The sequence below is a fragment of the Callospermophilus lateralis genome, chromosome 5 (assembly GCF_048772815.1).
Source record: "Callospermophilus lateralis isolate mCalLat2 chromosome 5, mCalLat2.hap1, whole genome shotgun sequence".
Classification (NCBI taxonomy): Eukaryota; Metazoa; Chordata; class Mammalia; order Rodentia; family Sciuridae; genus Callospermophilus; species Callospermophilus lateralis.
The window spans coordinates 36,933,222-37,077,400 of NC_135309.1; the positions used below are offsets into that span (position 1 = coordinate 36,933,222).

Consider the following 144,179-nt stretch of genomic DNA (forward strand, 5'->3'; position numbering starts at 1 on the left):
GTATGCCCCACACCCCATCCCTGGCCAGGTCCCTTGATTCATTTCATTCTCTCTCTCTCTCTCTCTCTCTCTCTCTCTCTCTCTCTCTCTCTCTCTCTCGGTCTCAGTCTCTGAAAGTACCCCTAAGCAGAGAAATAGGCAGAAGGGTATTCAGCCCAGGCCCCACAACTGCTCCAAGCTCATATTTTTCTCAACCTGGCTTCTTCCTAATCCACTCTGCGAGCTATCCCACATACTTCCAATAAATTCCTATTTTACCCAAGACCACCAGAGCCAATTTCTGTTGCTTACAAGCAGTAATTCTAGAACACACATTCCCTATGACGGCAGGATGCCCTGAAGCCCTTGGCAAAGGCCACCTGAAGCTCCTGACACACCCTAGGATTTTCTGCCACCCCCAAGAGACCAGCCTGGCTTTAAAAGCTGCTCCTGCCAGCTACCAGTGGCCTGACCTGGGGCACTTCCTTCCCCTGAGCCCCTAGTTCCCTCACCTGTAAAATGAAGCTGTTAATTAAAATCATAGGATTGGGGTAAAGATTAAATGAGATAAAAGAAAAGCTAATATACGGATGAGGACTCAGCCAGCCTTAATTTCCTCTGTCATATTCCGAGTATACTGATTCTCTATTAACTTTTAACTTTATCTCCTGACTCCTTTGTTCCATTGTTATTTATGCTGTTGTTAGAAGCAAGAATAACATGGTCCATGCATGCATCACCCCGTTATGTGGCAAAGCATTCATTATCATCCCTGCTTCACAGACAGAGAGACTGGGGCCCAGAGTGTGATTTAGAGGGTGGACTCCCAAATCAGCCTCTCTGGGTTCACACCCTATCTCCAGCACTTCCAAGCTGTGTGAACTTGGGCCAGGTCACTTCTGCCTTAGGGTCTCTACCTATCTGTAATATGGTGCCTGCCTCACAAACTAGATAGGAATTATTAAGTTTGAGGTATGTGACAGTGGCTTTGTCATTATGTTACCGCTGTTGACCGGTGCCGAGGTAAGGTCAGAGAAGAAATTAGAAGTTTATTAAAGGACAGCAGAAAAGACTTCTCCCGGAGGAAGAAGGGGACCCAAGAGGTGGAATCCATAGAAGTGCGGTTGTCTCCCCCTTTTATAGTTTTGGTGATGGAATGTAAGGGGGAAGGGTTGGGACACAGGTGGGCCAAACAAGTAATCTGGGCAGGAAGGACTTCATTCACACTTCTTTGGGATGGGCTATCTCCCAATCTATTGGGGGCTGTTTCCTGTGTTTCATTAACATTTCTTTGGGGTGGACTTTGACTTAGGGCCTTTCCGGGACTTTATTAACATTCCATGAGTTGTCCTGCCCTGCGTTTCCGGAATCATTATCAGCATGGCCTCCATTTTAGATATTAGATATTAGATATTAGACCCGATTTACCTAACTACACTGACTACCTCATTTTAAATCTGGCTTCAATTATGTAAAAAAATTTTTTATATTTTTAGGAATACGTCAAGAAGCATGTAAGAATGGAATGATGTGATTCTTGAACTTGCTCCAAAATATTTAATTAAAAAGAAGAAGGAGAACGAAAGGAGGAGTAAGTGGAATAATTGTGACAAAACCTTCATAATGGCTAGATTGGGATGATGGAATATATGTGGACTTGTTATACTATTATTTCTACCTTTGAGATTTTTTTTGGGGGGGTAGTGTACCGGAGATAGAACTCAGGAGCACTCAACCACTAAGCCATATCCCCAGCCCTATTTTGTATTTTATTTAGAGACAGAATCTCACTGAGTTGCTTGGTGCCTCGCTGTTGCTGAGGCTGGCTTTGAACTCGTGATCCTCCTGCCTCAGGCTCCCAAACCGCTGGGATTACAGGCATGGGCCACTGCACTGGGCAGGGATTTTTTTTTTTTTTTTTTTAGTTATAGATGGACAGAATGTCTTTATTTTACTTTATGTGGTGCTGAGGATCGAACCCAGTGCCCCATGCATGCTAGGTGAGCACTCTACTACTGAGCCCACAACCCCAGCCCAGAGATTCTTTTTTTAATGTTAAAATATCAAAGATATGGCCGCATTCGCCTGTAATCCCAGAGGCTGAGGCAGGAGGATCACAAGTTCAAAGCCAGCCTCGGCAATAGCGAGGTGCCAAAAACTCAGTGAGACCCTGTCTCTAAATAAAATACAAAATAGGGCTGGGGATGTGACTTAGTGGTCAAATACCCCTGAGTTCAATCCCCAGTACCTAACCCCCCAAAAAAGAATCCTTTTCTGTGAGCAGGTCTGAGACTCCACTGGACGTCTGAGGGTGTAAGTGGACACAGGAGGTATTCAGTAAACGTGCACTAACACTGTTATTGTCATCATTGTTATTATCTGACCAGCCTGAGCCACTGATCCAGGACTTCTAACTGCCAGGTCACTCTCAGGGACAACTTGCACTATCCCTCCCCAGGGCCTTACCAGCCATGTGTCACAGCTCTGTCACCAACACTGAAGGTGGGGCTAAGGCAGGAGACTTGGGAACAGCTGAGTGATTGCCTGGGCTCTGACGTGGCCTGTCACTCCTGTTAAGCCAGTGTTAGCATTTCATTCCAAAAGACCCTTTCTGGAGTCAGTGAAACCTATGTCTGGTCAGTAGGCACACTTCAGAGTCCAGGTGAGCATGCTTCCACAGCCCCCTGGTGAGTGACAAGAGACAGAGTATGCACCACCAGTATGTAATAGGTGTAGGTAGCAGGGTGGGGGGAGGCAAGGAGGAGAAGGGGTGTCCAGACTTCATCTTCTTTACTCCCCACCCCTACAGTTGAGACTCAGTCTGTTCCAGAGCCAACCACTAGGGGGCGTGGGCACGCAGCCCCTGCTGTTTGCAGGTGGCATCACCAGCCTCCAGTGAACAGGAGAAGAGAGGCTGTGGAAGGGGCCGCCTGATCATGCTGGGCCAGGGCTGGTGAATGCAGCAAGTTCCTCATCCCCACTGTCCTACACACACCAAAACTTTATTTTCATTTACATTTTTCTATAATAATATTAAATGGTCGATTTTTTTTTCATTATGACAAAAGCAACTCAAGCCCCATACATGAAATGGGTGTCTTAGATTTGTTTGTTTTACACTGGTACGTGTTTCAAGATTTCCTGAGCATCGGGCAGGTGGCTACTGCATTCACCGGTAGAGGAAGATCCCTGACCCTGGGCCTTATTTTCCCCTGGGCACATGTCTGGATGTCATGGCATTCTCCCTAAGTCTCTCAGAGTTCTAGCAGTCTCTTCAGTGCTTTGGTTCCAGAGAAGTGAAATGGGGAGAATCACCCCCCAGCCTTGCTCCACAAGGCCCTGGATTTCCTTCCCTCCCCCCTCCACACACCTCGTGTCTCTCTCTCTCTCTCTCTCTCTCTCTCTCTCTCTCTTTCTTTTTCTGTTCCAGGAATTGAACCCAGGTGCACTTAACTACTGAGCCACATCCCCAGCCCTTTTTATGTTTTATTTTGAGACAGGATCTCTCTAAGTTGCTTAGTGCCTCGCTAAGTTGCTGAGTCTGGCTTTGAACTCGGGAGTGAATCTCCTGCCTCAGGCTCCTGAGCCTCTGGGATTACAGGCCTGTGCCACCTCCCTTTCTGACCATACTGATCTTCCGCTGTTCTCCCTCTGAGGCATGTGCAGCGCGGTCTGCCATCAGGAGACATAAGGACTCCATGCCCTGTTCATACAGTGTTATTCTCTAACTTCTGGTTCTCTGGGTGTCCTGGTGGCAGCAGTGAAAAGTCAGGCCCTTCCTGCACCAGTCTCACAGTTTAGCTCCCCAAGCAGCCTGCAAGCTGGTACCTGGGGCGCCTTTGGGACTTTCTGTGGGTGCAAAGGAAAGGCCAAGAGAGCATTTCCCACGCTGACAAGCGCAGTCTGTCTCACGCACTGTCTCACCAGGGCTGAAGGGGTTTGAGTGCTTTCTGGCTCAGGGCAGCACCTGGCTCTCAAACACAGAGCGAACCGAGAGCAGCAGGGCCGCCTGGGCATGCGCAGTTCAGAGGCAAGCCAGATCCCACCTCAGCCTGGGAGGAGCTGGGGCAAGAAGCCTCGGACTTCTGTCCCTCCCCAATTTGGGGGTCCTAGGAAGCAGGGCTGAGCAAGAGACAGGGAGTGTTTCTCAAACTCCAGAGAGGCAGAAATTCAGACTGATCTCTGAGGATCCAGTAGCTCCTCAGCTTTTCAGTTCTTGCCTTCCCAGAAACCAAAGACCAAGCACTGGCCCCAGGGTCCAGATGGCAGAAAGCTCCAAGCCCCACCTCAGGCCCAAGCCTGGAGCCTGAATTCACCACAACAGGCCAGTCTCTGGGGCCCAGGCTTCTGCAGCTGAGGAAACCCCCATCTCAACCTATGAATTTCAGAAGGGGAGTTTTCTGCCACAGACCCAGTCCCACTATGAATCAGGATGAGCAGAGGGCCCTGCTGACGCCTTTCCCATCCCTCACCTTGTCTCTGCCATGCATTCAAGACAAAAGGGGGTTAATCAGCAGCCAGCAGGTTCTGGGCCACTAGAAGCACCCCCAAAGGGAGAGAATGTTGGAGGGAAGAATGCATGGGTTACTGCTCAAAGGGGGCTAGAGGCACCAAAGTGCCCGCATACAGCAGCAAAAGGAATCCTTAGTTTAAAAAGGTACCCTTTAGGGGCTGTCATTGTGGCTCAGTGGTAGAGCGCTTACCTATCACGTGGGAGGCCCTGGGTTCAATTCTCAGCACCACATATAAATAAAAATGAATAAAAAATAAAGCTCCATCAACATCTTAAAATAATTTTTTTTTTTTTTAAAAAAGTACCCTTTCTCCTAGACACTGCCCTCAGAATTGGCTCCACATATGGGTCCCTGAGCCCTTCTGGGGACAGGGACAGGGATGCAACTCTTGCTTTAATTTCTTCCAAACACCATGGATGGACTCAGAAGAGAAAGAGGAGAAAAGAGGGAATGGACAGAAGTTCTAAAATTATAAAAACAAAAACCAAAGTTTGACCGGGACGGGGAAACCCTTTCAGACGTCAGTAATAATAGAGTTGTGAACGAAAATAAGAAGAGCAATGCTGACGAGGAAAACCGCAATCCCCAGCAGAGGCCCACCAGTGACCCCAAGGTGAAGGACCCACTTTCACCATCAGAGCGGATACCGCTCCGAGGACCTAGCCCATCACTCTGTTACCAGACAGAGCCACTGGAGGCTGGAGCATGGGGACAGGGGCACCCCAAACAGTTCTTTGACATTCTGTCTCCAGGAAACAGAATGCTTTCCCCCTCCGCAAATAAGGAAGAGGTTGCTACACCAGTGGATAACCATTTGCATCTGAGACACCCCATCACCCATCCAGAAGCCCTGGAGGTTGTGGCTCCGTTTGCTCGGTAGCCAATAGCACCATTTCCCCAGAACTTCCACCAATTGAGGGCTCCTGCTGTCCCCACAATCCTCAGCCAAGGAAGGGGGCGATGTCTCTATGGGCTACAGAGCTGAAGTCAATGTAGAGCCCAAAGACCCGGTTTGAGTTGTTTGACTTTGAACGAGTCACTTCCTCTTTGTGAGCTGCGGTTTCCTCATCTGTAAAAGAGGGTTAAAAGACGGTACTGTACCTCTCAGGGTTGCCATGAGGATGGGATGAGATAACAGAAGGCACCTGTGAACAGCGAAGGCCTGGAATGTGTCTGGAGCCCAGAAAGTATTTATGGGCCATCTGCTCTGGGCCAGGCTTTGGCCCTGCCCAGGAACAGCCATGAACAAGGCAGACAAGTCCTGTGGGGGAAGAGGAGAAAGTGGGTGAGCAGGACACCCTAGGTCCACAGTCCCCACCCATGCCCAGAGAGCCTGTGCAGGGAACCCAGGTCTCCCCTGAAGCTGTGTAGGGTGACCCACCCCCTCAGCAGTGTCACCACCAAGGCAAACATAACCAGCCCCCTTCTGACTTTGGGATTGCCCAGCCCAGAAACCCCCTCCGTCCAGGTCCCTGCAGTGGAGATTACTCATCAGGTCTCCAATTTGTAACCAGAGTCACTCAGCAGTGAGTCCACAAATTAGAGGTATCTTTCCGCCTGAGGGGAGGGGAGGGGACTTGCTCTGACCCCTGGTTGCTGGTATATTGTCACCCTGCTTTGGAGGCACTCTCCCTCCCATAAGAGGCCAATAGCAAAGAGCTCAGGCCCTGAGACAGACTGCCCTGAGTTTAGAACTCAGCTCTGCCTTTCACCAACTTGTGACCTTGGGCGAGAAACTTGACCTCCTTGGATTCACTTTTCCTAATAATAGCAATCCCAACCTCACTAGGCTGTTGTGAAGACTAAACAGGTGACTGATAGTACTAGACATAGCTGAGTTGCATAGTTAATTGTTATGTATTTAGCAAGCACAGGACTACAAACTTTTCCAAACAATAATGCATTTAATCCTCACAAGAATCCCCACAAGAGATAGGTGGTATCATCATTCCATCTATAGGTAAGAAAAACAAAGTCCAGAGAGGTTAAGCAACTTGTCCAAAGTCACAGAGCTACCCATGTGGCAGAGTCAAAATTGAGAGCCCAGCTGTCTCCCTTTGTGTCTTCCCATTTTTCTCCTTCCAGTCCCGAATTTTAGAACAAGCTGAAGCAAGTGAGGAGAGGCTGATTTAAGAACAAGCCCTAGCCCTCAACCTCTGCCTTCCCTAACCCCAGGAGGTCTGAGGGAGGTACCTGGGCTCCAAGTTTCAAGCTACCAACCACTGCACTAAGCTGCCTCTTCAAAAAAGGTGGAGTTGTTGGTTAAGATCCCTTCAGACATCATTCCATCCCAGCCATCATTCCATCCCAGCCTCCAGCCCCAGTTGTGGAGTCAGAGGAATCCAAACCTTTGCCCTCGAACTCACCTCTGTGCCTGCAGATGGTTAGAGGCCTTGCTATGGGCTCATCTGGGTCCAAGGAGGGACAGGGCCACCTAGAAAGAAGCAGGAGCTGCCCACAGCCCTGGAGGCACCAGGAAGGTAGAAACCCACGCAGCAGCTTCCCTCCGGAGAGCCCCTAGCCTCTGCTCGCACACCTCTGGGGACAGAGAGCTCACTGCCTCTGTCACAGACTGGGCGGGCCACGGTTGGCCAGCTCCGACTGGTAGACGTGCTTCCTCAAGCCGAGATGAAATCTCTCTGTGTAATTTCCTCCCATTAGCCCTGTCTCTGCCCTCAGGCCCCATAGGGCCAGCCGCTCCTCCAGCCCGCAGACATCTGGAGATGGCCATCTCTTGGCAGGACGAGTCTCCACTCAGGCTGAACAGCCAGGCCTCAGAAGGCGGGGCTCCTGGTGCCCTCCCACCCGGTCCCCGCTGTCCAGTAGTGACCAGCAACACTGCAGGATCACAGGGGCAGCCGCTTGCTTAGACAGCACCTGGGAAGCACCTCGCTGGGCTTGGCTCTGCCTTGCTGTCTGGGAACAATACTTGACAATGGTTACCACTTAGCAGTTCCCTGCTCTGCACTAGACATTGTGCTAAGGTCATTACAAGCATGAATCATCCCATCTTCTCCACTCTTGGAGGTAAGTATTATTAGTACACCCACTTAACAGATGAGAAAAAGAAGGCTCAAGAGGCGGGTAACATGCCCAAGGTCTAGGTCACAACGAGCAAGTGAAGAACCCCAACTGCACACACGACTGGGAGTTTCTGCTTTTGTTCAACAGGAGACAAAGACAGCAGGTGAAGATCAGGAGACTCGCTCCCAGGAAACAGCCCCTGGGCTCAGGATAAGCTGAGTGGCTTCAGTTCTCAGGGCAATGGGAGTCTGGAAGGGAGGGAAGGATTCCCACATACTTACCTGGACAGGTGGGGAACTTTCTGGATTAGGCAGAGACCAGAGATTTGGGCCTTGAAAATACAGACATCACAGACCCTGCAGAAATCCCAACGAAAGCAAAAAAAGAATGGAATTCCTCCAGCCCAGGAATGTGAAGAGCCATAGTAGACCTTAATTCAACAACTCCCATCCTCTGGGCAGTGAGCATTTATTAAATGCCACAGTATGCTTGGTTCATGCTAATACTAGGCACGGATGAAAGTTCCACGATCCCAAAAGGCTGAGGGAGAATCCGGGAAGGCAGGAGTGAGGCTGGTTAGAAATGTCAGGAGCACTCTGGGGGTTCAGCTCTTACTGACTTCCTCCACAAGAACACCAACTGGGAACCCCTCCCTCAGAATTCCTGGATGTTTTAGATAAGGAGAGCTCCTCACTGCTCCCTGAAACCAACAGCATCCACGTTCCCCAAACTTTCAAGGGAAACGTGTTGGTTTGAAAATCATATATGGAGCCAGGCACAGTGGTACATGCCTGTGATCCCAGATACTTGGGAGGCTGAAGCAGGAGGATCACATGTCAAGGCCAGCCTTAGCAACTTAAGGAGACCCTGTTTCAAAATAAAAAAGAGGGCTGGGGAAGTAGCTCAGTGGTAGAGCACCTGAGTTTAATCAATCCCAGTTTCTCTCTCACTCCAGTTTCCCTCCCTCTCTCTCTCTCTCTCTCACACACACACACACACACACACGCACACACACACAGAGGGAACAATAGTTGTAGAATCAAACTACTGTGGGAGATGCTTGCCTGATGGAGGCTAGACAGGTTTCTCTTGCCCAGGACGTCCCAGACCCTTTACTGGCTGTGGACATTGGGACAGGCAGTGGTGACAGAATCTGGCACAGGTCTCTCTGCCCACCATGTCCTAGTTGCTCCTTTCCCACACCCCAAGTGCCCTGGGTTGGAGGACAAATGAAGCTAGAAACGAGGTGCACTCTTCACAGGGCCCTCAGCTAGGAGAGTCTTGTCGCCCTTTGTGAGATGGTGGGTCATGCACACAGGAGGCGGCCTGTTCTAGGAGACGTAGTAAACAGGGAGAGTCGGGGTCCTGGGGAGGGGATCCTTGGGAGGAATTGTCCCATTAGAAAGGATGGAGGGACTGCAGAACTGGGACATGAAGAGGTGCCAGTCTAGACAAAAGCTTAATGAAAAATCAAACCTCTTCCCAAAGATGCCAGTTCACTGGGCAACCACGGACCCTATGAGGTCAAAGTCCACCATAACACCGAGAGAGGGCTACAACCCCACCTGAAGAAGGCCCTGTCCTTTTCTATAATTACTTGTTATTTTTAGATATATATGACAGTACAATGTATTTTGACATATTATACATACATGGAGTATAACTTCCCATTCTTATGATTCTACATGATGTGGAGTTTCACTGGTCGTGTATTCATATATGAACTTAGGAAAGTTATGTCTGATTCATTCTACTGTCTTTCCTATTTCCATCCCCCATCCCTTCATTCCATTTTGTCTAATCCAATAAACTTCTATTCTTTCCTCCCCATCCTCATTGTATGTTAGCATCCACATATCAGAGAGAACATTCAGCCTTTGGTTTTTTAGGATTGGCTTATTTTGCTTAGCATGATAGTATCTAGTTCCATCCATTTTCCTGTGAATGTCATAATTTCATTCTTCTATATGGCTGAGTAATATTCCTCTGTGTATGTATAGCACATTTTCTTTATCCATTCATCTATTGAAGTGCACCTAGGTTGGTTCCATAGCTTTGTGAATTGAGCTGCTCTAAACGTTGATGTGGCTGAGTCACTGTAGTATGCTGATTTTAAGTCCTTTGGGCTATATACTGGGTAATGGGATAACTGATTCAAATGGTGAGTCCATTCCAAGTTATATATATATACACACACACACACACATATGCATAATACCTTTATTTTTACTTTATTTATTTTTATATGGTGCTGAGGATTGAACCCAGGGCCTGGCATGTGCTAGGGGAACGCTCTACCGCTGAGCCACAACTCCAGCCCTTCCGCCATGCATTCCAAGTTTTCTGAGGAATCTCCGTACTGCTTTCTAGAGTGGTTGCACCAATCTGCAGTCCCACCAGCAATGTGTGAGTGTAATTTTTCCCTCACATCCTTGCCAATATTTGTTACTTGTATTCTTGATAATTGCCATTCTGACTAGAGTGAGATGAAGTCTCAGTGTAGCTTTAATTTTCATTTCTCTAATTGCTAGAGATATTGAATATTTTTTCATATATTTGTTGACCAATTGTATTTCTTCTTCTATAAATTGTTCAGTTCCTTTGCCCATTTATTGATTGGTTTTTTTTGTTTTGTTTTGTTTTTTGTTTTGTTGTGTGTGTGTGTGTGTGTTAAGTTTTTTGAGTTCTTTTACATCCTGAAGATTAATGCTCTGAGGTGCAGGTGACAAAAGATTTTTCTACCATCCTATGGGTTCTCTCTTCACATTTTTGATTATTTCCTTTTCTGTGAAGTTTTTTAGTTTGATACCACCCCACTTATTGATTCTTGTGCTTTTGTTTCTTGAGCTTTAGGAGTCTTGTTGAGGAATTCAATTCCTAAGCTGACATGATGGAGAGTTCAGCCAACTTTTTCTTCTAGTAGGTGCAAAGTCTCTGGTCTTATGCCTAGTTCCTTGATCTACTTTGAGGTGAGTTTTGTGCAGGGTGAGAGATAGGGGTTCAATTTCATTCTGCTACATAGGATTTCCAGTTTTTCCAGCACCATTTGTTGAAGAAGCTATCTTTTCTCCAATGTATATTTATAGGCTCTGTGTTCTTAAATCCCACCTGCCTTCCTAACTGCCACAGTGCATGCCATGACATGAACCCCTGGCTCCCAGGACCTCTATTTGGCTTGATGTCGGTGTGCTACATGGCAGGTTCCAGACAGCATGTTCTAGACCTGCTAACTCCTCCCCAGATTCTAAGTGATCACTGCTGTGAATGATCCATCTAACCATTCACTCAGCGGTCCATCCAAAAATTCCCGAGCATTGCAGTTTGCCAGCTGTAGGTTTGGCCCTAGGGATAAGCAGAGAACCCTGTCCCGAGAAAAAAGATGTACTGGTGTCTCTTTCCTAGTAAGACATTCCTACCTCAAGGGGCTGGAGCAGCCCAAAATGGGGTTAATGTGGGCCCATTCCTCTGAGTTTGCAGGTGGTCCCACATCAACACAAGGGCTTGGCACACCCCGCTTCCTACTGCATCTGTGATGTCTCTTCACCCTCAGCTCTGGTCTCATGGCTGTGAGCTCCTCCTGGCATGCCCAGTGTTAGCACAAATAACACAGCAAAGGCAAACTTCAAATCAGCAAGCTTTTCTTCATTGGTCAAGCGCCTGGCATGGCTCATTTTGGGGCAGAAAATGGCAAAAAGCTGAAGCAAGGGTCTGGGTTATATAGGCTTCCATTAGGGTGGAAGGTAATTCCTGGGGTTCATTGTATTAGGGTCCAGCAGATCCATTAGGGTAGGACAGGAATGTGAATAGGAAATTTCCAGGGGCTTATTGTATTGGGGTCAGCAGACCTGTTAGGATGGGGCGGGGTCAAAGTGCCAGTTAGGGGTAGTTCCTTTTGTGTTCCTTCACTCTGGCTGAGGCCTGGGATTTTAATTTTACTTGGACCCTGCGGATAAGGGAAGAGCTGCAGATAGGGGAAATGTCCTTGGATTTATTCTCCATATCCTTCATCCGGAACTAGGTAAGGGACCCTTGCAGTTCTAGATGATTCTGGACCCAGAGAAGGCAGAGGATTTACTTGAGTTGCACCACAGCCAGTGGTGGTTTGGGTGTTCTTGGGTGACCAATGAACACTGATGGCCTGGCACCTGACAGCCACTCCCGGACTACCTTTACGCCAGCTACTTTGGTGTCTCCGACTCCAAACCCCTTCCTGTGAAAATCAAAGATGTTTTATCCTTTTGGTAAGTGAACCCTAGGCCCATTCATTGGCCAATGTTTGGTACAGTGTGGGAAATAGTCACAAGCTCTCTGAACCTACAGAGCGGATCTCCTTATAATTCCCCCTCTCCTCAAGCCAATTTGGCCAAATGTTCTTGGGTTTTCATCAGGAAACACTAATTTCTAGCTTCATTGTTATATTTTAATTTTGATAGTAAGTCTTGGTATTGCATAAAATATGAGGGACAGGGGGAGGGGGAGAAGAGACCTACAGAGGTTCCCCTTCTTCTTTATAAAGGAAGAAATGGTCATTGGATGTTGCATCAAAGCCATCGTGTGTCTGCGGACATACGGGTCCCAGCCACCCACAGTCACACACACTCAAAGGCGCAGTTTCTAGAGAGCAAACTGTGTTTGTAGCAACAAACCGCACTGACTCTGGGATTTGTGACCCGACTCTGCCCTGAGAGAGACACTCCACGGGAAGCCTTATAGGAGCCTGCAGCCGGGTCTCTAGGCCTCTTTTGGCAAGTCCCAACAGGATGCCAGGCAGGCTGGCAGGCAGGAAGAGACACTGCTAGGAACCTCTCCCCGCTGTAATTTACTAAATCCATCTGGGTCTCCTTTGAGACATTTTCTGGAAATGCCACATTTCAAGGTTCTCCCTGTTAAAAAAAAAAGGTCAGAGAGTTCATGGGGGCCTTTCATGTTATAGGAACTTGAAAGGAAAGGAAAGGAAATGTATATTTTCAGCTTTAGCTATGATTAAGTGGGCTTAGGCCATGAGAACATTCAGATGATTTACATGACGTTACATGAAGAGCCAATTAGCCTAACAACTTCCGAAAAATATCTAGCTCAAGAGCACCTATTTATTAGAGCGCTTGAAATGTGCCAGACATTGTGCTGAGCTCTTTACTAGGATACGGTGATTTGCCTCAACCTCATGCCAAGAGTCAAAGGCAGATACAACACCCATTTCACACAGGAGGAAACTGAGGCTAAGAGAGAGTCAATGATTTGTCTGGGATCTCACAGCCAGTAAATTGCAGGGCAGGGATAGAAACACCCGTCTGCCCAGATCCAAAGCCAGAGCTTTTTTTCTCAGACCTTCAAACCTTGAGGGTCCTGACTTTGTACTTTATCCAACATCCGTGGAAGGTCTGGTTTGCCTGATTAATTAGCATAAAGATGAAGCCTCAATAAAACACACCTCTGACCTGACTAATGAGTCCAGACCACTCTGGGTGGATTTGAAACTTGCTTGTAACCTCCAAGAGGGCAGCCACAGCAGGTCTCAACCACCACCCTGTGGAGGAACTCCAGGGCCCATGGTCTTTGGGATCTAAGTCACTGACCATGACAGGTAGCCCAGGGCAGCCAGGAGAGATGGCACAGGCTAGGGTCTGGGCTTGGGGAGAGGCTCTGGGCTCTCTAACCCAACAAGGGCTTGGGCCACCCATACATACCATCCAGGGGGATTATCCAATCTTCTTGATGGCCCCACCATGCAACGAGAGCCACCCAGAAAGTTAGGATTCTATATTGGTGACAGCTCATTCATCATCATTTGTCTGCCAAGACCACACAGCAGATAAGGACTCCTTGGAATTTTAGGGCCATAGTGGAATACTGGAGTGTGGTCATTAGGGTGTAGGCTCAAGAGTCAGACTGCCTGAGTTTGGAGTTCTGACACCCTCATTTTTAAGCTGTGAGATATTGGGGGATTTACTTAACCTCTTTGAACTTTAGATTCCTCATTAGTAAGATGGGGATAATAGTCCTTATGTCACAGGGTTGGTGTGATGATTAAATGAGATATGTGTGTGAAGCACTTGGCAGGATGCCTCGCACATAGTATTAACTCAGTATATGGGGTCATTGTTTGAATGACTATAAGGGAATGATAAAGGAACCAGTGCTGACCAAGGGCTCCTATGGGGATGTACCTGCCTTTTGGGAAACAAGTCTAAGCTCCTGTTCTTCTCCTCCTTGGCATTCTAGGCCCCAATGGAAACCACCTTTAGGAGGCCACCCTGACTGCCCCAGCCCACTAGAACTCCTGCCACTCAACTCTGTACAGGCTGATCCAGCCCCCAGCTTAGCTCTGACAAGTCCTCATCTTCTCAAAGCAGCCAGTGGCTCCCAGAAGGCACTTCTACCCCCCGCCCCCCCAAATCCTCAGCCTGAGCCTAGGGCTAAGCACAGTAGCTGATACCTCAGTGAGCTTTCAGACTGATCTTAGCCTCGGCTGTGAACGCCTGTGACTCAGCCCTCCTCTCTGCATTACCCCTCCTCACACCCCTACTCTTCCTTCCCCCTCCCCTGTTCCTCCCAGCAAGGCAAGGAGTCCAAGCCAGGACATCAGAGGGCCGAGGTTCCCAGGCTTAGGGATTTCACAGCCCTATAAAATATCCAAAAAAACTTGAGAGTGGGGGAGTGAACAGATCAGAAAAAATGTCATTTTTCTTTAGCCAAATTAGGTCATTAAAAAAATATATTCTCACCATAATTTTAGGAAAGAAAGGATGCTTTCACACCAATAAAGCAGAAAGAATGTAATTTTTTTATTAAAGGCTAATACCAAACTGAAAAAAATTTACCCTTGAGGAAAAAAAAAAAAAAAAAAAAGGACACACCTCACTTGCCCCTTCTGACTTCTTTCTTTTCTCCTTGGATTGGAGAAAACTTCAGTCCCCACCGGCCTGTGTCCACTGAGACCTCATGGATCTTACCAATTGTTCAGGAGGCGGTTCTGCCTAAGCTGTAGTCACCCACAAACACAGAAGCCCCCCTAACCCCACCCCAAACGCCTTAGGGTTAGGCAGATACCTATTTCCGTTCAACTTTCAGGGGAGGTTCATCCTAAAGCCAGACCCTACAACCTGGGTAGTTGAAGTGGGTGGAGGGGCCGGGAGATCATGTGTCAGTGCTCTCCAGGCAGGGCGGCTTTTGGCTGGAGCCCCTCCCCGCAAGATAGAGGGACCGGGATCCAATTGAGCACTTGGTCACACCTTAGGGAAGCAGGCTGGAGAGACCCAACGGGCAGGACACCTTAGCCCAGAGGTGGGGGGCCGCGGCTCCCCGCTGGGCGGGCGCAGATAGCATCTGAACACTGAGAAGGACGGCCCTAGCTCTTTGATCCGCAGCCAGCTAGGCTGGGCCTGGACCCGGAGGGGCGGCGCGGCTGTCTTCCGGCCCGGCTTTGCACTGCTGCCAGCGGTCCTGTGGGGCCCTGAACCAGAGAGGCGAGGCGTTCAATGACCCCTCCCCCAAATACCCTCGGTTTCAACTGCTCTTAGAAGAGGCGGGAGCGTCTATATTGAATCCAGTACAGAAACCTGCTGGGGGACCTGCAGTTTCCTGGTCCCTGATAGACCCAAAAAACCGCGATCCAAAGAACCAGTGTCTTTTTGCAGATGCAGAAGCTGAGCTGAGACCAAGTCACGGGAGGTCCCTGTGAATAAGGCTCCAGCTGCCAAATAGATAAGATGGAAGCTTCTGCAGCGACCATCGTCAATGGGCTTCAGAAAGCAACTTCCCAGATCGAGTTGCTGCGGGTGAAGGACCCCACGTCGGAAACCGTGGTCCACGTGGCTGCTCAAAGTCCCTGGGAAATCAGTCCTTGGGGTACAGAAATTCTAGGTGTGGAACTAAGCTGGGAAAGTCGTGGTGGTGGGGGGGTGGCTGGAGTTCGGCGGCGGGGTTCCTTCCTCCTAGTCTTCTGTGTTCGCACCTCGGAGCGCCACACGGTTGAGGGGCTTGTTACAGATGTGTGATGTATGAGCTGCGCATGCAACAGACGCTCAATGAATTTGTGAGGATTGTATACTTGTCCTCACAGTGGGCGGGCAACCTGGAAGGAAGTTCCAGATTGGCATAGAGATGGAGAATGGGGCAGACAAAGAATGGGCCTTTGAGAATTCCTAATCTTGACGGTTCCCTGGGTTCCGAGTGGCCCCAAGCTCTAAAAAACCCCCAGTTCAAAGCACAGGGCACTCTGGGCCTGGGACCCAGACGCAGTTCACGCTAAGGCCGCGACTTGAAACCACACCCAAGTCCCAAGGCACCCTCACCCTACGCAAGTGGAAAAGAAACCTGGACGCGGGATGACAATATCTTGTTGTAGGGAGAAAGCAGGGTCAGGAGTTTCCTTTAGGGTCCTGACATTACAGGAGAAGAGTGACAATCTTTAAGCTGCTCCGACGTCTCACTCAGGATTCACTCACGGAAAGCGAGCCCTTTAAGGCTGTGCCTAGTGGGTGCGTCCCGGCCTCTCCGGGGAGAGGAGGGGGCGGACCCAGACTACTCGGCCACGCCCCCGTCGGGGCCCGCCCCCGGAGTGCCCGCCCCGCCCCCGGCACTCCGCCGGCGGCGCCTTTGATGTTCCGACCCGCCGGCTCCGAGAGCCGCTCAGCCCCGCGCCCTTACCCGGCGCCCACAGCCCGCCCAGGCGGAGTCAGCCCGCGCTCCGCCCGCCGCGATCCGGGCTCGGAGGTCCAGACTCCGGGCTCGCCGCCTCCCGGGCCGGCTCCGCGCCCCGCACTCTCCGCGCCCCGCGCTCCCTGCGCCCCGGCGGGCGGAGGGCACCATGCCGCAGCTGGACTCCGGCGGGGGCGACGCGGGCGGCGGCGACGACCTAGGAGCGCCTGACGAGCTGCTGGCCTTCCAGGACGAGGGCGAGGAGCAGGACAAGAGTCGCGACAGCGCCGCGGGCCCTGAGCGCGACCTGGCCGAGCTCAAGTCGTCGCTCGTGAATGAGTCCGAGGGAGCGGCCGAAGGCTCTGGGATCCCGGGTACCGGCGCCGGAGCACGCAGCGAGGCCGAGGTCGGGGCCGAGGTGAGCGTCTGCCCGCGCCCACTGTGTCGGGGTCGCCCCGCCGGCCGCCGGCCGCCGGCTCGAGCTGACCAGCCCTCCCGCTTGCGGCCCTCCGGGTCTCCATCCTTCAGAGCCCTCCTCCCCGGCCCTGAGCCCCTGAGCCCCATGGTCCCCGCCGCCCCTCACGGCCCCTCTGGTTCTCCCTCTAGGCTCTGGGACGGGAGCACACTTCGCAGAGACTTTTCCCGGACAAACTTCCAGAGTCTCTGGAGGACGGTGAGTTTCTGCATGGCCTGGCTCATCTTCCTCGCGCTGAGGCCCTGGCCTCGATGGGGAAACAGCGAATCCAGGGGGTGCCTCCCCCGGCTGCCGCTCCGGGAGGGGATAGAAGCCAGGGCGGGGGGTGGGGGAGTGGGGGGCGGGTTTCCCGGGCGCTGCTGGGCTCGAGTCACTTCCGGTGCCCTGACCTTTATAGGAGTAAACAGACCCCCTCCATCTCCGCCTCCCCTCTTGCCCAGGTGACTGACTAATCCCCAGCCTTGAGAAGAAAGCGTTGGCCAAGGTTCCTCGGCTGGAGGACTGAGTGGGGTTCTATTCCGGGCCGCCAGGGGAAGACCTGGATTCGGGGTCTTCCCACAAAACTTGGCACTGAAGACACCCGCATCCCGTTCCCTAGCAAGTCACAAACTCGAAGGAGACCCCTTGGCAATTCTTATTTTTTCTCTCAAGAGCAGACTGCCTTCAGCCCGAGCAGCTGCCTGGGCTGGTATCTGACCCAGCTGTGGTTTTTCCAGGCCTGAAGGCCCCGGAGTGCTCCAGCGGCATGTACAAAGAGACTGTCTACTCCGCCTTCAATCTGCTCATGCACTACCCACCCGCCTCAGGATCCGGGCAGCATCCCCAGCCGCAGCCTCCACTGGTAAGTGACCCCAGCAGCCAGTGTCCCTAGCGCTTGCTTCTTCCTTTGACCAGGTAGGTGAGGCATGGGCAAGAAGTGACTTTTGCCTAGAAGAAATAGGTATGTGAGCATTCTGTGGTTGTCTTTTTTCCTCGTACACAACCAGTGGGATCTGAACCAAGAGGAGAACTCTAGGGGGAGGAAGGAGGGCCTGCCTTGGATCATCCCCTGCCCTGGAGCTATTGGCTTTTGTCTTCCCAGCACACTCATAAGCAGGTGCAGGCCTGGTCCTTGTGCTGCATGATGCTGGGGTGAATAACTTTTGAGCTGAGATCACCTTCCTCTCGAGGTTGGTGTGTTTAATGTGATTTGAGCTCAGAGCTCTGCAGTTAGCTTTCTCCTGGGAAGCCCTGAGCCTGGGTGTTAGAGGGATGGGCAGAAAAGGAGACCTGATGGGATCTTCTGGTTATGCAGAAGAAAGGTTCTCCACTATGTGTCCTTACTGGCATGAGTGTGCCTGTGTCAAAGAAGGACCCTACATACCAGGTGAGTTCTGAGGAGGCATACTTGGTCTCTTACATGCTAAGAAAGGTTTGCAGAGATGTATTGCAAATCACTGGTATCAGTAAGGGACCAGCTCAGTGAATTGTGAGTTAAATTCTTTAAGTACCTAGAGCTCTGAAAAGATTTCATGATCATTACAAACCATGCTTTTTTCCATCGGTCCAGATAAAGTGTGAAGAGCCTATTTGAAGTGCTTTTAAAGCTGCATTTTTAAAAAAAAAATTCACATTAATATTTCAGACAGTCCCCAGTTGACCCAAGTTTGCGGGTGAGGGTGCATGGAAGGCTTGGGGAGGTCTGTGGTAGGTTGATATTGGGTGCAAATGTAAACCCAGCACATGGGGCCACAGGCAGGATCCACCCAGAAGGAGGACAGGATGACTGTGAGGCTGGTTCAGATCAGGAGTGAGGAAGGAGGTTCTGAGAGCTATTTCCTGTTAAAGCTGGCGGGAGGTGAGAAGACAGATGCAGGCTGCTCTCCAGAAGCTCAGACCTAAAAACCTGGTAGACAGCTGACTTGAGAAATGAAATCTTTGCCCTCTGGACCCCTTCTCATCTCTGTACACCAAGCATGATAGCTATTGAGAAGTCTGCTTGACTTCTCTGCTCTGATATAAAGGGTAATTCTCTTCTTTCCAGGTCTGTGAGGGAGGGGGCTTCTTCCCCACCCTGCTACCTGATGAAGCCACTGTCCCCATAGCCCTGCATCCTGCAGGAACAGATGCTTTTTTGGATTCCCTGCAAGGTGTAAACTCTTTGATTTGGGGCCAGTTGACATAACCCACCATTTCCAGTCACTGGCATGCATTGATTGGACTGGGGCTATGGTCACCATAGTAACTGTGACTGGACAAGAGGCCTAGGCCCCAGTCCTGGCAGGGCTAGCTCCCAGGACTCCATGGCAGAGCAGAGGGAAGGCAGTGGTTCCTCTTATAGTGTGAGCAAATGGAAGGAGAGTATCCAGAGCAGGAAGGGCTTCATTCTGCTATAAGGGTGTGGGTCATGAGACCATTTGGTGTCCTTTGGTTTACACTGGTCAAAGAGTAGGCAGAAGGTGGATTCCCACAGTCAGGATCAGCACCACTCACCTGGCTTGGGGCATATGTTTTTCAGCTTCCAGTCTTTTCCCAAGCTGTGGCAGATGCTTATCTATGCATTGCACCCTCTTCCCACCCAGCTGCTGTCCCCACTCCTAGTTTCTGGGAACATGGGAGGACAGGCTCTGGCACTGAATTTCTGCGTCCTGGCCTCAGCTGCTCTTTGGGGCTGGGGACAAGGACAGAGGCAGGGATCTATGTTAGAGTGACATAGGGTGAGGAAATGTACATGAATATAGGGGAGCCTGTTTTAAGCAAACTTGATAGTTGTAACACATAAAAAATAAAAGTAGTTGTTTGACTAATGCAGAAAATTGTATGGACACTTCAAATTTGGTTGGGTTTTACAAAGCAAAAGAGATTGGCTTCATATCTTTGGAGCATATTTATCATCCGATTCAAAGTTCATATGTCTGGTCGGGTGTGGTGGTGCATGCCTGTAATCCCAGTGACTAAGGAGGCTGAGGCAGTAGTATCACAGTTTGAGGCCAACTTCATCAACTTAGTGAGGCCCTCAGTAATGTGAGACTCTGTCTCAAAAGAAAAAGAAAAATGGCTGGGGATGTGGCTCAGTGGTAAATGCCTCTGGTTCAGTCCCCAGTACCAAATAAACAAATAAACAAAAAAGAGTTAATGTGTCTGGAGTCAGGAAAAAGTCTTCTGTAGTTGGTTGGGAGCTCTCGGAAGGGCCCTGAGGAAAAACTGTCATGGGAGTTTTTCCAAAGCTGGTCTTTATCAAGCCCATCTGTGGGGGACAGACTACCAAATATGCTACCAAGCCCTGTTAGCATGCCTTAGAATTAGGTCTTCTCATCCTTTGTCCAGCCTCTCTGAGGACATAGGTGGTCAAAAATTTTGCTCAAGGGGCTGGGGTTATGACTTAATAGCAGAACGCTTGCTTAGCATGTGTGAGGTACTGGGTTCAATCTTCAGTACCACATATGAATAAATAAAATAAATGTCCATTGAAAACTAAAAAAAATTTTAAAATAATTGGGCTCAAACTGGATACAGTGGCACATGCCTGTCATCCCAGTGGCTCAGGAGGCTGAGGCAGGAAGATTGTGAGTTCAAAGCCAACCTCAGCAAAAGTGAGGTGCTAAGCAACTCAGTGAGACCCTATCTCCAATATAAAATCGGGTTGGGATGTGGTGCAGTGACCAAGTGCCCCTAAATTCAATTTCTGGTACCCAAAAAACAAACAAAAAATTGTGCTCAGGATCTAAGATGTTCAAGATGAATTGCTGGATTTCCATAGTTAGCAGGGCAAACCCACACCAGAGACCATCTCCACTCACGTGTGGGAGGGATGTTAATGTGGCCACCACGTCTGAAGGCCTCCAAACAAGCAGACTTAAACCTTGCCAGGAGCCAAATGTCTGACTGACAACCAGTTGCCATGGGGCAGAGGGACACTTTTTTCCAAAAAAAAGTTGCTTTTTGGTATTTGGTTTCTTTGAAGCTTTGTTTGGGGAAGGGGAAAGTTAAGTCAAAGCTTTTTCCATGCAAGTTGTTTGCCAGGCATCTAATATAGGCTTGCAGGCAGTTACTGGCCTAGATCATAACTCTTGTTTCTGTGTGTGTGTGTGTGTGTGTGTGTGTGTTTGTGTGTATGTTTTCTTCTCAGTTCTGAGACCTGTAATGGGGTAGAAGTGGAGAGGTAGGGTAGTGAGCTGGTCCTGAGCCAGACTCTGGGGGGATTCTGAAATTAACATAATAAGGCAGCATTCCCAAGGGAAACTCAGGCGATTAGCTGTACAAGACCACCAGTCTGGTTCTATCCAAAAAGGATATGAGGAAGCGTTGCTCTGTGGCCCTTTCTACGGGCTCCTCTTGGAGTCTGTGGCCTGGAAGGATTCTGAGCCTTTTGCTCAAAATTGACAGATCCATAGAAACAGAAAGTGGTTTGCCAGGAGCTGAGAGAAGGGAAGAGTGAGAAGTGACTGCCAATGGGCATGGGATTTCTCTTTGGGGTGACGAATACATTCTGGAATTAGATGGTGGTGGCAGTTGCAACCTTGTGAATATACGAAAAATCGCTGAATTGTACATTTTAAAATAGTGCATTTTATGGCATGTGAATTACATCTCAATGACCAAAAAAAAAGTTGTGGCTTTTGACTGTTGCAAAGGCTTAGGCCACACTCCCTGTCCCTGATCCCATAGTTATCCTAGTACCTGGGCATCCTTCCAGCCCGGGGATCAAGTGGCAGCTCTAGTGTGAGGGGCACAAGGGAAATGGTGGACTTATGTGTGGGGCCCTGGCCATAGGGCTCACCACTGAGTCCCAGGATTGAGGTCCTAGTGAGGGCATGGGAACAAGCTCTGAGGCAGCAAGAGGAGAGGGTTATGAGCAAGACCTGACTCTAGCGGAGGAAGGAAGTACTGTTGACAACGGTCCCCCATCTGGGGAGCTGTGTAGAGAGAAGGTGTAGGAACACCACCCAGCCCTCCACCCTAACAGAGGGGCACAGTGGGCTTGCTCTGGGATATTAGTGGCAGTTGAGCACCAGCCCAGGTTGGAGTGAGGATTGTGAGAAGGGAGTCTGGTACCAGGTTGCTACCAGGTTCTGGGAACCCAAAACAGAACCAGGCTCAGCCCCAAGTGTGCCCATCTGAGCTGATAGCACAGATTAATAAATCCAGACAGGATTTATTCTGTCTGGAGAAGTACTGTCAAGTAGGCCTAGCTGAGGGGTTTGGACAGAGCTGGCCTCAGCTTGGGCTGTGAACCAGGGTCCCCTGAGCAGCATGCTAAGGGCTGCAGGTTGTCTAACAGATAAAGCAGGGACTGGCATGCTCCTGGGTGCATCCTAGAACTTCCACTTCATCTATGAGCACTCCCAGCCCTCATTATTTCCCATACAGATGGCACAGTAGCCTCTTCCAGGGTCCATCTGCATCCCTGTCACCCTAACCCACAGTCCAGACTCCATGTAGCAGCCAAAGGGGTCCTTTAAAAACAAATCAGATCATGTCTCTCACCTGATTAAACTTCAGGGCCTTCCCCATTAGTCTTGGAGGAAAGTCCAAATCACTTACCACAGTCTCAGTGCCTCATTATCGGCACTACCTCTTTCCTCTCCCTCACAGCAGCCCCTCTAGCCTGGTGGGGTTTATACCTGGCCAGCTCTTCCCACCTCAGGACCTTTATATTTGTTCCCTCAGCTTGCACTTCTCTTCCCCAGCTCTTGGCATAGGTGCCACCCACCTTCTTAATCCTCATTTGAGGCTTAATTCAGATAGTTGTCTCCTCCTCCGATCATTCAAGCGGGATCCTCCCTCATCCTGCCTCTGGGCCTTGGCTGCCTTGCCCACTCCGGCAGCTCTTCTGGATGATGTGGTTAGCATAGCTTTAACACACTCGCCATGCTTAGCCAAAGAGAGCTTGTCTGCAGAGGCATCCTGGACCTTGTTTCCTGCATTTTTGCAATGGGCTCATGAGCCTTCCTTGTACTTTTTGGAGTGAGGACTAGCAGCTTTGCCAGAGAGATGCCCAGGGAGGTGCCAGCATGGCCTGGGCTGGGTGGGGACAGGCTTTGTCCATGATTGATCCCTTCTCCCTTGCTATCCTAGTTCTCGTGGGACCATTGGTGGCTTAGCAGGTTAGGCCCCATGAGGACTCCCATCTGGAGGGCTGTATCTCCACTCTGGGCTACAGGGGTCTGAACCCTGGGACTGGGGACTCAGGTGTATGGGTCCCCTACTCCCTGCCTGACCTCATCCAGGGATTCTTCAGATGGGAAGTGCTATCCCTGGGACCAGCATGGGAGCCATAGCCACTTGCTCCATCCTGAGAATCCCTTTTCGCCACCCCAAAACTTGATCTGAAAGAGACTCTCCTTCCTCATCCCTTTAAAGCCCTTATATAAGGTGTGAGAAATTGAGGCTGTTTTGTAAGAATAAAAAGGGAGATGACCCTCATGGTCATTAGCCTGGAGCCACCTTCCGACCTTTGCTCACATGGTCACCCCCAAACGCACCCCTTTATTCTTACTGTAATACTTCCCCTGGTGTGTGGTGCAGGCTTCCAGAAATGCCCATGCACATCATCTTTATTCTTAGCATCCCTCCTGTGGCTCCTGGCTCACTCACAGGCCACCTTCTTTATCAGGAGGATGAGGCTCTGGACAAACCACTCCTTAGTTTCTGTTTTGATTATCTTCCTGGAGCATAATACCCCCTGAGAACTATGGGGTCAAGAAGTAGGAAGAATCACAGTGTTCTGCAGCCCTGTTGCCCCTGTTCTTGGTGGGTTCCAAGCCTGCGACTGTTCCCCAGCCCTTGAAGTGCCTAAACATGACTGATATGGAGTCTTGTCTTTGTCGCTCTTCATTTAGTCTGTGGTGGATAGTGGGACCTCAGTTTGTTTTGAAGTGCATTTCTTTCCTGACTCAGAGGCTGTGTGGGATTAGCTGTGGGATCTGGACAGTATGTAGACCCTCCTCTGCTGCTCCCAAGCTGGGACTGTGCTTCCACCCTACTGCTGCCTACAGTGGGCCAGGGAAGCCCCATAAAGGAGGCCTATCCTGCAGACCCTGGTGAGAGCCAGGCTTCCTGCTCCACTTTGTCCACAGGGGCAGGGAGGAACGGTTACAACTGTAGGGCAGCCTGCTGACCCCTTTGGAAGGGTAGGGCAAGCTAGCTCAGCAGAACAGAGGGGGCATTCCCAAGGCCCCAGGGCTGACAAAGAGCTCTGGATCGGTTGCTAGGACCCAGTTCCCAGCTCTTCCTGGGTTCCAGTGAGCTGGTTTGAGCCAGCAAATGAGGATCTTCACACCAGTTCTGCCTACTTCCCCAGCTGCAGAGACTTGGGTGTGAGGGGAATTAAAAGAGGGAGGGTAGAAGCCCAGCGTGGTGATGCATGCCTGTAATCCCAGCAACCTGGGAGTTTGAGTCCAGTATCAGCAACTTAGTGAGGCCCTAAGCAACTTAGCAAGACCCCCTGTCTCAAAAAAATAAAAAGGGCTGGGGATGTGGCTCAGTGGTAGAGGTTTAATCCTGGGTTTAATCCTCCATACCAAAAAAATGGATTGAACATGGCCCCTCTGGGACTCTTGAGAACACAGTCCATCCCCTTCCTCTGCAAAAAGGGAGATTGAGTTGAGCTATAAGCAGGGATTCAGGGGTGCTTGTTGAAAATCACATAATTAGCCAGGCACGGTGGCACATGCCTGTATTCCCAGTGGCTCAAGAGGCTGAGGGAGGAGGATTGTGAGTTTAAAGCCAACCTAAGAAAATTAGTGAGACCCTAAGTAACTCAGTGAGACCCTGTCTCTAAATAAAATAGAAAAAAGGGCTGGGATGTTGCTCAGTGATTAAGTACCCTGGTTTCAATCCCTGCTGCCAAAAAAAAGAAAGAAAAAAGAAAAAGAAAAATCATATAACCACTGAAGTCAGGTTGGGTCAGGGATGGGCCCAGAGCCTCCTGAGGGTCAAGGAGAGCCACAGCATCTCTGAGCCCCCTCCAGCTGCTGCGGTCCCAAAGCCATAAAGTCACACCCCCTCACACCTTGTGACTGGTGCTTCCTGCCACTGTGTACAAACAAGGCTCTGTTGGAGGAAACAGGTGTTTTATTAGGTCACAGGAGCACCCCCCACCCAACGGTACAGTACACAAATCCTCGAAGAACAACCTCTTTTCTGCAGGTGGAGACAGTGATGTCAGATTAGGGAAGGCTGCTTGTCAAGGCCCTTTAGAGGAGTGGAGGGAGGGAAAGCATTTAGTCTACTACTGCATCTGCTACTCTGGCTGCGTGGCCCTGGACAAGTTACTTTGCCCCTCTGGGCCTTAGTTTCCTCATCTGAAAATGAGGCTAATGAGGGTTCCACCCTCCTTGGGTAACTGGCATGGCACAGTGTAAGTGGTGCCCACATATAGGCTACTGCTGGAAGACTAACACTGCATAAAGAACTCAGAAGCTCCAGTGCTGCTGAAGCTCAGGCTGGACCATAGCCCTCGATGCTTTCCCTTCCCTGCCGAGAAGCCAGTTCCCCCAGGGGTCACCCTCAGCCTTCCTGGCCCTCAGGCATTTAGTTGGGCTCAGCCCAGAGCCTGCTGGAATCTTGAGTCCAAACTGTATTTATTGAGCCCCTTCTGTGTACCTGATCTGGTTCTGCACAAGGGGAGGCTATGCCTGCCCTCCCAGAGCTCAGTCCTGGCAAGGCAAGAGGACCCTCATTGGAGGACCCATGTCAGCCCTGAAGTACTGCTTGAGCTGGATATAGGACACAGAGGTGCAAGAGGAGCCATAGGAGCAGCTTAGGAAGCTTCCTGAGAGGAGTTTGTGCAGCCGATAGTGGGAGAACACTCTGGGTGGAAGCTGAGCAAAGCAGGAGAGAGGCAGAGATAAGTGTGTTCCTGATCCCTGAATGGCAGACCCAAGCTCAGGGTCTAAGAGGGGCGTGAGGTGAGGCTAGAAAGGTTGTCACTAAGGCCACAGCATGTGAGCCGATGCCCACAGTGCTGGTTCCAAAACCTGGGAGAGACTGGAGGGCACATGCAGTGTGTTGGCGTCCTACAGGGCAGAGCGGTGTCCACTGCAGATGGGCTGAGTTGGACATGGAGGGCCAGGGAGGCAGCTAGGGCAGGGTGCTAGGAGGGGCAAGGGGTGATTGATTGGGGGAATGAGAGCAGAGCTAAGGGAGGGGTGGCTTTGGACTGGAAAGACTCAAAGTACTGGCTAATCAAGGCAAGAGTACCCCCTCATAGTGCAGTTGCCATTTTACTGTTAGTTCATTTGAGTACAGGGGCTTGGTCCCCTGTTTACTTGGGGAGCCACACCCCAAAGGTCAGTGGCTTGCTTGCTTAGGCCCCTCAGGGTGCAGAGAGCACCTCTGCCCCCCATTTCCTCCAGCAGGGCTCCGAGATCATCAGGGTCTGGAGAGGATCTCAAGAACCCAGCACATTGTCAGCTGCCTCTTCAGACACTTAGCGGCTTCATCTCAAAGACCTGTCATACTTGAGGTTTGGACCTGGGAAACCACCTCCCTCTCTTAAAAAGGTGTGGCCCGCATCAGCCCCATCCTGCAAGCAGCCTTCTGCCTGGATGGTTTGTCCTGTCAGAGGTTTTGCACCTGCTCCCCTGCCCCTGGTCCAGCTAGAACATGGTTCTTCTCATGACTCAATCCCCAATGGGTGGAGGGTGTCTGTCTTGCTGAATAGGGGACTAACCCTGGCGTGGGGCACAGCAAGGAGGGGTGTGAGCTTGGTGCTTCCCTGCAGGGAGGCTGTCCCACCCATGGAGATTGTCTGTTGAGCTGCACCCACAGACTTTGTTTCGGAGCCCAGAGTAAGCCTGGTGACCCAGCCTGTGCTTCACAGCCAGAACTCCCTGGAGATCAGAGGAAGCAGACACAGTGCCAAATAAGCATCCTCTTGCCTCCCCTTCCTCTTCCCCCCTTTAAAACAGACTGCTCTCTCCAAGGGCAAGGGAGCTGCCTGGGCCCCACACTGTCTGCTTCCAGATGACATGTGTACAGCAGAGGCTCCAGGCATGGGTGGGCAGGACATGGCCCTGGGAAACAGGGGTGTGGGCTTGGGGATTAACTTGGTATGGCTTCCCCTACGCCACCATGTCTGAGCTGGCCTGGTGCCAATGGTGGCAAATCACCCCTCCCTCCAAAATCCAGTTTTCCCATGGGAGCAGGGGACTTTGCTGGGGAAGGAAGCCACCTCCTCCCCTCTGTGTGACCTCTAGCAAATGGTTTCACCTCTCTAGGTCTCAGTTTCTTACCTTATAGTGGGTGGGCATTCCTGGCTACGGGGATTTCTAAGGTTCATAAGGTGAACTGGAGAGGCCTGCTGGTCACCTGCACCTCAGTTAGGATTAGCTGGGCATTGCAGGGACTACACCAAGGCTAGCCTCGCAATAATGTCACAGAGGCCATGCAGAGGGAGGGACAGGTGATGGGAGTCCATAGTGGGGACGCTGAGTAATTCTGACCTGGCTCTGGTGGCCATGGGCCCAGCCTCCTGGCCTGCTGGGCCGCCATCTGAAACGCATTACCGATGCTTTGTAAACTCCCATCATTTGGCCACATGAAAGCTTGGAACCTAAAAATAGCCGCTCCCAGAGGACGACCCGCATTGGTGGAGCTCAGCTGACCTATGCACACACACCCACCACCATGCCATCTCCCTTGCTGGGGAGCCCCGACTGGCAGGGCCACACCTACACATCCAGTGTGGGCAGCCACTGCCTCAGGCTGCTTTATCAGGGCACCGATCTCACCCAACTGGTCAAGGCTCCAGCCCTTGAGGCCTCACCCAGAGCAGAATGTCTGGAGGAGCCAAGAGAAAGCTGCTGAGGGTGTGGTGGTAGCCTCAGGACCCTTCCCCAGACTTGTTCATGCCTGGAATGCCCATGGGAAGGAGATTCCTTGGAACGCTAGTTGAGGCACCCTACAGATGAGGACGTCGAGGCCTAGCAGCATTGACGGAAGCATGGGAAGGGGGACCTTATACTTACCTGGCTACTGTCAGGTGGGGGACGGGAGGGCCACTGGCTGATATGTTGGTGAGAGAAGGGCAGACCCTGCCTGGTCCCCTGGTGTCTGGTGGAGAGTCCGCAAGCAGGAGGGCCTCCAGGCTGCCAAGGCTGACTCTTTGCCCTGCTTTCTGTGGGTTCTCTCTCCCTATGTCTCTGTGACCAACTGCAAACCACTCTTTTCCCTAAAAATAAACATGCTTATGGGATTGGGGGAAGCTTTGTAGCTATCAAAGGAAATAATAGGGTGTTTAAGAAAATTACATTGCGTTTTAAATAACCAGCATGAAAGTCATTAAGTTTGAAGTTTCATTCAAATCAGATGGCTCTGTGGCTGGCTCAGTGGCCAGGCAGGCAGAAGGTGGGTGGGCCCTCAGATGCTAAGAGGCACCCTGTGGAGAGGGCTGTGGCTGCAGCTAGATCTCTGCTGGATACAGCCGGGGTCCAAGGGAGCTGGCCAGTTGGTGTGTGCTTGGCTGTGGCAGCCACCCCAGAGCTTACTGGCAGGCTTTGAAGCAGTGTGCGGCCTTGGGGACCGCCCAGCTGTGGTGGGCAACCCTGTGGGTGGAGATATGTGAACAGATGGAGTGGGGAAAGTAGAAGCGGCCATGTTGAAGTGAGGGCTTTCTGGGATGGTAATCTGGATCAGAAAGGGCTGGAGAACATCCATAGGGCCCAGGCTACATCTGTTCCTTTCACCACTAGATTCTCAGAGCCTAGTACAGGCCTAGTTATAGTAGGTGCTCAGTAAACAGCAGTTGAAAGAACCACAGTCACAATAACTTGTGTCTAGAACTTTCCCAGTGCCAGGCCTGTGCCAGAAGCTGAAAAACTACTGTTATTAGCCCTATTCTTCAGATGGAGAAATTGAGGCTCCAGAGAGGTTAAGAACATGCTAGAACCTTGAAGTCAGGATTTGGACTTGGTCTCTTATGCCCAAGGAGCCCATGCTCCTTGCTGCTCTGCTCCCTCTGCTCTAGCTTGTGTGTTGGTGAGAGCATTGCAGGCCAATGAGGTGAGTGTTAGTTAACCCCATATACTGTTGGGTTTGTGAGCTGGTCCCTCTGTTCCCTCCTATTATGTGCCATTGGCTTTTCATTGACCTCCTTGGGTGACCTCCTAGCTCTGAATCTGGTCAAGGCTCCCTTTCTTTCTGGGAGTCCTTACAGAACTGGGAGAGCTGCCTTTTTCAGTTGGGAGGCAGGATCCTGGGGCTTCTAGGAAAAAATGCAGTGTTTAAAAATGGCCTTGAAGATTGATTCAGGTGACAGAAGCATGGTTAGGAACTGCCTATCGTGGGTTCTTTCTTTTCTTCAGTTTTAGTCCTGACTCAGCCCAGAGATTGCTGCTAGACCTCTCTGGGCCCAACCTCTTGCCTCCTTCTGTGCAGCCCAGTTTGGGCTAATGGGTTTCATAGGCCCTGAGTCACTGCAAATGGCTGGACTGAGGAAACAGAGGGAGTCCCAGGGCATGCTGTGACACCCAGGGGAAAAGCTGCTTGGGAGCCAGAGCTGCTCTCAGCCTCACTGGGGTTTTTTGAGGGCAGATTCTTCTTACTGCCGCCTCCCACCCCCTAGTTCTGGCATCATAGGCCTGTCAGGAGCTCAGCAATCTGGTCCATGGTAATCAGGCTGCCGTCCAAAGGAAACCAAGGACCAGCAGCCCAGACCTGGCACAAATCTGGCTTTCCTAAAAAGTCTTTGTCTAGGGATATGCTTGCTTTTTCTTATTTTTTTTCCTTTACTTTTAGTTTGTTTCTAACTAAGCACACATAAAAAATATTAGCCCACACAAATATTAACTCATCTCCCCTCACCACAACCCCATGAGGTGATGGACTGGAGACCAGAGCTGCCAGTGTGGAGAGACTTGCATCTTTTAAGTGCTAGAGGAAGGATTTGAACCCAGGCATGCTCTTGATTCCTCCTGTTATGTGCCATAGGAATCATGTAATTGAATTACATATAGCTGGGTCCTCTCAGCTCCCCAATCCCACTCCTTCCCATTCCTCACCCCAGGAGTTTGGTATTTCACCCACTCCCCTATATCTACACACTGTTACACCAGGTGTGCATCTGGAAGAGTTGTTTGGTGTGGTTTGTGTGAAATCCCTAACAGCCTCATTAGTGGTGGTGCCTCAGATGGCCCCTAGGGTAGTTGGAGTAGTCCAGCCCCCCTCCTTCTGCTTGGGTGTGAGCCCCTTGAGTGAGAGGGGCTGGGGTGGCAGCATTCTGAGTCCAGAAACCTCCAGCTGCTTCTTTCCACACCTTGCCTTTCCCCCCTGTGGATAAACTGCTAGACTGAGTCCATTTAGAGCCCCAAGGGCCTTAACTGGCAGTAGCTGCAAGGGTTAGACCCAGGGAACTTCCAGATGTGGCCTCAGGGTAGAACTGTCCTCTTTGGGTAAGAGGCAGCTGAATAGTACATGCCACACGTAGACCCCTGTTTTGTTTTTGCTTGCTTTTTCTTATTTTTTTTTTCCTTTGCTTTTAGTTTGCTTTTAACTAAGCACACATAAAAAATATTAGCCCACACAAATATTAAATCACCTCCCCTCACCACAACCCCATGAGGTGATGGACTGGAGACCAAAGCTGTCAGTGTGGAGAGACTTGCACCTTTTAAGTGCCGGAGGAAGGATGCAGGCTCCTGGATGGCAAGATGGAATTTTGGGGCAAGAAAGCAGAGTTGAGCCTGGGCAGATTTCCAAGTTTCTTCTCTCCCACCCTTGAGCCATTGCTGACCGTCCTCCTAAGCCCGTGCCTTTCTGGGTCTTGTTTGGACTTTCCTGGCTCTCAATCACAGGCATAAATAAGCCCTGGTGAGAGCCTCCCCAGCTTCTAGCAGCTTCCCACCCATCGTCCGTCCGCATATAGAGTGGGAAGGCCACAGGCCCTCTGTAAGAGGGTAATTTAACCTCTCTTTGCTTCACTCTCTTCATCTGCAAAATTTGCACAGCAAAGTGCAAAGTTGGGAAGACTGGTGGGATTCCAGGGTGGGGTGGAGCACTGTAGACTGCTAGGCACTCAGTAGGCCCCTACTGGTGGCATCACCATCTCTAATCCTGTGCCTTTTCTGTTCTCTTCCTGCTTTTCTGCAAAGCCAAACTTTCTGCAAAACCTTCAGCTTTGCCCCCAGGGATACAAAGCTTCTGAACTGCTTCAGTGCCTCCCTCCAGAGCCCTGGTTCCTTTCCCTGCTGCCCCTTCCTTTCCTTCAGGCAAGGCTGGGCTGAGGCAGTGCTCTGGCTTGCCTTGGTCCATGGATGGCAGGGTACTGAGGAGGAGCTCGGTGAGTAACCACTTGGGCTAGGGGGACGCCCATTGCCTGGCTGCTGTAGAGTCCCCAACAATATGTTGGTAGCATCAACTAGCAGCTCAGCTGCAGCAGCTCCCGGAAGCTTATATTTTCCTCTGAAAACATCCTGTCCTGAGGGGCGTTCACCTCAAAGAGGAGGAAGGAAAATGCAAGTAAACGAATGCATAGAAACCACGAGAGGCCATGGGCCAGGCCAGGCAGCTCAGCAGGATTCAGCTAGCTTTGAGGGTGCCTCTAGAGCTGGCCTGTGGTTTTTGCCAGCCCTGTGTGTAGGGACTCTAGTCCTCACCTCTGCTGTGGCAGGCCCTGTTATCTGATGTCAAGGCCAGGCGGCTGGTGGACTGGCCACACACACCTGGCAGGGTTCTGTTACCATGGCAACAGCCTTGTTTCAGCAGGTGGGACTGAAACCTCCTGGTCCAGGAGGGTGTGGCCTAGCCATCCCCTAGCTCTTCCAGGTCAGCTGGCCTCATGGCTGTGGCTCTGTGCTCTGTGGTGGGCGTCTGGCACAGGGCGTCCAGCGTGCTGTGGGCGAGAAGCTTTCGGGCCGTCCTCTGGAGCACCATGTCCTGGGCAGTAGGGCCAGGAGCGGGGGCTGAGGATGAAAGAGCATGAGTGAGGGCTCTAGCAGCCTGGTCCTCCAGGCCCCGCTGGGTATATCAGCAGAGGTGGGGTCTGCAGGAGCCCACAAATGAAGAATCTTTTGAAGGTTTAGGGGACCTGCCACCTTCTGGGAAGTTCATTCTCATGACGCAGGCCTCAGAGAGCATCCTACTCAGCAACTACCCAGCCTGGAGCATTTAAGCACCACTGGTTCTGGATGGTGGCTCCAGACACAGGCCTGAGAGGGCTTCAGGGCTGCCTGGAGCCAGGAAATGAGCCCCTGGAACTGCTCAGGGTCAGTCCCTGGAGCCTAGTTCCTGGCAATACAGGCAAGAGAAGTGAGAATTGAAGGAGGCCTTTTGAAAGAGTGACTCTTGGGATACCCCAGAGGAACTGGACTGGTTTCTCTCCACAAGAAGAGGGTGTTTTCTAATTTGTACATAGGCACTGTATGAACTAACCTTTGGTCATTCTAACTCCCAGAGGCAGTGGGGATGGGGAGGAGACCAAGGAGTCTTGGCTGCTAGGTGGGATGTCCCCGACCCTGAACAGTGATCCCAGCTTCTCCCAGCCTCCAAACCTTTGTGCTGTTGTGACACTATGCCCAGTCCCAGCCTAGATTGCTGTACCTAATGCTGCCATGTTTCCTGAAGCACCATCCCACCCCCGAGCCTCCACACTGCTAGACCCAGCCTTGAGGGTTCGCTTTCATTCTTTCAATAAAAACAATGCAGAGTATAATCCCAGACCTAAGGAGGGGCAGGAGGCAGACAAGGACACAAGCAACTACAGCAAGGTGTGGTCGGTGTTGCAGTGGAGGTATAGCAGAGGACTCTCCTTAGACAGGAGGACAGGAAAGGCTTCCAGAAAGAAATCTCATTTATATGAGCCCTGCAAGATGGATAGGAATTGGCCAAGATGAGTTGGGAAAGAGTGCCCTGGGCAGAGGGCACAGCATGGTCTCTGGAGCCAGTAGTCCTCCATGGCTGAAGCATGGAGCAAGAGGAGGGCAAAGGAGAGGGTGTGGCTCTCTGGCACCCTTGCAGACCTAAGAACTCAGAACAGGGTGATGGAGTACTGTATGACACAGGCAACTTTCTCACCTCCCCAAGCTTCACTTCCCACATGTATGAAATGGGAATATAAAATGCCAGTCTCACGTGGCTTGTCACATTTGACATTTATATTACTCAGCTTCACCTCTGTGCACTTGCCAAGCAGAACAATAACCATAGCAATACCCACCCTTCTGTCTAGTCAGTGTCTGCCCCTGGAAGGAGCACAAGGCCTGGGGTGTGGCTCTGCCATTCCTTCCGCAGACTTTTTCCCCAAGGGTCTCTCCCCAGCTCCATGACATGCATCAGGAACAGCCTTTTGACTGAGGAGCTTGAAAGATTTGAAGTCACAGTGGCAGATGAGTACACAGGGGCATGTAGAAGGTCTGGGGGGCACTGAGAATTCTAAAGGCCTTCATCCCACAAATCTTCAGTGAATGTCTGCTGAGTACAGAGCCTGGACAGCAGAGGTATCTGGCAAGCTGGAGGCACCACTACTATGCCACAGCAGGCCAGCATAACTGGGGTGTGATGGCTAGGACCTTAGGGCCATATCCAAATATCACCATCAGATGGGCTCCCAGTGCCAGTGGCCCTGGCAGGCAGGCGTGGCCAGAACTCATACCAAGGGTCCCTGAAATCTAGAGCATTTTTAGGGTCAGGAAAGCACTGGCTCGGTACTAGAGCACTGGCTCTAGGACTAGTACAGTGCCCACCCCCCCACTGCATCCCCCCCCCCAGCTTATTCTGTCCACAACAAGAAGGCCCCAGCAGTGCAATAGGTGACATCCTAGCTCTGCCACTGTGTGTGACCTTGAAGTTCAGTTTCTTTATCAATCAAATGAGGATAGTAACTATCCATGTCATAGATTTGTTTTAGGAATATCCTAGTTAAACTCAGGTGCTCAGGACTGGGCCTGTCATTCAGCTCAGCTGCCACTAGTAAATACTCTTCCGGGCTTCAGTCTTTTGCTTGGTACAGAGTAGGAGCTCAGTTGTACACCTGAACAATCACGCATGCTGATGGATCCTGGTATATGAGAGGTTCTTCTCCTGCAGTCCCTGCTATAGGGAGGCCTTCTTGGGAGGGCCTGGTTAGGCAGATCATGCTCCTCTAACCTCTTAGGCTCGAGCCCAGAGGAAACAGCAACTTTCTTCGCTGGGAAAGTGTTGTGGGGCTCAAGTGTTTGGGGGTTTTCAGAGTCAACCGTCAGAGGCGAGGGAGTTTCTCTGCTGGTGGTGGCAGGGGCTCTCAGCGTGCACACAGCTTGTGAGCACAGCAGACCGCTGCGGTGTGCAGGGAAAATGCCGACTGTGTTTATTTTTCACCTGAGCCTGCAGGAAGTGGGAGGGGGGGTTGGGAGGAGGCAGGGGCAGCCCAGCCAGACCCAAGATCCACTCCAGAGCAGACACCTACCTCAAGAGTCCCCCATTTCCACCTCCCTCTGCCTGGCCCTTTCCTGACACCAACCTGCAAAAAAAGAGGACACACTAGAACACCAGATGAGAAATTTCTAGCCATCTGCTACGGAAAGTGTCCTTAAAAGGGAGGAGCACCTTTGGGATGGTAGACTTGAGTAGATGTGGAGAAAGGTCTTTGAGCAGTAAGAACAATGTAGCATCAGGAAGGACCACCTCTTCTGGGGGTGAGCAGGATCCAAGCATCCAGCAGGAAGCTGGACAGTATTGGTGGGGACTGATGGGTGACTCTCAGCCTTAGGGTCTGAGTCCTGGACCTGTCCTGAAGTGCCACAGGCTGGTGGGAGGGGCCATGAGGGCTCAGGCAAAGGCAAAGAACAGGGACCTGGGGTATCTTGAGAGAAGAGTACAGACATTACTTATGTATTAATGCATCCCATCATGCTCTAAGCCCTTACTGTGTACTCTGCTCTCAGTAAGAGAGATGAGGTTGTGCTCTTGAGGCACTCAGGGCCTGGTGGGGATAGTCCATCCAGGCCTGCCTCCCTCCCTTGGGGGCTGGGCATGGTTACCATAAGTGAACCCACCCTGTTTTCTGGAAGCCTGACCCTGGGATAGTCTTGTGCTGGAGCCCTGGAACGGGCAAGGGGAACAAAGGGCCCTGTGCTAGACGGTTCACCTCTGGCTACTACCACTAGATACGGAGAGGGCTGGGGAGTGAGGCTTGGAGGCAGCCTGCATGAGCATGGAAAGGACTGGCCAGCCCAGGTCCTCCAACTGCCAGTAAGCTCTCTGCCCCACCCCTGCCCACCCAGCACTTCTGTGGTTTGGCTGGAGGCTCCTGCTTAATGAGGCTTTTCCCCTGTTCCCAGGGAAGGTTGGTAGATAGGACAAACCCATTTCCCCCAGAACTCTCATCATTCCACTGCCTTGTCACGTGCATACAGAGCAGGCCAGCAGCTATAGTTTGTGCTGTTTTCTGAGGTTCCACAGGCCCAGCTTGAGCTGTGCTGTGACCTGGGGCAAGCCACCCTCTTGCTGCCTTGCAGGGGCTCTGGGCAGAGTGCATAGGACTGTCTTCCTAAAGCTGGCACCTTGGATTCCAGGCTCTGCTCCTAAGGTTTTTCAGGGTCAGAGCTGTCCATACCCAGCTTTCCCTCTAAGCTACCCAGGCCTCCTCAGTCCTAAGGGTTAAGGAGCCAGAGTCAAGTTTGGATGGTAGCGCCTTCTCTGAAGCAGGAGTGTAGACTTGAAAACCTCCTGATTCTGGAGGCAACTGTAGAGGTGTCATCCCACCTGGAGAGCTGAGGCTCCAGGCGTTTGTACCTTTCGATAGTGAATGGTGGAATGCTTTCTGCCAGGGTCTAATGTTCCTTTGGGGCCAGTTTCCCTGCCCTCAGCTGTCAAAGCCTACCATCTGGTTAGTGCTGTTCTGGGAACCTGTTAGGACAAAAAGACCTCAGGGATTTCTAGGAAGCTTCTTACTTGAATAGATGCTTAGCTTCTGCTTCACAACTGACTTCATATCAGAGGATGGAGAAGGATACTGGCGGCTGAAACACCTATGGGTAATCCTGGATATTGTAAGCTCTTGCTTATAAGAGTAGAAGATGCCAGAGGGAGCCTCGCACAGAGCTTTGCAAGCCCCAGGTGAGGAAAACAGTTAGGGAGGCCACTGGAGGATTTAGGCAGATGAGTGACATGACCTGACTTATTTGGCTATTGGAGGAAAGACTGGCGGAGGGGACAGGGAGGACACTGCTGCAATTGTCCAGGTGAGAAGTGACAACAGCTTTGACTAGGTGGGGGACAGGGAAGAAGGTAAAAGTAGGTGGATTCTAGATTTATTTATTATTATTATTATTTTTGCAGAAACTGAATCCTAGAGTACTCTCTCAGCTTTTTTTATTTTGTGACAGAATCTTGCTAAGTTGTCAAGGCTGACCTCAAATTTGTGATCCTCCTACTTCAGGCTTATGAGTAGCTGGGATTACAGGTGCATGCCACCGAACTTGGCAGATTCTAGATTTTGAGGTAGAAAGTTGGTCACGGGGTATGAGAAAGAGAAGAATCAAGGACGACTCCAAGGTTTCTGGTCTGAGCAACTCTTCAGGTTGGAGTTATCGACTGAGGAAGAGAGGAGCATATGGAGTAGAAAGTCAAAAGTTCTGATTTGGATATGTTGAGTTTGGGGGGCATTTTAGACCTCCAAAGCAGAGTTGAATAGGCATTTGGAATGTGGAGTCCCATGAGAAATATGGAGTCTGGAGATAGAAATATGGAGTCATTGGATGAAGATGTTTAAAGCAAGAGCCTGGAAGAGAAAGGTATTGGGGAGTCAGAAAAAGTGGGCCTGTGGAGTTGGAGGGAAATTAGGCAAATGTGTAGCATTCTGAAAGCTAAGCGAAGAAACTCGGCTTCAAAAAGGAGGGAGAAACCAATTGTGTCTGATTCTGCTAAGAAATCAGGTAAAATGAAGACAGAATTGACCTGAGAGTTCAGAATTGTGGAAGTCAGTGGGGACCTTGGTAGTAGTTTTTAGTAGAGGAACGGGTTGAAGGAAGAATGAAAGCTGAGAACTAGAGGCTAGGCCTGCTGGGGTTTCTATAAAAGGGAGTGAGACATGAGTTGGTAGTTAGGGGAGGATTTAGATAGAAGTGGCAGCCCGTGTGCACTTTGGTAGGGATGAAATTGGACTTGTGAGGTGCTTGGCACAGTGCCTGGCATGTGGTAGGTACTCAGTGTCTGATGGATATCACATGTGTCCACACATCCCACACCTGCCCCAGCCTACCTCTTTACCTGTTGCTAGCCATCTATCAGGACATCAGCTCCTGTCTGCCTGGGGCAAAAGAACTGGTGCAGCTTATAGCCTGGAGGCAGGAATGCAGGGGCAGATGGCAGGCCAGGGCTGTTGCTGAGAGCTGTGGGAGCCTGTGCCCAGCTGGGAGCTTCACTTCCTGGTTATACTGGGGCTCATACCCAGCTTTCCCTATATCCTTACCCTGGACCCCCAATAAGACAAATACCAAGGAACCTGTGCTAGGCTCCAGCCTTTACCAGGAGAGGAAAGTGAAGATCTGAAAGAATCTGGTTAAATTCACCTGGCAGGGAATTTTACCCTAGGAGGCCAGAATACAACCACCTTCTCATTACTGTCTTGCCCCAAAAGATGCCCCCCCTTTCTTCTGTGCCACGGGTCTGAGATCACTCATCTGTACTCTTAGCCAGCAGCATCCCCAGAAACATTCTGAGTGGGAAGCTGAGCCTTGACTGGATGATGAGTCTCCAGAGCTCTGGCCTGCGTAGGTGTGCACTGAGGACATGCAGAGCTGGGCCTTGGGCATGGCAGTGACTCCCTGTGGCTGGGTTATATAGAGAGCCCTTTCCCCCAGCCTGCTGACTGAGTCATTTCAGGACAAAGAGCTGTGCGCCTAGTGTGAAAAGTGAGAGTCCTGAGGAAAGTAAGAGTGCTGAGGAAACCGGAAGACTGGGGGCTGGGCAGGTTGGCCCCACCTCTCTTGAGTTAGGGGATCAAGTGGGGGAGGTCCTGCCTGGTGTCACCATATCCAGTTAGCACTGAAGTGGGGCTAAGGGTCAGACTCAGGACCCCCAGTCTAGGGCTGGAAGAGGAAAAGCTCTAAGCCTTGCTGCCTGGGGCTGGTGGCTGTGAGTAGCCCTTATAAACAAGCCACTGGTTCTCAAACAAGCTGGATATTCTCTGGGAAAGGTAGGCTAGGAAGATTTCCCAGACAGGAGAGATATGCCTCTGGGAACTGAGTGCCCAGAAAATCCAAGAGGTTTTGATTACCTGGGCAAAGTGTGGGGGCTAAAGGGCAGAAGACTGCACTGCTGGACACAGGGTGGGTTGAGTGGTGGATGCCCTCTTCCCTGAGGCCTGTGGTTTTGGCTAGCACCACTTCTTTGACAGTTGAGCTGCCCACACTGCTCACTGCAGCTCTGCCTATATGCATGTCCCTATCCTCATGACTTCCTTCTTCAGGACTCCCCAGGTTCACCTGCCCTCCTAATTTTTCAGAACAAGGCCAATCAGCCAACCCACAGTGTCCCCCAACTGTCTCCTCTCTACGAACATTTCAGCAGCCCACACCCCACACCTGCACCTTCGGACATCAACCAGAAACAAGGTATGGGCCTGGAATAGGGAGGGGTCTGATGCGAACAGCCTAAGTAAGGCCTTCTATTTTATAATGAGAGAACCTGAGGCTGTGCAAATCAAGGGTCCAAAGAAAATGCCAGAAAAATAATTTGGGGAGTCTGAGGGAACCAGAGGACTGGGTAGATGGTGCCAGGTCAGAATATGAAGCCTTTAAGTTGGGGTAGAAGCCTGCCCCAGTGGCAATGTGAGCTTCTGATCACTATGAGCAGCTTCCTGTCCTAGTGAGAAAATGGAAAGTGGTGGTTGTGATGGCTGATTCACCTCCCCTCAGCCAAAGTCATTCTGAAATCTATTGTCAGCTGTAGGAAACCTGCTGACTCAAACCTGGGGGACTGGTTAGTAGGGGAGAGGCCTGGCATCCCAGGTAAGGTTCCTCTCGACTAGGGCCTACCTCCTGGTCAGAAAGCCAGGCAGAGCCCCCAGCAGAGAGGCTCCAACTGCACAGCTTCAGTGGCCCAGGGAATGGTGAGGCCTAGCCACCACCTCCTGAGTGACTGCCTACTGGTCAACCAGTGCCCTCTGGCGAGTCACCCAACCCCTCTGCCCTTGGTTCCCTTGCCTGTCAGAAGGCCACTGTTTTCATGCTGGGATAGTCCTAAACAAACCAGTTTGTCTGGACCTCTAGCAAAGAGAGGTTGCTCTAGGATGCAGGAACTGCTGAAGTCACCCCCAGATCAAGCTAGCCCAGTTACTTGGCTCCTCTCCATGGCAGGAGTTCACAGGCCTCTGCAGACCCCTGACCTTTCTGGCTTCTACTCTCTGACCTCAAGCAGCATGGGACAGCTCCCTCATACTGTGAGCTGGTGAGTATGGGCCCAGTGGGAAGGGGAAGGGGGCACTGTGTGGTGGTTGAACGTTGCCTGCCCTTCCATGTTCTTTACAAACACCATAGGATGACCAGCAATTGTATCCCAACCTGCTCTGAGCTAAGGGTTCTTGTGGTTGGTTCCCTGGCCCAGGGCATTCCCCAGGGAGCTTAACATATTTCCTCTAGAGAGGCCAGAGAGCTGGCTGTTGGTTCCAGCCCTATGAAACCTGAACTCTCCATCATGGGAGAACTCTGGAGCCATTTGAGTATGTGAGGAAGAAAAGGTAGGCCTGAGCAGGGAGGTGACAGCATGAATAGCCACCAGAGAGGGTGCTGCTTCTGAGCTGCCTGGTGGGCAGGGGGACACTTCCCACTAGCCTCAATACCTGCTGTTGGCTGGTCTCTTCCATGGCTGAGCTGCTTGAACAGCAGGTTCCCCTTGTCCCTGTGGTACCTGATTGAGCTCAAGTCCCTGACCAGCCTGCTTAGAGGGTGTACTAAGGCTAGGCCAGAAAAAGCCAGCCTGGACCCAAGTCAGAAGGCCTGACTGTGGGCCAAAGGATCTATCCTCAGCTTAAATGGGGTCTTCGCAGGCCACTTAGTCATTTACTTGTCACCCATAACGTTACCTGTGCAGATAGGCTCTCTGGAGTAGAACAGTCAACCAGCGGAAGGAAAAGTTGGCTTCCCAGGAAGGGTAGGGAAGGCCAAAGGTAGCAGCATGCCCCCTTTCCCTTACCCTACACCCATGTTCAGCACACTCCTTCATTCCCAGATTCTCTTTGGACAAAGTGCCATTATAAATACAAATCCGGACTATCCTCAGGATCAAGGTGGGATGACAGTGCTTAGGCCAGGCACGGTGGCACACACCTGTAATCCCAGCAGTTCAGGAGCCTGAGGCAGGAGGATTTCGAGTTCAAAGCCAGCCTCAGCAACTTAGTAAGGCCTTAAGGAACTCAGTGAGACCCTGTCTCTAAATAAAATACAGAAAAAGGGTTGGCGATGTGGCTCAGTGGTTAAGCGCCCCTGAGTTCAATCCCCAGTTAACTCTCCAGAGTACTGTAGGCTAGTAGCTCCAAGGCCAAGAGACTTGAGCCTAGAGGGGATATTTACCCACTTAGGCTCTAATGAAGGTCTTTAGGGACAGGGAAGGAGAGCCCTATGTTCTTAGCTCTTACCAGGCAGCACTTGGCTGCCAGGCTCTGAACTGAGCCTTACTGTGTGCCAGGTAGGGTTATGGGTGTCAGGGAAGCACTGCTTCAGCTGTCTGATCCTTAGGTCCCTGACCTCTCCAAACTCAGTTTGCCCAGTGATCCAGGCAAGAAGCCAGGCAGATACAGTGCACTGTTAGCATTGCTTTGGATGGGGGCTGTAGGAGCCCATAGGGGTACCTTATCTAGCTTGGAATCTCTGGGCTTTTGGAGAAAAGAGTGACAGCCAAACAAGACCCAAAGGATAAACAAAGAGTGAAAGCAAGCAAATTGAAGCAGAAAAGCAATCCAGACATTATCAGTAGAGGATGAGAGGCCCTCAGCCCTATATTATCAAGGAAATTTAGGAGACAGGCTAGAGGGGCCCCAGAAAGCCTGCTAAGCTGGGTCCCAGGAGAATAGCAGTTCCAGCCCTTAAGCACAAGCTGGACCAGTGAAATAAGGGCAAGGTGAAGCACAAGTTGCCCCCTGGTGGCAGATGCCAGAAGTAATCCCAGCAGAAGCCAATCTGTTTCAAAGACTATGGGTCAGGCCAAGAAGGTACAAAAGCTTTCCCCATGTCTGGCAGCCAGACTGCTAACAGCTGTCTCTCCCAACCACAGGCCCAGCCCTCCTCTCTACCCCCTGTCCCCTTCCTGCGGATATAGACAGCACTTCCCTGCCCCCACTGCAGCCCCTGGCACCCCCTACCCCAGGTGAGTCCCCTACCCCTGCAGCCAGGCTCCTGCTTCCTGTTGCCCAGGCTTAAGTGCCCACACAAGGCCATGCTCAGGCCAGTGCTTACCCCGTGTTAGTTGTTTGTCCATCTGTCTGCCTGTCATCCTGCAGCCCCCTGCTGCCCTAATGCCTGACAGCAAAACTGGTAGGAGTATAAGAGGCACCAGTCTAGGCCATATGTGCAATAAAGCAACAAAGAAGCCAGGATAGCAGTGCATGCATAGCTCAGCCAGTGTGCAGATGTGTGTGCACTCACCTCATTCTGCATCCCTACTGGGGCATCCCGTGAGCTCTGCCCAAGTTGAGGCAGCATCTTCTACATAAGTGTCCCCAGCCTCTGTCCTTCAGGGGGTTGCCTGCTCAGGGATCCTATACCTGTGCAAGCAGCAAGGGGCACAGTGATCTCCACAGAACAGTAAGGAAGTAAGCTGGGAGGTGAGTGCACAAGTGTCCTTTCATTTAGCTTATTCCCTCAGTGACAGACCTGGTGTCAAGAATGTAACAGCAAGGAATTCAGCAGTCATTTCCAGTTCCACTGGAGCTCCCAGCTCAGGGTGAGAGGTATAGATACAGCACAGCTAATAAATGGGCCAGTGGGTAATCAGGAAGCCCCCAAGGAGACTGCAAGCAGGCTTGATGGGTCAGAGAGCGCCTCCTGGAAAGGGTTAACATTTCCTGACAGGGATAAAGGGAACAGCTGTAACAGGGCTTAGCTATGGGTGGAGAGTGCTGGGAAATGGGGTAGAAATGAAGCTAGAAATGTCAGCATGGATGCTTAAGCAGGGCTGTGCAGGACTTGGGGAAAAATCTGGATTTTATTCTGTGGGCAGTGGGAAAATTTCAGCATTCTTTTAAATGGTCATGCTAGCTGTGTGTGGAAAGGGCCCTGGAGGTGGTCAAGTGGGAGTGAGGAGGCCCACAGGCAGCCCCCAGCTCTTAGCCTGACTTGGTGGCGGCAGGTGGGGAGAAGATGATACATTTGAAAGCTACTTGGGACTATTTAGTAACCACCCGAATGGCATATCCGTGGATTTTTGCAGTGTCTGTGTAATGTGTGGGGAGCAGATGTTTGTATGTATCTCTGTATATGTGTGTCCAGGTCAGTGGGGATGGGGAATCTGTTCCTCTGTATCCTTGTCTACTGTGCATGGGCCTCCATGTATGTCTGAAGGTCTGCCTATAATTCCTGGCTCAGTGTTAATTCTCTTTCTGTTTCCAGGTTTACCCACCCATCCTTGATGCTGGGCTCTGGTGTCCCTGGTCACCCAGCAGCCATCCCCCACCCAGCCATTGTGCCCACCTCAGGGAAGCAGGAGCTGCAGCCCTATGACCGCAGCTTGTGAGTAAACACACACTCTGTGGGTGAAGGGGAACAAGAAGGTATAAGATGGGCAAGTGAGCAGATCTACTGTCAGCCAGGTCACACATGCCTCCCACCAGACCCAAGAACTGCCTGGTGGTCCCTCTAAGCCTTCTTGTGGCTCTGGCTACTGACCACTGTTTTAGCTTTCTGCACATTCATTTGGGTCAGCTAAAAAAGAGTCCATTTACAAAGCCTTAGGATCATACACTTATGTACCCACACTCAAGGAAGGTGTTCAGTGATTAGCAGGGAGGGATTTGGTCCTGAGCAGTCTGGATATCTGTCCCTTAGGAAGACACAAGCAGAATCCAAGGCAGAGAAGGAAGCTAAGAAGCCAACCATTAAGAAGCCCCTCAACGCGTTCATGCTGTACATGAAGGAGATGAGAGCCAAGGTCATTGCAGAGTGCACACTCAAGGAGAGCGCCGCCATTAACCAGATTCTAGGTCGCAGGGTGAGAGCCATGGGGCAAGTGGGTTGGGGGGACTTCTGATCCCTTTCACCCTGCTGACTCTGTGATGCACCCCATTCCCCCCCACCCCTGCAGTGGCATGCACTGTCAAGGGAAGAACAGGCCAAGTATTATGAATTGGCCCGTAAAGAAAGGCAGCTGCACATGCAACTATACCCAGGCTGGTCAGCGCGGGACAACTACGTGAGTGGCCAAACACATCCAGCAAGGGTGGGCAGGGGAACCTTCAAAATATGTGTCTCAGGCCTCAATCTCAGGTGGAAAAACAGAGCTACTGTCCTGACCAGTACAGATGTGGTATAGAGGAGGTAGGGGCATGGAGAGTACAAGGCTCAGAAGAGGCAAGCCTGGGGAGCTATCCTAAAGCCAAGCCCACACATCCTGTTCTGTACTCTAGAATCCATTCGCACATGGGATGTTGCCAGTATTTGGGCCACATGGTAAGAAGGGGAAGGGGCCATTCAAATTGTAGACCAGATTGGGAGAGGGAAGAGCCCCTAAATGTACTCCATGGCAGCCTAGCAAGAACTGCAATCAAGAAACTATAGGACCCCCAGGTTGGAGGAGCGTGAATGTCCAGAATTCCAGGGGTAGTTAGGCTAGGCAGTAGCTGCAGATAGACCAGTGTCTACCTCCCAGATCTAAGTATCCTTCCTTTTTTCCCTGCAGGGGAAAAAGAAGAGGCGGTCAAGGGAAAAGCATCAAGAATCTACCACAGGTGAGGCCTTACCTCAACAGTAGTATAGTCTCCTCTCCATGCTTCCATTTTAAGAGCAGCTCTGCTCTTAAAGAAAAACTGGATAAAATAGGCAGGCAGTCAGGAAAGAGATGGACAGCCCCAGTGCAGAAAAGGCTGAATCCCAAGAGCCTCCCTGGGCTTCTCTGTAGTCTCCAGGTTAGAAGGGTTCCCACAAGCAAAAGAGAGGAGCCAGCCTGAGGACCCCTACCCCACCTCACCATTCTTCCCTCTGACTCTACTGCCCAGCTGGGTTACCTCCTTTCCTGAAACCTTGCTCTGGGGCCTAGGGCTCCCACTGGGGCTGGCTGTGCCATGGAGAGGTCCATTCTGCTTGTAGGGGCTGTGGGATGTCTATAACTGGCTAACACTGATATTACCTCTTCTTTCTGGGCCCTGCTCTGCCCTGCTGCCTGCCTGCTCGCCCTCTGCCCTGCTCTGCCCCTCTGGCATGGCTGTGAGCAGACACTGGCTCGCCTAAGAAATGTCGTGCTCGCTTTGGCCTCAACCAGCAGACGGATTGGTGTGGTCCCTGCAGGTGGGTTTGTCCCCACCATCATTCTCCCTTTGCTTCAAGCTGCTTCCCTGACTACACATGTTCTGCTGGGCCGCAGCCCCCTGTGGTCCCTCAGCCCCCTGGCATACCCAAGAGATAATAGGGGAACCCATGCCTCTTAAGAATGGGAGTGAACATTGAACACAGATTGTGATAGCACTTGGGTCTAGGTGGAAGCAATGGAGGAGGACATGCAGAATGTTCCAGAAAGGAAAGCAGACTTAAAGAGATGGCTCTGGTGCCAGTCAGGCCTAGTAGGTCCTTAGCAGACAGATCTGTCACCTATCACTCAGGAAGCCTAAGCCCCTACTCCTAGGCCTCAAAATCATTATGGCTTTCCACTTCAAAGTGGGACCCATGCCTGTTCCATCCCAAGCCCTTAAATCTGAGAAAAACGAAATGATAACATCAGACAACCACCTAAACAACCTTGTCGCCAGGCAGCCTATGATTTTCTTCTCTCATACCTACTGAGATCAGAGGGCTGGAAAGGTTAGGAGAGAGAAGCAGCATTATTCTTGGACTGTCTTACCCAGAGAGCCCTGTGGCACTAAACTTCTGTTTTTTATCATGGGTATGAAAAGTTTCATCCACCAAATGGTTAAAGATGCCTTTTTTAGGCCATACCTGACAGAGCCAAGGCTGAGGGTACTCAGACAGTAAGGTCACTGGCTCTATGGAACACTTGTCCAGCCCTCTGGTATGCCTATCATTGTCACTATTCAAGGGCAAGGAGAAAGGAATTTGTGGGTGGAGGCACGTGTGGATACATGAGGTCCTCATCATTCTGTTCTATTCAAAAGACCAACTGTGGCTTTGAGAATTCTAGGTTGTAATATATAAGAGTCCCAGTCCACTTCTTCTCCCCTTAGCCCTGCTCTGAAGACATGGATTGCTCAGCCAAGAACTACAGGCATTGCAGTCCTTTGCCTTAATGTAGATCTGAGTCCCCACAAACATGAAACAGAAGCTTAAAGACTCACACTAGGAGATGGCTTCCTTGGGGGGAGGGGGCCCCCTACAGGCCAAGTTACAAAAGGTCCCCACCTTGTGGTTGTTCTGAAAACTGCACCTGACCTAGTCTGGGCCAAACCCAAGAGTTGATTCAGGTTTGAGGACATAAGCACATCCATCACCCAAATCATGGGGAGAGGACAAGAGGTCAGCCAACCTGTGCAAAGACAGCATTTTTTGGTTTTGGTGTATGACTGTGAATTCACCCTCTGTTTACAGATAACTCTCTTCACTATTCCTAGGAGGAAAAAGAAATGCATTCGGTACTTACCCGGAGAAGGCCGCTGCCCCAGCCCCGTTCCTTCCGATGACAGTGCTCTAGGCTGCCCTAGGTCCCCAGCTCCCCAAGACTCACCCTCATACCTTCTGCCCCTCTTCCCCACAGAACTGCTTGCTAGCCCAGTGGAGTCAGCACCAACATCCCCACGTCTCTCCACTATTCTCAGTCTTCCTGCCCCTGGACCACCACAGGCCCCTCACAGCACCCTGCAGAACACACAAGTACAGCAACAGGAATCTCAGAGGCAGGCGGCCTAGCATGCACAGGACTCCTGGCCTCCTCCAGAGGCCTATCCCTTTAGAGAAAGCAGAAGAAGCCCCAGTCATATGGAAACTGGCCAGCAGTCCTCCCAATACTCCATGTAGGGTCCATGCCCTGAAGATTTCAGAGGCTGAACAACTTCTGCCTGAACGTGAGGCCATCAATTCAAACTTCTCAAGTGGTGGGACCATATTATTGCCAGTGTGTCGTCTCATTAAGGGAATCCTGTGGCAGCCTACATTGTGGTGTCCCCCACCCTGCTCCAAACCATGTGCTTTACTAGCCAGATACCCTTGTCTCCCTTGCTTTTCTGCTATAGGTCACAGAAGGGCAGGACTAAGCTCAGCTACATTCTCTACAGAAATGCCTCATCTGTCCTCCTCTGCCACACCCTTCCCACACCAGACACTTCCATGGATCAAGAATAACCTGTTTTTATCAAACAACATCTGAGCATGATCACAACCACAAAGCTCAAGATGACTATGCTTCTCCAAAGGGAATGGAGGAGCTGTTTACAGAAAACCAGCTGCTCTTCATAAGCTGGACCAGAGGAAGCCTCTTAGTATATTCTCAGGAGCTTAGAAGAGGAGGAGGAGGGAATAGAATTGGTTTAGGCCTAACAACTTATCAGGCAAATGCGGGTTCCTGAGCAACTTAAGAAACCCTGACACCAAAGCTCAGGCACCAGATGATGGAGGCAAATAGTTCAAAGAAGTCATGGCCCAAATCTAGTATGTATCCCTCTCCATTCAGTCTTTTTCACAGTTCCATTTTCCAGCTCATCCATGTCACTTGAGCCAGCTCTTGGGCAATTTAAGAGAGTAAACCCAAAACCTCCTCCAATAGCCAGAGCTTGCCTTCTAGCATTCAGACCAGGCCAGCTTGTTTTTTTCCCTTTGGGGCTGAAGGAAAGAGGACTGTTAAAACTAAAGGAGCCCAGAAACCTCTAGTGGTGGACATAGGTTTTCACCACAGCCTACTTTAATCAATTTTTGAGCCAAGCTTCAACCCTGAGCCTTGAGAAACAAGTCTTTTATTTTAATTTAACTTTTTCTTTTCCCTTTTGCCTTCTCCTCATTGTACATAGCCTGAATCCAAAGAAAAAGGGCTGTCTGTGTACTCATATACACCCTTACAAAAAGCCTTTAGTTACATACTTTAGCCACTGGTTTCTCAGAATCCAAAGATCACCTATTCTTGTGTAGTGTTGCAAAAAGTCTTGAGAAAAAAGGACCAATGTAGTGTTCAAAATATTTTTGTATTGTTAATGCATCAAAGAAAAGTAAATGTTATGCTGTTACCCAAATATCTTATTCCTCAGGTCAGACTCTGAAAACAAACCCAGTAAAAAGTATCTTTATTCTCATGTTTAAAAAAAAAAAAAGTTTTTCTTTGATGCATTAACAATACAAAAATATTTTGAACACTACATTGGACCTCCTATTCCCAAGACTTCCAACCTACAGAAACTAGAGATCACCCTTGTCGTTTACCCTATAAGGATGTGGACCCCCACCCCTAAGGCTGGGCTCATGCTAAGAATAAGCTTAAAACTACAGACCTTTACCCCACAACTGATACAGCGAAGCCTGTTTTCCAGTGCCTTTATGAAAAGTGATGAGTTGGAAACTGCTATCCTATAGACCCTGAAAACAAAATGGTTGCATATGAACACTAGGCTTTTTCCCTGAGAGCAGAAAAAAAGACATCTCTTACAACTGTCCATCATCATAAAATCCTACAAAAAAGATTTTAATAGCACTCTTTGCTGGCAACGATTATGTCTATTAGGGTACTAAAAGTATTTTTCCTGCTGGGTGCGGTAGGCCCAAGCCTATAATCCCAGAGGCTCAGGAGGCTGAGGCAGGAGGATCACAGAGTTCAAAGCCAGCCTCAGCAATTTAGTAAGGCCCTAAGCAACTGAGACCCTGTCTCTAAATTTATTTTTTAAAAGGGCTGGGATGTGGCTCAGTGGTTAAGCACCTCTGGGTTCAATCCCCAGTACAAAAAAAAAAAAAAAAAAAAAGGATTTTTCCTATTTTCATAAAAGACCTGTTTAGTTTGATTGCTGATCTATAGTATGCTTTTTACAAGGCAATTACCATGCTAAAATATACTGCTAACTTCCTGAGACCTATTGTGAATGTGAAAGAGAGCATAAAAACCACTCTGATAGATCAGTTGGCCATTAGATAAATGCTGGGCAAAAAATTTCACAAAGCACAGCCACTAAGCCACCATTATGCATTGTTTTTTCTTTAACTTAACTTTTTTGGATTTTATATTTTGAAAATATTTATAAAGTCATCTTCTAGAGTAGTGTTTCTTTAAAATAGGCCACTGGAAGCTGTAATCTCAGTCTTACTTCTTTGTGGGAGGGTGCTAGAGGAGACCAACCATTCTCTGGACATCTGTCCCATTTTAAAGAATTCCACTCTGGCTACTGGCCTAGTTGTTTCAAAAAATACATTCTAAACAGGGCTTCTGCAAGGCTGGGTTGTTGCATCTGATTTGGTGTTTTATTTAGAGTACACTGGATACATAAACAATGCACCCTTTGTATAGTGGTGGTGGTGGTGGGGGCATCCTTTGGCAACTTTGTTAGACCAGTCTTTTAGGAAAAAAGAAAAACACAAAAACCACCTGATTTCCAAAAGGAAATTCAAATCCTCCTAACTCACTCCACCATGTTCCTATGAAGCCGGAGAGTGACTTGAGATTGCAAACCCAAATTCAACTTCAAATACCATACCAGTTTCCCCTCACCGCTAGCTAAGAATCAACCATGTTTTCTGAGACATCACAGGACAGGATACCCTTATACATTCCCAGACAACTGGCAGACTTAAGCCTTTCTTGAAACAGATATTGACTGCTCCCATCTACTGTAACTGCCCCCCATCCTGTGCTAAATAGATTCAGTGAAGGCTCAGCCTAGCAAGTTAAGCAGGGCATTCCCATGTCTTTTTTTTTTTTTAATTGGGGATTGAGCTGTTCCCCTGAGCTACATCCTCAGCACCCCTACTTTTTTTAAAAGACAGGGTTTTGCTAAATTGCCCAGGCTGCCCTCAAAACTTTAAGATCCTCCTGCTTTGGAGTCACTGGGATTACAAGTGTGTGTCACTGCACCCAGCTCATGTCTCCCAATTTGAAGGTGTTTTCTTCTTTTCTAATTAGCCCAGTGACTACCCTTAAGCATTTTTTTTTCCGGGGGGGGGGGGGGGAGTTGGGGGGGGTGGGCTGGTTCCATAACCTAGGGCCTCATGCATGCTAGGCAAGGAGTCTAACTGAGCTACATTCCAAATCTTTATAACTATCTTTTGAAGGACTCCTGTGGTCTCAAGTTCTCTGGCTGCAGAGTCCCAGGTTGGCATAGAAGAACTGCTTCCCAGCTCTGTGCAAAATAAGCCTGGCTAAGAAGGCCACAACCAGAAGGAAGCAGAATGAATGGTCTCTACATTCTGTTCCAGAAAGGAAGGAATCAGTTTCTGTATCCATTTCTAGGAAAACAGAGAGGCAAAGGTAATAAGGCCATGTCAAACTCCTGCTTGCCAAAATTTTTTAACCCAAAACTAGTTAATTATGTAAAAGCCAAGTTGGCTTTGCTTTTGAGTTTAGAAAGTCTGCACTAACTCTTAGGTCTCTTCAGAGTTCTTTTTTTTTATCAGTGCTGATAACTGAACCCAGGGTCTTGCACATACTAGGCAAGCATTCTACCACCGAGCTGCATGAACTGCCAAAATCCCAGCTCTCTTCTTAGTCTTCTTGAATTTTTTTTTTAAATTCAGGCTCCTGAATTCTCTCACTTAAAGAGATACCTTCATGAATCTTTCTTTTTTTGCCTTCATGAATCTTGAAGTATAAAAATTATAAAGCAATACCTACTTTGTACATTAAGGACAGACAAGAAAGTGAGCCAATAAAATACAACACATCAAAAGAAATAACTTGTTTTTACAACATAAGAATTATTAAATCTGAGGGGGTATATCCTTACTATGACAGTGTTAGGGAGAAAGTTTAGTTTATAATTCAGGAAGGATATGGTTTACTTTTAGATCCTAAGTGACAAAGACATTCAATGAAAAAATGGCAAGCCCAAGAATTGTCAGAGGAATCATAATTACCTTTAAAAAAGCACATCATATTGCAGGAGGCAGCTATGCATTTTCTATGAATATAGAAAAAAATTGACAAAGTTCTTTGGTACTAGCTGGCAGTCACCCAAATTTGCCAAATACCTACCCCTCATTCTCTTTCCTGACAAAATAAGTTAAGCCTTGAGGTTAACCAAGAAAGGATTTCTCCCCTCTCCCTATGTATATTAGTAATTGAAGAATGGCTTTATAATTCATCACCACTAACCAGTTTCCAAACCAAAGCTATTAACCAGTTCTCCTCTCTCATGCACTGAAACTGCTCAATTTCTTTATGATCCATACCTGCATTTTATGGGACTCTTTATCACTAATGTTCTTTATACAGAAATACATGGAGCAGTGCTGCTAAATAAAGGTAAGTCCTGCCAGCAAAGGCCCTGTAATTAAGTCCTGGAACAATGAATATAAAGCAGACGGCATCAGACTGAAATTCACAGAAGCTACTATTTTTAACTTGTCCGAGGCCATGTAGGCACTAAGCAGCAGAGGTGAGACTCCAACCTTAAAGTATAATCTTCATGCCACATTTGTTTAGCATAATAGATAAAAATATAAGCATGAATATACCTTTGAAGACTGAGGTATATCTGTTAAAGATAATGGGAAAGAGGTACTCACTACAGGTGTGAGCCTGGAACACTCCTGGGTAGACAAATTAAAGGAATAATGAGCATATAGAAGGAACAGGGAAAAAAGGTTAGGAAAAGGGTTTCTTAATACCATGCCTAGGATTTATCTGGATAAATATCCACAAATATCCTATTTTTTTCCCAGGATGAGTTGTCATATTCTCATTAATCCACGAGATTACCAGGATCTTCTGTTTAAAGACTAGGAGGCAAAAAAAAAAAAAAAAAAAAAAAAATGTTGAGAGTGGCTGGATATGTAGCTCAATTATAGGTAGCATGCTTGCCTAGCATGTATAAATTCTAGGTGCAATCTCCAGTACCACAAAAAGCTATCTGCTGAGTGAGCACAGTGGTACACGCCCTTCAATCACCCCTATATAACGGGGAGGCCGAGGCAGCAGAATCACAGGTTCAAAACCAGCTCACAACTTAGCCAGATCCAGTCTCAAAAATAAAAAGGGTTGGGGTAGAGCCTCCCTGGGTTTAATCCCCATACCATACATATACATGCACACACAAAGATTTAGGGCCATAATTAAAAGTCAAGAATGGAACAAAAATTTAAACTACCATGTTGTCTTTTCATTCATCTTTCTGAAAGACTACATTATCCTTTATGAATAATGATGTTATTTATGCCTGTCATTCTAACTTGAAGTGTCATGCATACAGATCAAGAGCTAATGATAATAGGCTTCCATTTTCTAGAAGCTGAAATTCCTTTACAAAATTCAACATGGCATATGCTAGTAATCTTAGACCTTCAGTGAAGACCTGGGCTTGTCAAGATACTACTAAGGTTACCTGAGATGGTAAAATCTATTGTAGGAGTTGATCACTCCAGCTAGGACTGGATTCTTGTTACCTTCCCCACTGCCCAGGGCAAATGGAAAACAAGTTTATTTCCTAAGACAAACTGCAATGGTCATCAACTTTCGGCAAAATGTCAGAAGATATTTCAGGCTTTTTGGTCAAAACAGTCTGGGTTTTTTTGTTTGTTTTAAAAAACAAAAATTATTTTTAGCTCAAAGACTGTAAAAACAGACTGGGCGAGATATGACCCACATGCCTATTGTAGTTTGTGATCTCTGATAAAGAAAAATAAACTGAGAATTATGTGAGACAACAAATGGAACTTACGTGAGACTACATATGGGATTTTATTAGGCAAGATGAATTTGGAACAAGTGGGAAGAGAAATCAACAAGCTATTGTCATGATAACCTACACCAGAACAACTCACAGTAAGTATGAAGAAAATACAGTAAAATTACATATGAATACAGATAATGATAACTAGTAAAGATAAAGGGAACATAGTAGGAAAGGAAAAAAAATCTGTGAAATATCTCAAGCCATCAAAAAATTTTCATTCTACTGTAGAGGGAATGGCATGCAGTTTTGTGTGAAGAAGTGAAGCACTGGCTCCAGTTAATCACATAAATGACAATTAGAAGAGACAGAAGTCATTAGTATTGTCTGGTTATGTCAGTAGCCTTCAGTGAGCTAGAACATGAACTGCCTAAAAAAATTTTTCAAGCTAAACCAAATATAACCAAATTTAACCGATTTAAAGTAAGTGAAAAGACACATATAAGTCCACAAAAGCAAACTATTTACTACCTACTACATAACTTACTTTTTATTGAAAGTATCTTGCACTTATGATGTTTTCTGGATTTTGCCACATATTTCAATGTTAAAAGTTACTTTTTACATGCAAGTAGTATGAATAGTTTTCCCCATATGGGAACACTGATTTATAAAAGATGACATACCACATGAATGAAGTGTCTTTTTTAATTGAAAAGCTATCAAACTATCTAGTTACATTTCTCCCCTCCAAATCCACAAACTGGGTAATAACTGAGTCTCTAGGCAACATATTCAAAGCTGATTAAAAAAACAAAAAACAAACAAAAAACCCGAGTCCTTCGGTCCAATTAAGGGAATCCTGCTACATACAGGCAAATCAATCCCAGTGGTACTGCTCGACTCCAGGAGGCTGGAAGAAATCCTAACAACCCCAACTCAGAACATTTACTTCAAGTAGCCTTTTTCCAGTTTCCAACTCATGAATAAAGATAATATTTTGTTAATTCTATTTCAGAAAACTTTTTGCAAGTTGTTTTATTTACAATGCCAACTTTTAAAAGCTCACTAAAATTAACTGGACAATAAACTAGGCAGAAATCGCTTTACAAAAGGAGGGAAAGCCCAAAATGCCACTTTCTACAGAGAACCCACAGTTCAGTTTTATTCAGAGTAAAGAAAAAAAGAAACTTTCTCTCACACTAAAAGAAATTCAGCCATAGGTCTGGAGTCTGTACTCAAACTACACATGCAATAAGGACAATATTATGCTAATACAATTGATTTGCTGCTGCATTTGTCTACTGTTTGTCTAATATTAACAATTATAAACAGAGCAGTGCAACTAGTATTTGGAACAATCCTTATAGTGTTACAGTGTCAGGTACAACATTTCACTTCTCTTCACACCACTGGTTCTCTTTGCGTACCTAGAAGAAGAGACAGACATAAGGAAGTACCTTAACCTGAGTAGTCTTCCTGAGACTTGTATTACATACTGATTCCATCAACAGCCTATGAGGTAACTCAGAAGGACATGTAAAAACCAGAAAAACAGCCAGGTATGGTGGCATACACCTGTAATCCCGATGGTTCAGGAGGCTATGGCAGAAGGATTGCGAGTTCAAAGCCAGCCTCAGCAAAAGCAAGGTGCTAAGCAACTCTGTCAAGAGTTTACTTGTCTAAACTCTGTCAAGTGTTTACTTGTCTCTGTCAAGAGTTTACTTGTCTAAGTAAAACTCTGTTTTACTCTGTTTCTAAATAAAATACAAAACAGGGCTGGGGATGTAGCTTAGTGATCAAGTGTTCCTGGGGATGTCTCTTAGTGATCTAGTGTCTTCAGAACCACCCCCCCACAAAACAAAACAGGAAAATATTAGGTTAAGAGTACAGTTTCTGATCCCCTTTGTTTACCTCCCCAGATTTGTATTCTAGTCCTGCTGAAATTATTAAAAACAAACAAAAAATTCAATGGTAATTCACTTTAGTAAAAATTGAGAGAGCAAATTCAACTAGTTTATTCACATAATTTTGGTTCATAGCCACGCCAACAGTCATTCTGTTTGTTCATTTCTTCCCCATTCACTAATTTGCTCAGAAGTATTCTAGCCTACACTATTCCTTTGGCTATGCTTTTCTGAGGTCAAATATGTATGGTCTATATATCCCAGGTACTAAAATTAGAAAGTGCTAATGAATTAATATGAAGGAACTCTTTGGTTTAAAACTCATTTTTTCTTATAGTATTATCTAAGTGTTTAAACTCAGAGCAGTAAGAGTATGTGTAGGACTCAAAAGGTAACTATTATCTCTCCTCAAGTTTCAAGATTCCTCGAAAAAAGCACATCTTTTCTTGTCATGTTAATGGGTTTTAGTCTCTTGAAAATCATGTGATCAAAGACAAACTTCATGTTACCCACCTGGGCTTCCTCCTCTTCAGTAAAGTCATTTTTGATATTGAAGGTTTTGCGAATCTCCTCAGGAGTTTTCCCCTTGATCATATTGGCAACAGTCTTGCACGTAACATCAAGCAAACCTTTGATGTCTAAGTAGTTTGCAGCCTGTAATATGATAGCTGTTTTCACCCAAGTATATTAGATGTTTCAAGCTAAAACCAAAGTTAGTGACTGACAACCTACATTTAATTAGCTTAAAATGCTAGTTAATTCTGCCAGGCACAGTGGCGCACACCTGTAATCCTAGCTGAGGCAGGAGGATCACGAGTTCAAAGCCAGCCTCAGTAATGTCAAGGCACTAAGAAACTCAATGAGACCCTGTCTCTAAATAAAATACAAAATGGGGCTGGGGATATAGCTCAGTGGTTGAGTGCCCCTGAGTTCAATCCCTAGTACCAAAAAAAAAAAAAAAGCTAGTCAATTTTAAGACATTAATTCTTACTCATTCTTCTGCTTATTATGAGCTATTTCATCTTTCACTAGTTTAAGGTAGAAGCTTAGCTTTCTGGCTTGAAACTTTTCTAATCTAAGTGTTTTTAGTACTATCAATTTCTTTCAGGTATTAATTTAGCTGTGCCCAAGAGATTTTTCAGTGTTTTACTTGCAGTTCAGCATACTTTAATTTTTTGGATTTTTCCTTAGACCTATGAGTTACTTAGAAATGTGTTTGTTTTCAAACACTTGCAGATTTTTTCAGGTATCTAATTAATTTCTAATTTAATTCTACTGAAGTTAAAGAACCCATTGTCTAACTTGAATTCTTTTAAATTTGACTTGTTTTATAAGTCAGAATATGGTTCATCGTGACAATATATATAATGTTCTTCAGATGTCAATTAAGAAACCCTAGTAGTGTTAGTGTTCCATATCTTTACTGTTTTTCTATCTATAAGACAGATATTGCAATGATAATTTTTTTTCTTTTCTTTTTCCCAGTACTGGGGATAGAACCCAGCGCCTTGAACACACTAGGCAAGCATTCTACCACTGAGCTACACCCACAACTCAGATTTGTATATTTCTTCTTTTTCTTGGATTTGTTTCAATTTCGAGTTCTGCTTTCTTTTTTTTTTTTTTTTTTAATTTTTTAATATTTATTTTTTAGTATTTGGCGGACACAACATCTTTGTTGGTATGTGGTGCTGAGGATCGAACCCAGGCCGCACGCATGCCAGGCGAGCGCGCTACCACATCCCCACATTCCCAGCCCGAGTTCTGCTTTCTTAATGAATTGATCCCCTCATTATAAAATTGCCCTTTAACCCTGTTTATATTCTTTGATCCAAAATCTACTTTTGTATAGTCACTCCTGCCTTCCTGTCTAGTGTTACAGCAATACTCTCATCTTTTCCCATCCCAACCCAATTGTGCCTTTATATTTAAAAAGTGTGTTTCTTACAGAGTGCATATAGCCAAGTCTTGCTTTTATTTGATGGACATCGCTGCTTTATAACTGGTGTTTGGATCAATTACATTAAATGTAATTACTAATATGTGAATTTAAATATAGTATTACATGTGATATTCACTGAATATCAATGAATTTAGCAAATTCAACTCTCTAAGAAGTGATAAAAGCTCTAAAACAATCTTATACATTAAAAACATACCAGAATAAGTTCAAAAAGTGTTCCTTGGTCAACTTTCAGGAATTCTTGGTCCCAAACAGGGATATCGTCTGTTCGCTTTTCTTTGTTCTCATCATCCTCAGGAGGAGGGGGGTCATCCTTGTGGTGTGTGCACCACTGAATGACCTACAACAAAGAAAGTTCAATTCCTCTGGGACATTCTGTCACTCCACTGCTAAGACAGCATTATTCCTATATTAGGATAATAACTATTTAGAGGTTGATTTGAATAATAAGTTAATAGCCAACCCTGAATAGAAGAACTAAAACCTGAAGAATCTTTACAATCTTAAGAGTGTAGAAGTTTTATTAGATAAACACAAACTATGCAGACATTTTTTGAAATGTACAAAAAGAATCATAAAGTCTGACAGGTTAATGACTGGAAGATACCAGCGACATGTACAACCAACAATGGATTAGTTTACAGAATATAAAAATCATTATTATTATTATTATTTTTTTTTTTTTTAGGTGTGGTTGGACACAATACCTTTATTTTTTAATTTTTATGTAGTGCTGAGGATGAAACCCAGTGCCTCACACATGCTAGGCAAGTACTCTACTGCTGAGCCACAACCCCAGCCCAAGAATATAAAAATCTTAATCACTATAAAGAAATGGGTTAAAAATATATACAAGTCATGGGGCTGGGATTGTGGCTCAGTAGTAGAGCGCTTGCCTAGCATGTGCAAGGTGCTGGGTTCGATCCTCAGCACCAAATAAAAAGAAATAAATAAAATAAAGGTATTGTGTCCAACTGCAACTAAAAAAATATTTTAAAAAATATACACAGGCAATTAACAAAAGAAATCTGAATAGTCAAACATGCTCAGTCTCACTAGACACAAAAATACTAAGTCAGATACTACTCTAAGAGAAAAATAAATCAAAATTGTGAGGATACTAGTTACTAGCAGTATTTAAAGGAAACTCAGTCCTCTACTACAGAGTATAAATTAATATAACTCCCTTGAAAAGTAATTTAGCACTACCTAATAAAACCAAATACGTACATTACACTTATAACCAAGCAATTCTAAATAACCCAGAAATGAGCATATAACTACTGATGTAGGACAAAGCAGAAAAATCCATGTTCTCTTGGTGGCAGGGAATGAATATAAAGTTTCAGAAAACTGACTATTCAAATTATGTACAGCAGCATAAAAACCAATAACCAATACTGGAAGTGTTAAATTATAGACTCTAAGTAGTACGTAGATGGCTGTTTGCTATGTAATTCTTTCGACTTTTCTGTATCTTTAAAATTTTTTCATAGTATAATACTGAGAGAAAATGACACAGCTGAGAAATTATAGTGCCAGGACGGACGGATGGACGGACACACAGGGACAGACACACACACAGAATTATTTCAAAAAGGAAAAGCCAAGCATAAGGGATTTCAGTAAATTAAATAATTGCTTTTTAAAAAGTATTTCAATTATGTAAGAAGCAGTAGTGGTGTATTCCTGTACTTCCAGCAAACAGAGACTGAGGCAGGAGGATCCCAAGTTTGAAGTCAGTCTCAGCAACTTAGCAAGACCCTAACTCAAAGTAAAATACAAAGAGGATTCAAAATGAAACCATTTCATTTCATGCAGAATGAAAGAGCAACTATGAGTTCCTGCCATCCCAGTACCCTCTCCAGAGCCTGAGAGCTAAAACTCTCTAGCTCTGCCTCAGATACCTTTTGAAAACTCCATTTAATTAATGGCAAATAAATGGATTCCTGCTCCATAAGAGCACTGACTTCAATAATTCTACCTTGTTTGTGGAGCAGTGTCTGGATTGAACAGTCAGCAAATTTGGCAGTGGTAGAGTTTATGCGTGCCCCCTGCACTGGGCTGCCACTTGACCAACTTGTCCAAGGTTATGACAATCAATAGACACTACAGTGGAATAAACGTTATAGCCACCAGGTTTGTCCTGAAATAAACTTTTATAAGGTAATTCAAATAAAGATAGCAAAGGTTGTCTGATATTCTTTCTTAGAGTTCCAAACTATGCAATGTACAAGTTGTGAGCATCAGATAGCCTTAAAGTTGGTCGTGACCTTCCTGTACATGACTCTCACATCCAAGAGGTGATTTAAAAAAAATTCAGTCCAAAGTGAACAAAGAAATAGAGACCTTAGGCATAAAGGAAAACATTTGTGGTTCCCCATTCAGGGCTTCTTCCTATCCTCCAAGGGCTAGTGAGTCCTAGAGGTGTTTGTTCCATTCTCATGTTTGTGTTTTGTTTAAAAGAAAAGTGAATGATCAATAAATAACACATATTTTTATAATAAAATCATCTTTTCATACTCAAAAATGTGCTAATACAAAAGACCAGACAACTCAAATATTTATAAGGCCTTGATAAATAAACTGCAACTATCTATAGTCATGATCGTACTACATAGAATTTTAAAAAAGGATGCTATGAGTTGAAAGATCACCATTTTATTTAGTTATATGGATAAAGAAAACATTTGCAAGTATATAGTCTGCTACCTTAAGAATGAGAAGAAATATACTTATTTGTTAATTATCTGCAACACAAAATATTGGAAGACTAAATGATTACCTGAAGGAGGGGGATCAGAGTTAACAGGGAAATGGTTTTAGTCATTTCAAAAATATAATTCTAAGAAAGGTAGGCATGATTCAATTCCATGATGCTCTGAGAAATATTTTTATGAAAGGCTATTTACCAATATCTATGAAAATTTAGGTGTATAAACCATCTTGTGACCCAGATTTCTTAATATATCATCTACATGACATAGGAGTACCAAGTATAGAAACCTTTCTGTAAAGCATGTGATTGGCACGCACAAGGCTTCAAGTTCCATTCCCAAGACCGCAAAAAAAGAAAAAAAGTGTTTCTAATAATCAATGACAATGGTCAAGGGGTGGCAACAAAGCAGACAAAACTTCTTTCTGTATAGTATTGTTTAAAATCATTCAAATAATTGTTGAACAGTCAAATTTAAAAGTAATTTAGGCAGTAAAGATCTAATACAGGCAGTTAAGTAGACTTAACTGATGTCAAGAAAACACTGATAGTATATGCCTCAATAAAAACTATACCAGAGTAAGTTCAAGTGTGGTTGAGTCTACTTTCAGAAAATCTACCCAAAATTTAAAAAAAAGAAAAAGAGAAAACTACATTTTCCTATTTCAGGATTAGAAGCATCATAGGCTAGATTCGGAACTACTCATCTAGACAAAGAACAATGAAAACATGTAGAAGCTTAAAAGCTAAATTCACTGAAGACCTTAAAAGATGCTGGGAATGCAGTTCAGTGAAAGACCATATTTTTAGCATGCTCAAGGCCCTGGGTTCAATCACCAGAATGAATGAATAAAAAAATAAATGAAGACCTTACCTTTTTTAATATTGCTGCATTAACATTTGGTAGAGGAACTGGGTCATCATCTCCTTCATCATCCATTCCCAAATCTAAAAAAACCGGAAGACTGACCATTATTTCCAACTCTCTACTCCCAACTAGGCTATATTTAAAACTTGCAAGGCATACTGTCTGAAAGAAAACACAATGTACTTTACTAAGAATAGTTATAAGAGCATTTAAAATTGGTGGTTCCTGACAATGGGTCCATGATCCACCCAAAAGCTGTGTGAGTAGGACAAGAATATAATAAAAGAGAAGTTTTTAATTAGATTTAACAAGAGGGGCTAAATGAAAAAGTGACTTAAGATAGCCAGTCATCAGGAAACAAAATTAAGGCTAGACCCTTATTCTTACTCTCTTTATACCAAATTCTCTAGATGGACTGCATTTAGAAAAACAATGAAAAGCATTATAAGTAATAAAATTTCAATCCACTGAAATATGAAACCCATGTGTTCCATCCCCAGTACTGCAAAACAAAAAATACAAAAGAGTTTAAAGATGTACACACACACACGCTCGCACTCGTGTGAGGTCATGCAGCTACTAACAAAAACAGGGCAGACAACCCATATACACTGGTATGATCAAGAAGCCAGATATAAAGATAAATGTTATCTGAGTAAAACTGGAAATATGCTTACACATTTGTCTAAAAATTACCTCCAGAAAACTTGAGGAACTGTGAACGATATTAAGTCTAAGGAAGTTAATAGAGAATGTGGGTTGAGGGACTTACTTTCAACATATACCCTTGCATTTAGTCTATTAAGCACTTATTACCTAAAATAATGAATCTACAAGTTTCTCTGATAACAAAGGTCTAACTCAAAATAGTTGGTGAGCCAGATGCAATGGCGCACACCTGCAAATTCAGCGACTCAGGAGGCTGGAGCAGGGACTCAGGAGGCTGCAGCAGGAGGATCCCAAGTTCAAGGCCAGCATGGGCAACTTAGCCAGATCCTGTCTCAAAATAAAAAATAAAAAAGCGCCGGGGACATAGCTCAGTGGTAGAATATCCCCCAAGTTCAATCCCCAGTACTATGTAAAGGGTAAAAATAGTGAATCTTTTTTGTTTGGGGGGCGGGCAGTACTGGGGGTTGAACCCAGGGGTATTCTACCCCTGAGCTATATCCCTGGACTTTGGGATCCTCCAGGTCCAGCTTCTCAAATAGGTGGGGTTACAGGCATGCACCACCATACCTAGCTTGGTTTAAAGGTTCTGAATAGAAATGTTTGTTGTTGTTTTTTTTTTTACCTATCCTTCAGTTTCTACACAACTAAAGAAGAGCTCCCTAACAAAATAATGTAATTGTTACCAAGTACCAAAATTAGAGGTCAAAAGTTATCGTGCTGTATGGTTTTAACAGAGTTATTAGTGATGCAACACGGCCAATACTTAGTCAAACATTTAAGTACCTAACATACAAGATGCTGTCCTAGGCAGGAGAGAGTCAGCAATGAATAAAGGAGCACGGTGAGTGGGGAGTTGTAATTTAAAAATTTCTCCTAAGATTATCCTAGTAAAATCTTAAGAGGCAAAAATACCTGAAGCAGAGGGGACAGCAAATGCACTAAGGAGTGCCTGGAATGTTCTGAAAACACCAAGGGCTAAGCACAGTACACTCCTATAGTCCCTACTACTCAAGAGGCTGAGGCAGAAGGGTCATTTGAGCTCAGGATTTTTAGGCCAGTCCAGGCAATTTAACTAGACCCGATCTCAAAAATTAAACAAAATAAACATAAACACTAAAGAATCTAATATTATTAGATTGGTGTTAATAAATAGGAAGTGAAGGAGATAAGAACTGAGTAATAGGGAGCTAAATAGTAGTAAGATACTCAGCTTTCTGGCATAAGAGGAAGGAGGAGGGAGAAAAGAGGGAAAACAACTCTGGTTTTGATAATTCAGGAACAAGTCGTCAACTTGGACAAGGTTTGTACCTAACAAGGAGTTAAGAAATGGTTTACTCCTGTATGCATTTTGAAGAAAAAGCCCAAAGAATTTGCCAAGAAAATGGAAGAATATATGAGGAGTCAGAGAAGACTGGGGTTTATGGCATGGGAAGGATAGACCTGTCACTGGTAACTGTTATGCAAGGTGTCAAAACCAGGCACTGTGGCACACACCCATAATCCCAACAACTTGGGAGGCTGAGGCAGGAAGATCTCAAGTTTGAGCACAGCCTCAGCAACTCAGCAAGACTCTCTCTCTATAAAATAAAGAATTAAAAAGGCTGGGGATGCAGCTCAGTAGTAAAGTGCGACAGGGTTCAATCCCCAGTTCCCTTCAAAAAAAAAAAAAAAAAAATGTAGGTGAATTTGGGAATTGCTATTGCCATGATTCATGATGCTATGGTACTATGACCAAGGGAATGAATGAGTACAGAAACAAAAAAAAGTCCAAGGATTAAGTCCTAGGGAACAGGCTTTAATGATGTGTTATGGCATGAATGTGAGCTGTCTCCCAAAAGCTCACATGTGAAACAATGCAAGGAGGTTCAGAGAAAAAAAAATGACTGGGTTGTAAGATTCTTAACCCAATCAGCGAATTAATCCCCTGACAGGGTTTAACTGAGTGATAACTTAAGTGGTAGGGTGTGGCTGGAAGATGTGAGAATTACAGCATGGCTTTGGTGTGTATACTTGTATATGGAGAGTGGAGAATGTTTCCTGATCACCATGAGGCGAGCTGCTTCTCTTAGCCACACTTTCCAGCCATGATGTTTAGCCATCCCTCGAGTCCCAAGAAATGGAGCCAGCCTTCTATGGGCCAAGACCTCTGAAAACATGAGCCCTCAAATAAACTCTTCCTCCTCTATAATTTTGCTGGTGGGGTCATTTAGTCACAGCAGCAAAAAAAGCTGACTAAAACAAGATAGGAGACAGGCTCCGAGTGGGGTAAGTAGTATAATAAAGTCTCTTGGAAGCAACTAAAAGAAGCCAATTTTCAAGTGTCTAGTTGACAATCAAAAACAGACAAGGCACTTAACCACTTGGAGGTTACTAAGTTTAACAAGCAGTTTAAATGGAGTGGTAAAGGCAAGAAGAGATTCAAGTTGGGCACAGTGGTGCATGACTGCCATCCCAGCTATTCAGGAGGCTGAAGAACTTTAAGTTCCAGGCTAGCCTGGGCATTGTACCAAGACCTGACTTGGGAGGGTGGGGGTGGATAGGCTAGGGATGCATAGCCCACAGGCAGACCACTCAGTTTCCCCAGTACTGAGGAGAGAGCAGACTCAAAAAGAATTCTTCTTATCCTAGATGGGTAGATGAACTTATCTCCCTCTCCTTCCCACAATAGCAACCATGATCCCATCTATGCGTAGACTAAAACTATAAAATGTTAATGTTTCAAGTTCCATTTGTCATCTTTATGTTTCCTGGACAAGTATAAACTCATTTTTCATTAAATGAGAGAAAAGAAGTTACACAATATAAAATACTGGTGCTTGGGGAGTTAAGATAAGGGAAAACAAAATAGAAAACCAGCTTTTTAGTTCCAAAGGTTATTTGGAAGAAAGCTTAAGTCACATTAAAATTAAGCTCCTTAAGAATTGTACGGTTTACTTCTCTAGCACTTGGATGTGAAGCACTTTTTTGTTTTTAAACCAAATGCACAAGTAGCAACAGTCATTCCTTTAAGCTATTTGGTTTCAAGGACTTCTAAAAGAAACCTGTGTCCCGATACCACACCTTGGACCTGAACAAATAAGCCAATCCACATGTACACATGCCAAGATTTTCACTTCTGATTGTCCTGTGATTAAAAGGTTTTATTTTGTTTTCTAAGTCACATGAAACTCTAACAAGAGACACTGCAGATGCAAAACAAGGAAAGCAGTAAGTTGCCAAATTCAAAAGACTCCAGTCTTCAAGAGATTAGAATCCTGTATAAGCTACTGGTACTTAAGATAAAACCATTCACCTCTGATTTCCAAAAGGTATGGAGAGAAATCATTTAACTGTTGCTATCAATCCACTTGCTTCAGTGAATAAAGGTGACATAAAACTTTCAAGAAGTCCTATGTTCTTAAAATTGACAAATGTTCTTTGAAGCAGCATGGGACAGATTAGTGTGTCAGGCATCAACTAATATGAAATAAAGAACACTTTCATTGCCAAAGCAAGTATACAGGAAGCAATTTTACTGTCAGTTTCTACATCTTTCACATAAAGCCTTACTCACCTGCCTTTAGAAATACCTGGATTGCTTTCATATTCTTTATTAGTGACCATACCATAATTCTTCATTTAACAGGTACTTGATGAACAGTGACTGTGGGATGTACCAAGGGGTTTATAAACCTAATAGAAGTGATCTGTGTAAGTTACAAGAATATAGGACTGCAAGTGCCACACGATTGGTACCAAAAACCAAAAATAATGCTGTGTTCAGCTTTTATTGGAAAGCAGAAGCCTCTTATTTAGAAAACTGAAGACACATTCTCCACAATTCAGTTTCTACCTCTACCAAACATAAATATCTACGTTAGTAGTCCTCTAACTTATCAACTATAATAAAATCCTAAGTAGCCAGTCTATAGTATATGAATCTGGTAATCATTCTAGTCATCTAGAAATACTTCCTCTACCCTTTGTTTCCACAAATCCTACTCCACTGATTTGTCCAATTCTGACGACTATATTCTTAACACCTCAGCCCTGCACTAACCTCATCTTCCAGAGTTATACTCTAATAGTGCACCATACAAACCAAGTCTATTTCTAGACTTGGTTTGTATGTTTTAAAAGCCAGGGGCCAAGATCCAAATTTGCCTACTAGACGGTTGCATTGATATTTATTTATTTATTTATTTTGGTACCAGGGATTGAACCCAAGGGTGCTTAACCAGCCCTTTTATTTTTTTAAGACAAGGTCTCACTAAGTCCATAGGGCCTCATGAAATTGCTGAGGTTGGCCTCAAACTTGCAATCCTCCTGTGTATCTGAGATTACAGGTGTGTACCACTATGCTCCGCTCTTCATAGATCTTTTGAAGGAATCTCAAAATATAGTTCAAGCTCAGAGTCATTTTCTTCTACATTCCTCTCCAATTCATGTACAGTTCTACCAATGACAGTACCAAAATCTCACTGGCCCCAACAAACCCCTAATAACCTTAATTATACTTGTTTCTAATTAATCCTATCTACCTCAGAATGATTTCCAAAACATTCTAATTTTACTAAACTTGAAATACATGTAATCTTTCTAGTACTCCCACTGTGTCTTTCCAAAAGGGTAAAGAACACCGTCAAGATGTTCCTGCAGCATCACTTGGCACACAACTTTATTAATGCACTAATTACACTAAGTGACTGTTTGCTTTGTTTAGTGTCTGGCTCTGCTCCCTTCCTAGTTTATAATTCTTCAATGGCAAAGATTATCTCTCACCTTCTTTTCACTAGCATATAGCTAGCACTTGACACATAACCCCTTTCTTCATTTAAGTATTTGTAAGCTGCAGATCTTGCTTATATAAAAACCTGACATTTCAGTGCTAAAGAACACCACTGCTACCAAGTTTTGTCTTCCATCAATTTTAGACAGATTTGTACTGGTAACACTAAGAAGGCCTCAAAGTTTCAGGACCTGTTTTCTTGTGTCACTCTGCTGTGTTCCATATATATACTTCTCAGCAGGTTCAGAGGAATGATACAAGGGAAATCTTGTTTTTAAAAGAAAAATAACATTTACACATCTGCAGAGCTTATTCCCTATGCGAAAACAATGTGTTCTACTTAGCTATGGTAAAACAGCCCTTTCCCAAAGGCTTTAGTTTTTGTTATTAGAATTTGGGCGCAGTGGCACATCCCTATAATCCCAGAGACCTAGGAGGCTGAGTTAGAGGCCAGTCTCATAAACTTAGTGAACCCCTCAGAATGCAGAGACACTGTCTCAAAATAAAAAAATAAAAAGGGTTCTGGGTATAGTTAGTAGCAAAGGGCCCCTGGATTCAATCTACAGTACCAAAAAGAAAAAAAACAAATATGAATCCAAATTTATTTGAAACAAAAATGGACCACTGTCTGACACCTGAAAAATCACTTTGGACTTAATTATCTTGTGGTTTTATCCTTTTAGGAAGTATAAAAGTCATTAATTAAGATACTGCTGTGGAAAAGATGACCTGTGTCAGAACAATGCAGTCTACGCTTTAAAGACAAAAATGAAAATGTTAAAAAAAAAAAATCCCCAGCACCACCAAAAAAAAAGAAAGAAAGAAAATGTTACCCTTTCATAGTCTTGAGTCTTATGACAGATGTAGTTCATGTAAATCCAATATTCACAAGTTATCTCAAACACATTTCTTCCCCTTTCCTCCCACCCAGGTTTTCTGATAGACTTACCTTCCAACATGGTCTTGATTGTCACAGATTGTTTGGCAATTTCTACGTCAACTTCAAATATCTCCCCATCAGAACTCTGCAACTTAATTGAAGGCATCTAAAAAAGGCATACTGAATGTGAAATTCAAGAGATACTAGGTTCTATGTGACCTTTCATTAACTACGGTCTGTCATGTCTAACATAAATTATAATAAAGTCTAAATAACCTACAGTATATAACCTTGTAAAACACTGTTGTAAGTAATTCTTCACAGGCTAGACAATAGTATGTCTACAAATTTTTTTCAATGTATACTTTCCAGGAACCAAAGCTTTTAAGGTCTGCCCTACTGAACTCACTATTGATATAAATTTAAGAGTTAGTCTATACTCCTGATGTAAATTCTATTCAAAGTAAAATATATTTATTTGCTGTCTGCTCCCACTGAATAATAATTACTCTATTTGAATAGTTAACTGCTACAATCAACCACCTGCAAATCTGAGGTGACCATTCCAAATAAACAAAGCTATCCAATAAGATAGTAATTTCCCCATAGTTAGACCTACAAGTAAAAATTGAGTTCATATCCAAAGAGTAGATCAGGATATGCTCATTTATGTATGAACCAATGCAAGACCATATACAAAAGAATAAAAGGACTTAAAGATAAACAGGGGTTAATACAATTCCCAAAACCTCATAAGGAGATTAAAATTCGGAGTTCTTTCTGTCTTTCATTATTCATTGTCCAGGTGGCCAAGTTTAAGATCTTTTGGCAAATACCCATAATATCCTACTCCCTGCTTCAAAATACATTTATTAACTCAAATGAATCATGAGTTATTAGGAACAAAATATCTTACATAAAATTAAGCAATTGAGTTCTGGCAAAAAAAAAAAAAAAAATCCACTGAAACTAAAGGTTCTAAGACAGCAAATTATTGCCATCTTAAAAAAAATAGCAGCAACATCCTACTGTTAAGATTAATTCAAAATCTCTAAAATTCACATAGGTCCAGGCTTTCAGGTGTTCACAATCCTACCATGCCCCTATTTAGTAACTTAGTTTTGAAGCTTTCTAGGTGGGCTAAAAGAAATAGTTTCAATTTTCACCAAAATATAGAGTTTGGCATTCAGAACTGTTATTTGCACCTATTTTAGGTTCAAAGAGTTAACACATACTACATCACTTAAAATATTCATTCAGCTTTTCTGAGACAACTTGGGTGTTGCCATCACCCAAGCAAACAAGTTGTTAGAAGGAAGCAAAAAGGTAAAGCATGTTTTACAATTGCCACTGAAATATTCAGCTCTCTCCTCCAAGGCTAGAAAGAATCAGATTTCACTTTTCAGCTGACAAACATGTCTGCTTCTCCTTGTTACTTAGTGCTTGCCAATAATGCAGTTGTCCTGCTCAATGGAAAAAGGCCCAGGGTGGCGGACCCTCCCTGTGACAAGGCAACAACAAAAGGTATCTGTGAAAGAAAATATTTTAAAGTGAGCCCGACTTTAATAACCAAACACTTTACATCTTTTTTAATATTCCATACTACTGCAATGAACATTCCAGAAACACAAACCTAATAACTCAGTTGATAAATAAATAAAAGCAAGACAACAATTTCATATTTCCTTGAAATAATTAACAATAAACAAAGATGTGCTTAGTCACAGTCAAATTCGTGTATTAGGTTACTCTTAAGTGAGCCAGGATCTTATTAAATAACAGAAAGGCAACTGGTTAATCTGTAATTCGATGCACTTTGTAATCCTAGACTTTTCAAAGAGAACTTTCAGCATTATAGTGGAATTAAACACAAAATTTTTATTAATGGCGAATTTAAAATCATTTTTAAAAACTCTTTATCTAGGCTCCTGTACTGAAAATTAGAGAACCCTCCAAGGTTGGCATAAAGTGATTTCTATCACATCACAAAGTTAAAAAAAAAAAAACAAAAAAACAAAACTGTTTTTAGTGACCCGAAATTATGAAAACTCTTTTTTGGACTGTAGGGTGGAGAAGATTGTTATATGACACATACGTTCTATTGTGGCACTGATGAATAAAATGCATGCCCCCAAAATCCAAACCTGAAGTAACCACTGAAAAGTGAACCAAAGCAGGTAAACTTTTTATCCCCTTAAAAAGCCAGACACGTCAAATTTTCAGGAGCTCGGGCTCCTAAAAGTCACACCACTGTGACGACTATATCTGCTAATACAAATAATTTCAGCGGCTCTAGGCCGTGGCAAAACAAGGCCGAGAAACATTTAGAAAGCGAAGGCGGTTATCTGCTGAGACTTGGCGGCAGAGCAGGACCGGTAGCTAGTGACACTAGATACAGGCGAGAGAAAGGAAGGAAGCCAAAAATGCAGCGGAGTACGCCGCCATACTCCCTCCAGAGAACAAAAAAAAAAAAAAAAAATTCAGGCACCGACACACACCCACTCTTACGCCGCCTTCCCCGGCAACAAGCTCAAGGCCGAGGCAGGCCCGGTGCGGCCGAGGCCTTGCAGCCGAGTTCCGCGCCAGCTGATGCTCGCCCGTAAAAAAGGCCCGAGCCCGTTTCATACTCAAGAGGCGCCGTGAGGGCGCGCGACCATTACAGGCCTGGGCGAGTCGTGAGCAGAAGGGCTGAACAGGCCCGGACGGCGCCTCCCGGAGAACGGGGTCGACAACGGGTTCCACCGGGCCTGAGGCGAGGCGAGGCCAGGCCCAGACGCAGCCCTCCTCGCGCAGACCAAAGCCGCTGCAGTACCGCCACCCACCCCGCAACCCGAGGCCACAGCCCCCTCTAGCTCGTAGGTGACTACTCACGGTGTTTGGTCTCAAGAAAAACGGCGGTCCGGAGGCTGAAGGGAGCGGGGCGGCGACCACACGAGGAAATAAAAAGGTGCTGGACAAGGCCACTCCAGCGGCGCCTCGCGGCGTTGGCCTTTATACAAGCGGGCGCAGGCGCCGAGGACCCGGGGCCTGCGGCGTCACACAGCCGGCTGGGCTGGCCGCCGAGTTGCCTGACAGCAGTCCGAGACGGGTGGGGCGGGCCCAGGGCGCCGGCGGGCAGCGCTGACCAAAAGAGGAGGGGCCGCGGTCGGGGGATTGAGGGGCCGGAGCTTTTGCCTCACCCCTGCAACAGCGCGGCTCGGTCTCTTCAAAGCCGGCACCAGCCACCGGCTGCTTTACCTCCGAGTCCCGGAAGGGTCTTTCAGGCAGGGGCTGTCCTAAGCTGTGTGAAAGACCTCAATCCTCCAAAGACTGGAAACAACAAACAACTAAATGCGGGTGGATGTGGGCGTGTGCGAGCCATTGAGGAATGTGTCACGGAAATGATACACCCTGACCTGCAAGCGCTCTCCACAAGCACTCCATGAAATGACATAGTGTTAGCTCTTTTTACCTTTATAGTGAGGAAAGGGGTTCCAAATGGTTAAGTAGAGGAGCCATAATTTGACCAACTCCATTCATTTTAATGTTCTTCCCCCACTCCACGTGGTATGGGGGATTGAACTCAGAGTCTTGTGCATGTGAGGCAAGCACTCTACCATCTGAGCCTCAAGCCCCACAGTTCGATGTTCTTGACCCTTATTTTCTACCCTTGACATTTGAAAAGGCTTCCAGGCCCCAAATAGCTATTGAAATCGCAAGCCCTGAGAGAAGGCGTGTATGTAGCCATCCGTTCTTTCAGTAACTGTGCACTGCGTCCCCGTGTGGGAGGCACCAACCGTGCTGGCGATTCCGCTGTGAGCCAAGCAGCCAGGCCCAGCAGGACAGAACTCTGTTGTATAGGCTGCCCCCGGAAGACTGAGATAAGGTCGACTGGATAAATCAGCTCTAAAGGAAAGAGTCAGGTCTGAAAGCCCCTACGTATGGCCCCACCCCAATCAGGGATTGTGCAATTGCCCAGCCCTGTCCTGTTCTAAGAGAAAACCTTAACACCCCCTTCCCAGGAGGCCAAGGCGCCTGGTTCACGTAGCCAACAGGCATGTGATGGTATTCCTGACACTAGGAAGACAAAAGACACTTCCACACAGGGCCCCCTAAAGAAATCAGATACCTCCAACTCCTCGTCTGGGACTGGGCTGGCAGGTCAAGCAGCTCCTTGGATTACCAGGTCTTTGTCTGCAAGCTGTGGTATCCAGTGTCGGCCAGGTGCCACAACTGATGACAGAAGATGAAAGGCCCACAGCTCTCATAATTTTTATCTGCAGCATAGCCCTTGCCCTCTGCAGCTATAGCTTTCAGACCTCCTAGGCAAGACCCACTGGAACCCCTTTGCTCTCCTGCCTGTGGAATAGAGGGTGGCACCTTATAAACTTGATGAGCATCCTAAGCAGGACTGAGAAGTTCCAGATCACACAAGTAGCCTGAGGACCTAAGCATGGGGCTTGGCACAAAGTAGTTATGTTTTTCCAAATTCTGAGAAGCCCTGATATTAGAATCACCAGGACACACTTGTTTTTAAAATGAAGATTTGGGGGTTGGGGGTGTAACTCAGTGGTAGAACTTGTATGCTTAGAATGCACAAGGTCCCAGGTTCAATGCCCAGCACTAACCCCCAAGAGAGAGATTTCCATTCACTTGTATATGCCAGAATAGACACACAAGAAACTGGTTGCTTCAAGGGACGAGAACTAGGTGGCTTGGGGGCAGGGTTTGGGGTGAATTTCACTTTGAATCCTTTTGATATTGACCCACATTCATTTTTTTAACTTAAAGAAATTAGACATAACATAGCAACTCCATTGCTGCAGTCTCTGGAAAGTCAGCTCTCAACACAAGGGTTTGTAAAATAAAGGACAAATGTAAACATGTCAATGAAAAGACAGATTCCTGGGTCCACTCTCAATATAATGAATCTATAACTTCTTGTAGGCAGGTTTTCCTGCCTTTTAAACAAATTCTCCAAGTGAATCTTAAACCCAGAGTAAAATGAGAGACCCATGCTTTATCAAGATAAAGCACTGTAAAGAAGGAACCAAGTCAAAAGGGAGTGGCTTAACTCTATACTTTCTGGATCAACCCCATGCTTTCTTGAACCTTCCACTCAAGAGAACCAAGGTGATTACAGGAATGTGGGATACAGGCTGGGAATGATTCATCCCCACACATTAATCCATAATTGCCAGTCCAGGTGAGAAAGGACCAGCCACACCCATTGGTAAGTGTGTCTGTGTCTGTGGGTGTAAAAGGAAAGGGATACCCCTGGTTCCAGAGCTGTTCCCAAGGAAACCGAAATCTCATCCTTTTTCAGTCAGTCCATATACCATGTAATCAAAAAACATTTATTTTAAAAAGAATAAAAAATGTATTAATTAAAAAAAAAAAACTTGTTGTAGAGAGGAAGGAATCAAAAGCCAAGAGAGGATTTCCCCAGTATCAAACAGCCACTGAAGAGCAGAGCTGTGGTTCCAGCCCCAGCTATGCTCCTGCCATTTCAGCCCAGATATTGAATCTTGGCCACACCCCTCAAAACACAAGGAACATTTCCTGACGCTGGCAACTATTCCCAGCACACTATCTCCAGGAATATTAAAGGCCTTGAATTCAAGAAGTCTGTATGAAACAAATCTGTTTTTTATGGTGAATTCATTTCCAGAGAGCATCTCCTTTTGTAAAGCATTCACAGAAAGATTCCTATAAGGAAAAGTCCTCTCGGTGCACACAAATAAGCATTGGAAGCTCCAAATTCCATTCATACTCCCTTTCTCAGCCATTTATCCATGGACAGACTGTGGACATGAGGTTCAACCCAAAGAACAGCATGTATGTAAACTAACAAGTAATTCAGCCAGGCATGGTGGCACATGTTTGTAATCCCAGTAGCTCTGGAGGCTGAGACAGGAGAATCGGGAGTAAAAAGCCAGCCTCAGCAAAAGCAAGGTACTAAGCAACTCAGTGAGACCCTGTCTCTAAATAAAATACAAAATAGGCTGGGGATATGGCTCAGGGGACAAGTGCTTTGGAGTTCAATTCCTGGTACCAAAAAAAAAAAGTAATGCAGTCTGCTTGGACCAAAACCTGGATATAGCTTGCTGCTGTGTCTCCTCTGTCTTATTCCCCTAATAGCTACACTAGAGTCAGACCACCTGCCTCTATTATGCTATTTTGGGTGAGTTACTTCACCTCTTTGAACCTCATATCTTCTTCTGTTGAAAGATGTGGGAAAGAGGAGGTATGCTGATGCCAGATCAGTTTTATAAAAGGCCTTAAAAGACTCCCATTCCCACCTCACCTAACCCAGCAACAGAGAAATAAGGATGCCCAGATAAGTTTGGGGGCGGTCTCCCCACTTAACGTGTGAGCATCCCACATCAACATATTATGATGCTCCTGGGATGCCCACTATGTCCTGAGGGCCCTTCAGCAGCATGGAAGTCACTAAATGAGGGGGCAGATGATCAGGGAGATGCTTCTGGAAGTAATATAGGGGATACTAAAGTGATGAACAGTCCGGGCACAGTGGCACAGGCCTGTAATCCCAGTGGCTGGGGAGGCTAAGGCAGGAGGATTGCAAGTTCAAGCCAGCCTTAGCAACTTAAGACCCTGTCTAAAAATAAGAAAATAAAAAATGCTGGAGTACCAATAAATAAACAAACAAACTAGATAGTTCAAGCCAGAGGGCATGGCCCAGATGCATAGCAGAAATGAAGGATGACAACCCTTGACTAGTAGGACTTAAGCCTGTCCCTTCCCTAAGCAGCAAAGGAAGATGATGATAACCAAGGACTACACAAATGGTGCAGAATGTGACGGTGCTCTTGGATATAATTAGAGAGTGAGAAGCCTCAATTCAACTGAGTATATCCTTGAAATGACTGAGTGACATGCACTTGACTATGCCAGGAAGTGACCCAATTACATTTTTGTTACCACATGGAGATAAAGGCTGTATAAAGTAATGAAGAAAATAAGAGAGGTACCATCTTAGTACATCCAAGTCCAAGTGTTCTGAATTTAAAATTTCATACAGCCACAGGTACACAAGAATAATATAGAACTGCTCCCTCTCATTGCTGCTAACAGCTCATGTCTTCTGGAATAGGTGGCTTCCCCCCTGCTGAGCCTCAGTCTTGTCTGCAAATTGGAGCTTTACAACAATAATAAGATATCACAGCAATTTTGTGAAAATTTTAGTTAACAGGATGGCTACATTTAAAAATTACAATATCAAGTGTTGGAACAACTGGGAATTTCATATATCTTTCATGGGACTACAAATTGGTACACACTTCAATAAACTGGCAATATCTAGTCAATGGTTGAGCAATTATGGTTCTGGATATATACAAGCAGAAATAAGTTGTTATGTCCACCCAAAGATATGTTAAAATGTTCATAGCAGCCAGGTGTGATGGTGTATGCCTGTAATTCCAGTGATTAAAGAGGCTGAAGCAAGAGGATCACAAGTTCTAGGCCAGCCTCAGCCACTTAATGAGACCCTGTCTCTTCTCTTTTTTGTTAATGGGGACTGAACACAGGGACACTTTGCCACTAAGCCACATCCAGGGCCCTTTTTATTTTTTGAGACAGGGTCTCAATAAGTTGCATGAGATCTAACTAAACTGCTGAGGATGTCCTTAAATTTATGATCTTCCTATCCTGCCTTGGTCTCCAGAGTCCCTGGGATGACAGGCAGGCATGGGCCACGGTGTGTGGTCTTTCTTTTCTTTTCTTTTCCTTCCTTCCTTCCTTCCTTCTTCCTTCCTTCTTTCTTTCTTTCTTTCTTTCTTCCTTCTTTCTTCCTTCCTTCCTTCCTTTCTTCCTCCTTCCTTTCCTTCCTTCCTTCCTTCCTTCCTTCCTTCCTTCCTTCTTTCTTTCTTGCTTCCTCCCTCCCTCCCTCCCTCTTTCTTTCTTTCTTTCCCTTCCTTCCTCCCTCCCTCCCTCCCTCCCTTCCTTCCTTCCTTTCTTCTTTCTTTCTTTCTTATGTACAGTGCTAGAAGCAATGAGGGGGAAGACACCCCTGGTATCTGATCCAAGACCTGTCTCAAAATAAAAATTAAAAAGGATTGGGAATATAGTTCAATGGTAAAGTGCCCTGGGTTCAATCCCCAATACCCACCCCCCAAAAAAAGTTCATAGCAGCTGTATTAGTCCTTTTGTGGCGGGGGGGGGGGGGGGGGGGGGGGGGGGGGGAGCTACTGTGGATTGAACCCAGGTATTTTGAGACAGGGTGAAACTAAGTTGCCAATGGTGGTCACAAACTTGCAATCCTCCTACCTCAATCTCCAGGATCACAACCTCCAGGGTGTGCCCCACCCTGCTAGTCTATTTTCCTTGTTATGATGAAATACTCAAGGCTGGGTATTTACTAAAATGTAAAGAAGTTTATTTGGCTCACAATTCTGGTAGCTGAAGGGCACAAACAGCATAGTGCCTAGGTCCTGGTGAGGGTTCCCTTGGATGAATCATAACATGAGGAGAAATAGAAAAGGACAGGATACACACAGAAGAGACCAAGCATGTGGAGTAGTGGCTTGCTTTACAACAACACACTCTCTCCTGTGAATTCATAACACCAATATTAATCCCTTCTGAGGAGGGAATGTGACCTAGTTACTTTGAATTAGGTAATTTATGAGGTTAAGGAACCTCTTAAAAAGTTTCCACCACCTCTGCTGGGCATGGTAGTGAATGCTTGTAATCCCTGCAAATTGAGATGCTGAGACAGGTTCAAGGTTAGCAACTTAGCCAGATCCTGTCTCAAAACAAAAAATGAAAAGGGCTGGGGCTGGGATTGTGGCTCAAAGGTAGAGCACTTGGGCACTGAGTTCATTTCTCAGCACTGCATATAAATGAATGAATAAAATAAAAGGTCCATCAACAACTAAATATATATATATCAAATAAAAAGGGCTGAGGGTACAGCCCACTGATAGGGCACCCTGGGGTTCAATCCCCAGTACCCCCCCACACTCATAAAGTCAATATCACCACACCAAGGAACAAGCTTCCAGGACACAAAGCCTTAGGGGATACACCAAAACTACATCCAAACCATTGTGGCAGCTTTATTCATAGGAGTAAAAAACTAGAAATAACAAATACATCAGCCATAAAAACAAGTAATTTATAGTATATTCATATAATGGAATTCTAAACAATAGTGAAAAATAAACTGATATCAATAACATGGATTAATCTCACAATATTGAACAAAAGCAGCTACATACAAGAGTGTTATTATACAAATCCATTTAAAGACCAAAAAAGAGGCAAAAACTAAGGAGAGGGGATACAATAGGTGTTACCTCTAGCAGGTGGCAGGTACTGATGAATGAAGTCTCTGGGATGCTAGACACTTTCTATCTTGATATAGGTGGTGGTTTCACACATTATGCATATATAAAAATTCACTAAGCTACAATTGTGTGTGTACTTTACTGCATGCACATTATAACTCAAAAAATGAGGAAAAAGTGACAATGAGATGTTGCATGGAACATCCTTAGCGTGACTCCAGTGTCAATTCCTGAAGGAAACTTGAGCTCCTGTAGCCTCTCTTTCACATGGCTGTCCAACCATTCACAGCCAAGGTCAGAGGAGCAATGGGAGATGTTGGGAGGGAAAAACAGAGAATTTCTACAAGGTCCCTGCACACAGAGAGGACTTATTTTCCCATAGCTCGAGTCCAACTTTGGATCTTGATCTTGGACAAAGCTACAGAAAGAAACATTTGTCTGCTTCCTTGCCTCAACTGGAGGCAACCAGGCCTGTGGACCTGCCATCAGAAAATTGCTGTGGAAGCTCCAGGCAGAAGTTGTTTATGCACTTAACTGGTACAGAATACTTTTTTTTAAATGATTTTTTAGGTGGACACAATATCTTTATTTTATCTTTATGTGGTGCTGAGGATAGAACCCAGTGCCTCATGCATGCAAGGCAAGCATGCTACTACTTAAGCCATGTCCCCAGCCCCCAGAAAACTTCTTGATCCATGTTTGTACCCCACACTATCAGAAGTCAGGTTCCCTTGGGACCCAGACTGTATTAAAGGGTTTTGTCAATCTAAAGTGGGCCTACCTGAGGCAGGGACTAAGAAGCAACACTGCTCAAATCAGTGTACCTATGAGCTTGGTCCTGCTAGGGCAATGAGGTAAAGTCTTTCTGTATATTACCTTCACAACAACTCTAGGAGGTAGTTACTATTACTACATCCATTTTACAGGAGAAATTGCAAGGCTGAGAACGGTTATATAATCTACTCCAGGACATACCTCAGTAATTTGGGGACACGGAATTTGAACCTAGGTCTGGCTAACTCAGGTAGGTCAGAGCTTCTCAGAAGACAATGGCCTTCTGAGAAGGCTGTGCTCCACCCCTCATCAGAGGGGAGACTATGGGTGCTCAGAGTAGCCACGCTGGGTTCAAATAAAGGCAGGAACAAGGATATGAATCTTAAGGTCTGGTCCTGGATAACCAAGAACTACCAGCACTGACTGGCTCTAATCAGCAGGTGGTGCCAGAGATCCAGATGGCGGTCCAAAAAGTGCCTCTTTCCTAAGCCTGCCCTCTTCCACCTGGGCACTTAAGCCTGGTCCTTCTCTGGGATGACTTCAGAGGCTGCCTCTCCTCTGCAGGACAGAGTCTTGTCCAGGCCCCTGGCCTGGTCACCGGTGGCTGAATATCAGTGCAGCTTCATCTCATGCTCACAGTGTGACCTGGGAACCAGCCTCCAGGCCTTTGGGCCACAGTTGTCCCTCTCTGAAATGGGAAGTACAAAGTAAGTCCTGACAGCAGTAGGCCAGGCTGAGTCACGAACAGGGCAGGGCAGTGCAGCAAGGGCTCCTTCACAGATGAGAAAACAATGGCATGCATGATTCACCAGTTATGTGTGTCACAAGGGGCAAGTACATTGGGGTAAAGATCAACAGAGGACAATCTCACAAGTTTGCCAGCCAACCAGCTGTTTGTAGAGCTCCAGAAGTGCATCCCAGGAGCCAGGTGGGGGCAAATATCAGTGAGGTGAAGTCATGTGACCTGAGTATGTACTACAAGCAAAGTATCAACCTGTGACTGCTGAGTGTCAGTGAGGCCTGTCTGCCAGAGAACTACTGAGTGGCAGTGATTTCTCCAGGGGAACCTCAAGTCCAAGCCCACAAGTACCAGTATGCACTATGTCAATCAGTGTTTAGCACCTTCTTCCCTGTCCCCCACCCCCCATCACCACTGTAAACAGTGGTAAGAAATACTTCCGACCCCAGGGAGCTTACCTTCTAATGTGTGAGATGTAATAAGCACAAACAAGAGAATGTTAGGTGGGTAAATACTATCAAGAAAACTGGTTTAGAAAGTGTGGGGAGAGGAATACATCAAAGCAGAAACGTGTAAGGCACCCCCACCTTTATACACATAAAGGCTCTTAAGAATGAGTTTGGTGTGTTCCAGGAACAACAAGGCCAATATCATTAGAGCTTAATGAATGGGAGAGAGAATGAAAAGATGATGGCAGAGAAGCAAATAGTTTTGTAGGACATCATGAGCAAGTTTGATTTTATTCCATTTGCATTAAGCAGCCTCAGGGGATGAGGGCAAACAGCATGAGGCAAGATCAGTTCTAGTTTCAAAAGAACACTCTTGATTATGCAGAGAATGGGCTACAACTGGGGGGAAGGGGAAGAAAAGTAGCAAAAACTTTTAGGAAGCTTGGATGAGGGTAGGGGCAATGGAGATGAGAAGGATGTATTTGGAGGTATGATTATAGGACTACATATGGATGAAACAGGTGTTAATGAAAACTGCATGAACAATTTACTGAGATAAGAAAACTCCAGGAGGCCTAGGTTATAGTTCAGTGGTACAGCACTTGCCTAGCATGTGTGAGGCACTGGGTTCGATCCTCAGCACCACGTAAAAAATAAAAATAAGATATTTTTATTTTTAATCTACTATTAAAACTATTAAAAAACTATTTAAAAACTTTTAAAAAAGAAAGAAAACCTTAGGAGTGTGAGAGATCAGGAACTTAGTTTGAGATGCTAGTTAGATTTGAGTCACATTAAGTAGGCAGATGGATATGAAACTCTGCAAGCTATGGGAGACACCGGTATAAGAACATAAATTGGGGCTTTTCAGCCAGGTATGGTGGTGCACAACTGCAATCCCAGAAACTGAGGAGGCTGAGGCAGGAGGATCACAAGTGCAAAGCCAGCCTTAGCAACCTAACAAGACCCTGTCAGTGTTTAAGTGCCCCTGGGTTCAATCCCTGGCATAAAAATAAATAAAAATTTGGGACTTTCTGGCAAATAGATGGGACTGGACATCATCACATGGTTAAGAGACTAGCAGGAAGGGTAGCTCAGTAGAAGAGTACTTGCACAGCATACATTAGGTCGAGTTTAATCCCCACTATTAAAAAAAAAAAAGTAAACAAAGAAATTATCTCCAGAAAACTACTTTGGTCAATCATTTTATTTGATTCTAGCCAATAGGCTGAGATTGATTATTTCAAACAAACACTGGAATTTAAAATCAGAAAAATAATATACCTGGCAATGTGAAAATCACCTTGCTAAATCTTTATTTCAGCGGTATGCTAAGAATGTGGTATAAGAAATCAGGGAAAAATGTAATCTTTCTAGTGTTGCTCAGAGGAATGTAGAAGAGGAGCAGGCACTTAAGGGAGAGACTATGAGGTCAAAGGAGCCTGTTTTTAAGACTGAACAGAGAGTCATGTTTGCTCATGTGAATAGTCCAATTGAGGTCAAGGTTAGAGATACAGTTGCAAGACTAGTGCCTGTGATGGCAGGAAGAAAGAACATTTGTCTGATTGAGCTTTGAAGTACTTTGAAGTCATCAAGGTCTGGTGTGGAGGGGAGGTATTGGTAACTTGAGAGGACTGTGAATCAGTCCTTTGGAAGCCTGAGAAAGGATCCAAGAAGTATGAGACATTGGAATTGTCTGGCAGTAACTATGAGCCCTTTGGCACCTGTATGGTTTTATCAATTTCTCTAGGCCATGTCCTGCTGCTCACATGTAGGCAAAATGCTCAGGTCAGAATACTTGAGCCTGGATTACAAAAGGCTCCCATCCACCAGGTTTCCTTAACACTGCTTCAGAATTCTTGCCCCCAGCAGCTGAAGGCAGAGATTCTAGAGATGTTATCAGGTCATGATCATTGCTGTCCTAACACTACACTTCTCAATTTCTTTACTTTCTTGCTTCCTGTCCTTTTGCTTTATAAGCACATTATTCCCATCTCATTTTTGTATCTATCTTTCATGAATAAAAACATCACAAGGACACTGTGTTACACACATATTCTCAGTGCAGGGTAACACCTGGCATACAACCAAGTGCTCAAGAAGTAGTTGCTGGATGAAAGCTTGAATCCATTTCTTTCTGTTGGTCCTATTAAAGGCAGCTGATGAAGAAACCTCAAAGCTACAATGACTCACACAGCATACCTGGGACCAAATCCCCATTTTCTTTGCAAGGAATATAATTGACAAAAGGCCATGGTCCTATGATGCAATGAAGTAAAAATGGCCCTTCAAGGCTGTCCAGTCATTTGTCCAATTCAAAGTATCTTTGCATACCACCAAACCACTCAGCTCAGCTGGTGCCTGGTCACGGCTTACTACTCCATGGATGTTACTCAAATACCATAGTAACATCTTCCTCACTCACTTACTGTGCTCCCCAGGGAGCAGTGGCTCCTTACTCCTGGCTGAGAGAACTAAGCTTTATTTTTGTTTGCTAGTCTCATACCCCTTACCCTCAACACACCATTCTTGTTTACCCCCTCCCTATTTTTCTATTTCTGTCAATTTATTCCTACCTCTGATAGACCTTTTAAACCAAAGATTTCGGAACTTTGCATCCAGACTTTAAAGCATACAGAACAAGGCTTGGAATGTCAGGAATCAGGAAGTTCCAGAATCACAAAATTAATGGCAAGACAACAAGTTAAACAACAGATGGATCTTTAGAAGTCAGGACTGAGTAAATTAATTCAATCAACACTTCCACTCCACCAGGATCCCACTGACAGCCAAAGCAGAACCTGGATTCTGGTGAGAGTAGGAAACACTTTCGGTGCTTGTACAAGACCCCATTTTATGGTGACCAACCATCCTGGTTTGAGAATTGAAAGCTCTGCCTAAATCCCTAGCTCCAAGGAAAACCAGGAAAACTGGTCACCCTATATTGGAGATATGGTCACCTGTGGTCACACACAAACTGGTGAATTAACTTATAACTTACTTCCTTGCTGAACATGTAACCACTTCAGGGACCCAGTATACTTCCACCAACACATTGATACTTGTAAAAATAATTAAAATCTCATATTGATTGGTGCACACACACATAATGATCACAAGGGAAGTTAACAGTGCAACCATCTTCAAATGGGCACACTTGTATATGCTGCTCTATGAAGGTATCCACAATCATTAAAAGTAATCACCTCATTAAGAGTAAAGCTGGGGAGATAGCTATATATATATAGCTCTACTGCTTGATTTTACAAATATATAATGAAAACAGAAAAGATTTTTAAAACAAGAGCACATCTACAGATCAGAGAGATGGGCAGTTTTTGTGAAGTCATCTTCCATGAATTGGACACCAGACAAGAAAGTAATCTGCTCTTGGCTTCTGGCTTCAATAGAGTAGGTGAGATGGTCAGGTGACAGATAGTGAGCAAGAGACTTCCTTCATTACTATCCTTCCCAATCTGAACAGTTGACTAGTTCCCAAGGTCCTATACACAGAGACTTGAAAAATTTAAGTCATTTCTTCAACTACAAAAACACTCCCCAAACAATTGACCTTTTAGATGGAAAAAAGAGGAATTATTTCACACCTATGTACTCTTAGAAGTTGAAGATGGAGTGCCCCACTCCACATGTATTTCTTTAAGGAAACCATGAATCTCCCTTTCTAATATATTTGGTCAATTCTCTGTGCACATTCGATTATCTTCAGGAGCAAGAGGATGTGGTCTGAGTCATTTTCTGGATCAGCCTCAGTCAACTACTTTTTAAAAATCTGGTTCAAATAAATGCCCCTGAGACAGTTAGGTCACTGCATGAACTGAGAACAGAAGATACGTGACTTAGGCCAACACTCAAAAAAGTCACTCCTCACCATGCTTCCCAAAGGGACTGTCATTTACTTGGCTTCATGAAGCAGTTGTCAGTCAAAAACCCAGGTCACTTTCTCAACCCAAAAGCTGTGTAGGCTCCTGCCCATCCTTCAAACCATACTAAATAAAAAATACTCATTGCTAGATATGAGTATCTAATCTAAATATTAGATTATTTCTGCCATCTCAAGATTGAATATCCAGTACTTCCCGCTCTCCTGGTCACTCTAAATTCAACTCAATCTGTTGCAGTAATTGTTATTTCATCACTAAGAGTGCTGGAAACATATAAGCTGACTCAGAATATGCCAACTATTACTTCAAGGATTGCAACACCAAATTTACAGAAGCCACAAATCACTTGCTCTGCACTCTTTTAACATATCAAATGCTGTAGATTCAGGTTGACAGCAGAAGTGTTTCCAAAAGGTAGGTATTTCCATAAATAATTTCATTTTGAAAATCCACAAATCATCTACTCATATTCCCAGCCCAATTATAAAAATCCTGGTATCAAGAGTAGGATTATTTTTCCTAAGATCTGAAGGGAAGTTGGGAAATCCCCCAAAACCTATACAAAGTAATCACTGATTATATTTTAAGGAAATCCGAAACCAGGGCTGAAATGAAGGGCAAAATTGGTGCAGTAGCAATAGGCAGTGGCTATGTGAGGTCTCACAGCACACTGGCCTCTCCAGAGCTTGAGAACCAGCTATACTGCCATCCACAAAAATCTTTTTCTAAAAAGTTTTAGGGTCTTAAGATGTACAGGATGACCTTATACTGTGATCCTTCCACCTCAGCCTTGACTCATTTCAATTACCTACTCTACAATTTATGCTTTTAAAATTGTAGAGTAAAAAAATTTATGCTTTTACTCTACAATTAGTCCTAATGCAGTTATTGGAAAGTAGTAAGCAAAATCTTGGGTTTGTCTTTAAAAAAAAAAAAATTCTAAAACATAGCCTCACATGTGCTAGGCAAGCACTCTACCACTGAGCCGCAACCCTGACCCGTCTTTTAATGACAAATCATTAGATGAATTAAAATTGCAATAGTAGTTTTATTTATTTACACCATATTAGAAATCAACATGTTGCTGGGCATAGTGGCACATGCCTGTAATTCCAGCAATTTGGGAAGCTGAATAGGAGTATTTCAAGTTTAAAACTAGTCTCAGCAAAGACTAGTATATCGAGACCTTGTCTCAAAATAAAAACAAACAAACAAAGAGCTGGGGGGCTCAGTGGTTAAGTGACCATGGGTTCAATCTCCCGTGCCAAAAAGAAAAGAAAAAAGAAATCTGTGGTTCCAGGAGACAAAGAAAATAAATGCTTAAGACCAAATATATTAAACAGCTTCTCCCTATGACTGCAGCATTCAACACATATCCAACACCTTTACTGATGCTGGAAAGGCTGGAATAGCCTACAGATTCTAATTCTGGTATATTTTACCATACTTTAGTTTTTTCCTGAGACTTACTTGACCAAGGCTCACACTTAACTAGGACTACAAAATCTTATCACTAAACTAGCCCCCCAGTTACACTATCACATTGTATAGTTCTGGAATCCCTGCAAAAGCTTGAACAAAATCAGACCACTGAGTCTCCTCACAGATCAGTCACCAGGTAAAGGCACTCAACAGCCTTGAGCATTAACAGTAGCTTTAATTAGACCTTTCACTTTGGTCTTCCTAATGTTAAACAGAGCAAGGAATACTCTTAATTTCCTTTTTTAACACAATTCTGGACCCTGACTTCCACTAATGGGAATGTCATTTGCTGGTGGCTGCAGCCTATCACTGCACTAAGATCTACTAGGCAGGATCCTCCTCAGTGAAAGGGAAACAAAACAAAGACCTAATCTTTCATTTCTTTGAAGATGTACAATAGTATCTATTAAAAAGTATTTCCCAGCCAGGCATGGTAGCATGCACCTGTAATCCCAGCCACTTGGGAGGCTGAGGCAGGAAGATCCTGAGTTCAAACCTAGCCTCAGCAACTCAGTGAGACCCTATCTCTAAGAAAATATTAAAAAGGACTGGGAATGTTGCTTAGCGGTTAAGTGCCTCTGAGTTCAATCCCCAGTACCACCCCCGCAAATGAAGTCTTTCCCACCAATAGCACTCTGTACGCTTGAGACTGTATACCACGGCTGAGGCAATCCAGAAAAGATTCAGCAGTAAAACAAGCCACAAGCAGTGGTCTGCTGCATTAGCAACACTGCACAGAAAATTATTATTAGCCCAGCTTCTTCTGCTAAGCCTAAGGTTACAAACTACTTTTTTTTTTTTTAAGAGAAAGAGAATTTTTAAAAATATTTATTTTTTAGTTTTCGGTGGACACAACATCTTTATTTTTATGTGGTGCTGAGGATCGAACCTAGCGCCCCACGCACCCCAGGTGAGCATGCTACCGCTTGAGCCACATCCCCAGCCCAACTACTTTTTAATTTTAGTCACAAGTTTGCAATTGTCATTAAAAACAAGTGTGGCCTTTTTCCAGCATTGTATCACAATCGATTATTTCCTCTTCTACCTCTCAGAGTAAGGAATTCTGGTCTAGACATGATAGATTGCAAAAGTGAACTGGGATCTGTGCCTATTCCACACTTAATTGTCATTAATCTTTGTATTAGCCACCATTTTGTTTAAAGGTGCGAGGTGGGGATTGAACCTAGGGCCCTGAGCATGCTAAGTGCTCTGCCACTGAGCTACATCCCCACTTTTTATGTTCAATTTTTAAAGTCAAATGTAACCCTCCTTTCCAATTTATATTCCAACTGATAAATTTTAACCTATTTCCAGGATAGTAACAGTTGCAAGCCAACAGTGCTATAGCAACATACCATTTTTGTCTAGACAGCAACCCTTGTGCAATTAATTAAATATATACCAAAAAAAAAAAAAAAAAAAGCGGAAATAAGTGTACTTATAGCCCTAAGACATAAAAGCTCACACTAGGGCTAGGGTTGTAGCTCAGCGGTAGAGCGTTGCCTCACACACATGAGGCACTGGGTTCAATCCCCAGCACCAAATAAATAAATAAATAGTGTCCATGTACAACTCAATATTTTTTAAAAACCCTCAAACTATAATTGAAATAGAGATCATCAGGAATGCCCAAATAAATCTACAATCTTGATAAAAATTATTTACTAGAGTACAGGTGAAATTGTGAAGGAAAATAATCAAGGAATGTGTGAGAACAGTTAAGGCTTTAGCGAAAAAACAAGTTCATGGGAAGAGACTCATCTCAATTATGAAACTGTAGGCCCATTTCTGGGAAACATTTACGATTGAAAGGGAACACTTAACACCAGACAAGTAAAAGTCACTACTAAAACAAATTGAGTTATATAGTTTATCTTAGTTATTTATGAAAACCTGTAAACCACTACCACCCATTTACAATAAAATCCAGTTTTCTTAAATTCGTAGTTGGGAAAAATCAGTGGGTGCTTAACACTAAATAAAATTTAGATTCACCTGGGCACTCCTCCAAAAAATTTAAATCAGGACTCTCTACAGGCATCAAGATTGAGAACCACAGACATACCTATCCCTTTCCTATTAAGTTAACTTTTAAAATGCAGTTTTTTTTGGGGGGGGGAGGGGATTTTTTCATTTGTATAGGGGTGGGGAGGATGAGGAAAGGCTGACACTAAGTGACACTAAGAACAAGATAGGAGGAAAGAGTTCTGACGTGCTATTGCACAATAGGGAGACTATGGATAATAACACACCACCCATATAAAAAAAATCTACAAGAAAGGTTTTTGAAAGTTTTCACCATAAAGACATGATGAATGCTTGAGACAGATATGCTTGATCCATTAAATCCCAAGTTTTCAATTCTGTAAGTACTTCAATGAAATTGACAAAGGTGCATTAGAATGGGCCCAAAATCATAACATAGAACTTATATGAATTATTATATTCTTATATAAAATTATATACTGTAAGTTTTTATAGGTGATCTACATCTAGGACTATGAATCAAGAGTAAAACCAATGGGCTGGGGAGGTGGCTCAAGCGGTAACGCGCTCGCCTGGCGTGTGCACATCGCTGGGTTCAATCCTCAGCACTACATACAAATGAAGATGTTGTGTCCGCCGAAAACTAAATAAATAAGTTAAAAAAAAAAAAGAGTAAAACCAATTTAAACATCCCATAATGTACACATGTACTGAAACAGTACATGGTACCCCATTAATAAGTACAATTTTTATGTTTTTATCTGTTTAGAAAACAAAATATTACCCAATGTAAAAAAAAAAATCATTTGCTTAAAACTCTCAACCCAATATATAAGCACATCTATTCAGTTGCAAAAGCAAACTGCTGCAAGCCCTTAGTACAGAGTGCTTACAACACTCATTTAAAAGTTTGTTTTGCAGTGCCAGGGATCAAATACAAGACCTCTTGCATGCTAGGTAAGCACTCTGCTGCTTAGTTACAACCCCAGTCTAGAACATTCATTCATTTTTTTAGAAAAGTCTTCTCAACAGGCCTTTGTTCTTAGAATACAAGCAGCTTTTTAAAAGTTTGTTATGAAAATCCTATTCTCATCTGTTTCTAATCTAAAGAAATAAGAAATTGACAACATCACCCAACTGAAGTGATTCCCATCCAAACATAATTAAAAATTTTTATAGGAAATTACCATACTTACCAACATGTTTTCTTCACAAATTTCATTAGCTGGTAAGGTACTAACATTTCTAGTTTAGAGGAAAAGCCTAGTCATTCTCTTCAATTCAATAATTATCCTAAAACCAAGCAATTTTTATCACAAGCCCCATTCTGCTAATCACAAGATTTAGAGAATCTGTACCTGGATAACAGTACTACATCAACTACAAGATTTGTATTTCTGTAGAGTCAATTCTTATAGGACCTGAGAAACAGCTACTTGGTCCCAAATCACTTGGGCATCGCATTAAAACCACTACATATAGATGGGCTGCGTATCCAGTTAAGGTATAAAGTAAAAAAAAAAAAAAAAAAGAATATTTGTTATAAAAAAAAATTAAATTGAAATATGCAGAAATATTAAGGGCTTTTTGCTCTGGACAATTAACTCCATATACCAAATATACTACCCTTTGTGTCCATGTACAACTCAGAATATTTTTTATAGAGAAATTACAGCATTTCCCTTTTTTTCCAAATTCAACACAGTACAAAGTAAGGAAACATTTATTTACTGCACCACAAGTAATGATTAAGTGTCCTAAAGTTTATCCCAGTAGCTTAAAATATCAAATAAAATGTTAGTTCTCAGAGAACTGTTTTAGCTTCTAATTCCATTCAAAGGATAAAAAGGGGAAATTTTCATTAAATGTTGAACACTGGCACTTCAAGTGCCACTTACCTCTTGTGGTCAATGCACATAATACTAAACCATGATCCAACAATATTTTTCCATTCCACTTCACTATCACTTACAGACTTTAACACAGGCTAATGTTCTCACTGCTTTCTTAACATGACTTGACAAATAATGTACAAATTGTTAAGAACTTACCAATTTGTCAATCATTTAAAGAATTCATGTAATGTACATAGCAATATAATATTTATAACCAGAAGCACATCTATTTATATGGCACATCTATTTAGTGCTAAATAGACACATCATTTAAGTTCTACCTAAAAACATGCCATCTTATTAAAATAAAACCCTAAAAACTTAACTCACAAATTATATAGTTTTACAAGCAGATCTTATTGAAGCAGCATATATTTCCTTTCTTGCAAACAAGTAAAGAGCAGACCAGCAATCTGACAAAATTTACTCTATGCAATGTAAATAAATCCTCAAATTCATGTCAAGAATGTCAAGGAGTTCAAGAGAGATTATGTAGTGGCCTTGATTTTTTTATTTTTCTTTACCTAGAATTCTACAAATTCTAAAATTTATCAATTGATTAATCTTTTTAAATAAACAGCACCAGTCTTGTTCATAGATACAATTAAAATTTGACTTTCTCAGTTCTTAGTTCACAAGTTTATTATGAAAAACACTGCAGTGCTCTTGTGCAGTAACATCGTCTTACAGGAGGGGGAAAAACAGTTCTGTTCAAAACAACTCACCAGGTTCTGACAATAACAAAGAACAACATGGGGCTGAGATTTGAGAAGGGAATAAACTGAGTGCAGACAAATCATACAATTAAATTAAACGGTTTCCCTGAAAATAAACAAAACGATTTCAAAACTCACAAGTAGAGGGGAGGCCTTGGTACTTATTTTTAAAAATGTTCATTAAGCTCCAATGATTGTTTGCTGCTATCCTTATCTACAGTCATGCTGAGTAAAGCTATAGCTAAATGGAAGTTAAATTGTATTCACGAGGTGTTAATGTTTACATCTTATTATCTGCAGTCTCTCAGAGAAAGCAAAAGTAACTACAAATAGCGCTATGCCAGAAACTGGTTTCTTGACCAACAATGTCGCTTCAGCATGCAATGAACTGGTTCATTCTAAAGTGGTCACGGCTGTTGATGACAAGAGGCTTTGTATTTTTATATGGCACATCTTTTGGTCCATGTGAAAACAAGTTTTTTGAATGTTAACTATTTTCTGACACTTTGGAGTTACTGTTGCTCTTCCCATTTCCATTAGGTCAATATATGGTTCATGGCAATACTGTACAAGTTTAAAATTTCATTACAGGAAGTAGTCTGGGGTACGACGAGTAACATGTGGTTCGCCTCTACGAGGTGCTGGATCAAACTGCAAGCTGCAAAACCAGACAAGATGCATGATCAATCAATGAATGTCTTGGGAACAATCAAAATTAAGAACTCCAGTAGTCAAATTTACACGTTTCTTTCCTATCTAAGTTTAACTTCTCTTAATGAAACAGAGTCATAATTGCAGCTGAATCATGCATTTACTTTTCTAATCGTCCTCCCCTTGAAAAATCCAAAGCAACTTTAGTCAGAGAAGTTATGCTTTTACACAATGGGGTCCCTCTAAGACTGTTTGAAAAGAAGGGTTTTAAGAGTAATTAAGGGGGAGTCAAAAGAAAGGGTTCTACTAAATAAAAAAAAATAAAAGAGACAGGGACTTGTTATGTTGTCCAGGGAGGCTTCAAACTCACAATCCTCCTGTCTCTGCCTCTTGAGTAGCTAGAACTACAGGCTCCTTTAAGCACATCTGGTTAATAAGCACTGGTATCAGGGACTGAACCCAGGCTAACAACTGAGCCACATCCCCAGCCCTTTTTTATATTTTTATTTAGAGACAGGGTCTCACTGTGTTGCTTAGGGCCTCACTATATTGGTGAGGCTGGCTTTGAACTGGTAATCCTTTTGCCTTAGCCTCTAGAACCACTGGGATTACAGGCGTGGGTGGCTAATAAGCAAATTTTAAAATATCTAACATACTGTATCTGATCTCTCATCCAGAGAACAAAAACATGGTTTAAAAGTCCAAAAATCTAATAATTCATATTAGAATCTATGCACGATGAGTTGGCTTCTGTTGATGTGTTTCAACATATCACTGGTCCATTTCAGAGACTTGCCAAGTTGGAATCTGGCTTAGCTAAGTTTATAAACACTATTAAAATTAAATATTCAGGTATAACAACCAAATGTTCAAGTGTAAATACTTACAAAGAATATTTTAGAGTATCATCAAGTTCCATGATTGCAGCTTGGTTACCACAACGATAACAATAGTTTGGAGCACTGAAAATTGTTACTACATTCCGATCATGGCACCAGTTATATCCCTACAAGGAGAAGAAAGGAATTAAAGTTTACTTATTCCTTTCCTATACAACTAAATGTGACATTCCCCCGCCGCCGCACAAAGGCTTAAGAAATATTAATACTTTCTTTCTAAACAACATAAAAATTTTCTGTATTTTGCACAACTTATAAAACACAAATATACCCACTTTTCCCCAAATTACAAAATTATTTTATTATAAAACTTAAAAAATTCTCAAAAAAAAAAAAAAAAAAAAAAAAAAGTGGTGTCCAGGGGGCAGCTATTGGGAGGCAGTGAAACCATTAGAAGGTAAAGCTTAGAAAAAGATCCTTAGGTCATGGGGGGTGGGGGCAGGGGAGAGATGCTCTGTCTCCTCTGCTTCTTGGCTAGAGAGGTTACCATCTGCTTTGACATAGGGTCCTGCCACGTGTCACCCTCTGACAAAACCTATGGGGCAAAATAAACCTCTCTACTTCACAAATAGCTTATGTTGAGTATTTTGTTTCAGCGACAAAAAGCTGATTAATATACCTACTCCTGGACACCAGAATCTTGTTTGTTCCTCAGTCATAAGTGAAGATCCCTAAGCCGATCAATTACCAGGGAGGTACAAATGAGATATCCACTTAGGAATTTTTAGCTTCACAAAGCCCACCTGAATAAATGAGCTACTTCTGACACTTTTTGTGTTTAGTTGTGTTCACAAAGCTCTTTCCCTATCTTTAACCAAGTAAGATTTCATTATAATAATCACAAAGATACATTAGTATTAATTTAAATAGTACCCTGAAAGTATACTAATTAAATGTTCTGTGCAATTTTTTTCATTCAAATCTCCTGTAATCCTACCATCTAAAGGACCACTTTACATTTGTTTCTTCCTTCTCTCCTACATATATATATATACAGGCTAAATATATGAAATAAACAAAAATGGGATCATAAAATGTATCCCTCCCAGCATTGTACTTTCCCACCCTTAAACCTCAAGTTCATTTCCCTGCCATTAAGAATTTTGTGAAATTGTATTAAATATGTATTTCATTATCATCAAAAGTTTGATTTTAATTCTAATGTACATCTACTGAAAAGATTCAGGCTATAATGGCAAACTCACCAGAAGAAATACATGGACTTTGTCATTAAAGCATTAATGTGAATGCCACTTCTTTTCTATATCCTTTTTCTTTAGTTTACTAAAAAGCAAATCATGTTTCCAAGAATAAAACATACCTCCATCACCAGCTGGTGAGCTCTAGACACCAACGTGAGGCCATTGGCATGATTAAATGTCTCAGAAATATCTTGTCCAAATGTGTAACCAGCTCCTCGAGGAGATATACCCCAACCACCGCGATCATCTGGATCTGACCACAGCAAGTCACACATTGGACCCTAAAAAGCATATTCACATTACAAACAGCTTTACAAAAATGGCAAATGCATAATTTGAGTAATTCATCAGAAACAGCACAGTACTAAGTCATACATTTTAGTGGGATTTGCTGAAAACAGTAATAGATTTTACAGTTAAAACATCCAGGGGCTGGGGTTGTGGCTCAGCAGTACAGAGCTTGACTACCATGTGTGAGGCCCTGGGTTTAATCCTCAGCACCACATAAAAATAAAGGTATTGTGTCCAATTACAACTAAAAAAATAAATATTAAAAAAAAAGAGACATGTTTTCCAGCTTTATGAGGATCAGATGATATCACAGGGTCCTAAAAGCAACATGTCCTAATCTCCCTGTAGTAAGCAAAGTTCAGTACTAGGCAGTATTGGCTAGTGTGTAAGGTATTGCATATTAATTCAGGGGGGCAGGCAATCTACCACTGAAATACACTTCCAGGCCTTTTTGTTTTCAATCAGGGTCTCAATAGGTTGCCCAGGCTGGCCTTGAATGAGGGATTCTCTTGTCTCAAGCCTCCAGAGTCACTGGAATTACAGGTACACACCACTATGCCTGGGTAAGGCAAAGATTTTTTAATGAAGTAGGTTCTTTTTAAGCCTAGTCCCACAGCTATTATTATTTTAGCAGGTATCCTGGCTTCTGAACAATGGGGTTGACAAGAGTGCTTACACCTTGTGAAATTGTTTTTGAGAATTAAATGAATAAATACATATAATGAACCAATTACAATTAAATTTCTCATCTCCCTAAAAAGTTTTCTGGAAAGAATTTATTACCAAATAAAAGTCTTACCTCATGGGGAACTTCTTGTAGACGATCAAGTGCTCTGATATGATCCAGTGTGTCTATGGATGGTGAGAGGCCACCATGTAGACAGAAGATCTGAAGAAAGATTGGTTTAATATGTTAACTTCATTTAAACAAACTATAAATATTCTGGACTAAGCTTTAGGCAGTAGACCCTGTCACTGGCCTCACTGATATTTCTGGGCTCTGCCTAAATGAGATTTAACTCTGAAGGATCCATTTTTGTTCCAGGCAACACTAAACTACTGAATACCTTTTTTATTTCCTGATAAACCATCACTACTTCATCTACCTCAGTCAACTCCTTCAAGAAAATGTCTAATTCTCCCATCCCTTGCCAGAGACTAGTATAGTATCTTCATATTCAGAATTCTCTTACTTGTAAGTTCTGTGTACATCTCTACCTGGACCAGTACCAAGTACAATACATCTCCTAGACTTCTTCCAAAACAGACTAACAGGCTGGATGGTCTATGTCTTCCATCCCTGTTATCCCACCTCATACAAAGAGCCTGATACAAAGAGAGCATTTTTAAAAGTTTTAAGTGAATGCTATTAATATTTGAAAAAAATAAAATCCCTAAAAAGGATGTGAGGATGGAAAAAAAATTAAAGGCACATAAACATTAAGGAAGGAGGTCCCTAAGAATAATTAGCAATATGAGTGCACAAACCTGCCCATCCACCAAGGCAGTGAGAGGAAGATAGTCAAAAAGATCTGTAAAATATTTCCAAACATTTGCATTTCCATATTTTCTTAAACACTCATCATAGAAACCATAAACTTGTGTAATCTGCCTGCTCTCGTGATTCCCCCGAAGAATGGTGATGCGTTCCCGGTAACGAACCTAAAACAATAAAATGGAAAACATCAAAAACTCTTTGAAAATTCAAATGATAATTCAGAGTTCCAATTATACTGAAAAAAACAGCACATATCCCCCGATTACAGTGAAATGAAATCACAAATCCATGATGAACATTTTTTTTTTTTTTTAGACAGAGAGAGAGAGGGGCTGGGGATGCGGCTCAAGTGCTCGCCTGGCATGCGTGAGGCCCGGGTTCGATCCTCAGCACCACAAATAAAAAAAGATGATGTGTACGCCAAAAAATAAAAAATTAAAAAAAAAAATTCTCTCTTTTTTGTATGTGGTGCTGAGGATCGAATGCTTGAGCCACATCCCCAGCCCGGATGAACATTTTTAAATGCCCATGGGAGCCACGTGCAGTGCAGCACACACTGTAATCCCAGGAACCTGGGAGGCTAAGGCAGGAGAACCGTTGCAAGTTCCAGGCCAGCCTCATCAACTTCGCAAGACTATCTTGAAATATAAGAAGGACTGAGGATGTGGCTTAGTGGTAAAATGCTCCTGGGTTCAATCCCAAGTACCAAATAAGTTAAATGAATAAAAATTAAATTTAAATAAATAAATAAAATCAAACTCCCTTTATTACTGACTTTATTATATCAAGCATAATCATGATATAAAACCTCATTCATGATTTTTCAGTTCAATAATTTTTAGTAAATTTATAGTTTTGCAATAATAATCATCACCCACAAAAGACCCTTGTGCCTGTTTGCAGTCACTCCTCACTCCCACTCCTATTCTCACTTCCTGGCAACCGCTAATTTACTTTCTGGCTCTTGAGACTGCCTCTTCTAGAAATTACTTAGAAATAGATTAATACAATAACATAGTATTTTGTGCTAAATATTACTTGAAATATTTTTGAGGCTTATCCACATTGTAGCACAGATCAGTAGCTGGACCATTTCACATTCCCACCAGCAAAGCATAAGGTCATTCTAATGGATGTAAAGGGTTATCTCACTTTGACTTTAGCTGCATTCCCTTGATGACTAATAATGTTAAAGCTTCTTTTCATATGCTTCCTGACCAACATATCTTCTTGGATGAAATATCTGGATGAAATATCTACTCAAATGTTTTTCCCATTTTAAAATTATGTTTTATTATTAAGAGGTTTTTTTTTTTTTAATTTTGATCCTGAGGGTGTAGCCCAGTGGTAAAGCCTGTGTTTAGTATGCATTAAGCCCGAGTTCAATTCCAGCACCAATAAATAAATAAACATCTGAAAATTCAAATACACATACTTTTTCTTCTCCAAAGTCTTTTAAGAATAAAAAGGTCAATTATGATGAAGCCAAATTTTTCTATTTGTGATGGATGTTTCTGTTAACAAATCTTCTAATATAACCAGTATCACAAAGATTTTTTCCTAAGTTTCATTCTAGAAGTTTTGCATTTTAAGCCTATGATCCATTTGCTGAAAGGGTCATCCTTTCCAACAATATTCAATTTCCAAGGCTACCATGACAAAATACCATGGACTAAATATTTAAACAACAGAAACTTATTTCTGCATAGTTCTGGAGGCTGTAGTCCAAGATCAAGGTGTAAACAGAGTTTATTTCTTTTGAAGGCCTCTCCCTGATTTATATAGACATGTTATCCATGTCTTTCCATCCTCTCCCCTTATCTGTGCCTTAATCTCTTTTCATTTTACCTTAATTACATCTGTAAAGGCTATAGTTCCAAATATAGTCACATTCTGAGGTATAGGGGTTAGGACTTCAACATATGAAATTTAAGCAGACATATTCATTCACCCTCCTGCATGAATTCTTAAAGGTAGTATATTTGCTTTTTTGCATGCTGGGATTGATACGTATATGGTAGTAGCTAGATAGTTTCTTTTATAGCACCTGGAGTCACAGCAGAACAGTTCCTCCATCTAATCCAACACTTTCATTTTTAAAATGCAGAACATAATGACCAACAATAAAGTTCTGGACCGTTTTACACAATTCAAATATTAATCACCTAAAATTAAATTCTGACTCTTGCTGAAATCACATCTCTAAAACAGCCATTTTATCATTCTGAATATTCTTTAATAATAAAAATAACTGTTGCCTAAGAAAGCTAGCGGGGGGCACTTCTTCCCCAAAAAAGTAAATTCAAAGAATATTTTTTTAAAAATACCCTATTTAGCTTCCCTAGCTAGGTGGCATGGCGCATGCCTGTAATTCCAGCATCTAGGGAGGCTGAGGAAAGAGGGTCACAAGTTTCAAAGCCAGCTTCAGCAACTTTGCGAGCTCCTATATTAAAATAAAAAGGGCTGGGAATGTGGCTGGATGGTTAAGCACTCCCGGGATCAATCTCTAATTTAAAAAAAAGGGAAAACAGAAAGAAGTATTCTACCTCCAAAGTATACCATTTTGTATTTCACCTTCAAATCTTCACCTGTATATCTCACAAAGCTAAAACCAGTGTGGGTATGGGCACCCACACGCATATGGGGTTTGGGATTGGTTACTGGAGATTGAACCTGAGGCATTTTGACACTGAACCACATCCTAGCCCTTTCTATTCTGAGACAGGGTCTCACTAAATTGCTTAGGGCCTTGTTCCAAGTAGCTGGGATTACAGGAAATGATCATTTCTAATATTCTAGATTTTGTCATGCTAACAGCAGCAAACTGGAATTTAAGTATCCACTCACTGTTGAGATATTTAGATCAATATTTTCTGATAAAGATAATGCTGTAATGTTTATAAGAATAATGCTCTTTTCCTCTTGAAATTCTTCCTTATAGGATTACTGTCAGAGAATATAAATACTCCAACACTTGTTATGTTTATCATTATACTACCTCTCCATAATCAATGTACTAAACTAAAATTCCTATCTCACCAATCCTAACATTTTTCAAATAAGCTGATTAAGATATTCTCTTTTGTTTTTATTCTGTGCCATCCTTAGTCAGAATGTAGGCACCTATAATTATAATTCTAAAGTCCAAATTATTTGCATTCCTAAATATGGAATTTTCTTCTAAAACTTAACATTCATAAGGAGAAAAATCACAAATCATGCGAACAACAGGACTGTCTTAACCTAGTTTAAAAGGCCCAAAACATAGAACTGAAATTACCTTAAGAGCTACAAGCAGTGTGACTGTTTCAACTGAATAATATCCTCTGTCAACATAATCTCCCATAAACAAGTAATTTGTATCTGGTGATTTGCCACCAATTCTAAACAGTTCCATGAGATCATGAAATTGCCCATGTACATCTCCACAGACAGTGACTGGACATCGAACCTCTTGCACGTTGGATTCTTTTGTCAGGATTTCTTTAGCCTACAGAGGGTAAAGAACAAAATGAAGCAATCATTTGGCTTTAAACAACATTAATGAAGATACATTTACTCACACTTGATGTACCCAAATAGGCAAACTTGGTAAGAAGAAACTGCAGACATGTATAATCCCATTAAAATAAGATACGGCTAGATTCCATTCATTGGCTATCTCACCCCTGATATCTAGGAGAAAAAAATGTGTAGCATGGTACATACATAGCCCCACTCTTATCAATATCAGGAGTTATTAAGCCTATCAAATTGCCATCTAACTAAAGACTACTGAGACCATTAGCTGCCACAAAAGACCAACTATAATGCTGCCACTCTGGGGATTTCAGGCTGTAAGAGGGTTACTTGGTCAGGCTTTATTTCTTCTAATTTTTGGAAGACATTAAAATTTGGTCTTTTAGCATATTTCTTTATACCCAAATATAATGTTCTTTTACAATGAATAGTTTTTCAATGTACAGGCTTTTTATGTTGCTTTTAGAAAATCATTTGGTGGCATATACATTCCCCCATAAAATCACAAATTCAGGGGACTGAAGCTATAGCCCATGGCAGAGCATTTGCCTAGCCATGTGTGAGGCACTGGGTTTGATCCTTAGCACCATGTAAAAAAATAAACGAATAAAGGTATGCTGTCCATCTACAACTGTAAATTAAAAAAAAAAAAAAAAAGGAAGAAAAATCACAAATTCAAACATTACTTTTAATGGCAAACATTTCACACAGTAGAAATCCACGTATTATTTATTTATTCAATAAACATTTACCGATCACTTATTATATGCTACAAACACTGGAAGACAATAATTTGCTCAATCATCGGAATGACAACATGTGCCAAGCCCTGTACTGGCCACTGAAGTTCTGTAATGTACAAGCAGATTACTCCTACTGCAGGGAAAGAAAGGCTACAAGTAACCAAGCAAAAAAGTACAGACTATGTAATGTCATGAAGGAAAAGAGGTTAACTGAGGAAAACCGCTTTTAAATTAGCTAGAATAACAAAATGCAATAAAAAAAAAATTGTTGCTAATGAGCCAAATGCTCATTACATTTAGGAACACAACAAAGGACAATAAGTTTAAGACAGTGGTGTGCAACCTTAGTTGCACATTAAACATCCCAATCCCCAGGTTTTCCTTCCCCAATTAAATTGAATTCTTTGAAAGAGGGACCCAAACAATTTTTTAAGTGTCTCTTCAGGTGCTGGTACTTTTATAGGTACAACCAGGTTTTTGAACCACAGTTTTCTATTCTTCAAACATTTTGAGGCACCTATTACCAGATTCTCAACAACCACTAACACCCCCCAAACAATAATTTGATCCAACATTTTTTAGGAAGTTTAGGAAAAAAATCATTTCAAAGTATACTCCACTGTCATGTCCACTAATTAGAACAAATTAAAAAAAAAAAAAAACAACTCATTTCAAAACATTATTAAGAAATACAGCTAATCTACTGTCTTACTATATTTTGGGAAATTTCTAGGATAATTCCTATCTTTGTTGATTTATCATTACTAAAAAGCAGCTAGCTGCTCAGTAGATATAATCCATTATTAAGTCTTCTGGTATTATTAACACATGCCTAATGTTTTTAATAGCACCTGGCAAATACTAATGCAAATAGCTGAGAATAAAATAACAGATCCTACCTCAGAGAAGACTGAAAAAATTATTCAAACGTTTTAAAAACAAAGACTAATAGTCATATACCATGTAAGTCTCAACAACATGTAACTTTCATACTTAATTCTATCAGAAGCTAAATTTCAAAATATACTTTTACACACTTGATTACCTAAAAGGCTATTATTTAAAATGAATGGTTAAAAAGTTGTATTCAGGACTGTCGAAAAATTCCTTAATTTTTGTGAAAGAAAAATTAAGCCTAAATGCTACTTTTTTTTTATGTCAATTTAGGCAAATCACAATGATAAACATTCAAATTGTGCAAAGAAAAAATTTTCTTGTCAAAGAAAAAATTGACTCAGCTGAAACAGAATGACCTTGAGCTCCATTCCAGAACTCCTACTTCCCTAGGGCAAGGAAACCATCAATGGCAGTTTAGTGTCTGTTCTTTCAAACCTTGTTAAAAATGTTTACATATGAACTGTATGCCTGTGAGAAACATAATAGTTTCCCCCTGTTTTAAAATTAGAACACTGTTCAACAGCCTGCATTTCTGAAAATACATCTCAGAGTTCATAACACACACTTAAAGACCTTTTAATTCCTTAGTGGATGCAGAATAATCCCTGACAGATTACAATTGGAGGAGTGATATGTGTAAAAATACAGCAATGTATATCCTAGTAATTTGCTTCCTTGTAGACATATGCAACATATTTCCTAAAACACTATGAAGTGGACTTACTGGTGTAATTTAGTAGTTCGTATTTTCAATGTTTACACTATCAATTCATCTTCCCAAATGGAAAGGACACTACAATCATTAAGTGAAAACTTCAACTTCTAAATCGGGGAAAGCCAACCAAAGTTCTTTCTGTCCCTCCTACCAAATTTCACAGAAAAGAATTCATAATAACTATTGGAGTAAATACTAATATATCAAATGTAATCATCAAGGCAACTACTAAAAAAAAAAATACTTTAACAAAAAAAATGAAGGGCTAGGAACCAGCTGTAGAGTGCTAGCATGTGTGAGGTCCTGGGTTCAATCCCCAGTACTGCAAGGTGGGGGGAGCGCTTGAAAATATGCTTTTTAGGTTTTTGTCTCAATTTACCAACTTTAACATAATTATTTTTACATAATTACTGACCAAAATATACTATTTGGAATGCTAGAACATTAAAAGCTGAAGATCTCTACACTAAAGATTATTTTACATTCAGGAAAATATTAGAAAAGAAAAAAAAAAAAAAAAAAAGAGAAATGTTTGAGGAAAGCTGTGTTATACCCAGAAGTCAGGCCTGAAGAACCTCTCTAGGGGTCACCCTAGAGCTTCCAGGCCCTCATCAATCATTAGCTTCAAAGATGGCTACATAATCTCAATTCGCTAGTTCAATACTCAAAAGAGAAGCAGGTTTCTTTTTTAAAAAAATATTTATTATGGTACTGAGGATCAAACCCAGTGCCTCACACACTCGAGGCAAGCACTTTACCACTGAGCTACAGCTCTAGCCCCAGAAGCAGGTTTCTTATGGTAATTTAATTAACATTAGAGACTTGGTGTGTTTAAATAACTATTTTTTTCACTAACATTTTGACTTCTGTATTTAAAGGATCATGGCAATTGAATTATGGTACGAAGCAGAAGAAAAACAAAACACATGCATACTAAATTTTTTTGCTTCTCCTAAAAACATTTTTTTGCAAGGCTTTCAAATTTGTCAGCTGATATAATTAACATTTGAGGAAAAGGATTAAGTCTTTTAAAATAATGTAATCAGTGCCAGATCGATTTGATTCAGCAAAACCCCTTCTGAAATTCAAATGGCACAGAACTAAAATAAATGAATTTAAAAAAGAGAGATTTGATATATAAACTTCCTAGAACAAGGTTAAAACTGGAAATAGGCTACTCTATTAATAGAATCTTATTACAAGTAATTGTCGGAAGTTAAAATTTTTTCGGTGTCCTAGAATCCGAAGAATTTGTGGAGACTAACTTGAAAGCAATCTGTGAGGGTATTAGTTTATTATCAAAATCCTCTCAGCATTCTGGTTTGGATTCAGACATCTCAAAATTATTTCTAGCCCATATAAAACAATCACCTATACAGTAAACAATTGATTCTTCTTCTTCTTTTTTTTTTTTTAACGGTAGAGGGGATTGAACCCAGGGCCTTGTGCATGCACGGTAAGCACTATACCAACTAAGCTATAACCCTAGTCACCTGGACATTTTTTATTATGGGCCATCCTAAAACACCATATCATAAAATGAAGGTAGGCTTAAACTAGACCTCACAGATCATCTATGCCAAGATTTTTAAAGGAAGATAATTTATTAAAAGAGAAAAAAACATGGAACTAACAACAACAGACTCATTAACCTATTCGGAAAAAAAGCTGCACATTATGTATTTCTATATTCAATCAAGTAAACATTTAAAAGCACAAAATAATTACAACTGTGACAAAAATCCTTTGAATAAAAGACTGAAAAACATTAAAATGTTGGGTTATGGTTCATTTTTCAGTTGTGAACCTGTAATACATGGCTATCTGTCTATTCCTACCAACAAAAACTACTCTTTCTTAGAACTTGCTGTTTGTACTCACAAAGACCTCTTTAAAAAAAAAGACAGACCGATGTCCCATTTTGTATTCATAAACTTAATTTCATGTGACATTGTCATGATCATTTAAAACTACTATGTAACACCCCCCTGAAGATCTATATATCTTTATTGTTTATTTTAATTTCTCTTCAGGAAATTTTCAATTGTGGGACCACACAGCAAAATAGTAAAATCTGTTTGTTGTTCACAGGCATTACAAAATTGGATTATGCCAAATTGTTACACAGTAATAGAAAGAATGCACCCATTCTCACATATAAAATGTCATCTCACTGGTTTAATAGGCAATTTTTTACTTCTGGGTTCAACTTTTTCATTCCATGTTTATTTACTATATGTTATTTCTCCTCAACAAATTGTCCACCAGTGTTCTTTGAGCATCTAATCATTAAGTAGACTCTGGTTCTTCCTCTTCTGGTCTCAACCGATCTGTGGCTTACAGTGCAGACTTGGCCAAGTCCAAGAACCACAACATGGACAATCAGTCCTGAAAATGGCACAGAAATGGCATCAAGAAACCCTGATCACAAAGATATGAATCTCTTAAGGGAATAAACCCCAAGTTCCTGAGAAATATGTGTTTTGCCAAGAAGCACAACAAGAAAGGCCTGAAAAAGATGCAGCAAACAATGCCAAGGTCCCTAATGCACCTGCCGAGGTTATCAAGGTCCTGGTAAAGCCCAAGGAGATGAAGCCCAAGAGGCCTTCCTTGCCTGCCCCAAGCTTGGGAAGTGTGCTCATGCCCACATGGCCAAGGGTTGAAGGCAAGGCCAAAGCCCAAGCCCACGCCAAGACTCAGGCTGCAGCTCCAGCTCCTCCTCTCAAGGGTGCCCAGGTCCACAGTGAAAGCCTCTCTCTGTGAATGTGAGGACAGAAGGATTGGTGTGACCCTGGAGCCCCTGTGTACAGGGGACTAGTGTCCTCCTGTGTTATTTGTACTAATAAATCCAGAGGCAGGAAAAAAAAAGTAGCAGATAATGTTCTTGTTTATTCATACAAACTATGTTTTAACTTGTTATTTTAATTAACTTATTGACATTGTTTCTCTTATTTTTAAATATACAGCCCCCAAATCTCCATGTCCATTTTCACTTTGTGATTTTTCTTCTATAAGTGTTAAAAAGAAAATCCACAACCTTGCTATTTTCTTCTCCCTTTATTTTTTTCTTCTGCAGTACTAGGCACTGAACCCCAGAACCTCACACATTCTAGGCAAGTACTCTATCACTAAGCTGTATCCCCAACCACCTTCTTGCCATTTTTTAATAGTTTTTGTTTTATACTTTAATCTAGGATTACATGACAACTACTTTAGCTTCTTATATCAATTCTTTAAATCTGAATAACATTTAAAACACAATGACATTGTGCTTTCTCACAGAAAATATGAGAGTAAAGTAATAGCTCTTCTCCTTCAAAACATCAGGACTTGGCAAATCAGATCATGCCATTCTACAGCAAGGCCATAGGAGAGCAGCAAGTGGCTTTGTTTAACAAAACACTGGCTATCACTCCAGGGAACACCCAAGGGCAAATATTCAATACCTTCATCAGGATCTCCAGCAATATTTTTGTTAGTCTCAAAAACAATCACACATAGTAATTAGGAGTCTGCACCATAAATGTTCTTCTCATCTATACACTTGGGTACAGTAGATACCTTTATCATATACATTTTAAATAGTGAATAATTAAACAAGGAGTTGTATCTGAAACAACAAAAAAATCACTTAATCAAGGAGAGGATTGAACCCAGAGGCACTAACCACTGAGCAACACCCCCAACCCATTTTTGGTATTTTACTTAGACACAGGGCCTTGCTGGCTGGCTTTGAACTTAAGATCTTCCTACCACTTCTGGAGCTGCTGGGATTACAGGCGTGTGCCAGTGTGCCCAGACTTAATATTCATTTTTGGTGTCAACTACTTGAAAGGGATATAACTAGAAGCACTTTCTTAAAGATATTTACTAAATGTGGCCAGCTTAAAATAAATAAATAATAAAAAGTACTCCTACAAAAGCAAGTTCTATATAAGTCAAACAGAAGAATCTCAAGGTCTATATTAAGGAAAATGTGTTTAGGCTCATCAGATAATTAATGACCTGTGCTTAACTAAAGAAATTCATTTTTTGTATTACAAATTCTGCCCTTGGTGAAAAGGTCATTATATATATAAGAATACACCAAACAGCAATCCTTTTTAAGTAAAGAAGAAGCCAATGCTGGTCTTGTGTCTTCTCTGGGATCAAACTCAAAGTCAACACAAATTAGCTCTTCACAATCTTAGTAATACTAATAGTATTATTTGACAAAGGAATCCTCATTTTTTAAAAAAGTCATTGTACTATTAAAAATCTGATTAATTCTGGGCTGGGGTTGTAGTTCACTGGAAGAGTGCTTGCCTAGCATGTGTGAGACACTGGGTTTGATTCTCAGCACCATAAATAAGTAAATAAAGATCCATAGGCAACAAAAAACATTTTTAAAAAATCTGATTAATTCTAATGTTTATTGAAATTCTAGTTCAAATAAACTGGATATTTCTTAATACACATCTACCAATACAAGATATAGAGAAGCTAAGCTGGAAAAAAATGCAATTAATTTTTGAGTTTTGCTTTGCTTTTCAATTTTGAAGTCATTTAAAGACTTCTTTAAAAAAGTAAAACTCTCAGTCAAAAATAACATTTTTTTCAATATCCAAGAATTTCATTTTGCTTCATATAGCTTTTTAAAATCTTTTTTATTTTAGTTTTAGGTAGACACAATATCTTTCTTTTCTTATTGTGGTGCTGAGGATCAATCCCAGTGCCTCATACATGCCAGGCAAGTGCGCTACCACTTGAGCCACATCCTGAGCCCATATGGCTTAAAAAAAAAAAAAAGTTTAGATGTTGATGGACCTTTTTAAAAAATTAATTTATTTATATGCAGTGCTCAGAATCGAACCCAGTGCCCACACATACTAGGCAAGTATTTTATCACTGAGGCACATCCCCAGCCTTATTTTGTATTTTACTTAGGGACAGGATCTCAATGAGTTCCTTAGCGCTTCATTATTGTTGAGGCTGACTTGAACTCGCAATCTTCCTAGTCTCAGTCTCCCAAGCCGCTGGGATTATAGGCATGGGCCACTGCACTAGTTTTCATATAGCTTTTATGGAAGATAAAAGGTACACTCCTTTGATAATGTTATTTTCATAAATGTAAAAACAATTGAGGTTTGTGATAAATTAGTATATAAGACTAGATTTGAGTTGTGGGTGGTACATAAAGTTGGACAAACTGCTAGTCCCAGAGGCAAATGAATCTTAATTACTTTCAACTATAAAAACTTTCTCCACACTACTTTCATTAAACAGATGCCTCTAACATTTTATGAAATATTTTAATCCTCTTTGATTAAAATTTGTATAGTTACACTTTAATAGTATAAACCAGGCAAGGTGGCACATCCCTGTAATCCCAACTACTTGGGAGGCTGAGGCAAGAGTATTGCCAAGATTGAAGTCATCCTGGGCAACTCAGTGAGACTGTGTCTCAAAATAAAAATAAAAAGGGTTAGAGATACAGCTCAGTGATAAAGTGCTTACCTAGCATGCTTGAGGCCCTGCAATCTCCAGTACTACCAAAAATAAATAAATAAATAAAAGAAAGAGAGAAATATACATATGTGTATATATTCCTGTGTAATGTTCTAGGAACTACTTCTTTCTACTTGGCCTCATAGGTTAAGGTCTAACTTTAAATAGGAAAACATCAGGAATAAAGGATGATTCTAATTCCAAAATTATGTGTTGTCTGTATCCTTCATATAATCACGTTAGCTTCTAACCAAAAGTAACAACCATTTTCTTTAAAGCCATATATCTTGTGCAATAGGATGACCTCACTCATTACCAACCAACTTATATGTATGTACGTATTAAGCATTTCAAATCATTTCTGCATACAGGGAATAAATTAAAAATGTCACTACATGTGTAATTATTTAAACATTTTCACAATAATCCAAGTAAATAAGATTTAACCACTCTGGGTCTTGATTTCTTTCCTCATCTGTAAAAATATGATTTAGCCTGCATAGTTTTTAATGCAGGCTAACATTAAAATTCTACACCAACCTAGAGTATTTTTTGTTTTGTTTTGTTTGTTTTTCAGTGCTGGAAATATGGAACCAGGAACTCAATGTTTGCTAAGAAAGCACTCTACCACTGAGCTATGGCCCCAGCACATTTGAAGCCTGTTTTATTTATTTGTTTATCTATTTGTTTGGTACTGCAAAATGAACTCAGTGGTGCTTTACCACTGAGCAATATCCTTAGTCCTTTCCATTTTTTGAGACAACATCCCACTAAATTGCTAAGAGTCGTCCTAAATCATTGAAGCTGGCCTTGAACCTGTGATCCTCTTGCCTCAGCCACCCAAACTGCTGGGGTTACAGGTATGTACCACCACACCTAGTTGGAAGTCTTTATTAAGTCAAAGTCACCTCACATAAATAGAGTAGGTATTACTGCTAGTGTACAAATGACAGCTGGTAGTGAAATCAATTACTGATCACCATTAGCAGAAACATTCTAAAATATTTTCTATCAAGAATTAATTACAAACTGACATAATAGAGCATGCCTGTAATCCCACCTACGTGGGAGGCTGGGGCAGAAGATGAAAGTTAAGACCAGCTGGGCAATTTAGTGAGATCCTATTTCAAAATGAAAAAGGGTTTGGAATGCAGCTCAGTGAAAGGTGAAGCATGAGCAAGGTCCTGAGTCTGATCCCCAGGCACAGCCCCCCCCCCCAAAAAAGGTTAATTACAAAGTCAGGAAACTTTGCTATTAATCAGAGCAAAAATCAAACAAATCCCTGTGCACTGCAATAAGATAATGCTATACAGACAAAACTAAATAATGATACTGATGCACATGACGGATTAATACTGGTTGAATGAATTCCAAAAATAAATGTACACTCATACAGCTAATAGTACCAATGACAATCAATAATCTGTGAACAACACTTTATGTAGCAGGTGAACAAATTCTGTTTTGTCCCCTAGGGGGAAATTAGAACAAAGATTTGCAATAGTCTTTCTGTCCCAGCATCACAAAGGTAAGAACTATCATCTGTGAAATAATAAACTCAATGAACATAAGAATTCTTTTCAAAAAATGTTACCATTGGGGCTGGGGTTGTGGCTCAGCAGTAGAGCGCTTGCCTCGTACGTGCGAGACCACGGGTTCAATCCTCAGCACCACATAAAAAAATAAACAAGTGAAATAAAGGTGTTGTGTCCAACTACAACTAAAAAAATAAATATTAAAAAAAGTTACCATCTGTAATAGTAACTACAATGACTAAGGCAGAGGTGAGAACAGTGAGTATAGGAGCAACTGGCCAGCTCCTTTAGATTTAGATACATACACATCTCTCCTTTTTCATCCATTCCAAATCACAATCCATAATACTAAAACATACAGACAATAATGTGTTGTGCATAAATTAAGCAGTTAATCCCAGACTGTTCTCTATATTCTTTCAGACCCCACCTCCCAAGTCATTAACTGACAGCTAAAAACCTCTCCCTTCTTCAGCCTATTCTGCTAAACCAAAATAGTTATTTAACAAAAATCTTCCTGTTTCTAGTCCCAGTCCAATTCAGATCTTTTTTAGGTATAAGAGGACTTTTCCAGACAAGAATGAAAATGAAAAACATGAATAAGGGGGGGAAGTTGAATTAAGAGAAACGGGTCAAAGTAGAAAGAAAAGAATATTTTCTTGTCCAACTTAATTCTCTCAACACTCTCAAAAAAGAACTCACCACCATCTCCACCCAAATTCAGCGTCTCCTGGTTTTTACCTCCAAATAAAACAAAGAATAAACTCTGACACACTTAATTTACAATGAGATAGGGAAAACATTTTCTGCCATAAAATAGGAAAACACCAACCAGGCACCACCTGCATGCCTGTAATCCCAGCTACTCAGGAATGTTGCAAATTTGAGGCCAGCCACAGCAACTTAGCAAGACTGTCTCAAAATAAGACTAAAAAGGAGGGCTGGGGTTGAGGCTCAGCGGTGGAGCCCTCGCCTTGCCTGTGTGAGATCCTGGGGTCGATCCTCAGCACCACATACAAACAAACAAACAAAAAAGACTAAAAAGGGTGGGGGGTGTAGCTCAGTGAAAAAGCACCCTTGGGTTAAAATCCCCAGCATCACAAAGAATACAAAAAACAGAAGAACACCAAGACTGAGATATATTATTCCATTTACTCCTCTAGGAAAACTCATCATTCTTTCTGAAGTATGAGTTTCACCTTATATCCCATTTCTGAAGACACAGAACTTTTAGCCTTGGATAGAAAAAACAGAAGGACTGATACCTGTATATGGGAATAGAACTGGTTTGTTTCCTCCATTAAGCTAATACAAAACTGCATTTCAATTTCACATTGACAGATCATGAAACAAATATACACATATCTGACTGTAGAAGCTAAGGATGAAAAAAAGGGCATTTCATAAGCCGCAATGACTGACTTTTATAGTCAGTTACATTTTATAAGAATATTTTACAACTCAATTTCTGGGTCATAATTTCAGACAAGTCACAGACAATGACCTAGGGTTTTCATCTCACTACTCTTATTTGAATGAGGCAAATGTAGTTAGCCACATACAAAATGGATGAATAACTACTGTTTCCAGGATAAAGTAAGACAACAGTATATGACATGAATAGATGCTTTCAAGATATTAAATAATAATAATAATAATGCTTCATTTTACAAAATTGTTGATTCACAATTCGGTTTGGGCAGATTCACCGGTACCCCTAAAACCTCCACTATCAACCTTCCACCCCCCACCACCTTACAATTTTTTGAGACAGGGTCTTACTAAATTGCTATGGCTGCCCTCAAACTTGCCACCCTCCTGCCTCAGCCTCCCAAGTCACTGGGATTACAGATAGGCGTGCACCATCAGGCATGGCTGCATCCTTCGTTAACACTACCCCACAGAAGAGAAGAGGATCTATAAAGCAACACTAGAACATTAGGATTAGAATCCATAAACCCAGGCAATCTCAGCTTTAGCCCCTATATAATAAGTCATTTTATTTTTCTGAGCATTTGTCTATATGTATTATAGAATAAAAATTGTACATGAAAGTATGATGAAAATAATATTATGTAACATGCTTCTCCCACCTGTTTGTTCTCAATATTCAAACTGCTTCTTTTTTCATTTTTTTTCAAATCATTTCTATGGAAATGTGCCCAACAGCCTTTTAAATTAAACAAACACATTCACACAAGTACATTACTCATTTCATATAACAATGTAAAAGTAAATGAAGTCATAATGACTGCATTTTATTTATAGTGCTTGTAGAGCAAAGGAAAATGCAAACTTAGGTGAAGAATTCCACTGGGGAGAAACTAGCTATCAAACAACATTCTCCACGTGTTTGAAAGCTCGAAGTTAAAGTAAAAAAATCATACCTAAGTTAAGTCACTACTGACCTCATATAATAAAACCTGTTGAGTATAGTTAGTCAATTACACAGATGTAGTTAGGCTACTGACTACAGAACTGTATCCAAGACAAAACTGCACTCACACACCAAATTTTAAAACAAATTAGGATCCCCTAAAATGAAAAGATACACTGTACATACAATAAATATAAACCTTAATCACATCTGAAATATTTAGCTAGTCAATAATGTTGGCCCTTGTCTATAAAGTATCTTTTAAAAAAACCTACTTATATACTAATGAAAAACTTTAACTCAGTATTTTCAAAATTACTATTTAGAAGACAATTACATCAGAGTACATGTGGTTTTCACCCAGAGATGCCAACTGGCTTATTCAAATATTCACCATGAAAACTTGTTTTACTAGAACTTGTATGAATGACATCAAGCATGCACCCCATATACCTAAAAAGCAGTCTTCAAATTAACTTGGTTTGGGAAGTTAATATAGTTCCAAAAGTTGGCATACTTATGAGTTAAAAATATTAAAAAGGCTGTGTGATGGTATCAAAAAAAAGGACCTATTCCATGGTTACCTCTTAGGTTAACACCTAGCTTCAATTATTATTTTTACTCTTTTGGCTCTCAGAACTAAAATCTATACACTCTGAGTGAGCAATGAAGATAGCTGATTAGCCTCACTACATCTTAGTTTTACAAAGAAATGGAAAATAACACTGATTTCATTAAGCTTCAGCCTCTCCACCTCAGCATCCAATGTGATCTCTATAATAAATCTCCAAGCAAACACTATATTTCCATGGTTCGCCTCCTACTTATATCCACACCATGCTAAGTTTTTCAAACCAGATTCAAAGCTTCTTGAAAATACGCAAGATTATTCACTGCTTTTCGTGTCCATCATAAAAGTATGTGATCCTGAATATTCAATAGATTTCGATATTTAAGCACAAAATATTAATTTAAAACAAAAACATATCTCAGGAGATTAAAAGTGATCTCCAAATGTATTTTAACTATTTTACAGACAATAAAACAAGAACTAAGTGAGGTGGTTGCCCCAAAGCCGGTCAGTTATTCATGTGGACTAATGTTCAGAACTCACTAGTCATCTGGTGACTGGCCTTCGAATGACATCATTATTCCCCTCTAATGTTTTCTTCACAAATAATTAGTCACCTAAATTAACTATAGACTAAAAACTTTATAAGTACTGAACCCCAAAAGTCAGTAAAACCATCATTTATAGTAACTAAAAATTAAGACCTGACAATATACACTTAGTAATTTTTAAAGGCCTATTTCTAAACTTCTAAATACCAACCTCCTGTGAGAGAAAGAAAGGTAAAGAAATAGGAGACATAATGCATTGCTAGAATTAAAATTCAATTCCAAGAGATGTGCCACTTCATCAACTAGTGGTGGAGTTTTGACCAGGCTTGGAATAAATAAATCTAAATTAAACTTAATTTCTAATTGTTCTTAGCACAGCTTTTGGAAAAGTATGAACATACACATCAAACCTATGATCCTAATTTTCAACTCAAACACAAGCGAGTCAGCACGAATAGCTCTCCAAAAACTCTTCCATTAATACAAAATACAGCATCCCACAATTCTATACTAAAATGAACTGCTACAAATTTAATTGTGAAAAGGAAAGTTAAAACGTTCATAGTGGAAATGAACATTCTACATACTTTAGAAAAGAGTTACAAAACTTTAAAAATACAACATAGCCGATAGCCAACAGGCTGTTTCCCCAACCCCTAAGGAAAAACAAAGCGGAATCAGGTAATAGAAAATACTTCAGTGTTATTAAGTGGACCACAACAATCCATTTTCAACATCTGTGAGACATCATTTAAACATTAAGCACAAAGTCCGGAATCCAGTAACTACTACTGGTAGCCAGAAAAATAAAATCAAGTAACTTTTTCAACAAAGAGCGAGAATACCAATTTTGACGCTCTTCCAATTTGTTGTTGCTCATTCTAAAAATAAATGGCAAAATGCCAAGTATGTTAAGCTTAGAGAAGGGTTTCACACTACCCAATTTGAGTCAGCATATAAATCAGATTAAACTGGCATTTGATTTCCAATCCAAAAGCTCCTTATGTAGTATGACTCACCGTATTCTCCATTTCTTCCAACTATGAAAAATAAAGTTATACTATTCCCTTGTAACTACCACCGTGACCTTCGCTGAAATTAGGTTACCGAATTCTTCTGATTTTTAAAGACGCCCTTTAAACAGGTCTCTGCAGACTTGCTTGGTGGGCATTATACAAACCACCAAGGACAGGACTAAAGCTGTGTGACCTTTACATAGATCCTGAAATCTGGCCTATAAGTTTATGTTTGGGGGATCCTCGCGTTAGCGTTGACCCGAGAATTAGGCCTGAGCACTAATGAAATGCCTCTCACCCACCTCACCGCGGTGGACCGGGCCCTATCCCGGCGTCCGACGACAGGCTTCATTTCACAGAGATCTCAACCCGCCCCCGTCCCTGACCCTCCAGGTCTCGGATCCCCCTTGCCACTATGCCCGGCACAGACCCGAGGCTCCAAAGCCCCGGAGTCGGGTGAACGGCGCCATTTTAGGCGGCGGCAACAACCAATCCCCGCACGGGAGGCAGGGGGCGCCGGGTCGCCGGGGAGCCGCCGCCGGCCCGGCCCGGCGCCGGTCGTCGAGGCTCGGGGGGCCTAGCCCGCGACTCCGCCATATTGCACCCTCCCCACAGCCTTCTCCTTGGCTGCCCGGCCCGCGGCGGGTCCCTCATAACAAGAGCAACCCACCTTCTCGCAGAGGCTCTTAACCTGGGACTCGGACAGCTGCTTGCACTCGTTCAGCTGCTCGATCCACTGGTCCAGTTCCTTCGTGAACACCTTCTCGTCCATGATGCCACCCGCCCGAACTGACTGCCGCTCCGCGCTACTCCCGCGCCGCCGCCCGCACACGGGCCACACGCACACGCCGCCGCCGATTCCCGGGGTACTTCTGTGGCCCCTGGCAGCTGCTGGGCGCTGGCCCGATAGCTCTCTCCGCAGTACTCGGCCACCGGCCGCTGCGTCTCCTTCTCCGATCGCCTTGGCTCCGGAGCTCGACTCTCTGTAATGGCGGCCGCCCGGCGTGGTGACGTCACGCCGGCGTCAGGAGGCGGCAGGGAATGGAGGGGAAACGGGCCCGGAGACGAGCTGCGCAACTGCAGAGCCGGCCGTGGTCCGACGCACGGCTGGGGCCGGGGCGCACACTGGGGCCAAGGCGCAGGCGCACTGTAGTGGGCTGGTGACTGAAGCGCCTTCGCTTTTGGGGCGTGGTCCCCCAGAAAGGAGGGGTTATGGGGGAGGGGAAGAACAGAGTTCGAGCAAGCGCAGTGCTCGAAACGGCCAACCCGGCTAATCCGCGAGCTCTAAACCTCGTGAGGCGCCGTCGCTGGTCCCGCGCAAGCGCAGTTTTGGTGGAGGACCCTGACTTTCTGAGACCTGCTCCCTTGGGAAGCAGGTTGGGTAACAATCCCTAGCGCTTTACCTGGGGCTTGGCAGCCTGGTAACGGAAACTAGAATTGCGACCCTGTGACTCTTCCGTAATCCAACAGCGCTGGAATTGCATAGGATTAGTGCATCTTTTGGGACAGGAACGGGTGATACGTCGCAGCCCAGTTGGAGTGACTGCCACCCCCTCTGGGCGCTGCCTGCACCTTGTAATTGGGTCACTCGTAGGCGAAAGAGAGTGTACCTGCCAGGGAAGTGCCGCGCCGCGTACCTGACTCCCCCAGCACACACCTGTCCTCGGCACACACCTTGTCAGGGGCGATGGTTGGGCCGAGGCTTGGCCTCTTCTTCCAATTTCGGCCCTGCCTCACTTCTAGTCCCGCGTAGCCTCGCTTGAGGTCGTCTTCCGCACCTCTGGTGTGCACTTTCCTCCAAGTCGGGTTCCTACTGAGAATAAGGACACACCAACCCTGCCCGCCCCGGCCTACTTTCTGGAGTAGAATCCCGAAGGACCTGGGCGCACGCTTCTTGCGTGGTAGAAGCGGCTATGATCTGCTCTTTAAAGAAAGCTCTGGTACCCTAAGGGTTCGACCTTGGTGTTTGCGAAACGTTTTAACATCACACTGCTCCTTCATTTACAGAAATATTTGGCTCCACAGTGTGCCAGCTGTTTCCCAGATTCCATTCCCCGAGAATAGCAGGGTCATCCAAACAAACAAGGTTCCTGCCCTGGTGGGGCTTGTATTCTCCTAACAATACTGGAAACATTTGGAATGGACAGAGAGAGATTATGATGCCCCCAGCATTTAAGAGGTATCGAAGCTTTCCAAAGGACATTTAACCATGAAAGGACAAGGCAGAGCTAGTCAGCGTCTTCCAAGTCCTTACCCTCAATCGCAGTCAACCTCGCCACACCCAAGCGTTCTGCGAGGAGAGTTCTCATTCTGCAGCTCTGAGGGCATCATGTCAATGGCGGGACTGAAAATCATCCTTCATCCAAGATAACCTGCTTGGCAAGGCCGACTGGCTCTGCCTCCCCACGCTGGAAATTGCAATTCTGTTTTCCCTTTGTACCTCCTATTAGTGGGCCCAGAAGAAAGTACCTTAGATGTACTCCAGGAGGCTACCACATAATTTACCAGTCTGGGAAAAAGTTCTTTTGTCCCATTCTGATCCTGTTTTGCCACTAACATCCCCAAATAATAAAGGAATAAGAGTTTGGACCAGGTGGAATGAGTGAAATCGATCTCATGCCCAGTTGTGCCTATTGTAGCTCAGGGTGCCAGCTCATGTTCTTCTTCACCATTGCCATATACCTGTGTGAGGACTGGCCCTGTTTGGTAGGGAAAAAAGCAAACCACGGCACTCAGAGAAGGGAGTTGTCCAAGGTAGTGGTCAGGATTTAAAACATCGTACTCCAAAAGTCGCAGCCAGTCACACGGTCAACTTCCAAGGACTAAAATATGGAACAGGGTCAATATAATTTTCCTTTGCCTGAGTTCTCTTACCTGCAAAAATAGTGGTGATGTTAGTTTGGCAGATTAAGAAGTATTGAACACCCACCATGTGCTAAGATTATAATGATAGGGTTTTTCCCATATACTATGAGCTCCTTGTTGGTAGCATTAATGCAGGTGCTATTTATTTTCTCTTGATGCAGATTACTTGGCTCAACACCATCACTAAATGGAAGGAAGATGTAATTATATGTACTTAAAACTTCCTGCCAAATAATTAGATGCAATGACTTAACTTCTTAAGGAATGAATTCTAGGAAGCTTTTATTAGTATTCAAGCAGTGAAATAAAGCACACATGATTATAAACAACATAGAACTATGTTAATCAGGGTATCTTTATCTTTAAAAGAAATCCAGAATGTTTTCTTACTCTGTAGGAAAAAAAAAAAGTTAAGTTTAATTAATCTGGTTTTAACCAATTTGACCTGACCAACTCAATTCTAAAGCTGAGGGATACTTGGAACAAAAATTAAAACGCAAACCAAAAATTGACCTTTTAATTTGCTGGCCAAAAGGGGAAAAAAAGACAGTTAATAAAGCAAATCTGCGTAGGGAAAGAATCTTTGCTCAGATGGCAAATTCAGTATGTAGCATGCCTGAGTGTTGCCCATGATGTTTAAACCTGGCTATAAATAAAAATCATCTGATGTTGGGGGTGGGGTAGGAAGAGGATAACCTTGAGCAAATAGCTTTATAAAGACACTCTTAGCCAAGATATAAAAATTGACATTAAACATGGGGAAGGAATGAGATATGTCTGTCAGCAATTCTCTTGGCCTTACATTAGGTTTATTTTGTTTTTGTTCCATCTTTTTTTTTTTTTTTCTCCTTACTCAGAAAGTGTAACAAATGACTCTGGATCCATATGGACCTGGTTTTGACTTTTCATACTGCAAATGCCTAGCTGAGTGAAGTTTGGCAAGTTCTCTTAACTTTTCTGACTCTCAGTTTTCTTATCTATAAAGTGGAAATAATTGTAACAGCAAATAAGATTCTTCTGAGAATTAAATGAAAGTGTAAATGTAATGCAGCATGTAATAAATATTCAATAAGTGTTAGATATTATTTTTATTATAGTTTTTAAGTGGACTTTGATTTAAAATATCCTCTAATGTCATTTGGAGTCCCTCAGTGCTTGCCATGAAATACACAGTGTTCAGGTAGAACAGAGAATGTAGGGATATCAAAACCATCATGTAGAGATAAAGCCATAGCAAGAAGTGGAGATGGGGGATAAGTTCAAGGAAGGAGAGGTAGAGATGGAATGAAAAGAAAATTCCCTCTCTTCCCTTGCCAGCAGTAGACATTCAGAAGGCTTGTTGTATAGAGAGATAGTCACTTAGGAATAAAGTCATTGTGGTTTGGTCAGTTTCTAGCTCCCTTCAGTGCAGAATCCTTACCTAACAAGGGTGCGATACATGAAAAGGAAAATATATTCTTTGCATCTAGGCCTTCTGTGCCTCAGAAACCCCCAAATAAAGTTCTGAACAGTCAACATGTAGCTCTGCCCATGAAAAGCCTGCCATGCTCTGGCCAACTGGGCCTGCCTAACTACCAGATTTCTACACTCAGCATACCCAGTGCTATGTGCAACTTATTGATATCTCTAATCCTCTCCTTTGTAGTTTTCAGAGAAATAAAGCATATGATATACCTTCACCTGAAGTTATAATTTTACAGATGTGTCCAAAGTTTTGTGGCTAGGAACTTTGCCACAGATACATTACAGACCTTTTTCCCAGCTCCTAAGGTTTGGCTAAAGAAAAAAGAGAAATGATAATGTTCCAGGGTGATACCCATGAAGTCCAGATAGCATTCTCAGTTACAGAGGAAATGTTTTTCTGTTACAGGGAAAGAAAAAAAAAAAAAACTTTCTGAAATGGAAGGCAAAGTTTAACACTTCAAAATGCAGGGTAAGGCTTATGAATACTGTAACCAACTTGGCAGCTCTTAAAAATCCTATCACAGAAGTCTGTTTATTGATATGAAATATTATTCACAACAAATTAAGTTTAAAAAGTACCTTATAAAACAGTGTATGTGATATTGCCCCACTTGTATTAAACATGTTGTAAGTATATGTTTACAAGAGACTTTAGAAAGCTATATAATGAGGTACTTGTGGTTGCTTCTGGTGAGTGGGGCCTTTTTTTCTTCTTTCTTCTTGAGTCTTCTGTAATAAGTACATGTTGCTTTTATAAGTGTGAAAAGAAAATGTCCAGAATATCTAAGTAAACATGACAAAGCATCACTTGGGAGAATAACAGGCCCAAAGAACATGTGGTCAATGGTTCTGCTAAAGACTCCTCTGTGCCCTGGAATATTACTCAATGGCCCCCACTTTCTTATGGAAAGGAGTCTTGACTCTCTCAAGACCTCCCTCTTCCCATAGCCTCCTCACAAAGCATTTCCAAAAGCCTTTTCTCTGGCCTTCCCTCTTACAACAAGCTCCTCCCCTCAGCTCAGCCAGTCCCTTTAGAACCATTGTCATACTTACCCTAATTTCATCCTCAGCTCACCCCGTTCTTGTTCCCAGGATTGTCCTCTTGTATCTATATGAGCCCCATCTGTCCAACATGATGCTAGATCTCTTGATTGGGGGTGCCTGCTAGATTAGAAGGAGACCCCCAGAGATTGAAGAGCAGCACACAAATCAGATACCTGTTAGAGTAGAGGGGTGTGAATGAAGGAGGATTTGCTGGTGAGCCCATATGAGATATTCCCTAAAGACTCCCATAAACACTGTGAAGGAGCACATTGCAAAGAGCACATTGCAGGGAGCCAGAGGGGAAATCTGTTCACATTTTGTCCTTTATTTTCCAGACTGAGCAGTTTACCAGTGCTCTAGCTTGACTCCAGGCAAGATTTAGAAATTAGATTCCCCTAAACAGGTGAATTTGCAGGTATATAAGCATCTGGACAGCAACGTAAAATTCATTTGCACAACTAGAAATACAGGTCCATATTGCTCACCTATCTGATGGAAAGAAACTATCCCTTCACAGGAGGGACAATAGAAGGAACACCAGGAAGGAAAGTTCCTCAATTACCAGGTGCTTATGTGTTCATCTTTAAATCCTGATTTGGAAGATAGTAATGAAGTTGGGTCCCAAAACAAAAGAAGGAACAGAGAGTGTGTACAGAAAGAAGTGATGGTCCGTTTAATGCTTACAAGTTGATGCTTGCTTCTTAGGGGAAGAATGCTAATTAGGTTCCTCTATCTTTGGAGCAATGGGAAAAAGGAAATGAGTCTCTCTCTGTCGAGTAGTAACAATACTAAAGGCCAGCAATGATTAAAGCTCTTACAATATGTCAGGTACTCTTCTAAGGGATTTGCATGTATTATTAGTTCATTTATCCTTCACAACTTATGAACATTTAACACCCAAACACCTAAATACACTCATCCCCCATTCCACAGTCCTCTCCCCATAGCATGCTCTTTTGCTGTCTTTTTTCCTGATATACACTTTTTCTTCTTATTTTCTTTCTATCCTGTTTCTCCACATGTCCAGCCCACTGAGGTAACCCAGAGGCACTGTTTGTCTCCTCTTTTGGCACAATCAAAACGCTGCTGGCCTCTGAGGTATGGCTTTCCAAGTTACCTCGCCTGCAAATGAAACCATTTCAGTCTACAGACTGAGTACAAGCAGTCTGGGAAGCAGTGAGAAGGAGGAAAAAAAAAAAAAAAAGATTAAACAAGGCTGAAAACATATTGCCTTACCTAGTCTCAGTACTCGCCCCACATTTGAAAATTTCAGTTATCCTGATAATTGGCCCATCTTGCTTTTCTTTCTTTTTCTTTTTCTTTCTTTTCTTTCTTTCTCTCTTTTTCTTTTTTTTTTTTTTTGGCACTGGGGATTAAACCCAGTGGCATTTTACCACTGAGTCACATCCCCAGCACCCCCCCCCTTTTTTTTTGAAACATGGTCTCACTAAGTTGCTGAGGCTAACCTCAAACTTGGGATCCTCCTATCTCAACCTCGTGAGTCACTGGGATTACAGGTGTGCACCACCAGGTCCAACATCTGTCTTGTCTTTAAAACACGTAAATGGCACAATGAGAACCGCACTCTCTTCCTCCCAGGAACTAGTTATGGTGTCAAGAAAAAATAGCTGGGCTCATCCCACTTCTGGGATTAATTAATGGTGATTAATCTCAATGACTTTGGACTTATCCATCCAACAATGTGGAAACAGGACTACATTGGAGAGTTCTTAGCTTAGTTCTCTATTCATGAATAGGTTTATCTGGAGGTGTCTATCAACTCCCAAAAGATGATGTTTGAGAATTATTTTTATTGAAAGTTTCATCAAAATAAGTTTTAGATCCAGAAGCAGTTACAAGAAATAATATGGAGAGATCCCAGTTTCCCAGTGGTAACTAACATCTATTGTACAACATCACAACACAGACACTAATAGTCAATCTACCTATCTTATTTAGATTTCCTCAGTTTTTGAGTATGTGTGAATGTGTATATAGTGCTATACAACTGGGAGTTTTCTTTGCATATACTTTCTTTTATTTTTTTCTAGAGAAAGGTTCTTAGCTTTCATCACATTCTCTCATGTATCGGTGATCCAAAAAGAGGTTTGATTCCCAGCTCTGGGAATTCTAGAAGACTATACCTGTAACCTGTATAGCTCTCTGTTCCAAAATCAACATTTAATTAGAATTTACCTAAGTATGGTAGGCATGGGGCTACATGTGGAAGAGAGGCATTGGGGAGAGGTACAGGGAAAAGAGGGAAACCCAGAGTCCATTGAGCTTATGCTCAAGCAGGGAGACAGACAGTTAAACAGGTAAATCACTTATTAATCATCTACAAAAAAGTTATATCTTTTTGCTTGGCAGGAGCTGGAAAAATCTTTCCATAGAAGCTAATGCTTGAGCTACGTCTTGAAGGATAATACAGAATACTTCAGCTGAGAAGAAAAGAATTAACTGTTAAAACCATTCCCTCTTAAAATATATCTACTCTAGATGTTTTGGAGAAAACATAGGAAACCATGCCTACATTTGTTTATCCTACAATGTCAAGGTGTCAAATTCTTCAACTCCTGTGTGCAGGTTCTGAGGCCAAGAGATTTTTTCCCCTTGAGTCTATTTTCCACTATCTTGTCCAAATTGGATACCAGATCCTGCCTGCTTAGCTTGAGAAAGGCATTTTATCTCTGGTGCCTTGATCACATCAGAGCTTATATTTAAAGCATGAGTGATGAGAAGAGACCGCAGCTAAGTTCCTGGCTTTATCCCATTCCTACAGCACCCTCCTTCTCTCCACCCAAGATTCTGGAAGCCAATCCTACAATGGCTGCTCAATGAGTAAAACATCTCACCTCACCAATCACTGGGATCTCCTTTTCCACAGGGCTTATTAGAAACCTCCCCCCCCACCCCTTATGTGGGTTCTGACTCAAACCCCTAGGGTACCTCTTTCTCTGTGTGAATTTCAGGTTCCTCCTCAGGCTGTTCAGTTTCCAGTACTATTCGCAGGAAAATCATTCTCTCTGGTGTAGCCAGCCATCTCTGAGTCTGGGATACCAAGACTATCACAGGGCAACCCACACTTTGAAGAGACCCTGAAATCTCATATAAGGCACCATTTCTTATGATCTTTGAATCCTTATGCAAGTTACTTAACTCCTTATATCTCAGTATTTTCATTTGTAACGTGAGGGCTATAATAGTACCATCCATGTAGGGTTGTTTTAAGCTTTAAATAACCCATGTAAAGCTCTTAGTGTATAACAAGTACTACAGTTACATCAGCTGTTATTACAATAATTTTATAATAAAATTATTTGTGATTATAAAAGATTATAAAATAATTTCACTGTAGAAAATTTGTAATCTTCTTAAGTACAAGGAAGAAACTTATCCATCCATAAGTGCTATTATTATTATTATTTTGGTAGAGTACTGGATATTGAACTTAGCCTTGCACATGCTAAGTAAGCTCTTTGCCACTGAACCACATCCCCACTTTTTTTTTAGTTTGAACATAATCTCACTAAGTTATCCAGGCTGGCCTTGAACTTACCATCCTTCTGCCTCAGGCTCCTGAGTTGCTGAGATTACAGGCATAGGGGTGTGCCACTCTGCCTGACTGTTATCATTTTGATGTGTAGTCTTCTCAGCTTTTGGTGATATGTGTGTATATGTGTATATACATATATATATGTACATACACACACACACACACACACATATATACACACACACACACACACACACATATCAACTGACAAGAACATTTTCCTACATACTTAATTACTATTGGAAAATATTTTTCAAATACTACCTAATTTTCTAGCATATTGATAAACCCAATTTACACAACTATTAGTTCTGGTACTTAGATTGTTTCCTATTTTTATATTTTTATATAGAATACTGTGATGAATGTCCTTGTTCATAAATTTTTGTGTGGTCTCTGCTTACTTCCTCAAGATAAATGCTTTGGAGCAGAATAACTGCAGCAAAGGCTAAATGCTGTTTTCATTTTGTGCACATAAGGTACCCAGAATTGGATTAACCAAAATCCTTGGTTCATGATATACTCTCAGAGTTAGTATTATAAATTTAGGTGGTAAATTTATTAATTTAATAATGCAATCAGCACCTGTGAATCCACAACCTAAAAAATCTAGGACCATGACAATAAACAGTACCTAGCCATAACCCCCTTCCACCTTCCTTTGCTCCCCACCCAAGGATATCATCCTGAATGCTATGCTCATTTCCTTGCTTTCTTTTCTATATTTGTAATGTATCTGTATATTTTGCTAAAGAATAACTTAAAAATTAAGCATAGTTTTTAAAAAAGGATAATGTGCTGTATGTAATCTTTTTTAGCACTTTCATTTATATCATTGCATTTTGCTATAGTTCATTCCTTTGGACTGATGTAAAATAATCCAAAGCATAAATATACCATGGTTTATCGGTCAATTTCTCATTGATGGGCAATTGCATTGTTCCCAGGATTTTGGGCATGTGCCTGTTGTTACTCTAACAATGTTATAAATGTCTTCACTTGTACAAGTGCAAGTATTTCTCCAGGAAGTCATTTAAACATCTACTACCAGAGATGGGAGATGCTCTGTATCTACATCATTTGGTATTCATGTTTCTCTGGTCTGGGATCCCTGTTGTCAGGTTGCACTCTAGATGATTAGATCAGTTTATGTCTCCTCCAGCAATGTCTGAGAATGTCTATTTCCCCAAACTCTTTCCATGTGATAGGAGAAAATTAATATCTCCCTGTTGTTGAACTTTGTGGCAAGGTACTAACTCCTCCAAAAGCTGAGATAAGGGTTTTGGCTCTGAGAATTGTTCCCAATCTGATGACTTCAGTGACATTTCTGGAACTAATTCCCTGGTGGCTCAGCTGCTTTTCCATGTCCTAAAAGAGGTGACACTGTTGGAAGGAAGGAGTGAGGGGAGCCAGGATGGGAAACAAGCCCAGCTTACCACAGTGAAAGCTTGTCTCCTGTTTCCAGCCCCTGCCAGTGTCAGATCACTCCTTCTTCTAATGAAACAGGCATTATCTCCCTACTCACCATCCTAGAAAAGCCAGTATAATGCTACCCTTTGTTATTTGAATTGACAAATTTAAAACTCCTTTCCTGCTCTGCAGTAATAGAACTTTCTATTTTAGGCTTGGTGACATAGCCAGAACCGAGCAGAGAGCAGCAGGCTGCAGCACCAGTTAATAGTTTTTCTTAAGGGAGAGAGGATCCACAAGCAAACAGAAGGACCTTCCAGAATGCGTCATACTGCATAGCAACAAGCAACCCATTTGCCTATCTTTCTGCTGACAGATATATTTCAAGGCTGAAAACTGAACATTGCCCAACCTTCAGAGTAAGCTGATAAATCATTCTGAACAATCAGGTTTCTTAATGCAAATCAATTTGCCAAGAATTTTCTGATGCAGCCCACCTCACACCCTTGTACCCAGCATTGGTCTAGGGAAGATAATTCTATCTTCAGGGGGATTTATGCTGACCAAAAATGATACGGATTTGAGAAGTTCCCTAAGACTCCTAAGAATATGCTGAAGAATGTGAATTTCCCAGCAAGTTTCTTTTTATGTGAGAAATCTCCCACGTTGGGGTGGGTCCTGGCTGTCCAGAAGCCGCACCTACATCAAGTAACACAAACCTCTGGAAGGGGCCCTGAAAGAATAGAACAGAGAATAATAAGACCAATCATCTCTCTTTCATTAAACTTTCTCTTGTGAGAAGTTTCAAACATGCACAAAAGTAGAGATAAGGGCTGGGGATGTAGAACACTTGCCTAGCATGTGCAAGGCCCTGGGTTCAATCCCCAGCACTGAAAAAAAAAAAAAAAAAAAAAAGTAGAGATAATACATAACCTCCTCTCCCATTATATATGCCTGGCTTCAACAATAGTCTATATGTGGCAATCTTGTTTGATTTATACCACACCCCACTCCTCCTTCATCTCCATTTTAAAGCAAATTTCAACTATTTTATATTATATATTTAAATACTCTATCTGTATTGATAAAATATTTACATATTCCATATGTATCTATAATAAGGGATTTTAATAACCAGTATATTACATCTAAACAAATAATAATAATAATCCCTTAAGGTCATCTAGAATCCACTCGAATCTCAAACTGTCTTGACTTTTCTAAATGTCTTCCTGCAATAGTTTAGTGTAATTGGAGCAAAACAATATCATATGCATTTGTTGGTATATCTCATAGCCAAAACCAAGCAGAGAGCAGGCTGAAGCATGAGTTTATAGTTTGAGTCACTTTTAGTTCATAATTTATGGCTTTGTTATTCTTTGTTTGTTGTGAAGCTGAAGATCAAACCCAGGACTCAATGCATGTTAAGCAAATGCTCTGCTGCTAAACCATAACCCCAGCCCAATTCTAAATTTCTAGAAGTTCTCTCTTTTTTGGGGGGAGGGGGATACCTGGGATTAAATTCAGGGGCACTTAATCACTAAGTCACATCCCCAGCCCTATTTTAAATTTTATTTTGAGACAGGGTCTCATTGAGTTGCTTAGCACCTGGCAAATTGCTGAGGCTGGTTTTGAACTCACAATCCTCCTACCTCCGCCTTTCAAGTCACTGGGATTACAGGCATACACCACCATGGTGAGCCCAGTTCTCCCTTTTTTTTTTTTTTTTAAGACAATTTTTAATATTTATTTTTCAATTTTCGGCGGACACAACATCTTTGTTTGTATGTGGTGCTGAGGATCGAACCCGGGCCGCACGCATGCCAGGCGAGCACGCTACCGCTTGAGCCACATCCCCAGCCCAGTTCTCCCTTTTTTAATTGCCCTACTTTCTGGTGTTGTTGAAGATAATGGGTCTTTCTATTCTGTGTAACAAACCACTCCAAACTCAATGGTATAAAACAACAACCAATTTATTGGGCACACTGGATTCTGTGGGTCAGAAATTCAGAAAAGGCACATTGGGGATGACTTCTCTGTGCTTCAAGCATTCTGGGGCCTTGACTGGAAAGATTCAGTTCATAATGATATCACAATGAGAGCTAGAAGCATCTGAAGTCTTATTTACTCAGATATCTGGTGCTTGGGTTTGAAGCACCCCAAGACTAAGACTGCTGGCCAAAGCACTTTACATGCACATGACCTCTCTCTGTGGTTTGGCCTTCTCACAGTGCAGCTGTCTCAGGATTCTCATTTTTGTTGTTGTTGTTGTTATTGTTGTTTTTGTTTTGTTTTGTTTTGTTTTTTTGACAGTGCCAGGAATCCAACCCTGGAACTCACACATGCAAAGCAAATGATCTACCACTGAATTACATCTCCAGCCCCAGTCAGACTTCTTACATTGTAGCTTAGGGCTATAAATGCAAGTGTTCCAGGAAACAAGGTGATTGTTATATCACTTTTTACGACCTAGCCTCAGAAATCACAGTGTCAGTTCTGCTGTGCTCCATTGGGTACAAGTTCCAAGCCCATCCTATCTCAAGGAGAGTGCAATCAAACTATATCTTTGGGTAGCCACCTTCCAAAAGAGCATGTGGGATGACCCATTTGCAGATAAGGTGGTCAGTAGAGCCTGCCTTTCCTACCCTGAACAGGAAAGATGTTGCAAACAGGGAAACGCGGTGAAAGAGAAAAAGGAGGGAGTTTGTTTGCAAGGGTATATCCTACAGATGTACACATTATGCCCTGAACAACTGAGGGGTTGAGCTGAGCTGAAATTCAGCTCCACTTGCCCCACCTGAGTCTTTGAGTGAGGCTGAATATTCAAGAAAAAGAAGCATCTTTTCTGATATAAAAAAGATATCATATGGGCAAGAGGTACCTAATGGATTTTAACAGGCCATTTAATCTAATTTATACATATTGGATATCTGTTGAATATACGCTCTTTTGAAGATTATGAGGCCTTGTTTTGGTTTAAACTATACCCACATATTGACCAAGATTACTCAAATATTGTTTTTTAAATGGAATACATTTTTAATACATGGTACTTTCATTGTGTTAGTCTTAGAATGTTCTAGACCTATCTTTGAAGAAACTGAGGCATTGTCCCTATATCCAAGGCAGCCTGACCCATCTGCTGCAAGCCATGGCTGGATGCAAAAAATAAGCACAGAATTTCTAGAAAACAAGGCCCTTTTATAATTAAAGGTTTTCTTTTCTCCTCTCTCTTTCCTCTTTCTTTTTATATATTTATTTAGTATGGTGGTCCCCATTCATAATTAACATAATTTTTATATTATGTTTGAATTCAATCCCCAACAGAATTTCTATCTATGGTTATCAGAAAATAAAATAATATAGGTAAAGTAAGGTAACTGCCAAATGTTTTAAATGGCAGGATAGCATCATGCAACTCCGAGTCTGATAAGGACAGACATGTTTTAAGATACCTCATGGCAACCAGATTTAAATTTCTGTCAATGAGATTACTAAAATGTTGTGATCATGCTGTTAAAGTCATTGGTATCAATAGCTGGGTGGAGGAAATACTCAAATGGCATGGCTCAGGGCATTTAATTCTTTAAAAAATTCATTAGGTCTAGAGTGTAGAGTGTTAAGGTGACTACACTTTTCATGACATACTATAATCAGTCCATATGAGGCCCCTCTTTTGTGTATATATGTGTGTATTTTTATTCTTCTCCCCTGTCCTCTGTCCTTCCCCCATAGAAAACAATTAAATTTAATTATATTTCTGACTTGCATGTGTTCATGTAAAGTGCATGTTGTTTGGTTTGCATATATATTTTAATTTATACCAATACTATTGTGTTTTATATCTCATTCTGTCTTTCTTTTTTCTTTCTTTCTTTCTTTCTTTTTTTTTTTTTTGTGTGTGTGTGTGATACTGGGGATTGAACCCAGAGGTGATTTTACCACTGAGCTACATCACCAGAACTTTATGTGTGTTCATTTTAGTTTCACTAAGTTGCCAAGGCTGGCTTCAAACTTTTTTTTTTTTTATTTTTTATTTTTTTATTTTTTAGTTTTCGGTGGACACAACATCTTTCTTTGTATGTGGTGCTGAGGATTGAACCCGGGCCGCACGCATGCCAGGCAAGCGCACTACCGCTTGAGCCACATCCCCAGCCCCTGGCTTCAAACTTTTGATACTTCTGCTTTAACCTCCCAAGTTGTTGAGATTATGGGCATGCGCCACCATATGCAGCGGTCTTCTTCTTCCTCTTCCTTTTCCTCCTCCAATTCTTCCTGTTCTTCTTCCTCTTCTTCTTCTTCTTTTCTCCTTACCTTGTTTATAAGATCTATCCATGTTGCTATGTGCATGCACACCTAACCCATCATACTGACTACTATAAAGTACCTCATAGTATGCACCCACCACATTTGGCATCTCTGCTCCCCATAAATGGACACCCCAGGTGCTACTAACTTACCTTTCCCAAAGCAGTGCTGCCATGAGCAGCTCCATGTGCAACCCATTCTGGATCTGCTTTGGAACATCTTTAAGCAAACTCTCACCTGAGTGGTGCCTCAGAGAAGGTACCTCTTCCTTCTGGAGAATACAGCCTCACAGTAAAGCAAAAGCTTGGCAAGATGGACTTTGGGCTGGGATTCGGTCCCCACTAACTCCCTTAGACAGAGCCTGGTTCACAGGGCACAACCTGCACAACTGCAAGTAAGCATTCCTTCAATCTCATTTACACAAAATTTCTGTTGTTTGCAACTCCTCTTCTGGTTGATATAGGAAAGGGAAGGTATCAACAGATTATAGAAATCTCATCACAGGATATCTGTATACTTAATTTGACCAAATAGTACCACATTGCTAGAGAATTTTATACATGGTCAACACAGTTTGTGTTGGCATCATGGATAGTTGTGACTCCCATAGGAGTCATGGAGTCAGGTTTGGCTGTGACATGACACACTGGTGGTAGAGTAGGTATACTTGCCTGAGGCCAAGGCCAGGGCCCTAAGTACTATGCTTGCTCATTTTCTCCTGTCGATGGTAGAGAAGCAACTTTTCTCAGTTTTTAAACTGCTGTCCTCTAAGTGGTGGACACAGGCAAATTGGTTGGAATCATCCACAGAGCAGCCCCTCTGAGTAGCTTTACCATAAGTGATAGAGATCTGAGTTATTCAGCCTTTGCTCCTTGCTGAGCATCTAGTGACAGAAACAAAGAAGGGAGGTTCCCACTCAAGGACACCAGGAAAGGTTGGATTCAGCCATTCAGAACAGCTTTTTAAAAGTGACCAGGGTTAAAAGCCATCAGAAATTCTTAGTGACCATGTAGATATACTTAAGACCTCTTAAAATAACAATGTTTGGAGGAAATTAACACCTACGTTATAAGGAAAGTTGTCACTTATTTTCATGCTGATGTTTTCTCATTGGTCAAATGAGGATAATCACAATGAGAAATTCTGTAAGGAGACAATACTCAATTCATGTTTTTTCAGGGGAAAAAAATCAATGAATTTTTCAAGAAATTTCTGAAAAAAAAAAAAAAGGTGATCCCAGAATCAGACTATTAGTATATTACTGAATTGTGCTTGTGAATTTAGAATTACACTTCTAAATACTTATAACAAGCCTGGCTAAAAGCCCATTATGCAAGGACATGAACTCTGCTGAATTCCATAGTAGTCACTGTCATTATCATGTGCCATGATAATGTAAGTAAGTGAGGAGGCAGGCTTTGAAAAAGAATGCAAAGGAACAGAGGAAGAAAAAATGCAAATCAGTGTGTCCATAAACAACCAGGGTCCAGAAAATATTCACCACTGAGCAGGCCTATGACATAAAGAGCATAACATAAACTTGACATTCAGAAGGATGGTTACCACATGACAAGAAAGATTGGGAAATTCAGAAATGATCTGGGTGGGATAGCCACCGTCCAGTGAGGCCTGACATCATATTTGAAGAGCTACTCCTAGGCGGCATTCCTTTACATTCCTCCTGTTAGAAATGCACTGCTCCTCAGGGTCATAGAGACTGCCTATTCCTGCAGTGTCTCCTTCTTAGATTCCTCTCTCTCTCTCCTGGAAATCACTAACTCATGTCACTGACTTGTTGATGTTCCCTTTAAAGAGGGTTGTGTTGGGTTTTACTGCATGTGAATCCAGTGGCAGCCTCTTTCCTTACTGTGTGAGCCCAGGTCTCTGCTCTTTCACCATTGACTGGGGTTGTGGCTCAGTGGTAGAGCACTCGCCTAGCACGAACAGGACCCCGGGTTCAACTCTCAGCACTACATAAAAATAAAGGCATTGTGTTGTGTCCATTTATACCTAAAAATAAATAAACAAATATTAAAAAAAAAAAAGAATAATGTGAACCACAATTGACTCCTTCAGTTCACTGTGAGGTCTCATGTTGGGTTTAGATTCTCAGGTTGTCCTTTCTACCCTCCTTGCTATGGATTCCAAGTCTAAGGTATGCCATGATTATTTATTTATGCATCCATTTGTTAAAGTTAAAACTATCTTTCCTCTGAGAGACTCAAAGCTCATATAAAAATTTAAGGAGCAGCTTATTATTACCTAATAATAATCAAGAAGTTATTGTCACTGAATGATTAATCAAGAAGGAATGGTTCCAAATTAAGGCATAAGAGATTAGAGTTGGGTACTGAGGAAGTATGTGACAAAATAGAAAATGCAGGTTGGATTAGGCCATGGACACAAGGGTGGGAACTTCATCTCATTTCTGGAGTCCTTCAAGGGGTGGGCAGAGCAGGAAACCACATAGTCTAGACTGGACACTTGTCTGCCTGTAGGCAGGGAGAAGCCAGGGCTCCCTTTAGACCCCTTGACACTTTAGAGGGATGGATAAAATTGTATTGGCAAGCTATAATTTTTTTCTCTTAACAAGTTAAAAAGTACCTATTCCTACTGGAATAAGAAGGGCTAAGAGCCTAGGATTCCAAGAGCTCAAGTAATCTGACATGTCTGTGCCCCCTAGAATGTGGCTCTGTTCACTGCTAATTTTCTTAACTACTTTCAGGAGTCAGGGAAGCAGAAATCTTAAGTGTTAATGTCCATTTACTAATGGAAACTTCCTGGAGGTATTGAACAAAGCCAGACAAAGAAAACCTGACGTCTCTACAGTTCCCATGAGCTTCTCAGAGCACACAGGTGAACAGGTCCATCCCAACGCCCCTCAGTTCTCCCCCTTCTCTGCTGGGGCCCAGCCCTTGAATGAGAAAAGTTTTTCTCTGAAGCCTCAGCCAATAGGTAAGGAATCCTAGCTCCGCATACCAGACTCCTTAAGCAAAGATGTTTCTGCTTCACTTCCTACTTCCTTATCACCAGCACAGTTCAGTTTCGGTATGAAGCCAGAAACAGTGACAACATCAGCCATTCTGCACAGCAATTCACTTGGTCACCTTAGCAGCTTCCTTAAGAGATAAGTCACCCACCCTAATCTTCCTTTCGAAAGCCAAAACTAGAAATTATAGTTCTCAAATGGGGCACTTTATTAATCTATGTTTTGATTCCCATCAGCCAAAATTTCTTCAAAAAACCCCCAAAATTTATCTTTAGGACTTGGGATGTAGAGAGTTGGCTGACAGTAGTGAACTATTGAGGAGATTGGCTTCTAGTGTGGGCCTTGCTGCATAACTAGATGATCATAAGCAAGTCCCTGAATATTAAGAGTCTTTGAATCCTCTTTAAAATAATGCTATGATCTTTTTCAGCAATAAAAATTTTTATAAGTTTTTGCTTAAAGAGGAAAGGGGGCTGCAACTGGTACAGAAGACTTATGGCAGCAAGTTAATCCACTCAGAAGATTTAGAGTTGTGTAGGAGCCACACCAATAAGGCCCAGACCCAGGATTATGGGCATAGCCAACTGAGCATCCATACATAGTAGTCCTCACCACTTGGGAATAACTGGGTCACTGGAGAACACAGCTGCCATCTTCATCCCTATTTCCCTCCTATTCCCCTCCTCTCCCTTCTCCACTCTGAAACTAGATTATTTTTCTTTTAAGGAAAAAAAAAACTATGCTGTGTTCCCCCAGTGCCAGAGGGAATTACTGTCAGTGACTGATAGAGCTCAGATGTTCTGACACCTAAACCAACCTGTAGATAACCGTCATGCCTTGCCAGCCTTTTGGAAAATATCGACTCACACTGTTTGATCTCATATTTTGCTCTTAACCTTTTATTTCATAATTCCTGAGACATTGTAGTATTCAGAGCCATGGGGTGAAGGCTGGTTAAATGGAAAGTTCTGCCAAGATGAGTTTACTAAGTTAGTGGCAGAGACAAACCAGAGGTAAAAAATTCTAAGAACACACAAAAGACAGGCAAATTCATACACTGCTAATCACAGCTCTACAGACATAGCTTGCAGACATTTGCTGGGCAGAGTAGTATACTATACATTAACAAGAGGAATTACAAGGCATGCACATTTTTCTAGAAAAATTCCATCAATATTTCTGCCTTTTTTCATAGCACTACTCAACCCAAAATCCAAATGTTCCTCACTCTACTCTCTGCCTAAAGGGTTATCATTTTTGAATTATGTATATTTTCAAACATATATAACATGTATATATGTATACATATATAATTACACATGTGTAATATATATAATTTCAAACATACACAAAAGTAAATCTCCTGTAAAGCTAATAATTATTCACTAATTTATAGTGATTAGTGTAATGACCCTCCCCACCTTCCGCATCCTCATTATCTGGCTCCAGCATCATCAGCTCATGGCCATTATTATTTCATCTGCAGCCTCACGGACTTCCTTTATCCTGTGCTATTTTGAAGGAAATCCCAGACATCATAATTTCAATTGTAAATGTTTAATATATATCTCTAAAAGATAAAAACTCACTTCAACATTTCATTCCTATGCTTAAAAGTTAATAACTTCATAATATCCAGGTGATCGTGTTTTAGGCAGCAAATGAGAAATGTTGACCAGTGTAGACCTGTAAAACAGGTCAAATATCTCTTATCTGAAATTCATGGAACCAGAAGCATTTCAGATATCATCGTTCTCAGATTATGGAATATTTGCATAGACTTGCATTCCTAATCTGAAAATACCAAATTCAAACAGCTCTAATTTTATTTCAGACTTTGGAGCATTTTAAACTTGGGAGTTTTTTGGATTAGGGTTGTTCAACATGTTCTGCCAATCCCATGTGGCTATTAAGATCTCAGAGGTGGTGACAAAGTCTCACAGCAAATCTGTTACTATTTATTCTACATTTCAGCGTGGGAAAACATGGAAATAAACTCCCCATGAAAGGAACACCAGAGAACCTACACACTCATGAGCAATTCTCTTTGGATAAGTGTAATGAGCCAATGTCATGGTGTCACACTTTACCTCAGAGTGATACACACAGCTCAGGAATGTGTGAGAGAGAGCACAGGGGGTAAGAGAATTATTCTTAGCTCCAGAGCACAGCCCAGAAGCAACAGTCTATAGAGTTTGCCAATGTCTAATTCTATTGGTTTCTGGGTCTTTGGACCTCTTTTAGGAATTTGACATGTAATAAATAATATATCTAGTGTCATTCACAAGAGTTAGAGAAAAAAAACAAAGTCAAATGAAAAAGTGTTAGTTTTCAGGTTGTATACATATTCTCCATATTCTTTTCTAATGATTGCTTTGTGAATGCGCCTTTAAGAAATGTCATAGAAACAGGTTTAGAAAGTTGTTAAACAATCTCATGCAAAAAATTCTGTCAACCAAATCCTGTTTTAAAAACTTTAAAATAGGGCACATTTTTCAAATTTCATAATTATTCCCTAACTTATGGAGCCTAGATTTTTTTTTCTTAAAATGAAACAATCTCAAGTAGGCTTACAGGAGGAAATCACATATTCTTGGAGCTATGCATTCCTTTCCTCTCCAGCGCCATTACTGCAATAGCCACCTAACTGGTTTTTATACCTCTTATCCCGCCTCTTTACACTGAGCTGTCTTCCTAAAGCACATATCTGGTCCTGCCACTCCATTAATAGGCATATTTCATGCTTCCATCACCTTCCCCAAACCTCCCAGTTTCTTGGCACAGTATTGAAACTTCTCTATAACCTGTCCCTAAGCAATTGGAACCATCTCATTTCCCACTGCCTTACCCTCCACATATTCTGTTCTCCAGCCAATCAATAGAACATGTTTTTAGAACATAGTTTACGTCTTCTCAAACTCTGAATCACTCACTTCTTGCTTAAGGAACTGGATAGCCAGAGTTTAAAAGCTACTCTTTATGTGAGACTGGGCTGAATCTTGCCTCTGTCACCTACCTGGTGTATTTTTTTTTTTTTTTTTTTAGCAAAGCCCCTAGTTTATTTTATTTTATTTTTTTGGATGTTGACAATGAGAACATTTAATATTATGTACTAAACATTACCAGGAGCAATGTTGGGAAATATGTATTTATATACATATATATAAACATTTATATATGTAATATATATAACTATAATTTATATAAAGGATTAAAACATGAAATTTACTGTGTACATAATTATCCACATTTAAGTATTTACAACATTGGATGGAAGCAGTTATTTTCATTATTTTGCAGATGAGGAAGAAAAACCTTTCTTGAAATAATATTAAGTAATAAGTGGTAGAGTCAAAATTGCTACCTGGTGTATTACTTTGAGAAAATCACTTAATCCACCACAAGTTCCTCAGTTCTAAAATGGGATAATGAAAATATGTTTCTCATTGAGTTGCTGGGAGGATTTGGATTAGGCATACAAAATGCTCAGCAGTGTCTGGCACAGTACTTAATAAACATCTAATCTATTTTTAAAATTTTCTTTATTTTTTATATTTTTTTTTAGTTATATTTTATTTTTATGTGGTGCTGAGGATCGAACCCAGTGCCTCATGCATGGTAGGCGAGTGCTCTACCTTTGAGCCACAACCCCAGCCCGCATCTAATCTATGATAACTCTTATCCCCTACATCTCAGTCAGTTAAGGTCAATCTACCTGTCAAGATCCACTCCATCAAGCCTCCCCAGTTCCACCATCCTCCAGGATCTCATGGCTCATTCATATTTCTTTCTCAGCCTAACTATTTTCTGCATTGCATTATAATTATTTACATACACAACTTTACTGAATTTCTGTCATGTACTATGTGCTGTTTGGAATAAAAGATGAAGAGACTTGGTTCTCTGCCATACACAATCTGGTTGGCAAATAGATGTTGGCAACTCAAACAATTCACCTGTATTTTTTGAATAAAGTTATGGTTCATCATCATCAAGCCCATGTTTCCCTGGACTTCTCTTTTATAGTAGAATCTGAAAGTATAAGATAGATTTTAACCCTACTATCAAGCAGAATTTACCTCTTGAGAGCAAATACAGTGAAATACAATCAAACATCACTGAATTTAGTGGGCTATTAATGGCAAAATAATGTTGTTGATGTCAGATTCAAATGACACCATCAGCCAGGTGCAGTGGCACATGCCTGTAATCCCAGCAACTTGGGAGGCTGAGGCAGGAGGACTGCAAGTTCAAGTCCAATCTCAGTAACTTAGAAAGGACATGCCTCAAAATAAAAAATAAAAAGGGCTGGTAATGATGTTCAGCAGAAGAGCTTCCCTGGGTTCAATCCCGGTAGTGGAAAAAAAAAAAAAAATCAAACTCTGACTTTCTCTACTCCCAAAATTTTTGCCAAAATAAATACACAAAGTGTTGAACCTAAAATATGACAGAAGGCTAAAATCTCTCCTAGCTTTCTCTTCCTGATGATGCAGTTATGATGTGCATTGTTGGCATATTCATGATTCAAAGCAGAATGGTGAAGGCTTCACATCTGTGCTGCCTCCTCTAATCTACAGTCAAGGCCACGAGGTAAAGGACTACCTTGGGCTTCAGCTGTAGAAAGCCAGCAATCCTAACTGCTAAAGGAGTAATTTGTCTTGTACTAAATAATATGTTAAGTCAATGCCAGGATCTCAATGTCACAGAGACTTCAAGTGAAGCTATTCAGGCTCCTACCTCACCCAAATACCAGAAGATGACACCTTCAACCACAAGAGGGAACAATGCAGCTGGACAGCATTTTTTGATAATGTGAACAGGATTCATGTCATCAAGGTGGCTTCTCATGAATTGATTATCCTGGGATGCCAGAGAAAGAAAGAGAAGTGGCTTGCACTCCTGGGCTCAGCTGTCCACCCCCTCTCTCCTGCTGCCCTCCACTCTAGGCTGGCTAAGCACTTTGACCTTGTGACAGGACTAGGCTGGCTTCCTCACCCTGGCTCCAGAGTTCCAGCTCTGTGGGTAATGCTGGGAGAAGAAACTTTATTCAATTATGGGCAGTTTCATAGTTCTGAATATAATGTGTTTCTGAAACATATTCAAACGTCAACTGCACAAAAGTCGAAAAATGAATGTGTGTTAATGATAGTTTGTTCCCAGAAAGCTAAAAGAATTTAAAATCCCTGATTGCATCTCACATTTTAGTCACAGTATCAAACAATGTATTTTTAGCATTTGTAGATATTCTTTCATCTTTTTTATCCTGAATACATGTACACTGGTATGTGACTAAGAGTTCAGATGAGGTTAAAGACTCATTGCTCTCAGAACCTGTAAGGAGTTCATCTTTGACTTAATGGTATCAGATGTGTGAGAGTGATGCTTCTAATCACTAGTATCAGCAGCAGCCTCATTTTTCCATTTTGATTTTTACCAAAAAAAAAAAAAGAAATGAAAAGAAAAAAAGAATTCAAATTGTCACGAAAATACCACCATGCCAACAGTGAGATCAACTCTAGCAAGGCTGTACCAGGGGCCTGGCAGAGGATGTCACACTGCAACAGCCCAAATGATGGATAAAAGCCTGAAGACAGAACAGCGAAAAGCAGCTGCTCATGCTACCCAAACAAAACAAAAATAGGTGAGAGAAGAGGTCTGCATGTTCTATTAAAACTAAACTCTGTATAGCATTTTATGTGTTATAATTTACTTATATCTACATGATCTCATTTGGTCATTGCCTAACTCTTTCATCTCGTCTCACACCCTTCTTTAGTCACAAGAAAGAACAAGGATGGGAGCTTATGGAGATCAGTGTTTACTTAGCATGAACTAATTAGTGAACAAGTATTATTTATCTTACTTTGTATGGTAATACTAAGTAGCTGCATAACCCTCTAATGAGATGTTAGGAAAAAAAGATAAAGGATCTCTTTACACAGGACCACAGAAAGTTAAATAAATAAATAATTTAAAAACCAATCTCACAGAGTTAATGGGTATCCATGATATACAAACTAGGCATCTGAGGAAATGTCTGTTGGTTTCCACAAGCAACCTGGAGCCTTGATTCTCACTGCAACAACTGGATAAGCAAGCTGTCCTTCATTCAGAGAGCTTCACTCTCATGTATGCTCGACAGAACTTCACTCAGTGCCTTGCATGGGGTAGCCCAGTAGTAATTAAAAAAAAAAAAAAATTAAAGCAGAGACTTGATTCAAACAGAATGTAAAAAGTAACACATAAGAAATTTGAGACTAGGAATGCTGACTAGTTAACAATTTGTAAGTGTGATAAGTACTTAATTATACCTTTGAAAACAATGAGCCCTTAGCTTTTAGACATGCATATTGAAATATTTAGGGACAAATTATATGAGATCTAGAATTTGCTTCAAAATAATACAAGGTGGACGGTAGGGTCGGGGAGAGAATAGAGGAAACAAAATTGATCATAATCATTATGTTGGTTGATGAGTACGTGGGAAATTGTTATGAGATTCTGTTTACTCTCGAGTATGTTTGAAATTTCCTATAAAAAAATCTCAAAATCTTAGAGGATTGGGAGCCTAAATTAAAACTGGATTCAAAGACTCCTGTTACATTAAGTGAATAAACACATACCAAAAATATTGAGAAAAAAGAGATAAATGTACCAAAATATAACCCTGTATTTAGAAGCTAAATGGATGGAACCTCAGCATCACATAAAATAAATAAATAAATGTCCAACTACAACTAAAAAAAACTTATACTAACTTATAAGGGTACAGCTATATGTAGGCAAAATTAGGAACACAGCATAGAAATGACAGCTTCAAATTTCAGGACTGTGGTTACTGGGCGTGCAGGAAGGGAAATGAAATTGAAGAGGGCTGTACAAGGAGTTTCCACATTTTTGTAGTTTTACATCTTAAATCCGGTGGTGGACATATAGGTAATTGCTGTATTACCCTCTATACATTTTTGTTTTTCTTTCCATTTCTTTTCCTTTTTTTTTTTTTCTTCAGTGCTGGGGATAGAACCCAAGTCCTCACATGTGCTAAGCACATGCTCCACTTTCTTTTCTTTCTTTCTTTTTTTTTTTTCTTTTTGTATTTCAGAAATATTGCATAAAAATATGCATAAAAACCAAAAATTTGGGTTTAGGGGTGTAGCTCAGCAGTAGAGCACTTGCCTAGTATGTCCAAGGCCCTGGATTCAATCCCCAGCACTACAAAAATATCAAATTTAAAAAATGAGGACAATCATTTGTAGGGATATGTTAGAAGAGTCCTGCATTTCTTGCACTGACTTATAAGAACTACATCCATCTTTCCCACTCCTTCTCAGCTTGGTTTTTTGTTAAAATATTTTATTATGAGCTAGGCATGGTGGCCCACACCTGTAATCCCAGCGGCTCGAGAGGCTGAGACAGGAAACCAGTCTCAGCAAAAAAGAGGCAGGCAACTCAGTGAGACCCTGTCTTTAAATAAAATACAAAATGACTGGGGATGTGGCTCAGTGGCCTCAGTGGCCCCTGGGTTCAATCCCTGGTACCTCCCAAAATTTATTATGAAAAATACCATACTGACAGAAATATAATTAACATATTTAGAGAGTCATAATAAAACAAAATTCCTTGAGACCTTAACTCAAGAAATGTAACATTACTAGGACCTTAAAATTCTAGGTGTGCTCTCTGATCACATTTCCAGCAGAAAAGCTGTTATCCCGAATTATGTGGTTGTTTTTCCTTGCCTTTCTTTATAATTTAATCATTGTGTGCTTTTTTTTTTTTTTTTTTTTTAAATATATTTAGTAACTGGGTATAGTGGTACACCTGTAGTCCCAGCTACTTGGGAGGCTGAGATAGAAGGATCACTTGAGCCCCGGAGTTTGAGTCCAACTTGAGCAACATAGCAAGACCTCAGCTCAAAAAATTTAAATAAGTAATGTATGAAATATGAAATGTCAAGAGCTTTATAATGTTTTGAACAACCAATAAAAAATTTAAATAAATTAAAATAAAATATATTCAGTTTCGCATATATTTAACTTATATAAGTAGAATCCTAATGTGACTTGCTTTTTAATGAAAAAACGTGAGATTTGTTGATTCATAGAATTATTGTTCATTCATTTTCACTGTATATCTTTAAATAATACATGATAATTTATTTATATTGTCTGTCATTGGCGGACTTTTGAACTATTTCCATTCTATTCTATACTATTTGTTAGTATAACAAAAATACTGGTGGGGGTATCCTTATATTTATGTCCTGAAGTCCATGTGCAAGACTTTCTCTGGGGTAAATTCCAATCTTTGCTACATAATGCCTGATTGTTTTTCAGAGTGGTGGTCTTGAGTTACACTCTAACCTGCAGTGAGTTCCCATTGTTCCATGCCCTTACCAACACTTGATGTTGACAGTTTTTGCCAGTGGGTGAGAATGAAAAGTGGAACCTGTGGACTTAATTTCCATTTTCCTGCTTGCTAATAAAATCCTTTCATGTTCTTGGCCATTCATTTTGCTTTTGCAAATCTGTGTGTGTGTGTGTGTGTGTGTATGTGTGTGTGTGTGTGTGTGTGTGTGTGTGTGTACACTCTACCACTGAGCTATATCCCCAGACATTTTTATGTTTTATTTTGACACAGGGCCTCATTAAGTTGCTGAGGCTGGCCTTGAATTTGTGATCCTCCTGCCTCAGCCTCCCCCGTCACTGGAATTATAGGCAGTGCTACAGCACCAGCTTGATTCTATCTTTTGTTCAGTTTTCTTTTGAGTATGCTGTCTCTTTTCTAACTGATATTTTAGGAATTTACTGTATTCTAGGTATAGTTATGTATGTTATATAAATTCTCAGTTGTGACTTGTTTTTTCATTTGTTTACTCTTCTATGATGAAGAATACTATCAATCTTTTTCTTTTTTGTCTTGTTTGAGAAATAGGTCTCTACCCAAAGGTTTTAAATATTTTTTTTTTTAGAGTGGGGGAAGTAACTCAGCAGTAGAGTACTTGCCATCAACAATTCTTGTCTGTATCAATTATGAGTGTGGTTTTTGGCAAATGATGACTTTCTTCCCATAATTCCTTCTATATTTATTAAATGGAATTCTACTATAAAGGAGATCTGTGTGTTCTCATTTGCTTGCTATTTTTTTTCAGTTATTCATTTGTATGTAAATGGATTCATAGATACTTATGAGTTGCATTCCATTACTATCATTATTTGTTTTATTGCTGTTATTGTCCCAAATTTGGCCATTAGAAGCTCCTTCAGGTTGATTTCCGTGACCTTCTGACATGCCTACATCATTTCCCACATATGTATACACTGTGGAAAACATTACAGAGGTTCCTTTAAAAACTAAAAGGAAGGGCTGGGGTTGTGGCTCAGCAGTAGAGTGCTCATCTAGCATGTGCAAGGCACTGTGTTCATCCTCAGCACCACATAAAATAATAGACCAACTACAACTAAAAAAAAAAAAAAAAAACTAAAAGGAGACCTACCATATGATTCAACTATACCATTTCTGGGTGCATATCCAAAAGGAATAAAAACAGCATATCGAAGTGATACCTGGAAACTCAGTATGTTTTTGTTTGGTGCTGGGCAACTCCTATGTGTATCTCAGCTTTATTCACAAGAGCTATGATAGAAACAACAAAGGTGTCCATTGCCAGATGAAGGGATAACAAAAATCAGGTGTATATATCCACAATAGAATATTACTCAGCAAGAAAAGGAATGAAATCCTGTCATTTGAAGCAAACTGGAGAGAACTGAAAGATGTTATGTGAAGTGAAGTATACTAGGTATAGAAAGACAAATACCTATGTACTCATATGTGGAGGCCAATAAGTTGATCTCACAGAATAAGAGAATAGAATAGTGATTACTTAAAGCTAGGAAGAGTAAAGGGTAGGGGAGATAGAGGGAGAACTGGATAAAAGGTACCAACATACAGTTAAATGAGAGAAATAACTTCTAGTGCTCTACAGCACACTAGGGTATCTATAATTTAATACAATTTATTATATATTTTATAAAGAACTGGCAGAGAGGAGTTTAAAGGCTCCTAACACAAAGAAATGATAAATGTTCAAGGAGATAAAATACTAATTACCTTCATTTAATCATTACATATTGTAAAATGTATTAAATGATAATGCTGTACCCTATAAATATGTATAATTATTATGTGTCCAATTTTTTTTCAAATGTTTATTTTATGCTCATTATTTCCTAAGTACTCTGGATATATGAATCCTTAAGAAGCAGCCCTATGAGGCAAGCACCATTATTATTACTTTTTTACAGATGTGCAACCATGTAAGGGAATTTCTACTGCTGCCTTTATTATTCATATGTACTACTAATTTTACCATTTTGTAGAACAGCTCACTGTTGCAGAGGTTAAGTTTTATTTTTTAAATATTTACTTTTTTTAAAGTTTTTTCTTAGGTGGACACAATATCTTTATTTTATATTTATGTGATTCTGAGGATCGAACCCAGTGCCTCGTGCATGCTAGGCGAGCACTCTACCACTGAGCCACAACCCCAGCCCTGTCCAATTTTTTTTTTAAATTCCTTAATATGAAAAAGAAATAAAGACATTTTCAGAAAACACAAATGAGTAGCTTTATCATCATACAGTCTGCAGTAAAGGAAATACTAAAGAATATTTTTCAGGCAGAGAAAAATGACCTGAGATGCAAGCTTGGAGATGAAGGGAAGAATAGATTAACAAAGGGTAAATATTAACTGTCTAAAATAATAATAATGCATTGTATGGTTAATACATATAAAACTGATATAATTAATGTACATGACATCACTAGCATATAAGTAAGGAGAAAAATGAATGGGATTAAATTATTCTAAGGTCCTTTTCTCTTAAGTAAAAATACAAACTTTATTAAAATCTGGTAAGTTAAAGGTATATGTAATAAAAATCTGCAGAGAATCATAAAAGAATATATAATTAACAAATTGATAAGATAAATTTTTTTTAAATATTTATTTTTAAGTTGTAGCTGGACACAATACCCTTATTTTATTTATTTATTTTTATGTGGTGCTAAGGATTGAACCCAGGGTCTCACATGTGGTAGGCAAGCGCTCTACCACCGAGCAACAACCCCAGCCCTAAAATATAAATATTGAAGCATAAAATGCTCAATTAATCAAAAAAAGCACTAAAGTAGAGAGAAAGGAAAACAGAATACACAGAACAAATAGAAAATAGATTGAAGATTTCAAACCAAACATAGTTAACTACATTAAATATAAATGGCTTCCAATCCCAGAAAACCAAAGGCCGAATGTTTTCTCTGATAAGTGGATGCTAATCCATAATGGGGTGGGACATGGGATGAGTGAAGGAGTTTTGGATTGCCCAAATAGGAGGGAGGAGAGGGAAAGGGGTGTGGGGATAGGAAAGATGGTTGAATGAGATGGACATCATTACCCTAGGAACATGTATGATTGCACGAAGGGTACTTTGTGTACAACCAGAGAAGTGAGAAATTGTGCTCCATTTGTGTACAACAAATCAAAGAGCATTCTGATATCATGTATAACTGATTAGAACAAATAAATTTTAAAAATTAAAAAAAATATATAAATGGCTTCAAATAAAAGACACACATGATCAGACTGAATTGAAAATTTAAAATCCAGCCTTATCATGCTAATAAAAGAGCCATTTTGCGAATATAAATATATAGGAATACTGAAAGTAAAAGAAAGTAAAGGCATATGCCATATAAAAAGAATATAGCAGATCAACAACAAGTGAAGTAGATTTCATGGCAACAAATATTACTAGAGATGAGAGATATTTTATAATGAAAAGAAATATGATTCACCAAGAAAATGTAACACATTTAAATTTCATGCACCTAACAATATAGAATTAAATGTATATAAAGAAAATTCAATAGAATTAAAAAGAAAAATAGACAAATCCACAATCATACTTCAAGGTTTTAACACAAACAATTCAAAGCTGTTAGAATAGGCACATGTCTATGACATAAATATATGAACAAGAAAATTAACACTCTTGGAATTGACACCTATAGAAACTGTACCCAACAACTACAGGGAAAAAAAATGTTATTTTCAAGATAAAAAATTCACTATACGGTACTTAAAACAAGTCAATAAATTTAAAAAAAAAACCTGAAAAATTACAGAGTGTATTCTCTGACCATACTCTATGCTATCATTTTCAAAAATTCCCATGTGCTTGGAACCTGGGAATTACATTTTAAAATAAATCATGGATTAAAACAGTCAGCACAGTGGAAATTAGGAAATATTTTCCACTGAATAATAATTAAAATACTATTCATAAAAATTTGTATGAGACAATGTGCTTAGATGTAAATTTATAGCTTTAAAACATTTCTTAGTGGGCTGGGATTGTAGATCAGTGATAGAGCACTTGCCTAGCATGTGTGAGGCACTGGTTCAATTCTTAGCACCATTTATAAAACAAATAAATCAATAAAGTTCATCAATAACTAATAAAAATATTTTTTAAAAAATTTCTTATAAATTAACATCTATTAATCAATGATTTAAGTTAGAAAATAAATAGCCAAAAACTGATTAAAAGGAATTTTAAAAAATAGAGGAAAATGAAATAATTTCAATATTAGTTGAACTTTGCTATATTGTGCTGTGGAAACAAATAATCCCCAAATCTCGGTGACTCAAAACAACAGAGATTTCTTCATCATCATAGGTCGGTTGAGAATTAGCTGCAGCTCTTCTCCAGGCTGGGAGTATGCTATTAAAGCTCTTCTCCATGTATCTTCTTTTTTCAGGATCCAAGCTGAAGGAGCCACTTCTATTTGGGACTTACTGTTCTCATGTTCTAATATTGTGATAGTAGGAGCAAATATGACTCCATTTTGTTTTATGACTTCATCCTGTAAAACAACCATGCCAAGCAGAAGAGTCATGACTGGAGCAAGATGTTCTTTTCCTTTTGCTATAGAAACCTTTAAGAACACGGAACTACCTAATGGGGTATTGTTTCTGTAACTAGGGTAACGGGGCTCTGTTTCTGTAACTGGGGTGACTGGGCTAACTGTGATTGGTTAGGCTTCCCTCCGCTTGACTACACTCTCCCGCTTCTGTAACCTGGCTTGCTTGCATTGGCTAGACCCCCTGAACATCCCTTTTGCGGTTTTCAGGCTTATAAGGGGCACCCTTGCAATTGTTCGGGGCTGATCAGGGGAACAGCTTTATGTTCTGGTCAGCCGCCACCGGTGTGCTTTAATAAAGGCTTGATTCGATTATACGTGAGTGGTCTGGAAGTCAGTTTATGAAACCCTGGGACGAAGCTTTAACTATAACAATATCAGTTTGATAAAGAATAAGAATCTGGAAGAAAAGTATAATGATTCTTAGTGCTTTCTGCTCAGATATGGTACATATCACCTCCATTTGCCTATCACCGGCCAAAGCAAGTCACATAGACAAATTTCAGATCAGTGGAGCGTGGATAGATTACCTCTTTCACAGGCATCACTGCAAATCTCATGGTAGTAGGCAAGTATATATAATCTTTTTAGAGGGAAGAGAAGTGAGTATTTGTGAATAGCAATACATAGCACACTACCCAACCAGTTTTAGTAGGTCAGCATAAATTTAATCCAAAATCTGACAAAGGCTTTACAACAGGAAAATTATTACACTTCAGTTTCATTCATGACACAGTTCTAAATGTTCTAGACAAAATATTAACAAATTCACTTTGGCGATATGACAATATGTAAAAAGCATGGCAAAGTTTTTAATAATAGAATGAATTTATATAATTTAGATATTGGCTTCACCAGATTTTCTAATCTTATGTCAATTTTTGTTTTCTTCAAAGAATTTGTTCATATTTCAGTCAAATTTATTCATCACACAGTTATTTATGGTATCCTTTTAACTTTTAATGTCTGTAGAATCTGTAGTCACATCCACTTTTATTTCAAATACCGATAATCTCTCTCTTGCTCACTCTCTCACGGACACTTTCAACTATTTTAATTCTGTTTAAAAAAGCTTTGACTTCACATCTACAGTCATCTGATCCTTGACAGAGGTGCAAAAAACATACATTGGAGAAAAGACAGTCTTTTAAACAAAAAGTGATGGAAAAACTAATTATCCATATGTAGAAGAATGAAACTAGACCCTTATCTCTCACCCAGTACAAAAATCAACTTAAAATGGATTAAAGATCTAGGAATTAGACCAGAAACTATGCAACTCCTAGAAGCAAACAGGGTCAACAAACAGGGTCAACACTCCAGCTTTTAGGCACAGACCATGACTTTCTCAATAGAACCCCTAAAGCTCAAGAGATAATGCCAAGAGATAACTAATGGGACAACATCAAATTAAAAAGTTGTCTCAGCAAAGGAAACAATTAGGATTGTGAAGACAGAACTGACAGACTGGTAGAAAATCTTTGCTAGATAGTCTTCTGACAGAGGTTTAATATCTAGAATATATAAAGAACTCAAAAAACTTTACATCAAAAAATCATATAGTTTCTGACAGAGGTTTACTATCTAGAATATATAAAGAACTCAAAAAAACTTTACATCAAAAAACACAATTAATAAATAAACAAATGAACTAAACAGACACTTTTCAAAAGAAGAAATACAAATGATCAACAAATATGTGAAAAAAATGTTCAATATCATTAGCAATTAGGGAAATGCAAATCAAAACTACATTGAAGGGGTGGGATTGTGGCTCAATGGTAGAGCGCTTGCCTAGCATGTGTGAGGCACTGGGTTTGATTCTCAGCACCACATATAAATAAATAAAGGTCTATTGACAACTAAAACAAACAAACAAACAAAAACTACCTTGAGATTTTTATCTCACACCAGTTAGAATGGCACTCATCAAGAATACTAACAATAATAAATACTGGAGAGGATGTGGAGAAAAGGGACCTCTTTTACACTGTTGGTGGGAATGTAAATTAGTACAACCATTATGAGGTTCTTCAAAAGACTAGGCATGGAACCACCATATGACCCAGCTATATGATTCCTTGGTATTTATCCTGAAGAATTAAAATCGCCATTCTATAGTGATACACGCATACCTTTTTAGCAGCACAATTCACAATAGCCAAACTATAGAACCAGCCTAGATGTCCATCAATGGATGAATGGATGAAGAAAATGTAATATACATACACAATGGAGTTTTATTCAGCCATAAAGAAAAGTGAAATAATGTCATTTGCTTGAAAATAGATGGAACTAGAGACCATTATGTTAAGCAAAATAAGTCAAACTCAGAAGGTTAAGGGTTGTATGTTTTCTTTCATAGGCAGAAGCTAGAGAGGAAAAAGGAAAAGAGAGGTGGGAATGAATCCATGAAAATCAAAGCGAGATTAGTAGAGAAAAGGAGCCAAAGCGTGGGAGAGGGGAGGGAGGGGGAAAGTGCTGGGGAATGATACGGCCCACTTTTATTTTTATATTGTGTATTGTGTGCATGTGCAAAGATGGAACAACAAACGCCATCAGTATACACCTATAATGCATCAATAAATAAAGTGGGGAAATAAAAGCTTTGATTTGTTGATTTTCTCAATTGTACATTGCTAGTTTCTATTTGGGAAAACTTTCTTAAGTTTTTTTTTTCTTTTCTTTTTCGGTCTACGATCATGAGGATATTGATCTGTAGTTTTCTAGTAGCATCTTTGCCTGGTTTTGATGTAGTTTGAGGTTGGTATTGTAAAATGAGTCTGGTAGTGTTCACTCCTTTATTTTTCTGAGAGTTTGGTCAATGGAATTCACCAGTGAAGTCATCTTAGCCTGATGTTTTCCGTATAGCAAGATTTTAAATTAAGAATAAAATTCCTTTAATATCTTTAGGGTTATCACAACTTTCTAGTTCTACTTTTGTTAGTTTTGGTAATTTGTACCTTTCAGGGAATTTATTCATGTCATCTAAGTGGTCACATTTATTATCATAAAGTTGTCTGTACTCTCCCTTCAATGTCTATAGGTTATGTAGCTATGCCTCTTTTATTCCTGATAGTCACTATTTTTCTATTTCTTGACGTCTAGCAAGTAAATCATTTTTTTCCCAATTATCCAACTTTGGCTATAATATTTTTCTCTAGTGTCTTTTATTTCATTGAATTCTGCCTTTTATTATTTCTTTCCTTCTACTTACTTCGGGTTTCATTGTTCTTTTCTAGCTCCTTAAGGGGAAAACTTAGATCATTGAATTTAGACTTTCCTTCTTTTCTAATACAAGCATTCAAAGCTACAAATTCCCTCCTAACCACTGCTTTGGCTGAATTCTACAAATTTTTATATGTTCTATTTTCATTATCTTTCAGTTCAAAATATTTTCTAATTTCTCTTGTGATTTTTTCCTTAAATGTTTGGATTATTTAGAATTAGTGGTTTAATTTCCAGATAGTAGAAGATTTGCTGGACATTTTATTGTTATTTAATTCTAATTTAATTCCATTGTGGATAGATAACATTCTGAACAATTTCAATCCTTGTAAATTTATTGAAACTTGTTTTATGACTCAGAATATGGTTCATTTTAGTGAGTGTTACATTTATACTTGAAAAAGAATGTATTCTACCATCACTGGGTATAGTGTTTTTAAATATCAGTTAATTTAAGTTGATAATGTTGTGTAGATCACCAGTGCTCTAACTTTCTGCTTGCTAGTTCCATCCCTTACTTAGGGAAGAGTGTTAAAATTTCCAACTATATTTGTGGACTTGTCTATCAGTAGTTGTTTTATAAATTTTAAAGCTCTGTCATTAAGTGTATCTGCATTTAAAATTGTAACAATTTAAAATTATTTTCTTGATGAATTGACTTATTATGTAATCTCTCTTTATCCCTTTCCAGTAGTGTACTTCATGTAATAATAAATGGCCATGTCAGACATTAGTCAGCATTCTTTTCCATCCTTTTTACTTTTTTTATTTTTATTTTTTGGTACCTGGAATTGGACTCAGAGGCACTTAACCACTGAGCCATATCCCAGCCCTTTTTTCTATTTTATTTAGGGACACAGTCTCACTGAGTTGCTTAGGCCTTGTTAAGTTGCTGAGGCTGGCTTTGAACTTGCAATTCTCCTGCCTCAGCCTCCCAAGCCGCTGAGTGTAATTACAAACTTATACCACACGCCCGGCTCCTTTTCACTTTTAATCTGTATCTTCATATTCAAAGTATATTTCTTGTAGCATAGAATTGTATATTGCTTTTGTAAGGTTGTACAAACTTTGTTCTTGTAATTGGAGAATTTGAACCATTTACATTTCATGTAATTATCTTTGTGGTTAGGGTATCAATTCTTTTTTCCTTTTGTCTCCTTATAAATAAAATATTTATCATTTCATCTCTACTGTTGGTTTACTAGCTATACCTCTTTGCTTTATGTTTTTAAGTGGTTGTTCTAGGGTTTCAAATATGCATCTTTAATTTATACCAGCTTACCTTCAGGTTAACTGTTTCATGTGTAATAATAAAAACCTGAAAATAGTTGAGTACAGTGGTGCACACCTGTAATCTCAGCAATTTAGGAAGCTGAGGCAGGAGGATCATAAATTCACAGTCAGCCTCAGCAACTTAGTAAGACTCTCAGCAACTTATAGAGAACCTGTCTCAAAATAAGAAAAAAGAAGGATTCTGGCTCAGTGTTGGATTCAATCCCCAATATCAAAATCAACAACTACTACAACAAAAAACTGACACTATGCTTCCATTTTTCCTCTATGTTTCTTTATGAATGCCATTCTTGCATTACATTATACCTCTCTATATATTGTGTAATCTACTCTACATTTTTGGGTTTAATTTATAAAACATTTTTTGTGCTTATGGGAATTGAACCCAGGGCTTTACACATGCTAGGCAAACACCCTACCACTGAGTTATTAGATTCTCAGCCCTAAAAAGCTTTCACACTGGAAAAATATTTTTATATTAACCCATGAACTTACCAATTCTGGGGATATTTATTCCTTTGTGCAGATTGAAGTTCAGTTTTAGTATCATGTTTTTCTGCCTAAGAATTTCCTTTTCCATTTTTTTGTAGTGCAG

At 42.2% G+C, this 144,179-nt stretch overlaps 3 protein-coding genes and 1 pseudogene across 13 annotated transcripts; 2 read left to right on the plus strand and 2 right to left on the minus strand.

Annotated features, from left to right (window-relative positions):
• The first annotated feature begins 16,326 nt into the window (after positions 1 to 16,326).
• On the plus strand, positions 16,327 to 46,836 carry Tcf7 (transcription factor 7). Of its 6 annotated transcripts, XM_076855778.2 has the most exons (12): positions 16,327 to 16,575; positions 16,764 to 16,830; positions 17,349 to 17,473; positions 38,036 to 38,144; positions 38,889 to 38,979; positions 40,801 to 40,893; positions 42,135 to 42,254; positions 42,570 to 42,732; positions 42,826 to 42,933; positions 43,420 to 43,468; positions 45,299 to 45,319; positions 45,442 to 46,836. In XM_076855778.2, exons 1-12 carry the CDS (start codon positions 16,327 to 16,329, stop codon positions 45,591 to 45,593), a joined length of 1,347 nt encoding a protein of 448 aa, XP_076711893.1. In that variant the 3' UTR covers positions 45,594 to 46,836. The 6 variants fall into 6 exon arrangements, with proteins under 6 accessions (XP_076711893.1, XP_076711895.1, XP_076711894.1 ...); XM_076855780.2 differs by lacking the exon at positions 40,801 to 40,893; XM_076855779.1 differs by having other exon boundaries at positions 45,299 to 45,457.
• Positions 46,837 to 51,530: 4,694 nt separating this feature from the next.
• Positions 51,531 to 68,318, minus strand: Skp1 (S-phase kinase associated protein 1). 4 transcript variants are annotated; one of them, XM_076856475.2, is made up of 6 exons: positions 68,124 to 68,318; positions 65,322 to 65,432; positions 58,942 to 59,015; positions 55,548 to 55,691; positions 53,902 to 54,042; positions 51,531 to 52,911 (listed from the first exon to the last, which is right to left on the minus strand). In XM_076856475.2, the coding sequence occupies exons 2-6, from the start codon at positions 65,416 to 65,418 to the stop codon at positions 52,876 to 52,878; spliced, it is 492 nt and encodes a 163-aa protein (XP_076712590.1). In that variant the 5' UTR covers positions 65,419 to 65,432; positions 68,124 to 68,318; the 3' UTR covers positions 51,531 to 52,875. The 4 variants fall into 4 exon arrangements, with proteins under 4 accessions (XP_076712590.1, XP_076712589.1, XP_076712591.1 ...); XM_076856474.2 differs by having other exon boundaries at positions 65,322 to 65,418; positions 68,124 to 68,316; XM_076856476.2 differs by lacking the exon at positions 68,124 to 68,318 and adding an exon at positions 66,595 to 68,070 and having other exon boundaries at positions 65,322 to 65,418.
• Positions 68,319 to 86,396: 18,078 nt separating this feature from the next.
• On the minus strand, positions 86,397 to 110,294 carry Ppp2ca (protein phosphatase 2 catalytic subunit alpha). 3 transcript variants are annotated; one of them, XM_076856480.2, is made up of 7 exons: positions 110,115 to 110,294; positions 94,310 to 94,519; positions 91,020 to 91,193; positions 90,331 to 90,420; positions 89,360 to 89,521; positions 88,027 to 88,145; positions 86,397 to 87,146 (listed from the first exon to the last, which is right to left on the minus strand). In XM_076856480.2, the coding sequence occupies exons 2-7, from the start codon at positions 94,424 to 94,426 to the stop codon at positions 87,074 to 87,076; spliced, it is 735 nt and encodes a 244-aa protein (XP_076712595.1). In that variant the 5' UTR covers positions 94,427 to 94,519; positions 110,115 to 110,294; the 3' UTR covers positions 86,397 to 87,073. The 3 variants fall into 3 exon arrangements, with proteins under 3 accessions (XP_076712595.1, XP_076712593.1, XP_076712594.1); XM_076856478.1 differs by lacking the exon at positions 110,115 to 110,294 and adding an exon at positions 109,111 to 109,550; XM_076856479.1 differs by lacking the exon at positions 110,115 to 110,294 and adding an exon at positions 108,743 to 108,814.
• Positions 97,786 to 99,666, plus strand: LOC143399963 (large ribosomal subunit protein eL29 pseudogene; annotated as a pseudogene).
• Positions 110,295 to 144,179: the final 33,885 nt, after the last annotated feature.

Excerpts from the sequence above, each read along its gene's own strand:
- Skp1 (XM_076856475.2), bottom strand. The coding sequence starts at position 65,418 with ATGCCTTCAATTAAGTTGCAGAGTTCTGATGGGGAGATATTTGAAGTT. Across the intron at positions 55,692-58,941 it reads ATGCAGCAATATTAAAAAAG|GTCATTCAGTGGTGCACACA; the intron begins GTAAGGTCTTCA and ends TCTTTGTTGTAG. Across the intron at positions 52,912-53,901 it reads CTGAAGAGGAGGAAGCCCAG|GTACGCAAAGAGAACCAGTG; the intron begins GTGGGTAACATG and ends CTCTTCTTCTAG.
- Ppp2ca (XM_076856478.1), bottom strand. The coding sequence starts at position 109,212 with ATGGACGAGAAGGTGTTCACGAAGGAACTGGACCAGTGGATCGAGCAG. Across the intron at positions 94,520-109,110 it reads TTAAGAGCCTCTGCGAGAAG|GCTAAAGAAATCCTGACAAA; the intron begins GTGGGTTGCTCT and ends TACCCTCTGTAG. Across the intron at positions 87,147-88,026 it reads GATACTCTAAAATATTCTTT|CTTGCAGTTTGATCCAGCAC; the intron begins GTAAGTATTTAC and ends CTGGTTTTGCAG.
- Tcf7 (XM_076855778.2), top strand. The coding sequence starts at position 16,327 with ATGCCGCAGCTGGACTCCGGCGGGGGCGACGCGGGCGGCGGCGACGAC. Across the intron at positions 17,474-38,035 it reads CCCAGCCGCAGCCTCCACTG|AACAAGGCCAATCAGCCAAC; the intron begins GTAAGTGACCCC and ends CTAATTTTTCAG. Across the intron at positions 38,980-40,800 it reads CTCCCTCATACTGTGAGCTG|GCCCAGCCCTCCTCTCTACC; the intron begins GTGAGTATGGGC and ends TCCCAACCACAG.